The sequence below is a fragment of the Ambystoma mexicanum genome, chromosome 2q, assembly GCF_040938575.1.
Source record: "Ambystoma mexicanum isolate Mex_15411 chromosome 2q, UKY_AmexF1_1, whole genome shotgun sequence".
NCBI lineage: Eukaryota > Metazoa > Chordata > Amphibia > Caudata > Ambystomatidae > Ambystoma > Ambystoma mexicanum.
The window spans coordinates 114729146-114873324 of record NC_090924.1 but is presented as its reverse complement, the minus strand read 5'-3'; the positions used below and the strand labels follow the sequence as shown (position 1 = coordinate 114873324).

General features: G+C 46.0%; 1 protein-coding gene across 1 annotated transcript; it reads left to right on the top strand.

Moving 5' to 3' along the window:
• The first annotated feature begins 31116 nt into the window (after positions 1-31116).
• LOC138569208 (lysosomal dipeptide transporter MFSD1-like) lies at positions 31117-107483 on the top strand. Its single transcript, XM_069646978.1, has 13 exons — positions 31117-31314; positions 56389-56489; positions 57795-57904; positions 62451-62506; positions 69360-69503; positions 88759-88917; positions 89314-89429; positions 95198-95298; positions 96808-96919; positions 97698-97835; positions 97952-98091; positions 105714-105825; positions 106054-107483. The coding sequence occupies exons 1-13, from the start codon at positions 31293-31295 to the stop codon at positions 106177-106179; spliced, it is 1437 nt and encodes a 478-aa protein (XP_069503079.1). The 5' UTR covers positions 31117-31292; the 3' UTR covers positions 106180-107483.
• The last annotated feature ends 36696 nt before the right edge of the window (positions 107484-144179 follow it).

Sequence of the window (144179 nt, the reverse complement as noted above, 5' to 3'; positions counted from 1 at the left end):
ATCCTTGTACACCACGTCATCTTGGGACGTTGAAGGAATCGCCTTGCCTCGGCCACCTCACCATGAAGCTGTTTGCATCACAAATGAAAAAGGGTGGGTGGGTGTCAGGGGTGTTGCGGGGTCTGTAAAAGATCCGGGGCTACACTAATATCGGGATTGTCAGGACTCGGGGCTAGATTCTATCCGGGGCTACAACCAAAAGACCCGGGGCTATAGCCCCCTAAGCCCCCCCCCTGGCAACACCTCTGGTGGGTGGGATAACACTAGCCTCCTAATAGAATCTAAACCCCCTCTCACGTTAGTGAGGGGGATTAACCATTCCATGTCAAGACAGGAGGTTTCATATTATGCAAGTTTAAACCCCTTGCATCACATTAAATGCAACATGATCAATACATTTGTAATAAAAAGTCTTGAATGTGGACTCTCTGGACCATTCAGCTGCCTTTAAAATTTGTTCCAGACTTCCCCAGAGGAAAGCGGCTTTATAGGCCATTGCACCCCAAACAGAATGTGGTCCGAAAGAAGAAGTGTCCTGCTTCCTTCATGACTCACCTAACCGACCTGGCTAAAGTGGCAGGGGACACAGGCTTATGGGGTTTTCTGTAAGAAATGAGCAGCTGAGAGAGCCCCTCTGTCTTTAATTCAAAACATTTTAAGCATTGCACCACACACAGTTTCTGATCCTCTGGGAAAGCTGAATAAGAAGTAGGCCAATCTAAACACGCAAAAGGAACACTTATCTTGTCATCAGGAGGATAGCTCTGGGGCAATGTACTCTTCTTGGAAACAAGATGATGTGGAGCAAAACAGGTTTGATCCCCTGGTCGGCGCTTAGAAACCGCAGGGTATTAAGCGAGTTTTAAATACCTAATTAGAATTATCATGCTTGTTTTATCATAGTTGCCCAGTAAGAAATGGCTAGACTGACTGTACCAATATGCCAGAACATTTCAACTGTATTCTCCACATGGGCACCTACCCAGCACATTCACACACAAACTCATTCAGACCCATTGACCCACCAATCACTTATCCATACCCCTTCTCTCACACTGCATTATCTACACATCCACCCACCCAATAATTCACAGTCACATGCATAGGTGAACAGACCAAATTGAAACCATTGATTTGTATTTGAATCCGTTGCAAATGCCTCTCGACATATGTACGCGGCATGAAGCATTTACACTGCACAAACGGACCATACGCATCAGTGCCAATTCCTCTGGATGGGTGATTTTTCAGCTGGCAGGGTGTTGATGCCCCACTATAGTGTGGTGTGGGCACCTGAACTTGGTGTTGGATCCGATTTTAGAGAGATCTGGATCTGGTCAGGGTTCTCCATCCAAGGCGAGTAAACAGCCACAGGAGATATGCACTACTAATTTGGTGGATGTGTGGAGGAGGCAGCACAAGGACATCTGAGATTACACCTTCCACTCCTGGGTTCATGGGTCTAGCTTCGGGCTTGACTACCTGCTGGTGTCCCCAGACAGTGGACTCGTTTGGGGCAACTGTCAGATTCTCCCCCAGAACCTTTCGTACCATTCGCAGATAGGTGGGGGTGACAGGAGGGCTTATGCCTGGCGTTTTAAGCCTGCCTATCTAAATGAGGCTGTGCTCTGTCAAGAACTGCATGATGAAATTTTGTCTTGTCTCCTTATAATGGCTCTGTCTCCTTTTAGGGGATGCTCTGGGAGTGCTTTAAGTGCTACATCAGGGGGTCTGCATGGCTAAAGAACATGGGATTCTCTGACTGATTAGGGCTGATCTGGAGGCTGTCGAGGGGTGCCTGAAATGCTGGGAGGGCGAGTACGTGTCTACAGTGGACCTCAAGGTTTTGGCAGAGCTGCGGCAGGAGTTGGATGAGTTCAGGGTGAATGGCAATCGGGAGAGCAAGTTCCTCGGCCAGGGTCACCTGGTTCGGCAATACAGCGAGGTGCAGAAACCCAGGGTCCTGTCGGCCTGGTTGCTAGCGGCGGGCAGGAGGCCCCTGCATGTGGAGCCCACAGGAGACCTCTGTGTCCTGAGGAAGCTATTGCTTCTGCATTTCGCACATTCTGTGGGTGCCTCTATGCGTCCAGCTACTTGCAGAACGAGGTGGGCTTGCAGTGCGACCTGGAGGATGTAGAGTTGTATTGGGTGGACCCCCCGCTCTGTGAGGTGCTCAATCGTGAGCTGTCCCTGGTGGTTATTAAGGAGCTTCCTGGGCCCCAGTCGCCTGGCCCTGACATCCTTTCAGTGGAGTTTTATAAGGCTTATGCCCTCCTCCTGGCCCCTATATTGTTGCAGATATACACTGATTCCCTTGCCTTGGGTATTCTTCCCCCTTCGTTACAGGAGGCCAATAGTATCCTGTTGCACAAGAAGGGGAAGCCGGCAGAGGAGTGTGCCTCCTACCAGTGTATTTCCTTAATTAAACGTGGATAATGAAATATCTGTCATATTATTGACCAGCCAGCTTCTCCCCTTTAAGCCAGGATTGGTGCTGGTGGACCAGGCCGGGTTTATACCCGGTAGGAATACAACATATGGCCTGCATCATTTTTTTAGGGTCCTGGCGGCACTAGCCCCAGACTCACAGGCTGCTGTGGTGTTTTTGGACACCGAAAAGGCATTCGCATCGAGTGGCTGTACTTATTTGCGGTTCTCCAGAAACTGGTCCTTGGTATTCGCTCTGTTTCTTTGGTGTCCCTCCTGTATGTTAAACTGGCGGCGAGGATCGTGATGGGGCATTGGCACTCTGAGAGATTCGACATAGGCAGTGGGGGCAGGGCAGGGTTGCCCACTGTCCCTGCTCCTCTTCGCTCGAGAGATGGAGCTATTGGCGGCCACCCTGAGGTTGAGCCATATTCAACGGGCGTTCCAGCTGGGGCCACATAGGATGATTATTTCTCTAAATGCATGTGGCGCTATTCTTCAGCCACCCAGCACATAATTTGTCCCCTGTAATGCGCAAAGTGGTCAAGTTTGGGGAGTTTTGGGGCTTGAGGATTAACCACAACAAATCTGTGTTTTCCCCTTACGAATGGAACATAGGCGTTTGAAGACGATTTTGACATCAAGTGGGCGTCACCTGGTGTTTGGTACCTTGGGGTGGAGATCTTACGCAACTGTGAGGAGCTGTTTCAGGATAATCATGGGAGGACAATTGGGTCCCATAGGACATGTTGGCAAGGTGGCAGGCTCTCGCTCTCACGTTGTTGGGCCGAATCTCGATTGTCAAAATGATTATTCTTCCTAAATTCCTTTACCTCTTCCTAATATCCTGCTGTTTCTCTCTACAGGCTTTTTCCTTAAGTTATGGGGGCTTATCCATGTCTTAATCTGGGCTGGGAAACTGGCCAGGGTAGCTTATGTCACCCTGACGCAGCCCTATGGAAAGTAGGGGTTGGCCCTGCCGGATTTGGAACGCTACTACTGGTCAGCGCAGGCACACTACCTGGCTCATTGGTAGCCTACCCAGTTTGTCCGGCCTCAAGTGCAGGTGCAGAGGGCCCTGGCTGCCAATAACGTGTTACCCTCACTGGTCGATGGTGCCTCTGGGGTGGCATCCGGATCCCTGAACATAGTGAGGGTCACCTGTGCGATCTGAAAAAAGGTGACAGGCAAAGATGGACATTGATACCTTGCACGCACCCCTGCTTCCCGTTAGACATGTAGCCGGTATCGCCATCACGGGGGGAGAAGGCTTACTTAATGTGGGTGGAAAGGTTGGGTGTCTCCACCTTTTGGGATTTCTTTTTCAATATATATTTGTCTCCCTGCAACAGGCTAAAGATCGGGGGAGCACTGCTTTGGATATCTTTTATGCCTCCGGGTGCAAAATGGCTTTAATGGCTTTAAGTCTTGTTTCCGCCACAGACCCCCACGTGGACATCGTTGCATGGACTGATTCAATCACAGGGTGAGGGTTGCCTGGTTGCACGACTATACAATTGCTTTATGGCAGACATCCCATTGGATGGGGGGTGCGCGGAATCTGCGCTGGGAAAGGGTGCTTGGCAGGGGCATCCCGGATGATAATTGGAAGTATGTGCTGCGTCAAACCCGGAAAAAAGTGTCTTTGAACTCCAAATTTAAGTTGATTTGCTTAAGTTTTCTACTCCAGGTGCAACATACTCCGACCAGGCTTTACAGTCATTTCCCCTCCACTCCGGATTCATGTGCCAGCTGTGGTGCTGGTGTGGCATGGCTTCTTCATCTGGTTTGGGAGTGTTTGCAGGTTTCCCGGTACTGGTGGATGTCCTGGCTGAGATTTCACATATTACTGGGGAACGGCTGGATCCCGATCCCGAATTTACTGTGGGAGTTAGACATCTGACTGGTCTGCTCTTGGTGATGGCTCACAGATGGGTTGCTATGTCCTGCGGTAGTGGCCACCCACCCAGCATGCAAATGTGGCTACAGGATGTTGCATACTGCCATGACATGGAGACAGCCTTCATTCGGACTCTGCCATTAATCGCCTAACCGGCAGACGTGTAGGGGCACCATATGTACAGTATTTGCTTCCAGTGGCGGAGTATTCATGTTGTATGGAACTGTGGTTTGATTTTGTTGTACTGCATCTTGCCAATGTATGCTGCATCATGGTCTCAGTGGGTCACTGTTGGGTTTGGACTCCAGGTTTATGTTGGTTTTTTCTTGGAAAATGAAATAATAAAGAATAAAAACCATATATATATATATATATATATATATATACAAAACACATGCAATACCAAACTTGAAACATTCAAATACATTAGGCAACTTTGTACCGCATATTAATATGTTGATCTCTGTGGCATCACGTAGAGGTATGCCTATCACCACAGTCCATTCATTTCTCCACACGAGCTCAAAATCACATTAGAAAGTGCAGAGAAATGCATGGGAAATCTTAACATCTCACACAAAGGACCAGAGAAAACGAAGCCAAGTGATAGCAAAGAGTGTCTGTGGTTTGGTTTAAGAAGGGGCCAATCGGGGGTGGGTGCAGAAGAGTACAGGGAGTGGGGGGGGGAGATGCAAGGGGCCGGGAAAGAATTCAAGTAATTTGAAAAAGAGATGGGCCCGCCAAGTACCATTCTTAAACACTAGCTTTGAGACTGTGGCTACAGAGGGCTGTTCTATTTGCCATAACACATACATATATATGCCATTCACTATACTGTCACTACTATGGGATCACCATATTAATATGCTGTACAAAGTTGCATATATATAATTCAGTTCATCGACGAAAATAAGATTCTCTGTTGTGGCTAGCAGCACTCCCGTGTTCGACACGTTGCAGATCCAGAGAGTCACACCATTCGTTTTTTCCAAAAACCTTATTGTTTCAAAACATTTGTTAAAAGTTGCCGCTCGACCATCAATACATATTTCACCCCCGCAGAGACAATTCTATGGCCAGCAGGGAACGGCAGACTGCCGCGTTTCACCGCGTACGTGTGGTTTGCTCACAATATTTCCCCTTTTATAACCACCTAAATTTTAAAAAGTACAGTGCACACGTGATCACCAAAATAAAAACTAACAAGGTGACTACTGCTGTTGTTTGTCTAGTTGTTAATGCTTATACCACTTGGTTTGGGTTTGACAGGTGTAAACATGAATAGACATGGTTTTTACCATCCATTTAGTCCTAATAATGTTATCAACTGTGCACATAATTATTTGCGGTTTACAAAGTACTGTGATTTTAACTGAATCGGTCGAAATCCAAAGCACATTGTTTTTCTCTAACCACACTCTTTTTTTCTCTAAGGAGGTCCACGCCATCTCTGTAACGTTGTGTCTGTGTTTCGAACTTGGCATTAAAAACCTAGCCAAGTTCTATTACAGGTATTACCTATCATTGATTAATTATATGCAATGAAAAACATTATTAATGCCAGATTAGTATCATTTGGTTTATGCTAGACGAAATGCATTGAATGTCACCCGCATTTGGACACTTGAACACATATAATAAAATGTGTAATGCACAGTTTAACAGCCAATAAGGTGACTAATGCATTGTATAGTATTTAGATGACAGCAAAATTGCTATTTTAAAAAACATCCTAAACTGTAGCTAAGTCATTTGCAAAAAACTTTGCTAGTAAAATGTGTAGTGCATGATAAGGCAATATATCAATCGATAGGGAACCCGATGCAGAATGTAACTTCTTGATACGCAAAATCATGATTTTTGATAAAGTGCTCAGTGCATAATTTTCAACCAGTGAAGTGTCTGGTGCATAATAAAATATCTAGATAACAGCAAAATTGCTGCCTCGCCCAATGTCATAAAATACATGGAAAACTGTCAAAGTTCTTTGCTAACAGGAGTGTCTAATACATGCTTCTGCGATTTGTTAACCTAGTGCACAATGCTACATCTTGATATACATGATCATGATTTTGATAAAGTGCTTAGTGCATAATATTACAACCACTAAAGTGTCTGATACTAGATGCCATATCTAAATATCAGCAAGGTTGCTACCTTGCACAGTATCATAGAACCCATCAAATTGCTTTTCTGATCAAAGTGTCTAGTGCATACTACTACAGTGTATTGACCAATAGGATGCCTAATGCAAAATACAACATCTTCATAGGCGCGAATGTGGTTTCACCAAATATAATAAAGTGTCTTGTGCACCGTAAACCATTTGAAAAGTGCTTTGTGCAATGTGCCAAAATGCAATGACCGATAAAGTGTCTAGTGCATAATGTAACAACCCAATCCATAGGCAGCAATTCTATGACAGACTGTGATTCAATGCCATAAGCACATTATGACCACTTAATGGTGTATATATATTTTTTCTCGTGTCTAACAAAGGCATCCAATGTGTGTCAAGTGCATTCCACCATTCACAGTCTGCAATGTTGCTGTCTACTATGGATTGACCATACATATATAAGTACTGAGCTGAATTAATATAAAATAAACAGCAGAGGTATACTAAAACGTGCTAATTACCATCCTATCCCTATTGCTAGACAAAAAACACTGCATCAAAGGAAGACATAAGATAGTAAGGATCAACTAAAAAGGGATCCAAATTAAGGGAGAGGAGAGAAAGGAGAAAAAAAGAAGAGGAAACGAAAAGATAAAAGAAAACATTTTTAAAAAACTAAAGGAATTTTTGAGACGAATGATCCGATCAGATAGGTACACAAAATCAACGATATAAACACCATAATGACTACATTTTTCAATAAAGAAATAAAAATACCATACAGCGATTCCCAAACTATTTTGAACACCATAATTCAGAACCCCAATGCATTAGAACAAAAAGATGGAAAATATTTCTATAGACCCAGCTAATGTTAGAAAATATTTGTTCAAATCCCTAAAAATTTGTAGAGTTCTTCATTAACATTATGACCTCCAGGTTGCTTGCTTTCATAGTCTATGATGAACCTCATTTCGTCTTGGTGTAATAGACATTCCATATCTCCACCTCTAGGTCCCACTGGCACCTTATATATAATTATACCAAGTAAAACAAGATCTTTAGGATTACCCGCATGTGTTTCTGCAAAGTGTTTGGCCATTAGATATCTTGATTTTTTATTGCTATAACATGTTGTAAAATTCTCATTTTTTATTTACATTTGTACTTCCAGTGTACCACTTCAAACATGGACACTCCAGAATATACACAAAATATTCCGATTCACAAGTAATTTTGCCTTTGATATTAATCAAATTCCCCACAATATGGTGTGAATAGGTACAACAATCACATGCATGTTTGCAGATCTTGCAATGCCTGTGCCTAAAAAAAAAATCACCACTTTTGGTTAACCACTGACTGTTATGTGATGTTAAAGCTGGTACCATAAAACTGTTAACCAAAGTGTCTTTGATGGAACTGCTCTTTGCGAAAGGTCACATCTGGGTGCATTTTGAGAATCTTTCCCAGGTCCTTGTCTGTTTTCAACAACTTCCAATATTTGTTCACAATCAGTTTTATTATAGGTGCATGGCTGCCAAATGTCAATATAAGTCTGACAATGCTTTCATCTGTATCCAAGTTCTCTATTGTTGCAGAGAGAGTGAGCAACGTTTGTCTGTCTAGAGCCTGGCCTTTCAGATAGGCTCTCTCAATGATCTGTTTGGATACTGTTGCTGATGAAATGCCATTGCTGTCATTTTACTGGCTGAATCATAATCAACTAAATTCGTGCATATTCTCCGTATCCTAAGGAATTCCCCGTAGGGGATACTCCAAATAGGATTTTTGGGATTTCCGCTGGTGACATGTAATGGGACATTCGCTCCCGTAGTTTTTCTCTGCAGTTTACATACCACCCTCTGTGCAATTATTTTGACATTCACATCTAGGAAAAAAATGGAATTAGTGCTATGTTGTTCTGTGAATTGAGATTACAATTGTTATTGTTTAAAATCTTCACAAATTCCAGCCAGCTAGTCGTGCTGCCGTTCCAAATAATAAACAAATCGTCTATGCAACTTAGCCACAAAACAATCCTTTCAGTATAGGTCTCATTCTTCTCTGTCCAGACAATGATTTTTTCCCTAATAACCCATTGATAAGTTTGCATATGAAGGTGCAAAGGCACTGCCCATGGCACTGCCTTGTGTTTGCCAAAGAAACTCATTATTGAACAAAAAGACATTGTTCCTCAGACGTAGATCTATCATGCCCATGATCATTTTAGTGTGCTGTAGGAAGTTTAAAGACCTGGTGTTCAAAATTAACTCACATTCCTGCATAAAAAGGTATGTTTTATCGTCCTGTAAATGACACAACGTCCATTTTTACTAGCAAACACGATGGATCCCATGGAATATGATCGATTTTAGTTAAAAAATCTGAAGTGTCTCTGATATATGAAGGTAGAGATGGGACAAAGGTAAACAGTACTTTGTCCACAAATTTGGACATATGCTCTAAAAGTGTCACAATTGGTCTTCCTGGTTTTTTAAAAAGTTTGAATGCACCTTCGGAAGGAAATATATAGTGGGCATTGTTGAATGTTTCACATACAGAAACTTGACCCATATCTTCGTCAAGAATGCCAATTTTTTCCCATTCTGTTAAAAAGCCCATGTTTTGACTTCCAAATCTTTGATGGGATTTTTGTCCAGTAGTTCATAGCAACTGACATCATAAAGTTGCCTGTGGGCCTCTTTTATGTAGTCCTTTTCTGTTTTCTAAGACAATATTGCAGCATATATATATATACACACATATATATATATATATATATATATATGTCTATGGTACACACGTGAAAACAAGCGTTATTCTGTGATGCCAGCAACACCTGACACTACTTCTATCAAATTGCTAGACCATATAAAAAGTGCAAATAATGACTAATCCCCCACACTAACGTGAGATGGGGGTTTAGATTTTATTAAGGACAAGGAGGCGATTATTATGCATTACAATCTTTACTCTGAAACCACAGCAGCAAAGAAAAAAACTTTTACAAACAAAAACGTTGTAACAAACAGAACTAAATAGAGTTCAATGTAAATGTAAGGGAGCTTCCCAATCCATCATGGAGGACAGGTCATGCCCTGCAGGGGACCAATGAGCAGGGACCCTTCCTTATATAAGTCAATTACTCTAATCCCAATTCCTCTTTCTGTAGCTGTCTTGAACCAGACGTCCACTGCACAGATCAGATGATAAACGATGAAGGTAAATCCAGCGAAGCTCTCATACCACGCACTCCATAACTTGTAACTGCGAGCCACACTCCTGATCAGAACCTCAACTCGTAACTGAAAGAACAACAAGCAAGAAGGCTGGGTGGATGGGAAGAACAACAAACCAAAGAATGTTCTCTCTTGAACCACCTGTGTACATACGTGTCATAACTATCATATCCATATAATAATCACCTCCTTGTCTTTAATAGAATCTAAACCCCCATCTCACGTTAGTGTGGGGGATTAGTCATTCTATGACAAGACAGGAGGCATATATTATTAAGTTCAAAGCCCTTGCATCCCATTAGTACAACATGATCAATACAATAGAACAATATAATAGAATAATATAATAAAATAATAGGAAAGAAAATGTTTTAAATGCTTTCATTAAGTCAGTCAGCAGACCGCAAGAGTATTGCCTAAGACTAGACTGCCCAAATAAGTGACTTATAAGGCATAGACAAATCCACTGCAAGAAAAACAGGAAGATGTGCCAATTCCAGCTTTCCCTACAGGTCACCAAAACCAACTGGTTAAAAGAGGGGAAAACATTGAACAAAGTTCTCCTATATCAATAGGTTAGGAAAAAACCCCATCTGAAATAAACGCCTTTGTTGTCTAATCAAACATTAAAACACTTAAATTCATACCCTCTTTGGGAATCTAGATAGCAAACCAAAGAAAAAATAAGCACCTAGCTCTCCTAGAGATAAAGAAAGAACCCCATAGGGGTGAAAGTTTTGTAGGCTCCATCCCATGTGTTAAAGGAAGATATCGCATAACTACACTGGGGAGCAAGTGGGAAAGACAAACCTTCATAAAAGGTAAAACGGGAGTAAAAAGCCATTTTATTAATTTGTGATAGGACAACCTATCATGAGCTAGCAGAAAAGCAATAGACTTAACCCACAATTGTCTTCAGACATATGTATATACTAAGGAAGGATGTCTTCTGGAGGTAGAAGCAAAATGGAAGAGAGGAGCCCCACCTGAGAAGCTAAACCTGTCGAACTGCCAACACGGAGACCTTCAGACCTCCTGAGCTCTTAAAAAACTCTGCTACCATGACAAAGGCAGATATTTACAAACCTGACCCTTAAGAGGCCAAACCTGGCAAGGAGAAAAATGTATCTTACAACCAATCTTTACCATTATAGTGATATGTAAACCCCTTTGTAGATATGCCCGGTGCTTGAACCTTGTTCCCTCCTCCCCGGTTGATAAAACCCCTAGAGGATCAAAAAACTAACCGAAGGAGGACTCCTAAATTCCAAAGTCTTAACAAGCAAAGAACTGACCACCAAACAGTTAAACTGAAGTTGCACACCAGAAGAGGTCTAACCTCTATTTCAGCTAATTTGAAGATCCTTGAAGCTCACAGCACCCTGAGCTGGCACCTTATTGCAAAACAAACTCTTGTGAAAGCCCAAAGGTCCACCTGTCATACAGGAGACTAGGAAAATCAAGTCATTAACTAAATGTATATCCCAGCCCTCTGGGAATCACACTGGCAGACACCTTCTGAAAGTTAATGTAGAGACGCCGGAACGCATCGTGATAGAGGGTCGTAATAACTTGGATGGGAGATTAGTATAACTCCCAGACCCCTCTATCCCCCCAAGGGATATTGGGCCTGCCCAAAAGAGGAGAACCCTCCCTCACTTATCCAGGGGAAAACCCTGCAACCAAGAAGAAGGCTACCCTGAGGACCACATTAAAGCCCTGCTTTACACCCTAAAGGAAATAAATACACTCTTGCACTTCTAACCAATCCCCTGACCGTGGACGGGCTGCGCTTAACTTATTGAAATACCACGAATTAGGCAAAGGAAAGTAACTGACGGGAGGGAAATGCTCAGCGCGAGTCTGCACTGGTCACGAGCTGGAGCTCCTGTAAAAAAGGAACCCGAAACCATCGGGAGACATTCCAAGAGGTGTATATCATGATGCAATCTCCCCCGGGGATGGCGGGAAAGGGAACAAGGGGGAAAAGGACTCTGGGATAACTATCAATGCCCCGCAAATGAAAGGTTGTGAAAGAAACCTGGGACCACTGTCCCCTCAACCCCTGAGGTCCGAGTCTCTGTATTCGTGTGAGGCTGACTGGCCATAAGGGAATCAGGGGAAGGAAATTAAGCACATGGTCCATAGCAAACAGCACTAATATAATACTACGACCCTCAAGTATACGAGTGGTGCTTATCACTACTATGAATGGGGTGTGGAGTGAGGTGTTCACTTATCGATCTCAGCAGGATAATAGACTGATTTAGACCTTTCGAAATTAGGAACCTGTATCAGTAGGGTCAGCCCGGATGTGAAAACCAGCACTCTATTCGCCGCACTGTAGACAAAAAATATATATAAAGAAAGAGGCTAAACAACGCTCTTGAGGGTACAGAAACCTGCTTGAACTCCCCGAGCAGAGGAGAATTTGCAACACACTGTTAGACGGTTAGCTGAACCACAGGCCAAGCTTTGAGTGGAAAACCATGGGCAGGCGTCATAAAGTTATTATTTGGCAACACATCTATCTGATACCATCAAGTGTTTCCAAACACCTCCTCCAAGTAGAACATGGTTGCTCAACTTACCATGCAACAAAACTGAACAGTTACTCTCGAGCTGACCCTGTCTCCACCAATAGTCCAATAGAATAATGAATGTCCAATGGGACAAATAGAAAGGGAAAACACGTCCCCACCAAAGAGCTTCAAGCCCTGCAGACCTCAATAGAGGCATAACGCATCATCTTTTCCTTCCTCATGTTGAGAGAAAATACTTTTTTTTTTTTTTATTTTTTTTTAATTGAATATAGTTGAAATTATATCAACTTTTTCAATTTACAATTTATAAAAATAGAAAAGATTCATAAACATCAAATTCAGGTAATACAAATATTCATTAAAATTTAAGAAAAAAAAAAGCTAAAATATCAACAAGTAAAGAACTCTTAATTTCATTCCATGTTTAGAGCATTTAAGAAATTGATGGTTGCAATTCTTATACTCATACATTCAGTGGTTGCCATGGCGATCCATCTATTTCTTGGGTCAAGTTGTGCAAAGTACGCAAAATGGTTAACAAAATGCAGTTTTCTCAAGGTACATAGTGCAGGACAGTTCATTAATAAATGTTGTAGAGTTTCAACGATGGTTATATTTTTGCAAAACCTACACCAGTTCAGGTCAGAGGGAATTTGCTTTCTTTTTGTTTTGACCTCCCGAGTGGGCCAGATGTTAAGCCGCATCCGCAGAATGGCCTTTCTTATAGCAGCAGATGGTGCCAAACGTAAATACGCAGGTATATCCTTATAACGCTTGGGACCAAAAATTGCAGGGTCAAAGTCTTTGTAAGTTAAACATTGAGTTCTTGTATCAATCCAGTCTATCATATATACCTTTTTCTTGGCTTGTTCTGGGTGAAGTACCAGAAGTTCAAGTGATACGTCAGCGTTCACCATAATAGACAATATCTTAGAAGACCAATGCCTCGGAAATTTTTCAGCAGAGCTAAGCAAATAGCTAGAAATAGAAGATAACGTAGAGTTATCACATGGGGCTAATATACATTTCCGAAATAGGGCACATAGACGCCAGTTATATATGGCAGTTAGAGAGGTTAATCCCATTTCATAGCGTATCAGTGCTCCAGGAATACATTGTGGCAGATGTAAAATTGCACGCCAAAACTTGGCTTCTAATGCATTAAGAAAGCCTGAGGGAACAATTAATGTCTCCAAACCGTAAAGGATAGTTGCCACAACATTCTGATTCCAGTATGTAATGGCAGCTTTGATAGAAAATTTGCCATATTTAGAGACAATTATTCTAGTTTGACAGATTGCCGTGATTAACTTATGTTTAATTTTAGTAAAATGTGAGTCTAACGTCGGACAACCATCAAAAATTAGGCCCAAATACACGTAATTTGGTACTATCTTTATGGGTGTTCCCTCAATTTGCCATTCTAGCAGGTGTCTACGTAACCCCTTCGGGACGTATGTAACAATTTGTGTTTTTCCAGTATTTACTACTAGTTCATTTTCTTTAAAATATGAGCATAGTGCTGCCAAAAGGTTGCGTAAACCACTGGGAGTTTTAGACACTAAAACCAGATCATCTGCGTACCATAAGGCACAAATTTTTACACCATTCAGTTTGGGAGCATCAATTGTTATTTTACTAAAGATCCAACGTACGTCGTTAATGAAGAAATTAAACAGGGCGGACGCTAAAATGCACCCCTGTTTCAATCCTCTAGATGTTGGAATTGGGGCTGAAAGCAAGCCCTCAAAATTCAATCTCACATAAACTTTAGTGTGTGAATGAAGGGCAAAAATTATATCAATAAGAGTTGAAGGACACTCCGCTTTGCATAATTTATCTATGAGTTTTGGTCTTGAGACCGAGTCAAAAGCGGAGTGAAGATCTATAAACGCGAAATATCTGGCTTGTCTCTTATTAACTGCTTGTTGTCTTATAGCATTTAAAGTAATTAAATTAATGCCAGTACCTAATCCTGCAACAAAACCAGTTTGTGCTGGGTCACGTTGAAATGCTTTTTTTGACCAAGCATTAAAATCTCTTAATACCAACCTAGAGAATATTTTACCTGGAACATCCAATAACGTTATTGGACGATAGTTCTTCGGGTCCATGCGATCACCCTTTTTATAGATCGGAATGATCACAGAAGAGCGCCATGAGTCAGGAATATTTTTGGTTTGTATGATGTGATGGAAGGTATTGTTCAGGATTAGTGCCCATTCTGTTATATTTTGTTTGAGCATTGAATTAGTAAGGCCATCCAGACCCGCAGCTCTAGATGAAGAGGATGATTTGATAAAATCTTGAATAATTGATCTTGTGCAGTACAGGGCCCACCCGTTCCCAGATCTACTGTTGTACCTATAAACATTCATTTTAAGATCATTATATAGAGCAGCAAAGTGTGTGACCCACACCGATTCAGATACTCCATTAAGTTGTATATGCCCTTGTGGTGGGGTATTACATTTATTCAACAAATCCCAAACCAGTGCAGAATTTTTGTTCCGACAGGCTGCCAAAAAGTGTTCACTGTCTATTTGATACATAGTTGCTCTCCTTAAACGCACCCAATTTCTATAACTCGATGCAGCAGCAGCTTTAACTGCCTTAATTTGATCAATCAGAGGGAGTTTGCGACTTTTTCTGATCTCTCTTCTGTAAGCCTTTTTTCTTTCGCATAGAGCTGTGTCAAACCTATGCACATGACTTTTAGGAGGTTTACTATGAGTAGGATAGAGATTCGCAAAGGTGCTTAACACGTCTACATACGAGCCAGTCTTATGCAGCCGGTGATTGTCTAGTATGGCACCATTCAGGGCTAGTAATTTATTAACCGACCATTTGAAGCGGTTTTTACCTCTATTAACAATTACAGAATGATTGTAATAAGTTGCAGTTTCTAAGTGATTTTCAATTTTGATCGCCCAAAATAATGCTAAAAGGTGGTGATCACTGGATGGCTGTTTTACTATGATAAATTTGGTGGTATTCATGAAAATGCTATTTGACATACAGATGTAGTCAATTATAGATTTTGAATTGCCTCTCTCCCAGGTGTTCATTGGGGGCATATCACCTATAATTGCCCCATTTGCCATTTTTAAATCGTGATCTTCCATAAAGGAGATCCATCTTGCACCCTCATGGTTCAACTTTCTTGTGTGCGAGTCAAAACAAGATAGGTTCAAATCACCCATGAGTAGGGTTCCAGAGATATTTGTTTGGGCAGAAATGTACTCGAAGAAATGGGAGAGCGTATCATAGAAACAGTCATCATTAATTCCTGCCGGATTCCTGTAAAGGTTAATAAGTGCGTATGTGTGTGATTTAAGAGAGATTTTAACCAATTGCATAAATTTGTTTGGGGCTTTCCAAGGAGATATTTTTAAACCTCTACTCACTTTCACCGCAATCAAAAGTCCAGCTGTAGGTCTACCTTTATCAGCTTGAACTGCTGGTAGCAGAATAATCTCATGGTCATCCCATATAGGGGGATTTACTAGCCACGTTTCTTGTAATGCCACTATATCATAAGTGTTTAAATCGTTGTTTATAGTCCACTGCAAATGAGAATGGCCTCTAGTATTCCAGCTAGCAAGCGAAAGAACAGTAGTGGGCGTGACTGTTCGTGGTTATAAAGGATGATTATAAGATGCTCTGGGGTCTGAAGAAGAGTCTTTAGTGCAAAAATTGCAGAGACAAGATGGTGCAAGACTGGAATCTGCACCAGATTTGTTATCACCAATCTCCTCAGATTGTTTACGTGCGGGATCAAGGGCTAATAAAAAGCCAAGATTGAATAGATCCATTCTAGCATTCCACAAAGTATTACGGACAAGTCCCGACTTTATCCATAATCTAACAATAGAGAGATTGTTGTCACAGAGAAACTCAACTTGATCCACATCGGTGGATGAGATGGCATCTAACCCCTCAATATCTCCAAATATGTTGAGAACACTAGCACGACATAAGTCGTATTTCGGAAAAGAGCCATCACGACACTTCAGAATAAGAGTGTGGAATTGCTTAAGTTTCTTTGAAAATACAATATTCTTTTCATTTATGTAAGGTTTAGTATCAACATTACGTACATCAGAGTCTCTCTTAATATTTTGTTTTGCACAACCTTGAGACCAATTCCTTTTACACTGAGCAGATTTTAAATTCATACAGGTATCTGATCTGTATGGGACTAGTGAAGCTTCATTTTGGGTAGTTGGAGGGGGGTTATATGTTTGAGAGGGTTGATCAATGGTATGTGAAGCTTCGGGCAACACCTCAGAGATTTTTTTTAGGAGATAGGAGTCTACCGCAGCTCTTAAGGAGCTTAAACGGTCTTCAACTTCCACTGTAGAAGGAACAGAGGGAATTGACCTACTATCAGTTATATTAGTGACATCACAATGATTAGGTGCTGATGTTTGTGCAGCAGGAAGGGTATCTTTTATTTGTGTGTTATCAGGCTTAAATGTTAACAGATGTACCAACTCATTCAAGGGATCATATGTAGGGGGTAAACTTGATACTTTCTTTAAAGCAGATTGGGAAGTTGGACAGTTGTCTAACATAGCTTTAGGAACCGAAATGTTTTCGGCTGTAGTGGCTACTTTGCTATTCGTAACTACATTGCGACTATCCATAGGGGCAGTAACACTGTGAATATCAGTTTCCTTCAACGCCAAGATTTTTTTATTTCTTTGTGTGGTTTTGAATGAGACAGAATTTGTCTTCTTGTTGTGCACTAGGGAAGAGCCAGTTTTTTGTAGATTTTGGTTAGCGCCGCCCTTTTGTTTACCGGCGGTAACTAAAACATCACTCTTCACAGGAGAATCCACACTAATCCAAGACTCATTATTTTTTGAGGACACAGTTTCCTCCACACATTCAATTGGACGGATAACTTTAGAAAATGTTGGCAAGGCTGGGGGGATGATCAAAGGATTTTGAATTAGATTTTCAAGATGTACGAGACGTTGTGTAATGGGTACCCCAGCGTGTTCCTTTGAACCTTGATGGGTTAATAAAAGTGATTCTAGATGAATTACTCTTTGTTCTAGGTTGCCTAATGAAAGACTTTTCGCACATTTAAGTGAAGAGTCCTTCATCCAATCACTTATATAGTCTAGTTTAACAGCTTGAACAGCTATCTTCTGATCTAAAGAGTTGAAAAGCTTAAATAACGTGGACATAGTAGTGTTAATGGCCCCCAAAGTAATTTCTAATAAGGCTGGATTGGTCGTTGTGGCATAGGATTGTTGGTTTCGGTCATATGCCTGACAACGGCGGGGGGTCGGATGCAAAAAGGACACCTCCTCATCGAGTCTTATTGAATCCGTAGTGCCTGGTTGTGCACAATCAGTCATTATAGAAGCTCTTGAGCTTTCTAAATCCCTGCAATCAGGAGGATTTTGAGAGGGAGAAGGTGTGGATTTGTTTGGGCTGGCATAACCCACGTCCTCAATAATTACTGAGGGCAGCGAGGCATGCCTGGACAGGATGTCACATGCAACATTATGGCTTTCAATTGTCGAGTCTTCTATATGAGAGGTCGACTCTTCTACTACAGTAGCAATGGAATGAACAGCTCTGATAGATTTAATAGGAAAATGAGGAATAGTTAGTATAGTTTGATCCGAAATAGTAGAACTCAGCGGGCAAATAGAAGCCTCGTTGTTATTGGAAGGATATTGATTTGGAGGTTTATTACCTGAACAACAGTTCAGAGGCTGAGGATTCGTCACACTCTTAGCCAAAGATGCCATGTTAATCGGATCAGACATTGCTATACCACCTGACTTTAAGTCATAAAACTTACGAATGTCAGGTTGAGTGGGAGTTTTGTTAATAGGGGTTAAAACAATATTTTTCTTCGAAATACGAGTTCGACTTTTGGACTTTTCCTGTGATTTTGGGATGTTTTGGTTGACTGGAGTCTTGGAAAGCAAGGCTAGATCCGATGAACTGGGCATAGAGCTTGGGGACGTAATCATAGGGTCTCTGGTAATCTCCGATGGCATGCCTGTTTTTAAGGTATACATGTAATGATTTAATGCGAAAGCGTTATAAGCGATGTGATTTTCTCACTTATATATAAAATAAAATGAGGCACCAACTCAATTAAAAGAAAATGCTGATAAGATGCAACCATACAGCTATTTGTGAAGTAACCTATTAAAGGTAGTAGGAGCAGCTGTAATACACAGTACCTGGGGTAGGATGGTGTTAAGCCACCATCCGCCAAACAGCCGCACAACAGACTTTGGGCTTTACTCCAGCCGGGCTTAACGCCACAAGGGTGCCTCGCTGGTGTTCAAATGGGACTGAAAAGGTCACGTGGTCCTCCACGTGACTGCGGCAGGCCACGCCTCCTCCAGGAAGCGTGGAGCGGCAAGAGCTAAGGCTCGCAGTGCCGTTCGGGTGTTTAAACGAGTTATCGCTCGAAGAGCAGCGTTCTACTCGGGTTGAGGTTCTGCACCAAGGTAAGGATCGCGCCACCCGGGCGCCTCGCTGGTGTTCAAATGGGACTGAAAAGGTCACGTGGTCCTCCACGTGACTGCGGCAGGCCACGCCTCCTCCAGGAAGCGTGGAGCGGCAAGAGCTAAGGCTCGCAGTGCCGTTCGGGTGTTTGAACGAGTTAACGCTCGAAGAGCAGCGTTCTACTCGGGTTGAGGTTCTGCACCAAGGTAAGGATCGCGCCACCCGGGCGCCTCGCTGGTGTTCAAATGGGACTGAAAAGGTCACGTGGTCCTCCACGTGACTGCGGCAGGCCACGCCTCCTCCAGGAAGCGTGGAGCGGCAAGAGCTAAGGCTCGCAGTGCCGTTCGGGTGTTTGAACGAGTTATCGCTCGAAGAGCAGCGTTCTACTCGGGTTGAGGTTCTGCACCAAGGTAAGGATCGCGCCACCCGGGCGCCTCGCTGGTGTTCAAATGGGACTGAAAAGGTCACGTGGTCCTCCACGTGACTGCGGCAGGCCACGCCTCCTCCAGGAAGCGTGGAGCGGCAAGAGCTAAGGCTCGCAGTGCCGTTCGGGTGTTTGAACGAGTTAACGCTCGAAGAGCAGCGTTCTACTCGGGTTGAGGTTCTGCACCAAGGTAAGGATCGCGCCACCCGGGCGCCTCGCTGGTGTTCAAATGGGACTGAAAAGGTCACGTGGTCCTCCACGTGACTGCGGCAGGCCACGCCTCCTCCAGGAAGCGTGGAGCGGCAAGAGCTAAGGCTCGCAGTGCCGTTCGGGTGTTTGAACGAGTTATCGCTCGAAGAGCAGCGTTCTACTCGGGTTGAGGTTCTGCACCAAGGTAAGGAGAGAAAATACTGTGGCTTAAGCAGCACAGGTATTGGGTGGAGAATTGATATCGGGAAAAGCAAAACCAAAGGAAAGGACTGAGTTGTCCTGAAACTAACTAAGGTAAAGGGCGACAGAAGTTTAACTAAAAGACGAAGGTTAACACCAGTGTCTAGAGAGGAAGGTACAACCCCCCACATGGGTCTGTTTTGCAACAACCTCCAAACACTCTTTTCTTTAAAGTACTTAATAAATTATATAAAATAGACATATAAGACATCCAAAGAAGAGGGGTTATGCCCTCACAGGGGTCCGAACCCCCGGCCCTTCTATAAACTGCTACTTACTGAGCTGTCCGGGCTACTGACAATTCTGAAAACGCAAATGTGTTCCATTCATCACTTAAACATATTGTTTAGCAAAAGAGTACACTGAGCAAGTGCACCTCAACTGCTCACCCTAGCAGGGTGTGGCAACCAGCAGTACACGAGGGGGTCCCTCGCAGTAGAATCCAGGCAAAGCCTGAAACCGAGCAGGTTATGGCGTGCTTACAGAAATAATGACATCTGCCATATGCAGCATGTAAACAGATTGCTAACCTTAAGGGAGGAATACCCTGAGCAATTGTGCCTCCAACTGCTCGCCCGAGCAGGGCGTGATAACCAGCAGTACACAAGGGGTAACCTTGCGTTAGAACTCAGGTAGAAACCTGAAACCGAACAGGTTATGGCACACAAACTGTTAAGGTAATCACCAACGCCATATGCAGCACACCAACAAAGTTGCCAACTTTAAGTGAGGAATACACCTAGCAAGTGTACCTCAAACTGCTCACCCTAGCAGGGTGTGGAACCATCAGTATACGAGGGATCACCTCACAGAAAAACACAGGCCAATCCTGCCACCGAGCAGGTGACGGTACCTTTCCAGGGAGGATAATGCCATCGGCCACCAGCAGCACCTAACCAAAAAACTGCCAAGTTTAAGGGAGGAATATACCGAGCCAGTGTACCTGAAACTGCTCACCCCAGCAGGGTGTGGAAACCAGCAGTATACGAGGGGTTAACCTCACCATAGAATTCAGGCAGAACCTGAAGCCGAACAGGTTATGGCACCTACCATGAAGGCAAATCACCTATGTCCTGTGCAGCGCTTCAATAAATAAGAAAATAAATAAAAAATAGCATATTGGCAGCGTATGAGGCTCTTCAGTAGGCAAACTGGTGTTAATATATACTGAAAATATCAATTTAAACACAAAATAAAATATCAATTTTTAAATATATATAAATACGTATATATATATATATATATATTTGTAAATACATGTACATAAACATATATATAAATACACATCCATATGTGTACACTGCCAATGGCGGGCAGCGAACCCAGGTCCCTCTGTATGGTAAACCTGCAACCTTCCCTTAGAGCTATGTCGCTTGTGTGCTGAAACAGAAGCCTTCCTGGAACCATATATACATATATATATATTAATGAATATAACAAAGAAAACATGGAGGCGTTCAACTTGAAAGGGAGAGGGCACAGCTGCACGTTGTAGGAATGCTCAATAAAGAGCTTCACCACGAAATGAGGGTCTATCAAAACTGGCTCCCAGCCGGGTCCCAAGAACAGGCATAGCCTGTGTGCACATGATTTCATACGCGAGCAGCGTATAAATAGAAAAAACACACACGCGGCGCGTGTGAAGAAAAAATGAAACTACTCGGAGAACTGCTTTACAGCCGTGACGCGCGTCGGTAAGAAGCTGAGCTTCTTAAACAGACCACGCGCGTCACCAACGGACATGTGGGCAATGCGCGCTGGCTCCGGGGAGTGGAGGCAGCCGCACAAGAGAAACCAACTTCCCCCGGTGGAAAAAGAATTCAAATAACATGTGGGCAACGCGCGCGCTGACTCCGGGGACTGGAGGCAGCCGCGCGCAAAGATAAACTTCCCTGCGACGCCTCCTGAGTTCAATGAAGGCAGGCGAAGCGATTGAATTACAGTGAACGCGGCGAAAACGCCGCCCAAGGGAGACTAAACAAACAAACACTGTATAAGTGGAACGTCCCCAGCGGAGCACCACCATGTCTCTCCATGACCTGGCAGTCAGCGTTTTAACGCGAACACGGCACTCAGCCAATTATCAATATTACATGAAAATACATGACCTTTTTACTGGCACAGCTTTCCATATATATAAAAACACACTCTAAACTCCATAAATTCAACACTAAGGCAAGAACTAGGAGGAGTGACTTAGCTGTGGATTTCAGCAGCAAAGAAAGAGGAATTGGGATTAGAGTAATGGATTTATATAAGGAAGGGTCCCTGCTCATTGGTCCCCTGTAGGGCATGACCTGTCCTCCATGATGGATTGGGAAGCTCCCTTACATTGACATTGAACCCTATTTAGTTCTGTTTGTTACAACTTTTTTGTTTGTAAAAGTTTTTTTCTTTGCTGCTGTGGTTTCAGAGTAAAGATTGTAATGCATAATATGAGCCTCCTGTCTTGTCATAGAATTACAACCTGGCCGTCTTCCAGTCTCACACTACCTGTCTCTAGAACCTAGCTCCCTTAGACCCTGGTTCTCTATCACCCTCCAACAAGTAAAGAAACTGTGGAGAAAGGGCTGGAATTCATTGCCTGTTAGGCTGTGGCAAGTGGAGAGAGAGCAGAGAGTTTCTACCTGCAACACAGAGTTGCGTGTGCCTTTAAGGGACCCCAGACAGCTGACCTTAAAAGGCCGCCTCTTTCGCCCTTGTGGCATAAGCCCTGTGGAGAAAGGGCTGGACTTCATTGCCTGTTAGGCTGTGGCGAGTGGAGAGAGAGCGGAGAGTTTCTACCTACAACACAGAGGTGTGTGTGCCTTTAAGGGACCCCAGACAGCTGACCTTAAAAGGCCGCCTCTTTCACCCTTGTGGTGTAAGCCCTGTGGAGAAAGGGCTGGACTTCATTGCCTGTTAGGCTGTGGCGAGTGGAGAGAGAGTGGAGAGTTTATACCTACAACACAGAGATGTGTGTGCCTTTAAGGGACCCCAGACAGCTGACCTTAAAAGGCCGCCTCTTTCGACCTTGTGGCATAAGCCCTGTGGAGAAAGGGCTGGACTTCATTGCATGTTAGGCTGTGGCAAGTGGAGAGAGAGCAGAGAGTTTCTACCTACAACACAGAGGTGCGTGTGCCTTTAAGGGACCCCAGACAGCTGACCTTAAAAGGCCGCCTCTTTCGCCCTTGTGGCGCAAGCCCTGTGGAGAAAGGGCTGGACTTCATTGCCTGTTAGGCTGTGGCGAGTAGAGAGAGAGCAGAGAGTTTCTACCTACAACACAGAGGTGTGTGTGCCTTTAAGGGACCCCAGACAGCTGACCTTAAAAGGCCGCCTCTTTCGCCCTTGTGGCATAAGCCCTGTGGAGAAAGGGCTGGACTTCATTGCCTGTTAGGTTGTGGCGAGTGGAGAGAGAGCGGAGAGTTTATACCTACAACACAGAGGTGTGTGTGCCTTTAAGGTACCCCAGACAGCTGACCTTAAAAGGCCGCCTCTTTCTCCCTTGTGGCATAAGCCCTGTGGAGAAAGGGCTGGACTTCATTGCCTGTTAGGCTGTGGCGAGTGGAGAGAGAGCGGAGAGTTTCTACCTACAAAACAGAGGTGTGTGTGCCTTTAAGGTACCCCAGACAGCTGACCTTAAAAGGCCGCATCTTTCGCCCTTGTGGCATAAGCCATGTGGAGAAAGGGCTGGACTTCATTGCCTGTTAGGCTGTGGCGAGTGGAGAGAGAGCGGAGAGTTTCTACCTACAACACAGAGGTGTGTGTGCCTTTAAGGGACCCCAGACAGCTGACCTTAAAACGCCGCCTCTTTCGCCCTTGTGGCGTAAGCCCTGTGGAGAAAGGGCTGGACTTCATTGCCTGTTAGGCTGTGGCGAGTGGAGAGAGAGCGGAGAGTTTCTACCTACAACACAGAGGTGTGTGTGCCTTTAAGGGATCCCAGACAGCTGACCTTAAAAGGCTGCCTCTTTCGCCCTTGTGACATAAGCCCTGTGGAGAAAGGGCTGGACTTCATTGCCTGTTAGGCTGTGGCGAGTGGAGAGAGAGCGGAGAGTTTCTACCTACAACACAGAGGTGTGTGTGCCTTTAAGGGACCCCAGACAGCTGACCTTAAAAGGCCGCCTCTTTCGCCCTTGTGGCGTAAGCCCTGTGGAGAAAGGGCTGGACTTCATTGCCTGTTAGGCTGTTTGGCGAGTACTGCCAGGGATGGCGGATAACAGCATGCAAGCACTCAGAACACGGGCCCAAAGAAGACGCGAGAGACCAGGTGGGTGTGATGCTGATGTTACCAAACAATCGACAACAAGGAAAGCAAGTCGTTTTTTCACATGTGTTTCTACATGTGACGACGGTAATACCAACACAAACACAAACATTTCTGGGGATGATCATGGGTTTGAGAACGAAAGTGGAGGTAATTTGGCGCATTCACGCCAGTTGTTGGGTAATAATAATGGTTACCCCGTAACCCTGAACTATAATACTGAATCAATGACTACATACACCCCAATTTGTATACCAGACCTCAAAGTGGGCAATAGTGGGATCCACAAACAAGTTGGATCGTGGAAGGTTCACTCACCTGGTGCGACTGTGAGGACTCCGGCTCCCGTGGCCGCGAGTGATGCTGCAGGTGGAGCTCTGTGTGCAGTGGCGGGGGCGTGCTCCACAGGTCTGCTGGACGAGCTCGCGGGCGGCTCCACTGCCGACTCTCGGGTGTGTGATGGCAGAGGAGGGACTGCGTCGCAGTCGCGGTCTGATGACGGACCGATGTTGAGGGCGGTGCTGTGCCGCGGGTGGCTGCTGAGGTCGGCGAAGGAACGCAGTTCGCGGAGCAGCTTTCGGGGCCCATGCCGGCCTCTCCTGCAAAGTTGCCGGAGGAAGACGGAGCTGTCGTGTGCCCTTGTTCTCCTTCCTCAGGCGGGCTGACGGACTCCCCCAAGCCAGGTGAGAGTGGGAGTGGGGGAAGGCCGACCAAGTTTGCAGACGGCGAGGGGTTAACCACTGGGCGCATGGCGTGTGATGCCTGAGACGAGGAACCAGTGGTGGCTATGCACGAGAAGATGAATCTCCTCGACACTCCAGAGGCGGAGTCGCGTGGAGTCTCAGTCAACGGGCTGTATTTGCCTGAACGCGAGAGACGCAGCGACTCGCTAGATGTCGTAAATAATATACTACTCAATCTCATCTCAATGAACAAGGCTCAAAGTACTGCAGGAAAAGACTTGCCTTCACAACATGGGCTAACTCAAAAATCTGCTCATAAAAGGCATAATGAGCAGCTTTTTGACTCTACTAAAGATGTATGTTCTAATGTCTCTTATAAACGTAGGAAATCACCTGGCCATAACCCAATACAAAGCGGAAGCCCAATCCTTTTGAATGACTTGTCGTTTAATCAGATGCATTCTCAAAAAAGGATACCTAATCAAAAACATGTGCAACTGAACTGAACACATCAAAGTACACGTTCTGTACTACAACACAGTTCCATCACATCAGGGTCTTGTGACCTGTCCGACTCTTCATTCATCGAGCGCCCCTTTCCCAAAATAAGGAGGAGAAGAGTTCAAAGGACCCAGAAATCAAGAAAACGCTCCTCCAAGGCTAATATGTTGGAAAATAGAAATCTGGGGTTAACCTCTGAATTGCACTCGGCCATAATTTCATCAATAGCGATTTCTTTGGCCCCCATATGAAACTTTATGAAAACTTAAATGATTCCTTGAAAGATCTCACAACATTGACTGCTTTATTGAACTCTAAAGTTTCTCATGTGGAACAAATATGTGGCCAGTCCTCAGGAAAGATGCTCGAAGTTCTGAAAACTCTAGACACCTCACTTCAAATATCAAGTGAGCAAAAAAAAATTATGCAACCGACAAGAAACTACTAGCAGAAGTTGCCCGCGAAGCATTGGCCATATTTCAGAACACCAACAGTTCAGAACGTTTAACAAAACAACGTACGGCTGGGTCGTTGGAACCTAGCCCACAAAAGGTTACAACTCCAGTAGGTGGTGAGCCTTGTGGATCGACAAACATGGTCCTCATTCCTGTAGTGGGGCAATGTATAATACAGGATGATATAAGGGTTTCCCTGGGTGTTAAAAGTGTAGATACTGAACCCTTCCCTAATTCGGCTAGGACGAGCTCTAGACCCAATTCACAAGCTGAAGATGTTAGTGCTGCTCAGGAGTGTGATTCAATAGCTGACATTTCTTTTAACACAGCATTTGAACAAGCGAGAGCTTGTAAAAAACGGCTAGCTATTCAGGAGCAAACTCCTACTACATCGAACTTGGAAGCTCCACAAGTTTCGGATGTAAATGGGGCTATGACCACCCACGGTGAAGGAAAACACAACACATTCTCCATTTTTGGTGGTATTTCGAGTAATCTGAAACCAGCGGAGCCAAAACTTAAAGCTACAAAGCCTGCAAAAAAATCTAAAAATATGCCGGTAAGAAAAAACAACAAGAATACTGGAGCCAGAAAATTCTTGAGGAACATTAAGATTGTACAAATTGTGACGGAAAATTGTAAAAAAAAGTGACTCGAAGTCTATAAAAGTGGTACAGCCTGAAAAAGGCACCTCCCTGCAATCATTGGATGAGAATGAAGAGGCACTAAAGAGCATTCCGGAAGAGCTCCTGAATATGTCCACTTACGATGAGTCAGATGCCCTCGAGGCGGAGCTGCCAGGTGCCCAGAGGCCGTTAAACGAAGGCTCAGTAATTCCAGCTCCTCAACGTTCTGTGCAGGTGCCTTCGTCTACTGAGGGTCGGCAAAACTCTCAAGACCTCAAAATGGGTCCCAAAGCTCCTTCTAGATCGATCCAATTAAACCCGTCCATGGTAGCTCAGGATCCCAAGGTGATGAACTCGCCAACATGGACGCATCAGAGTCCAAGGAAAGTGGTTCAAGAGGCCGTTCCACTAATTACTCATGATAAGAACTTTAGAATTTGTCGGTTTGTCAACGATCAAGAGAATTTGACAATAGATCTAACTGCCCCGACAAGTCCACCATTTGTGACTATGCACGAAAGAAGACGGAAATTATGCTCTAAACAAGAAGGTGTAAATGTTACCTCATCGAATGTAACCAGCATAGATATGCTGGGAAAAGTTTATCTGGACTTTGGCCTTGTCTCAGGTCGTATGGAATCAGCTGGTGAGAGTTCTAACCCCCATAGGGTTGAAAAACCGCCCCTTGTAAAAGTCATCTCACGAGAGGATGCTCGCGAAAGGAACAAAGACCTAACGACAAAAGCTAAAGGAGCAATGCCAGTCTTTAAGTTATTGATTGAGAGGCTCGACCCTGTGGATAAGCTGATTCTAAATCGCGCAAACATCATTCACTTATTTGACCTGGTCCCAAGTTTACGTGCCATCAAGTCAAGTGACGTGAAAATTGTCGAATTTCCGGATGAAAAACGGAACGACAAGGTAATTCTCCATGTGACTTCGTCGTTAATAGCTAAATCCATTATGGAAGCGAATGTTGCGCTGTTCTCATTAGGGTTTGAAGTATATGAGTTGGCTGCACAGAGTGAGAATCACACTGATAGAGCAGAAAGAGGCAACGGCGACATTTCAAAGTGTCTACAACAAACAACCATACTGCAACGCCTTAATCAGACAGCAGAGTGCTGTTTAGACAACAACGAGATGGGAGAGAAAGCCAATAGTCGCAATACCGTATTAACAGGAGACCTATCAAAAACACCTGTAAAAGAAGATCCTAAATTCAAACATGCGGAAAATGTAAGCATTCTGGCGGCTTCAAAATCAGACATAAGTATCACGATATGTGGAGGCCTAAACCCAAGACCAACACCACCCAAAGATGTTAATGGCCTGGGTCCTAAGAACTCAACTTGCGAGTGGGGTTGGGTTGCATCAACGCTCAACACAAAAAGTCAACAATAATGCCAAGAAGAGTGTTTAATGGCCTCATGGAACACCCGAGGTTTCATGCACCTTTTTAATACGAACTGGTTAGAAGGACTATTGATTGTGTGTCTGCAAGAGACATGGCTATGTGAGAAGCCCCTTCTAAGTGAATATGAAGTTGCGTTCAATCCGGCCATGAAGTTAGAAAAGGGAAGGCCTATGGCGGGTCTATTAACTTTAGTTAAGAAGGCCTCGGGCTTTAGGATTGGAGAATCGATCAATCACTCTCCCTTCATACAGGAAATCACGATCACAAAAGAGAATGGATGCCCCGAAGCTTCAGACGAGATAATCCTTCTAAATGTGTACTGGAATCATCTGAGGGCCGGGAAAAAAGAATTTATAGACCAAATTGCCGAGATTCTTGACTCTCTGTTTGTGCTCAAGGAACATGCGAACATCCTGGTTTGTGGTGACCTGAATATTGATCTCTTTAATGCTACTACTGACAACTTAAAGGTGTTGAGGGAGATCTGGTTGGAAGAAATGAAATCCAGAGATATGCAAATGTTAAAAGGGAACACGACTGGAGATCTGAGACCAACATCAACATGGCACTGAGCCGAGTCCTCATCCATAATTGATTACATATTTGCTTCGAGAAATATATACGCTCGAATAAAGTCCTTTAAAGTCAGGATTCAAACTAATAGTGATCATAACATGCTGACAACAAGCTTTATTATGAAATCAAAAGAGGACCCCTCAAGGTGGAATCATAAGATCTTAGTTACATCGAATAGGGTGAGACTTCGATTGGAGATGCCCCAGGTAACTAAGTTGGCAACAGCTTACTGTCAGCATAGCACCAAAACAGAATACGCACAACTTTTGCTCAAATTTAAGAGCAAGAACATTGGACTCAAACATCCAAACATGGTGCGTAAACACTGGTTTGATCAGGAGATACAGATCCACAAAAGGCAGATGAGACAAGCAATTCGCCAGGCCCGCCTGAGGGACCAGTGTTCCCGAATTGAGACCATTAGATTGGCCAAACAGAAGTACAGAAACTGGTTGAAAGGCCATGAACATCTGACCATCCAAAATGATGTGGAATCCATGCTGACAGCACTTAAGAATAAAAACTCAGGAGACTTTTGGAGGCTCATTAACACCATGCAAGCTCCACAAAAGACCCTACAAATGTGTCCGGTGTTGGAGAAGTATTGGATCTCCCACTTTGAGGAACTATACAAGGGCCACACGATGGCCGATAGTAATCTCGTTTTGAGGTTTCCTCCGCGATCAATCGAATACTGTAAGGAAGATATTATATCTGTAATCGTGAAGTCGAACAACTCGAGAGCGCCTGGTCCAGACGGTTTAACTAACTATACAATCAAACAACATCCTGAGATCTGGGCCGAGTTGTGTATAACTCTATTCAAAAGAATAAATAACTCAGGAGTATCCCCTGAATCTTGGAAATCGGCGGTCATAGTACCAATATTTAAAAAGGGAGACAGAACAAACCCGGGAAATTATCGACCAGTGGCTCTATTGGATGTCCTGGGTGAGATCTACGCCACTGTATTGCAACAAAAACTGGTAACATGGGCTACTGAAATGGGGCATGTTGATGCCCGTCAAGCAGGGTTTGTAAAACAGATGGGTTGTTCTCTGAATCTATTGGTACTTAACCTGTTAAAAATGGAAGCCTTGAAATCAAATACTGCTATCTACCTGGCTTTTATTGGCTTTTCCAGTGCATTCGACACTGTTGACCGCGACTTATTATGGGTGAAACTCTGCAGGTGGGAGTGTCCAGAAGAGTTAGTAGCGGCAATTCAAGAACTACACACAGACACCTCTATCAAGATTCGACTTGATCAAACTGGGTCCTTGTCAACGACTATTAGGACACACAAGGGAGTCAAACAAGGGTGCCCGCTTGCCGCAGCAATATTTAATCTGTATATATATCGGACGTGGGGCACTCCTTGGATGCAGTGATTTCTTATCCACCAAAGATAAACAACACGCATGTAAGCTGGCTTTTACATGCCCATGATCTGGTGATCATGGACCTAACACTGATCGGCTTGCAACGTAAACTAAATGCAATCCAAGCCTACATGGGTGAGAATCGCTTGCTGATCAACGCAAAGAAATGCGAAGTCCTAATATTCAAAAATTTAAAAGGGGCCACTTCAATGAAAGCAAAAAAACTCAAATGGTACATGAGTGGGATTCCAATGTCAATATCACAAAAGGTCAAATACCTGGGAATGACGTTAAGTTCCTGTATTAATGATGCCCCGTATGTGGCAGATACCAAAAGGAAATGCACTATGTTAGAAATCAAGCTCTGCTAATGAAAAAGAAATTTGGGAAATTCTCATTGGAGCCGGTCCGGTTGTTTTCCCAGCAAAAAGTCGTCCTGGTACTTATATACGGAGCAGAAAACGCTCTAGGATGTCCCCATGAGTTATGGTCCTCTTTGGAGAACCTCTTTTGGACAAAGACGCTGAGGCTTCCGAGAGGGACGTCGACCTCGTGCATTAGATATGAGTTATCCCTGATCTCATTACATGCAAGGATTATATGGAACTTGCTGAACCTGTATCGAAAAACTCAAGTGCGGGAACACATCCTGCAATTCGAACTTCTGCAGACTGCTTCGTCGCAGGGTCAGAACTTGGTGGCCTTGTGGATGCACAGATGTGAAAGTCTACTGGTGGAATTTGACATTAAGCTCAGTCTGCTTCATGAAAACCCGGTCGCTGCTAAAACGAAAATTTGGCGCATGGACTGGGAGAAAACCTGCACTGAAAGATCGATGGCAAAATTGATGTCGAGTGTTCCATTGGAAGTTCGCTCCTTCAATACGCCTCAGAGATACATCAAGTTGTTTCCAGACCCTAAGGCTCGAAGACGTTTTATGCTATTTCGCTTAAATTTGTTTAAAACGAAAGAGCGTTTGCAAACATGGAACTGTAACAAAAAAATAAATCTTGGATGTAGATTCCGTTTTAAAGCACCAGAGACCTTGAAACATTTAGTGCTATTTTGTAACAGCTTTCGGAACAACAGATAATTGTTATTGGGCCCTTGGGGGGTTAACCACCCTTCATTGTCTACGAAAGAATGGTGGGGACATATGTTTAATGGCATTGATTCAAAATTGCTAATCCCGCTAACTCAATTTTTAGCAATAATTGAACATCAGTTGATCTCGATTACTGACGACTTGGAAATGTATAGGGGGCCATTGACCATCTAGAAAGTTGATGAAATGTGGGAAAGTTAGATGGCAATGGCGATCCTGAATACAGTGTGATGAAGGGGGTGGATGTATGTAAGTGACAGTATCTCAGGTACTAGCTCGTTCCTGCTTAACCATCAAGTCCATCCTTGCCACAGGGCGCCCAAACACTTAGACGCCCGTCGCCCGTTTAATCTGCTTTGCCAGTAGCGTTATTCCTCCTGGCAGTGACTGTGTCAAATGTATGTAATTCAAATCTCGGCCTGCAGGAGTCGCACCGCTTGTATAGAATACTGCCAAACCGCCCCCTCTTCGGTGATTGTTTTAACTGTTGTAGCTTAATCCCTGGTGGTTTTAAGTATCTCAGGCAAATGTAGCAGTGATTTCTACTTTCAAGGAGGAAGTATAGTTGCCTCGCCTCCTCTCGCTTCTAGGATTGGACGAATGCATGCGTCCCGCCCCTCGATGCCACAAGGGATTTTAGTTGAAGCTTTACAAAAAATCGAATGACTGATCAGCGGCAGCAGCAATCATAACTACTCGGAAGAACTGCACCCATGGCCGTGCCGGCGGAGAGAGGTAAACGCACATACACTGCAGGGAGAAGTAGAGAGGAGGACCAAGAAAGATTTCACTGGGAAGGGCAATGCTGTTTACTGCAGTTCAGATATTAAAATGAGTAGTCCTGTGCCCGGTTAAAACTTCTAGCCATCTTGGAATGTTATTTTACCTTTAGCTGAACCTATTTTGTAAGGGAAATCGATGAATGTGTCCATAGTTTGTTCGTGGAGAGCAGAACTGAATTGTGCTGTGAATCGCACTGCGGGTGGAGTCGAGTGTTTCATTTAATTGAATCGTGCTCTTCGCCTCGTTTAATCTTTCCATATTTGATTGAGGTGTGCGACTGTTTACTGGTAGAGTTTTTGTTTCAGAATTCGCTTTTAATTTGTGGATTTCCAGACAAATTTCTACTGTAGTGTCTAAAAGGCGGCTACTCTCTCACCGCTTTAGTGAACTGTTATTTGTAGACCATGCACACCGCAGTCACGGGTTGTGGGTGGCGTCACGTGACCCTTCGTGTTGTGGTTAATGTTTTTGCTGACACAATGGTTTAGTGGTCGTACTGATGTTGAACCGACCTGTGCCCTACAATGCGCTCTGCTTGGGGGTTATGCCATTGCCTCCAATGCCCTCTTCCTCGTCCCAGTACTTACTTGTACAGGACAGAGTTCCAATAAAGAACTAAAGGCTATAACGTTCTGTGCAAAATGACAGCACAAAGTGAGGCAGCCATGGACGCCATGCTGTTGAATAAGGCGATGTAGAATTCCTAGCATATATGATATGATAGTTTATTTATATCGTGCCCATACACAAGTGTTTCAAGGAGCATTTCCTATCGAGTTGGTAGCAGATAGCGTACAAATTGTGCCTTTAAAAAAAAAACTTTTATGTTTTGTTAATCCATAAATATAGGGTGGTGATTTAATTGTTTTTTAAAATGGAGGGGCATAACTATTTCCCACACATTTGGCAGAGGTCCGGAGCGTAGTGATGATCCTGAACTTACTAAGAGGGGTTGGGGGGGCGGTTATGTGCTCCCTCAGCGGCAGTAAGCAGCTGAAGGAGCGCTCCTGGGCCGGCGCGGCTTGTCCATGATGGGCGAGGGTTTTGGTGGGTTGACAACCCCTCCCCCCTTATGGACAAGCCGCCACTGAAAGACTCCCTATAGTAGTGTAACATTCCCATTTCTGCTCACCTGGCTGTGCACTAAGGTTGTAGTTTTCCTGTTTAATTCTTCTTTGTAACTTCCTAAAATTCTCAGATTTGAAAATATGTAGATTTAGCTACTTATGTGCATTGTCAGCAGAGCTCTTGTGCCGGTCAACTCGCTCGCTTTAGGTGGGTGACACCCGTTGGGGAGTCGGTTCACTCATCTGCCAATCCCCTTGCCCATACATGGCTGTTGGGGGTCGCCTGCATGGACATCCGGCAGGTGCCCCAGGGTGCTCTTCCTTTGAGCACATCACAGGCCCACTGTGTGGGGCTTGGGGCCTGCCCTGGACATCCGGCAGGCCCCTAGGCGGTATGGACATCAACGCCATCGGGGTGGGGCACAGCCTGCCAGGCCCCTGACCGTGCGGACCTCGGCCACCATCCTGGCATGCAGGTCCCACGGCATCAGGGCATGCAGGCCTGTGCCTCCACGTGTAGGCCTACATCAATAATGAGACACGGACTCAGTCGTTCCTCTTTGGGAGTCTGCAGCCGTTCTGCCGCACGTGCCTGCAGGATCTCCTTTTATTAGCTTGGGCCATGACATGGCCATGGCCCATCTTAAAAGGGCAATACACGTGGGAGGGACACATCCCCTTAAAGGGGCAATGCACATTGGAGGGTCACTCATAACGCTCCTCCTTTTTCATAACAAACAAACTAACGTGGCTAGCACATACATGAGTCCCACCTATTACAGAACGACACGCTACTTCTCACTTCACGCCTTGCGGGGTGACCAAATACTAAAAACATCACACTCACACATACCTAACTAACTGAAAATAGTTACAAACATAACACATGCTAACCAATTCTAAAACCCACTCCGTGCATAACAGTCGCGGTGGGTGAGCCGCCGATGGAGTGTGGGCAGCTACCCCACAATTTACAAGACCCTTTATTAACCTGGGGTTCAGAGCTGCAACTGCTGACACAGCGCCAAGGTCGTCGGCTGGCTCTACACACACCCCACAACTGCGGGGTCACCGCTTCACCTTATGGTTATTTCCTGAGACCACACTAAGCATGTGATTACTATGCAGGTTTACTGCAGCAAACACACAGGGTTACAGAGTCCTCATTAATCATTTGCAGGACACCAGCTCGTCTTCTCCCAGTGTCTGTTCAGGAGTCACTTCCTGGGTCCAGGTCCAGTGACGGTACAGTTCCTGGCCGGCAAAGCCGCACCTGACCGGTGCCAGGGGCCACATCGGCATAGTTCCCTGATGTTCACGGGGTGGCAGGACATCATTTGCCCCATCTACAGCGATGTTCCCCAGTCCGGAGTGTTTCCTTCCATCACGGCGCCGAAGGGCGCACAAGCACTCATGCCGAGCTGCAACCCATTTCCAGCCTGATGCCCTGACTCCTGGGGTCATGCAGGTATTTCCTTTTCTCCCCCATCATACCCAGCCTAGTCTGTTCCTTCGATGGCGTGGCCTGCAGGGTGTTCCTGGTGAACCGCAGTTGGGGCCACCAGTTTGGCAGGCAGGGTGGCTCACATTCAGCTGGCACTAGGCCGGGAGACAACCACCTATTTGCGGGTTGGCGTTCTGTATTGCTTGCTGTTACAGTGCACAGTTGTCTGGCTGGCAACGCTGGGTTAGATTGGCATCACCGGTGCGGGTGGGAGCCACCCTCGGGGCCCCACACTTTGTTTGGCACTGCGGTATCCGGAACGCCGGCTGTCCCAACACCATCACTGTGCACGAAGGGGCGTGCGGTTGAGAGTCTCACGTTGGCCATGGTGAGTGCTGAGTCGATGCCGTACTTCAACTGCACAGGGCGGTCCTTGGTGCACAGTCATTCGCCGATTCCGTGCAGCACCCCGGGCACTGCACAAGTGATGAGGGACCTGACGTGCAGAGTGCAGCGCGTTCAGATGCACTGTGCTTGGAACCATGTTGGGGTGCTGGTGGATGAATTCTGCCCCTCGGCCAGTGTCGACATGGCGTACGTGATCGCTCTCATCCCTCTGGATTGAGCGGAACAATCCCGACCTGCCCAGTGCGCCACTTCCTCATGGGAGTGACAGGATCACCCGTGCTCGCTGGTCAGACACCATGGTGGTTGGACTCAGGGGGCGGTAGGCATCTCCCCAAACCCACGATGGCCTGGTCCTTTGACCTGATGGCACGCCGGGTGATGTCAGCAGGCAGGGTCACCAGCTCCTTGGTCCTCAGATGGTCTAGTAGGGGACCTTTGTGGCAGTGTGTCGAAGCCACTTGTAGGGGGGGGCACATGTCTTCCATGTTAGGGTGTCCTGTTTCTCCATGGCACTGTTGTTCCGGTGCAGGGCGTTCTAACGTCCTGGATCGGAGCCTCGACGACCATGATGGAGGAAGTCCCCTTGTTGAGGTGTTGTGATCCCTGTAGGTGGTGGTGCTGTAGCTCCGCTTTGTGTCTTGTGCCTTGCCACGGGTTGCCCCTTGGGATCGGCTGCTGGGGTGCCTCTAGGCTGCAGTTGCTATCTGCATTACCACCGGTCATCCTGGGACCTCGCTGGGACTGCGTTGGGCAACGTGTCTCTCTCTGGATGGGGGCACTGTGCTTCCCGTAAACCGGCCGTCGGCCTGGGGTCATGGCAGACCTGTCCTGCTGCCGCTCCAGGCATTGGCATCTCCTGGCCCTCTCCGCCAGGCCCAGGATCATGCTGAGGGCCCTTTTGCTATCTGACCTGGGCTCCTCTGTAGAGGGACATCTTTATCATATTCCATGTGCCCACAGTCACCGCCTCCTGGCCCGAGTACACACCAGGAGTGCCTGCATGGACCGCCATCATAACACTCTGCTCGGTCTTGGAGCCCTTCAACATTCACCGCCTCTACAGGATCACCACTGGGGCTGCCTGCACTGAGTGGTTTCAGACATCTGGGCTGTCTTAACGATGATTTTCGTTTCCCCGACATGGAGCACAGTACTTCTCACAGCCATTGGTCAGGGCCCTATACAGGGACCTCTCCCCCTCACCAGTTCGACCTTGGAGCAATTTTAATGTTCACGATCGCAGGCCCAGGATCTCAAATGGCCGCTTTTATTTCTTTCTCTTGTTGCAGCGGACACCGCAGGGGTGTGCAGGTTGGTTCCCCCCCTGGCCGCACGAGCACCCTCATTGCAGAGGGCCGCGGCCAGGGAGACCACCGACGGGGCTTCTCCGCCCCCTGCCTTTGGCTGCCAGAGGCATCTTCACCCTGCCTTCGGTCGCCGCAGCAGCCAATTCACTTCTTTGCGGGGAAGGGGCGGGGCCCGCACACCTTCCCCCAATGCGCCGAATGCAGCTCGTTACTTCTTTATCTCCCGGCGGGAGGTACCGCCAGGGATAGCAGCATGGTTCACCCGGGCGGGGTGCCACACTGCTGCGGTTGCGGCAGCACCTCCGCCGCCTCCTCTTCTTGTTCGCTCCCGATCGGAGCAGTCTCCACTGTTGCCGGGGCCAGGATGACAACAGGGCCCCGGCACGGCACCTTTCTGGCAGACGCGCCGGGCGCCGGCGTGACATGGCGGCCCCACAAACCAGGAACCCCTGTCCGCCTCTCCCCATCACCGCCAATGCGGCAGGGGCAGGATGGCTAGAACCCCGGCCGCACGAGCACCCTCTTTTCTGAGGGCCGCGGCCAGGGGAAAAATGCCAGGACGGCCCACACCCATCTTCTCTCTCCGGGGCCAGGGCAGCACACCTTGCTGTCCTCCTCCTTCGCGGCAGCGGCTGCTCGCATCTTCATCCCTGCAGCAGACACCGCAGGGGGGCCACCAAGCTCCGATCCCGGCCGCACGAGCACCCCCATCACTGAGGGCCGCGGCTGGGGCGAGGCACATCGGGGCTCCCTCGCACCTCTCCTTCATCGTATTTGCGGCAGAACGCCGTGGGTGTGCGCCTCACCGCAGGGCAGCCCAGGCACACACTGCCCACGCCGCGGCAGTGAGGCGCAGGCCACGCTGGACCCGCGGTGGGGTCAAACGTTCCTCTTTCTCCCCCTCTCCCCCACCACTCACCGTCAGCAGGGGGGGGGGGAACACGTGGACTCGCCCTCGTCACCATTGTTGGGGGTCGCCTGCCATGGACATCCGGCAGGCGCCCCTGGGTGCTCTTCCTTTGAGCACATCACAGGCCCACTATGTCTGGGGGTTGGGGCCTGCCCTGGACATCCGGCAGGCCCCTAGGCGGTATGGACATCAACGCCATCGGGGTGGGGCACAGCCTGCCAGGCCCCTGACCGTGCGGACCTCGGCCACCATCCTGGCATGCGGGTCCCACGGCATAAGGGCATGCAGGCCTGTGCCTCCACGTGTAGGCCTGCGGCCTACATCAATAATGAGACACAGACTCAGTCGTTGGGAGTCTGCAGCCGTTCTGCCGCACGTTCCTGCAGGAGCTCCTTTTATTAGCTTGGGCCATGACATAGTCATGGCCCATCTTAAAAGGGCAATACACGTGGGAGGGGCACATCCCCTTAAAGGGGCAATGCACATTGGAGGGTCACCCATAACAATGGCCATCAATTAATCTCTCACCTGGAAATACCACTCAAAATTATGTATCATTCCATGCATAACAAAGCCATCCAGTCCAGTTTTTCTTTTTTTCCCTTGGATTTTGGGATTTGTAGTCCTAAATTTAAATGAGAAAAAAATAGATTGCAAGTCTGAGAATTTCAAGAAAAAACATGGCTGGATGACTTTCTTACGCATAGATTTAGGAAACTTGAGCGCTCTGTTTTATGTTATCATACTTGACAATATGCTCCATTCCATATGTGTAATGTTTGTCCTCTCCTGATTTTTCAGTACATTCTGGGACTTATGGTCCTAGATTTACTATTAGAAATCGAGGACAAGAAGTCTTAAATGCAAATCAAAAACTGGACTGGACAAACCTCTCCGAATAGAATGGTGGTGTATGTGTATGCATTGTAACACTGCCCCAACAGCTTTCGTTTTTTTTTCCCCTTTTTTCGGCTGCCACTTCCCTTTCATCCTTATGTGGGCATGGAGGCCTGAGTGCCACGTGGTTGTTCATTGTAAGTGTGGTGGACTCCAAAGGACTTTCTGTGGGTGTCGTGGCACTGAGGTATTTTGTCTATGGCACTTTAAGTTCGATTGTTTGGTGATTAGAAATAGCAGAGTGCTCTGCTCGCTCCCACCTCAAACCCTCATACTTTAGCCCACTCCTCACCCTCCTCTCCAACCAACCGGCCTCAACAATCCAGTTACATGTGCCTTTAATTCCTTGTTCTGGCTGCTGTCTGCCCTCCTGACCCTCTGGGAGGCATGTACTGGGCAGTCTTTTTTTTTTTTTTTTTTTTTTTTTTTTTTTTTTTTTTTTTTTTTTTTACAGGCTGTCCAGGAAACATGATCCAAAGATCCTAGACCGATTCAGTATCATCTACGGAGAATGACCAAATGGGAAAATCCCTAGATAAGAAAATGTTGGCTTCATTGTTAATTACGGTGGCAAACTACATGGGCTTTGCTGAACTGGAATCCACTCTGGGAGCAGAAAGAATAACCAGGATGCTTCCTCCACAGTTAGGATACACTCTGTAAGCAGTCTGACCTTGCTCCTAGAAGCTAAGAGGTCTTGTGGGAGTGGTAAGAGCTGGAAAATTAGCAGTCCGTAGGTTTTTGGACAAGTTATACCCTCTCTAAGGGTAGGAAAAGTCCTGACCTCAGCCCTTTGGGTGGACACTATTCTCCCCAGGTTGACGGGCACAACCAATGGTCCCGGAAAAGGCAATTGGACATGATTAGGTGGGTGTCGCTTTGAAAAAGGCTTAGGGAGGAGCACATCTTTCACTGAGTGCCGGCACATATACCTCCTGTGGCCAAAACCACAAAAGGGGGCTCAGGTAGCTGTCAAAAGTATTCCATGACAGCACAAGTACTGGATCTCAGAACAGATAGATTTCATGTCTGACCTGGCTTATTATGGAGTCAAGTCCTCGTAATGGACATGGGCTCAAGGATTTGACGTGGTTGGCAGCTGAATGTCAGAGACTGGCACACTGACTCGAACCATAGGTCCATCTCATTGAGGTTCCCCTTTGAAGATCAGATGTTTGGAGACACAGTGGAAGAACACCTGTTCAAAGGGTGGCTCAGTTTCACGCGCAGTTCATGATGGGTGCCATCACATGTACTTTAGATTTATTGGATCTGTGAGCCAGGAGTTTACTTTAGAAGGAGCAGATGTGCAATTAAGCATGCAAGGCCTACAAATCCCTGTGGTGGCTTTGGTAAAGAAGGGAGTAGCCCAGTAGAGACTGAACGGGTTCTTGAGGAATACGTGTTTCCACCATAGTAAATCGTTCCTGCGTTACTTAGTTACAGTCGGAGAACAGGTCCAGGCTAAGTACACGAAATCAGCATTGCTGCTCTTACACTTGAGTTTAGATCTTACACTTTGGGCATGATTCAGAGGCAGTTGGATCAAAGTAAAAAAACCTACGGGTGGTATAGTATGTTAGAGTCAAATAGTAATGGCCAATGTTGGCTATTTTAGGTGAAGCGCTTAATCTGCACACTTTGCTCCACATATCCTCATAATCAATTATCGACGCTAAATATGTCTCCCAGCTTGGCCCAGATAGTTGTGAGTGACTTTCTCACCATTGCATCACAATGTTATATAGGGAAGATGCAGCTTTACGGTCACCAGCAGCCTGTGAGATCGAGCAGCAATGAGCTTGCTGGAGGTGTTTAGGAAATGTAGGGAATTACGCAGCAACCGCTCCCCTTAGCTGATAATTTAGCAACATATGGCCTCCAGATGACCCACATCCTTAAATAGTATCCTGGAAATAAAATTGTCAGCCACAAAGAGGTAATATAGTGTTGTTCTGTTCAGCGTCTGTAGCTTCTGGGTGAGTGATTGTTCATATGTGCAGGGTAAGTAGGAGTATGGTATCCTATGTAAATAATTGTGGGGTGACGATGTAGCCCATGAAGTCGATTGCGTGCCCATAGAGTGACCTTCACTGGGTATAGAGTGTTCTATGTAAAGTGGGGCTTTGAGAGTAGGGCCGAATCTAGACGCCTAGAGAATACAGATTTCCTTGATAACTCAACATATTGATTTGCCAATGTGCATTTATATACCAGCATATGTCTTGATCAACTTGGGCCACTAGGTAATACATCATAAAGTCTGGAAAACCCTACCCCCCCCCACAGCTTTTTTGGAATGTTAGGGTATCCCAGCTTATCTTAGGTGGCTTATTTGCCCATATTGGATAAAGGAGAAGGGGTCAAAGATCTCTAAACACGAACGCCATAAATTACTCTACCAATGGATGAACATTAATAACCTCACAATCAACCTGGACAAGACAAAAATCATGATTACTCCTGACAACCAAAGAAACAACCGGTATATCCCATAGCCCACACAACTGGGAACGCCACCCACTGTCCAAAGTTGTCAAAAACCTTGGAATCCTAACAGACGAGTTAACTCTCGAACCTCAAGTAAATGCGATAATTAAGAAATGCTTTTTCCACCTTCACACAATCAAAGATTCTACCCTTCCTCTCCTTCATGCACAGAACACTGGCCATCATCTCCCTCATGTCCAGGATCGACTACGCCAACAGCTTATACCTCAGAACGCCAGACTACTTACTGAGGAAACTGCAATGAATACAGAATGCAGCTGCCAGACTTCTCCTCAAACTCTTGCAAAGAGACCACATCACACCAGGACTAAGAATACTACATTGTCTCCCAAAAAAACGAATCGCCTTCAAATCAATGTGCTTAACACACAGAGTAATCCAGGGCCAAGCAGCGGAATACATACAAAAGAAAATCACCATCTACAAGCCAACTAGAACACTTGGATCCAGCAATGACATTCGCTTAGAACCTAAACCATATACGCCGAAAAAATGTGGGGATCAGCATTCTCTGGCATAGCCGTAAAACTTCCCAGAGATATACAAACTGTGATGGGCCATCTAAAATTCAGAAAACTTTTTAAAGCCTGGCTCTTCAGCTTCGAACAGGATGAAAATGACTGAACAACATCCACGCACCATGAAACGAACACGCAACAGAAAAGGAGTGGCGAGTAGGCGACCGGAGTGAAGGGCAAGGGAGAAGAGAGGCGTTTGACTGGGTAGGGTGGTTTGAGACCTGAAGTGTACCCATCCGGAAAGAGGGCCAAAGGTGGAAACGGGAGGGAGATGTGTCTCACTTAATTTGACCACCAAGGGTGTGAAATTCGTCACACATGAAGGAATATGGCTGGATGCAGATACCAGGCAGCCCACGCACTGACCACAGGACACAGGAAACCCATTACTGCTGGAGGAACTTGTGGGAGTGTTAATTGCTACACTCTAGAAGGAACGACCGGGGAAGGGATTTGGATTGCATTTAGTCAGAACAGTGAGGGTAGGAAATGTACTATAATGAATAGTTAAGTGGGCACCACTTCTCTGTTTGTTCACTTAATATCAAATGCTATTTGTAGTTGAAACAAAACGCTTTTCTAGTCTTACATGGGGTGCAGCCCACCAAAATGTGCCACTGTGTCAGTCACCATAATTCTATGTGAGAAAAAAGACCAAGGCTCATTAGCCATGTACTGCAACTAACTAACCGTACTAAAAACTCATCCTTCTGCATACACCTCTCAAACCCGGAACTAAACACAACCATACCTCTACAGCACCACAAATTGCATGTACTTCACAACAATGAAACAAACCACACATAATCTCGCCCAAAATACCACATGGCAACTATCCACCGAAAACCTACGCTCAGCAACCGGTGTATCCGTACTGCTACCAACAGCACATCACAGCTCTTGCTCTTTTTCCAGCTCAGTCCTACTACCATATCCGCCACCCTCCCTGCATTACAGAACCAATAGAGCACCAAGAGACCACGTTGGTGGCAACAGTGCATGTTATAAGAACCTTTCACATAACCTAGCAAGTTTCATGAGAATTGTATTGAAGATTAACACAAATTTAGGCAAGATAACCATTTTCATAAATGAGATCGTCAGTCGGGTCCACCTCTCTATGCCGAGTCTGCTGCAACAAAGGCACTGTGGTGTCGTAGACATCCAGTGCTCATCTTGCCACCTCCACACCCAACTATTGTGGCTGAATTCAAGGAAGCCATTAAAACCTGCCTCTTCAATTCAGCATACTAAGTGCCACCCTCCTTCTCTTGACCCCTCCACTGCTGACCTGTCATTTATTTATGTTTTGTGTGCACTCTGAGGCCCAAAACTGGGAGGGATCCTTGAGTCCAGACATCATGATGTAAGACAAGACGTTATGGTGCTAGCAAATAAATTAACTTCACAGAATTCCTTTGTAAGGCCAGCCTGGCATCCTGCCAGACACCAACTCCTTGATCACCCATTTAATTTCAAGGATGTGAATGGGAGACTGTAGCGTCTTCCTATGGGAGTCCTCCAGCCACACCAGTGTTGCCTGGTCCAAGTAGGCAGTTGTGCTGTCTACAATCGTGCATATTGTGACATGTAAAGGGAAGTGTACTAAGTGCTGAATATGATTTTGGTGCCAAGTTCTCTTGGCGGATCGCGAAGACAAGTTTAACTTCTGATCGCTCTCTTCATATCTCCTTGCCGTAACTTTGCTAGGAAGATATTTGGCATTGCGATCAGCTGCTTCACAGAATCGTGCAAGCTTCCCATTTTACTAGGGGCCAAATGGTGGTAGCTTTCTCCCATCTAACTCTCCCAGTTCTGTCTCTTGCACATTCAAGGTTGTCTAAGGTGAGTGCAGAACGCCTGCCTCATTGGTGATGCGATCCCCCATATATATACCTTAAATGCTTCTCGTACCATTGTTAAGTACTGACTCTGTGTTTTTATGAAAGACAAATTGGATTTAGTCAGCAATTGTAATTCTAAACACCAAGTCAGTCAGTGAATCAGATTTAAACTACCAGGATCTCTTGCATGGGGTCAGTGACAGTAGGTGGAGGGTCAATTGCAAAGATGGAGGAGGAATCTCACAATCCATGCAAGCTGTTCGTACACCTGGTGAACAACCACATATACATTAGAGTAAAAGAATTGTGGAGTGTGTATTGCGCTGGATGCGTATACAATATTCTCCAGATATCTACCAAGGCGAAGGCAGCCATTTTGTGCATGGGAAAGCAGGAAAGTATTCTGGAGGTCCTAGCTGCTTATACTTCTAAGAAAGTGTTATCTCCCCCTATTAAAGACCAAGAACCGACAAACGTAATACCTTTAGTGCACACCTGGAGGAAAAATTCAGGGTCCTCAAGAAGGACGAATAAATATTGACAATAGTTGTACACCCTGAAGATGCAGTGTTGTAGATTTGCTTACATTAAATAGAACCAAAGATATTTGCGTATCAGTATCAAGTACCCCCTGGAGTGGAACCTGAAGCTAGAATACCAGAGCTCCCCCTATTTTAGCATGTTTTCAATGACCCAGATGCATGACTTTTCTCCAAGAAAGAACCCTGCTGCCCCATGTATGCCAGCATCTTTTGTGCTTGGGAGGACCTCGTTTAGCCCCTGCACATTCCAAGAGATGGCAGCAAAAGTACTATGGACAGAATGTATTACTAATTTGGAAAAGCAGCAACTCATTCTCAGCCTAACCATCCCTCGCACAAGGCATGATCTAAACATAAAGGAGCTCCTGCCAAATTACTTTTGTACATCGTCTGTAAATTAAAATCCCAATGCATCCCGCTTCATCCCACACTGGCACAACTCCAACCTCTAGTGGGTGCTCCCCAATACTAAATGAAAAGGAGACCATACTGTATTAAAAAAAGAAAAGACAAAAGTGGCAGTCTTTCAGACCAAATCGATAACTTCAACAAAAAAAGAACAAAAGTTAATAAAGGGTGAAGCTCAAATTAGCGTAATCCGCTGCGGGTGGGGGACGGGCAGCCAAACCTCTGGTTCACAGACATTCAGAGTGATGTAGATCGTCGTATGTATAATGTGAAGCAGGCATCTGTCTGTGGTGGTATACTAAAGAATTTAGTGGGAGTAAGTTCCTTCCTATCGCTGCCAACGCAAATATGATGCATGGTTATATCTGGTAACTGTGAAGATGCTACGCAAAATCCTTCCTAGTTCGAGAATGGTATGAAGAAATCCATGTATCTGTGCCAATGGTAGCTTTAAGTGCCAAACCTATCTCAATCCAGTGACGGACTGTCTGGGCAGCGTAATCTCATAAAAGAATCTGCAGTAAGCGGTTTGGACTCCGTTTCTGATTATTTGACTGAATGTAGCATCTGCATTTGCAGACGCAGTAAAGAAATGGGACTTGTAATCTTCAATTTAGCTCATAATTGAATGTTGTACCCACTTCTCCCGAATTTTGTTGCAAACTTGGTCAAAGGTCTTACAGGAGGAATGCATCTGAAGACTAGGCTGGGAAGATCGTACATTTTGATGTTTTATACTGAAGGTCTCCCAGTTCTCTGGCAACCCTCCGTATCAACTTACTGTCTCTAGTGGAGTATTCTAGCCATGGTCTCGGCGACCAGTCTGGTGCCAGTCTGGGGCTCGATGCGGATGTTGCACTTGAAAGTGTTGGGGGGGAACACCAGATTGCAGAGCCATTCAAGGAGAATCTGCAAGAAAGGTATCCATTGGGCCTGTTTGAGGTCTCTCGAGAAGGTCCAGGATGCAAATGTTGTTTCACTGAGATCGGTTCTCAAGATCGTCACTCTTCACCTAGACTGCGGCTACTTGAGTACTATGCCTATGACTATTCAGGCACTGCTCTACTTCTTTTCCCTTGCCACACAGCTGCTCTAATTTACAATCGGATGTCCCTGCTTTTACATCTAGGGTATCAATTTTCTGATTGCTGGTAGTCCTCAGAGTCTGCAGCCGCTGGACGATCGCTGCGACAGCTGGATCATATTTTGCAGCTGGTGTCTATTCCTGAGTACTTCACAATATGTATAGACCCAGGGGTAAATACCAACTCTCATGGCATTTAACAATTGTTATTATAGTAACAATCTCCTTACATAGAACCAAACATTGAATTTGTTATAAAAAAATATTCTTTATTTTATATCGTGCATGGACAAAAGGTGAAAAAACAGTGTATACAAAATTACCATCATTCGTTAAAAATACATGAACTCAATCTCTACTGACAGTTAATTACACTATTAAGCAGAACCACACATCACAACCAACTATGACACAAACTCTAACTCGTACAACCCACATCATTCATTCACATTCATGGTCCATTCATACAGTGTAAAAAGCGCAAAGTAAACAATTATTTGAAAAAACAAAAGGTCTTACAACTCGACCCAAACAGTACAAAGTGCTATTTTGACATTATATACACCAATTCATTACAATGTTGGCATATATCAATGATCTAGTTTTGATATGAACATTCCCCATAGCAGTCGTGGCGACTGACCAACTTTTGTAGTCCGGTGGAACTTGAGCAAAAAAGTGTCGACTCAGATTTCAGCTTGGTACAGTTCATGGTTTCCGTACCCAAGCCATCTCCAGAACATACAAGAACCCCATTTAGGGTCACATTGGTGTGTGTTCCCAGTTGCCAATTTGGATGTCTCTGTGTTGTAATTGCCAAGGGCAGAAACTTCGTTCAGGCTGTCCCTCAAGGTGCCGTGCCTGACACCTGAAATTATGTGGACTTAATGTTTCAGTTCTTCAAACAAGGTGTCCAAGGAACTCGTCCGTCATGGCAATATGAGCTGTTTGCTCTCCTGGCTCAGTTGCGTCATTACTGGACCAAACACTGCATCTCCACTAATGGATCATGTAGGGGCATCTAACCGCCCGGTTTAGACCGTTAGCATTCGATGTCTTGAGACAGGCACAAAGACATTGCAGAGCTCAAAAGGCCATTTCCGATGCGTGGACAATTCTGGATATAACCACGCAACCACAAACGGCACTGGGATTTAGCGATGCAGGTGAAGATGGGTTTAGTGTGGCCTTCTTGGCAAATCTTTCCAATTTTAGGAACGTGGTTGCTAGAGTGAAACACAAGAGTGGGTTTCTCTTATTTCAGTACTACAGCAATATTACCAGATGTTTGGGGGAAGCACCACCCCAGTTACAGAGGGCCAGGCTGTAGGAAAGGGGAAAGCGGGCTCCTAGGAAGTTGTGCAATGAGCATATACCAATTCATGGCACTAGAGTCCTAGCGTAAGGAAACTGAAGAAAAACTAGATGGGAGCACTGCTGTATAATCTGTTCTCTTTTCCTTGTGGTTTTTGAAACACATCAGGATCCGGAGCCAGGGATAGGGGTGCAGGTCTCAGAGGGCTGCAGCACCCATGCCCTGGCTCAGTTAATTCACTCGGCACTGGGGTTGTGGATGCCGGGACCAGCCTCATACACTCATCATGACCAGGAAAGCCACATGCTTTGGATCTGGGGACTGGCTCATCACTTCCCCATTCAAGCATCTCATGTCGGTGCCCATCTCCAGCACAACATCTTGTCTCTAGCGCCTGTCCTGTACATTCACTTGGGTCATGATCCCGATCAATCGGTGGGCAATCGCAAACCCTTGTTTTCTCTGGTCACCCAGAAAGCGGTCACTGCCCACAAACGGTTAGGATGCCCCACGTGACATTACTAGTCCACATGTTTCAGATAGTTTGGGTCTATTTGACCTAAAACATTTGATCGAATTTATTTGACCTTTTTTGGTCTAAAAGGTGGGGGGAGACCCCCAGCAAACACCCCCAGTTCCCCTCAACCTAATCTATACCCTTACCCACCACCATATATATATTTTTAATTAAATTTGACCAAAAAAAGGGTAACAAAATTCGATCAAATGTTTTAGGTCAATTATGCTAATACCGCGTCAGGACACTCGTTTGTCTTCCATTCGCTGTGGTGTCCAGGCAGTGAACATCGGCTGCTGCACAATCCAAAGGGATCACTGATGCTTCACACCATCCAGGTAAGGCGCACTCCTGCTGCAAATAAGAGTTTGCCAAATGCAAATGCAGGTTGATTGTGGAAGGGAGGGACTGTTAAAGTAAGTGGAGACCTTTTTTAGTTATTCTAATCAAGTACAATTACATTGCTTTTGTCTCTGCTGAGTCAGCTGACTTGGGATTTTGGGAGTAGTGGTGACCCCAGGCAGTGATGCAGTACTATATCCCCAGTGGAACAACCCCGATGGCTGTTATGCTTCTTGCATTTTCAGGAGTTTAATGGCCAAAGTCATCACTGGATGGCACACAAATCACCTTACACATGGGCCTGGTGAAACGACTTCCATCAATCATGATCGACATAAGTGTTTTTACTTTGTCTGTTGGTAATGTGGAGAGTTGCAAACACTCCTACCACAGTTTTGTGTACTAAATGTCCAGTTTCATGGAGTCCTAATTTGAAAAGCCTACCGAAATCAATGACCCCGCCTGGACAAGCGTTTCCTGAATGTAATGGCGCCTGCTCACATATACATAGTACAGCAACCTTTTCTGCAGGTGATGGTAGGGTTTAATGCAGAGTTTAAATGCTGTCTGCAAGAGGAGCCAGTTGCTGAAGTGCCTCGGTTGACCAACGCGTGCTGAGGCAAATGGCACCGAAACCGTTATGCAGCAGGGAAGTAGAGCGTCATACCATAGAAAGTGAAGCAGAGAGGCGGATTTCCCGCTGAATTTAGTGATCGGGACGCCGCTCTGGAATCCTAATGGAAGGCCGAGTGATGCCTGCTAACTGCCAGTGCCCTCCGAGGTCTGCTCTGAGTGCAGGAAGAATGCCCCTGAGAATAACAACAGAGTCTTAAGTGCTTGCCGAGGGGTTGGCGGGGGGGGGGGGGACTATGCTCCGGTAAAATCTTCACGCTGCTAGCCAGGCATACAACTTCACTCGCACCCATTTTTCCATCTGCTGTGGCGATGCCCACTGGCCGTGGCTGTCCCTGGGGATCACTAGATGAGGAGAGAAGCCAGTAGGCCGCAGAGCCTGTTGGGGAATACACTGGTACTGGTACTGCTGCTACATTGGCTTGCTGCCCACCGGCCATGGTAGTCTCCTCTGACTGCTTTTCTGCACAGCTCAAAACCCCCTCTGTGTGGACAATGGGTACGTCAACAAGGCTGGAGAGGAGGGACCCTGGGATGACCCCCGCGCCAAGTGTGAGCGGCAAAAACGTACAACACAAATCTGGGCTAGATTCGAGGGACAAGGGACACCATCCTCCCTGTAGAAGTACCCCTCTCACTGATTACTTGTCATGTAAACAGCAACATGCCGGAGAGGAGACAAAGGCACAGTGCAGCTGAGCCCGTGGAGGACCCAGTTGACTGAACCAGTAGACATTGACCGAGTTATTAACAGTTCGGAACTACAGAGCAGATCGAATAACTGCACATCTAGGTGTTTGCAATTCACACAATGTATTGCTTTATTTGACAGCATGTCCTCTTCCATTGTCCAAACACCAGCCCCGAAAACGTGTGTTTCAGGGTTGGCGCGCTCCTTTCTCCAGTCCTCCTCCTGTGAAGTTCTCCTTTTTTCCTTAGTGCCACTCTTGTGAATTGGGTTTCTTTTTGCAGCTGGCCCACTTACTTCCTTGGGACATTCACTGCACATATCTCTAAGTGGCGTGTGCGATCCTGGACTCCAAACTCGCTTGTTATGGGGTTGCTGATCAGGGCTTCTGGCTGGCCAGTGCTGAAGGTTGCCTGCACCCCATATGTAGCCTTTGTGGTTCAGCAGCCCTACCTCTGTACTGCCAGGAACCTTGTTTCACCTTTATTTTTGTGTATTCAGTTACACCTTTCAGTACAACAACATTGGTATGTTGTGGTGGCTCTTTTCAACATGTTTGGGTGCAATATCAGGCCCTCGTTTATCTTTGAGGGGTTTTCCAGGAGGTAGCCCATTTGCCACTGTGGTGATCAAAGATGTCTGATCCCCATACTTAAGTTCCACTTTTTGTTGTTCTGTACTTTGGCTGTCTTCCTGGCTTGCTGGAAATTGCCATTTATATCCATGCATTAATGCAGGCTTTTTTTTTTAAGAAACCTAGAAAGATGGCCTCTGTTCGTGTGTGTCTTGCTTGAAATGGGAAGAGTGGCTGTTTGGCCGCAGTAAACCTTCCAGCCAATGTGATGTCATGGTTGCTGGGGCTGCTGCAGGATTGGACAACCAGCTGGGTGTGCATTTTGTGGCTGCTCCTCATTATTGGGCCTTGATTTTGGAATGTTAGGAGGCCATTCTTTAGTCGACCACTGCAGCCACTGCAGCCAAGTGACTGTAGAGAGATGCCAGATGACTGCGGCTGCAACCTGCTGTCACACCGATGCGGCCATGGAAGCTATGGGCAAGATGGAGGCGCTATTAGGACTCTACGGCTTGTCTGTTAGCAGTCTAGCCTTTTTTTGCTACGGGCATATATGGAAGCCACGCCCCCTGCGAGTCGCGTTGCAACTCGCTTTCGCTGACTTTTGTTTTGTTCCTTACCAGTGCCTTCCTAGATTTCCTCCCGTCTCAGCATTTCCCCTTTTGCTGATATATATTTCCTCTGCTGCCCTATCCTGCTCGCCGGATCTTGGTTCTCTTCCTTTGCCTTCCTTGCATATCATTCTGTTTACGTTTTCCGGCTTTGTCTAGTTCTGTTTCTGCTATCTGCTTTGCGCTGCCGCAGACCTGCCTTCCCCGGCGGCCGGGTTCCGACTTGTCGGCTCCCACCCGCTCGGGGTTACTTTCACTACATCTCCGTTCTCTCGCTCTCTCACTCTCTCGCACTCAAGCTCACTTGTTCTCTCTCACTCTCTCTCACTCAGACTCACTCGCGCTCTCTCACTCTCACTCACTCATTCTCTCTTGTGCTCTTTCTCGTTCTGACTTCTGGCTCTCTCTGATCTTACCTGTTTCTCGGGTAGTACTATTCCCGTGCTTACCCTTCTTTGTCCGCTTCCGTGTGTATTGCGGAAGTCATCTTCAGCGACTCTTCCTTACCTCTCCTTCCCGGGCTCCTTCATCCAGAAAAGCCCCGCTTCAGTGCCGCTATCCTTTGGAGTTACAACCAAGATCATTGTAGAATGTCCTCACCTGCCTCTGGACCTTCTAATCTACCCGGCCATCGTCATCTGCAGCTACACAGGGTTTTTTCTGCCTTTCAGGCTTTTTCCCTGTTTGAAGGAGCGGGCCCCCAGGGTTCACTTGACTGTTTGTTTTATTAACGGTCAAAGTGGCCTCGGGAGGAGACCGCCCCTATCTCTTTGAACGTAAGAAGGGGAAAGGATCTCTAAAGAAGGAAGGGGAAGAAGAGACACCTCCAAAGGACCGGAGAAGGAGGCATAAGGTACTCAGCCACGGTGAAGATCCAGGTGAGGCGATCCCTGGGAAAGGAGCCTTGGGCAGTGACACCTGCATTGGCCAAATTGATCTACTGCCTGGCGAAGCTCTGCCTCTTCAACTGGGGGAAACCTGTACCTGATGCTTGCCTCTCATGAGCTAGTGGGAGTACCGATCTGTTGTCCTCGCCACCAAAGGTTTGGTTTGTATTTGCCTGCAACAATTGGAGAGGGGGGATTCTCACTGCACAGATCTCATCCTCTCCGAGGGCTGGAAACTTAGTGAGCATGCTTATTGTGGGGCTGGAACCTCAAAACTACTGTAAACTACTGTTTGCATCGAGCCCCATTCTTCTCAATTGGAGACTTGTAAGTACTTATTCCTAAGTATCCAAGAATTGGCGTACTTACTTTAGATCCTTGGATTTTGGAGACATTGACTCTAGGGTAGGTTAGGGACTGGACTGATGAAGTTGACCATAAAATGCTTGCTTGATAAGTTTGCAAAATTGTACTGGGGCTCTGGGTTTGGAACCGACCTTGCTGAGCTCCGTTTTTTGCCTCTGCCGTTTCCGTTATTTACTTGCAAGGTCACAGGGTAGGTTGTTGAAGTGAAGCCCACACCTCGTTTGTTGGTTGCAAAATGGGGTTTTCCCTGGATACCTCGCGATTCAGTTTTGGGTGAAGATAATTTTTAATTTTCCACACGGTTTTTGCATCTTGTGCAGGTGCAAGATTTTTAATTTGTCCTGTATTTGTAGTGTGGACTCATAGTCTCAAAAAAGGTCAGCTAACATGTGTTTCGACCCGTGGGTCTCTTTCAAGGCTGATACATATTAAAAGTTACACACATATAATCACAGTTGTTTGTTTTGGTGACATTTGTGACGTGTGGTGGTGCAAAAGTGCATGGTCTAGTGACAGTTTTGCAGTGGATTCAGTAGCGGTTAGGTAATGTGCATTGGTTATGGTATAACAGTTGTATGAAGCATATGAAGGGTGCATTTCACATTTTATGTTGATACATAGGTGGGAGAGAAGTAGAAGAATGGCATTGGTTCATGTCGGGATCATTGGGTCAGACATGTTTATGCGAGGGATTGGTAGTCCTCTTACCTATGATGATGGATTTCTTGCCCTCTGTGATGTCCTGTTAGGCTTAGTGCGGCTAGTCCTGTAATTTTACAGCTGGGCTCTGGGCCCTGAAAGGTAATGGTTCATGGTTTCAGTCATAAAGAAGTCCCTTTGGTGGTGGTAGGCGGGTGTGGGGGTTGTGCTACTCACTTTTTGCTGCAGGTTGTGATCCCTCTTGGGGCGGGTCCTGGAGGTGTATGCTGGATCGTGTGCAGAGGGAGGCTGTGGCATAAGGCGTTAGCCTCAATGAGCTTGGTCTAATCCTGTGCGTCCAGGTTGCAAGGGGCCTATAATGCAGGTTCTCGTGCCTGTCCCAGCGTCCGGCGACATTAACATGGAGTACTGGGTTGCTGGGTCATATTGCTTCTGGCATTTGTGCATAATTGTTAATTTGTTGTGGTCCCAATGGATAAATAGTGCCGTTTATGGTGAATAGAGAGCCGTTTCCCTGTCGACGTGGCGTGTCTCTGAATGGTGTGACAAGGTGCGTTGAGGCATGTGCCCCGTGATGGCAGTGGAAAATTACTAACCCGTTGGTGAGTGCTAACCGCGTTGTGGTTGGGGCATAGGTTTCGAATTGTTATGAGCAAGTGGTGTTTCTAGATGGTGTTCCCATCAAGGCGGCGTGCCGCATGAGCCCAGGGGTGGGTTGGCTTACCTTGTTTAATGTGGATTGCGGCATGGATACGTCCTGCTCCCGTGGCATGGTGTGTCTTGGTGCCATCGGTGTTTAAACTATTAGCGGCATGCATGGTGGGGGGTGTCCAAATGTTGCGGGGGTGTCCCCCGCAGGTTGCATGCCTTAATATTGCCGCAAAAATATGGCAATATTTTTGTATGGCGTAATTTTTTTGCCGGAATATTTACACATGGAACCCACACAGCTCCATGGATGTTTGGACCAGTAGTGTACGTAGTTCCAGAGAAAGGAACTACTATTATTACTGCCTAATACACAGACGTAAACGTGTACCTTTTTAAATATGCATGAATAACGAGGTACAAAAAAAGTATTATTACAAAAAATTTCGTTTTTCCAATTAAAACAATTTTTTTACACGCTTATAAAGTAGTCCCATCGGGAAATGGACTTACTTTCCCAACTTTAAAAAATGGGGAGTCAAATACTCCCACATGAAAATCTTATCTGGAGCACTGCTTAGAAGAGCCTGGTTATCTTGAAACCAACAGCTTCCAGGATCCACTTTGGCACCCCGGCCAACTGGGGCAACATAAATCTATGTAAGCTCTAGAAGACATGTGAAGCAAGGATGATGATATGTACTGTACACAGGTATTGCTGGAAGATTAGTTGCACTCTAGGTATTCGTGCCTCAAGCTGCAGCAGCAGCAGCGAGAGACTGAGCAAGGTCATATTACAGGAAAAGGTAGCAGCAGAGGTATTCATGTGCAAGTAACAGGATATTAACAGAGATTAATGCCATCACAGATGTGGCAGAGTTATGATGATGAGGCAAATATAAGACTAAGTGAGGTAGCAGCAACATTGAAGAACTAACAGTAAAGCAAGTGAAGGGGAAAGTAATTTTAAAGAGAATGTAAAAAGTGAAGACCTGTAAGGAACATGCAGAAGGCAAGGGATGCAACAGACACCCTCGGCAATGGAGCACAAGACAGGGCAACATAGCAATGAAAGGATTCAAGGCATGTGCATCCAAAAAACCAAAAGGGCCGACCTGCCGCAGACTTCGCTTTTGCCCATTGTGGACCAATATATTGAATTTGGGCAGCGCTCCAGAGAGCTACACAACGTCCTTGTATCAATTCACAAGTAACTAGAGCAGACCGTCTCCGGCCCTCGATATAATTCACCATCCAGTTGTTATCAGGACTGTTGGACCGTACAGGCCCACCCATGTTGCCTTGATAAAGACCCTTCCTTTGGTCGAAACATGTGCTGTCTGTTTCTCTAGAATGTTTTCATTTTTGTTTATTTTTTTGCAAACTATGCTACTTCACATATGTACGCTACCCTAGCCTTGATTTTCTTAAAGAATTGAATAATTGGAATCTTCCAGTTTCATGGTTCAATAAATCACAGTATCTGTCTACCATGCCTCTTCCGTGCGCATAGTTGCCCCTGGTTTCTGCTTGCTAGATGGTAATAAACCATACTTTGGTTCCTCCACACAAAATCCAAGTGAGATTTCTCGCGTCACGCATGGTGCAGTTTGGGGTGGTACCGCAACTAGAAAGTGCAAAAAATCATAAAGGGGGGGCGCCCCTGAGAATTCATTTGCCCGGGGCATCACCACACCTTGTGACGGCCCTAGTCCTGCTGTCTATAGGACCCAAACCTTCGGAGACTGCAACTTTCTTATCAACTCATTAAACCTTTAGCATATACAAATGGTTTTCCTTGGCTAAAATCGTCTTCCACGCTAAGTTTGTACCCTGTATGCTTCTGGCAAGATATATATTTTTCATACGCATCTCTAATACATTTTCTTTTAAAAAAGAAAAAATTAGGCTACTGCTTCATGCAATGTGACCCCCTCCCCCCCCCGCCGCATGTATGTATGGGATTTATAAAGCGACGATCTAGAAGGGAAGCAACTAAGCACTGTACAAAGAGGATGCATTTGTGGGGGTTACAGGCAGGATGCTGGGGTAGCCCAGGAGCTGCGCCCGGTGGTGGATGCATCCTGTTCCTATGCAACAGCCTATATTTGTGTCTGTCACCCCAGCAACTAGTTGCCTCCTTGGATCCCTTTTGGATTCCTGAAAGAAAGCTTAATTTGTGGGAGACATAGCCACACCAGTTGGATTGGCGTGTATAGTGCAAGGATAGAAGTATGTGGATTATTATTTTTTTTAAGCAGGAGCTCACAGCTGTTCCTGGGTGTTGCTTCCCCTGAGGAATTGGGAGCTAGTGCCTAGCATGCCATCTATTTGAGATGCAAACCATAACGTTCTGTCAATTAACTTTAATATTTTTACTTCCATGGATAGCCCTAGGTTGGGTGAAACGCGTTAGTGCGTTTCATGTTTTTCATGGACTGGAGAGTATGAGTATTACTATTTTGAGTGCCGCCAATTGATGCGCAGGGTTCGCCATGCTGTTTCTTCCTAATTTTTAGTTTTCTTGGACTGTGTTAGCCAAGGGTAATATAAAAAATGTTGCTCCAAAAAAGACAACAAGACGGTACCTTAGACTAACAAATATATTTATTAGCAAGCTTTCGTAATTTTCAAATTACTTCATCAGGCATGGGAAGACTATGAGGCTTTTGGACTAAGAAGGCAACTCAAGGACTGGCCTCTGGATTGTCTTATCTGTTTGTGTCTATTTCTGATTGGTGTCCTTCACGAGAGCTATATATAATCTTCCAATTATGATCTGAATGTCTTGCAATGTGCCCCAGTTCCCCATTATACACATTCCCAAACATAGATGAATGTCACATAGCTAGGTATATGGCCCTTTTTTTTTGTCAACAAACGTGGCTCCTGTTGGCGATTAGCCATCCAGCTTCTTTGCTACAACCAGGAGCTTAAAAGAACTCGCTCCCAGGATTTCTCCAACCCTAGTAGAACATCATTGGTTGCAGTACTGGAATAAAGCCAAGTTGATGTATCCCAGTGCAAAGGAGAAGATGCGAAAATCTGCCAGCTGCCTTCTATCTTTTGGTTTTGATATGGGAGGGACTAAGCGGCTCAGGCAGATTCCATAAATAGCTGCATAGGCCCGTGGGAGGTGGTGGGGTTTATGCAGATTGCCTTCTCTTCTGCAATTCAGGAGGGGCATGCAGCCACCCAATATGGACCTCAGGGTTTTCTGGGAATTGTAGCTCAGACGCCTGAAAGTTTTGCACATGTCAGCATGGGCAGTTGGGTCATTTCCTCCTTGGAGGCTATATATTTTTAATGTTGCTCTACTCACAACAAACAGTTCTGCTTTTTCTGTTTCTTGTGGTACCATGGAGGGAGTAACAAGGCTATCCAAGTCAAAGCGTCTGAAGACCGAATGTCCTAGGAGACCTGGGTCTTATAGTTCTGTCGGATTTCAGAGCCTTTGGCACGCCGTGAAGTAAATTAAGGTTCCCCTTAAAATGCAACATAATGTTACTCAGTCTTGTAAAGTGCAGCCTCTAGCTAACTTGCGCGGCCTCTTGGTTCTGCATTAGGGGGAAAAATGTTGCATAGTGGAGACCTCTGTATTCTGATGAGGAACATCTGAAGGAGAATCTAGATATGGCTCAGCAAAAAGTTCCCAACACCCAGATTCCAGAACTGTGAGAGAGAGAGAGAGAGAGAGTGAGCGATATTGTAGACCAGAAACACATTTCCGAGATATTGTAGACCAGAAACACATTTCCGACATGGCAAGATACGAGGGTACGCTGCTGCCGCTTAGGGAATGAAATAGATGTGTTGAGTTGTATTTTTAGCCTGACACAGGCTTGTAAAAAACAGGTCCCCAAACCCCCCCTCCTCCCCCCACCAGAGCAGGAGTACATTTTCTGCTATGACACTGAGTTTAGAAAATGAGGTCTGTGTAACCCAGGGGTGTTGCTAGGTCTGGAAAAGATCCGGGGCTACACTAATGTTGGGTTTGTCGGGACTCTGGGCCAGCTAGCCTTTTGGTTGCAGACCCTGAGATTCTATCCGGGGCTACAAACAAAAGACTCTGGGCTATAGCCCCCTAAGCCACCCCCTAGCAACGCCTCTGGTGTAACCAAAAATGACCCAACATGCTCCCCTTAAGCAGGTTCTCTACAGCGGATACTGTTTTCACCTCGGTTCTGTGCTTATGGAAAGGGGATCTGGGTTCCCACCTGGAGTTAGTTTGCCATTAGCACATTGATCATTTGTTCCCTTAGAATGTCTCGCGCTTCCAGGGTCATTGGAGGACTTGCTACTCCCCCAAATGGTCTTGCGAGTCAGCCGTGAAGATTTGCATCTGATCGGCAGTGGCAAGCTTCTGCATGGCCTACGGAGCCCAGCACTCCTCCTTTCACCTTAGACAGTTCATCGGGCATGTTTCCTGCACCATCTCGCTACCATAGGACCAGCGGGTGGTTGGTAATCTGCAGAATTGGGCCTATATCTTTCTTGAAGCAACTATCTGGAAAGCAGTGTATTATTACATATAGGAAGGACGCAGACCCGTTTGTTATGATTGTATATTGGTGCAAATTGACAAGGGAATATGTGAATTTGTGACCGAACTTCCAATATGTTCACTTTGTGGTTGGTCAAAACTCTGAGGAACAACCGTCTGAAGAAGACGAACACGACCAAAGTCTTTCCTGCTGCAAAGCTCTGTTATCTTAGAACCGCCCCCCCCCACTCTTTTGTGCGGGATGGGTCCTTCAGGTAGTGTGGCATCGACATTTGTGAGAAATTAACTATTCTCGTTGTAACCGAGTCGTGTTGTTTGCCTCACTCATGCTGCCTCTCCAGCCTATTACAGGTTCCTGGTGCTCTTCTTCAACTGCCTCCTGACGTTCGGCTCCTACTTCTGCTTTGATATCCCAAGTGTCCTACAGGATCAGTTCCAGGGGGTGAGTACCGAAGCTCTCAGGTCCCCATGTGCCTGCCAGAGTAATGTATTTCATGGCTGATCGGAGGACAAGAGGGTATGATATGATAAGATATAATATGGCATTTATAACGCACCTATACACAAGGGTCATGCATGATCATGGAATTTGTAATAATACCAATGAAAAGAGGAATATACTTCTCATCAGTTAGTGCCAGTGCACATAGCCTAGGTCAATGGTTTGGCACTTGCATAGCAAGGCACTCCACTCCACCCCCATTCTCCCAGGAGCTCTGGCTGGCCAACCATTGACCCACAGCATGTTTTGTTATTGGGTCCACAACATTCCTAGCAGTCCACCTCTATGATGACCTGCCTCATTCATTATTGTTGGACGTATGAAGACATACACACACCCCCTTTGACAAACAGGCTCCATGCTAACAGGCCTAGTTAAACCATTGCTGTGATCCCTTTCACAGGCAAGACTGGACATGTTTGCCATGGCCTGCACTGCCCCCTGCTTTTCCGTTTCTTGGATTGTACACATCTGTCCTTGTTTTGCAATCCCTGCATCAGTCCAGCAACTCAAGTGTCCATGGCCGCACATTGTTTCTGGCCTGAAACACCCGCTATAAAACCTCTCTGCGATTTAATGGGATACCCCTGCCCACACATGTCAGTTCACCCCTATCCAGACCTGGAATTCCCATCCCTCGTGTTCTTAAACTGTTGTCTGTTCACACCTTCACCTCCTTCTGCTTCCCCAGCACTGGTACACCAGTTCCACCAGCAAAGGCCCTTGTGGTACTGGAACTCTTTGAACTAGTTTTCATCTTTGGGGGAGAGAGGAGCGGTGGGGGGTAGGGGGATCGTATAACTAACTATACATCACCCTACTGGCAGTTTGGGGGTGATTGTCATGGATCCAATTATAAACCAAATTAAATTATAAAGAAGGAAAAGTTACACTGTTGTGAAGCGCCATCATTTACAAACGCACACAATGGAACACATATTGGAAGTGCAGGAAAAATAGAAATTGTGAAGCCACATGCACCTCAGACCCATGATCAATTACCCTGCTTTGCACCCATGTGAGCCTTGCCACAGTTGCAATTTGTGGCTATTGGTGTTCATTCTTGTGTAGTACGATTTGCTCCTGTTGCCCGGATTGGACCTCTTTCTCCTTGTGTGTGCCAGCTTAAGATCACTCAGCAGCATGGCATATGCTGCCTACGTGCAGTCTGATGTGTTCTTCATGTGGGCTCTCTCTCCTATGCTTAGTTGTGCCTGAAGGCATTTGTTTTGATTTTCCACACAGAACCTGACCTGCTCCAATGGTACTCGCCCCAATGGCACGTCTGACTGTGTGGAAGGGCTGGGAATGACACCCGAGCAATACAACTTGCTGTACGCTATCTACGCCTGGACGTGAGTACCACCTTTCCAGTTCCATGGTGGCAGGAAGGTTTTTCAGTGTTCTGCTGCGTGGAGCCAATGCAGTGTTAACAGTAGCGGAAAAATAGAACGAGTGGTACTCTGGCTGCATCCAAAAAGGAGCGAATGGGATAGCGGGAGGGGTGGGGCTTGACCTTTGTTTTTTAATCTTTGTTGTCTCTTGTCGTGTTGGGGCTTGACTGGAAAATACAAGAAATCATTTTAAAAATCGCAGAGGACTCCTTGCTGTCAAAAATACAAACAATATATAAAAAAAATTGAAATCTTTGCTCCAACAGGGCATGCAAATCAAACCAGATACTATTTGACACACACCTCTTTAGAACATGGTACTTCTTCCAGTCCTCATTTATACTAAACGCACAATTCCAAAGTGTTAGACAAGATTTCTCTTTGTAGTACCTTTCCCTTCATTTCTATGGACCCCGCCCCCGCCACAGACATTTTGCTTTTTATTTTTGAATCTGACCTGAACTTTTTACAGTTCCATGAAGCTTCATTACAATGGTTTTTGCTCATTTGTCGTGGGGAAACTGACATGTCCTTCAGGCTGTCCGTACTGGGAAACATTGTTTTCCTTAGTCTTGTTACTTATGTTGCAGTGCAGTACAATGGGGTACACTTTTTGCCCTACACTAATACAGAGGATTTTTGGTTACTTAAGTTGTGCCTAAGGGACGAGCTGAAAGCAGCAGTTACTTCTTGCTCTTTTTGAGTGTTCTTTGATTTAGCCTTGCTGCGTTTACCGCTCTACTGTGGCTAGTGTCCAAACATGGCCGTGCGACAAGGTTTTAGTTTGCCTCTTGACCATCTTGTCACTAACCCTTCATCCCGACCTTTGAGAACACAAGCAGTCTTATATGGACTTCCAGTACCTGGGAAAGTTGGGGCTGTTTCGCTTGCTACTGCAGGGACATGTGTGTTTGCTGCCAGGATGTGGTTTGGGACTGTCTCGTCCCTATCTACAAACTGGTTTCAGTGTGTCTGGATGGTATGCATGAGTTGTACCACCAGTGGTCCAGATTGGGCCACTGCTTGAGTGTGTGTGTTGGCCAGATCTTAGATTGGCTAGTGGAAGTTTCGGTTCTTACCTGGCTTTTGGATAAGAAGAGGACCCCTGCACCCTTTCCAGAGATATCCTGAAAGAAACCTGAATGAGCCAAGTATCCTGTCCAGCTTCCAGACAAGTGAGTAGACCGGAGATTTGTTGGAAGAAGGCCTGGCGACCAACTTCTGCTGCTGTCCTGGAGAGCCCTGTCTGGCTAGTGATCTCCAAAAGTCTGCGAAGGGGCTTCAACCCTAGGGGTGGTGGGAACAGTCAACCTCAATGTCAGCTCGGAGTCCTGCAAAGAAGAGCCCTCGGGGTGCCCCTGGATCACCCAGTGGCTGACCAGCTCAGAGTTTGTGCTACCGTGCTGCAGATTACACCATTACGCATTGAGGCTCATAACTTTGGAGATCCACAGCTTATGCTACCGAGTCGTCTCCCAGCCAAATCTCTTAGTTCCAGTACCAAGGGCACCCGAGACAGTAGGTAAAGTCTGAGCACAACAGTTGTCGCGTGCATCAGTGGGCGTTGTCCAAAACAGCTTTCCTGCATCCAGTTCTGTGTTGAGAGGGGCCCTGCATAGAGTTTTTCTGCATTCTCCATCCTGTAGACGCATTTGTTGCCGACCAGAGAAGTGGTCGAACCTGAAACCCACAAAGGACTGGATCCGACGGTCAGAAAAACGACCTTGGACCCTCTTCTGAAGACCTGCCAAGTCCTAAGAAGAATCTGAGTACGGGGGATGAATTGTAACACTACTTACCTGAACCCCATTTCTCCCCTTTGAAAGTTTGGTAGCTTCTAGTATCATTTACAACAGTTTGGCTTTGCCATTGCTTGCTCGCGCAAGCATTTTGGAAAGTTGGGGACACATTTATTCACTAGAACAACTTGTCCTCTACCTCTTGGAACTCTTCATTGGACCCCGGAAGCCCTCCACTAACTTTTTCCCATCTCACAAAACTGTGTGGAACTTTGGTGATCTTTTGGGCACAAGTTCCCATGTATCTTAGGGATGGACTTTTGAAGTTAGTGTTGTATCTCTGTGGACCTGTAGTACTGCATACTAATACTTACCTTCCTTTATTATGTATGTTTCCTTAATTCAGTGATTGTATATATGTATCATTCATTTAGTTTGTGTGATAACATTACGTGCTAGTTGTCATTTTTCATAGTTTTATATGGCCATAAATAAGTATTTTTATAACTGTTTGCTTGAGTGTGTTCCTTGACCTTTCACTGTGTATACTCCATTGAGGGTCCCTTACTAGGCTCACCCTTCCTGAGACTTATCCTTGACCACTCACCTAGCAACCTTGAACAAGTTTGGCTATAGCTCCCAGAGTTGTCCCCGTCACTAAACTAGGTTGGCCACCTATACATCTGTCCACCAGGCCAGAGTATAGAAATCCAGTCCAACATAAGCATATCTTGAACATATTGTGATTGGCATAGGGATCAGAACAGTGTCGGTAGGTAAAAATGACATTGTCCTATATGCATAGTATAAAGGTCAACCCAACGTTGACTGGTGCAACTTAAATGTTAATTTTATATTATTAATGCATCCCGCTTTTTTCTTTAATTACTATTAGGTTTTGTAAATTAATTGCACTACCACTGTATTGGATCACCGTATTTATTTACTTATTAATCTTATCCTCTCTTATGCTCTGTACTTTCCAATTTCTCCCCGTCCCATGCACATTCCCCCTTTTCCCTTCCCCATCCACTTGTGCGTTCTCAATGTCACTGGGCCTAGTAAGATCGTTGTGTTTGTTCTCTCCCCTGTTCCCCTCCCTTTGCCTGATCGCGCTCTGAAACACCTGTGTATGAGCGCAATATAAATAAAATACCATAACAATTACTGTATCCTTTTTCAATAATTTATTTTTAAATGACTATAATTGAGCAAACCATAAATGCAATACTTTGGGCAAGCCAATACATATACCTTAAACTCAACACACTTAGTGGTTGCTAGTTATCATCTGGCTGCAGTCACTTCGTTTGGATAAAATGGGAAATGTTGGCTCCGCCGCAGTTAGTCTTTCCACTGACTGACTTTCTGGCCGGTCAAGCTGTATGTCTGCCTCTCAAATGGGCCACTAACGGAGGACACTGTTTTGTCCCTAAAATCATTAATGGTTTGCATGTAATCCCTTCTAAGGGCTTCAAATTTGGCCGTTGGCCACAGTGAGAGTATATTATCTTCGCAAATTCACACACTTTAAACAGTGGAGTGTTTTTTTTTTAACCCACTATGAATTTTATGCGCTTCAACACATACCTTCTAAGCTTTACTTGGTACAAATATTTGCGTTTTGGATTTCAAAGCCTCAATAATACTGTCTTATAACTTGCCAAATAAACATAGCAAGGCAACCTGACAACAGTAACTCCTTCTAGAAACATGTTCAACCAAAACAATGTCATTGCAGCTTTATTTTTCGCACCCTGAATGGCAAACCGTCCCAGAATGAAAATGAATGCAAGCCGTAAACGGCTCAGCATTTTGAAGACACACTAAAGTGAGTTTTGTAATAAGGTCCATTTGGTGTAGACCCTTTTTACTCTACTCTAAACAATCTAGCAAGCTATTAAGTATTTTGGAAGTGAACACAGAATTGCTAAGTAACTGGAGCTGTGTGGGGTTCCTTTAGTTGAACATGTCCAGGTTTGGCCACATACATGGGCAGCCAAGCACCTTCTGAGCAGATGCTACCCAGGATGTTTTTTACAAGCCATTAAACTCAAGCTGCGCGCTTAAAAAAACAAACCAACAAAAAGAACTAGTGGTATGTTGTACCAATGATTTATTTTACAAATCCCTCTGGCTGTAATCTTTTCTTTAGGGCGCTGGCATCTGTACACCTCTACAATGTCTGCCTCAAGGTAGAGTTGCTTCCAGAGGCCTGTGCTGGTTTGATCTGTGTTAACAGCGGGTTTGGGTTGCCATCTCTTGACCTGAACACGTACATTATATGCAGCATGGGTGCTTGTTTAACCATCTAAAGCGTGAGTCTGTATGCCATGTGCAAATTGAACAAACTCAAAACCGAGCTTAATTAGTTTGTGAGTTTGGAGAGCTTTTCAGTACCTTCAAAGGTTGAGGGATGAAAGGTCACTGTTCTCTTTTGGTCCACATTGGTTCTTGCTCTCTTTATGGTTCATCTAAAACTTTCTGGGATGAAGGACTGTTGCTTTAGGTCTGTTCCCTCCGTCACTTCTAATAATGCCAATCTCTAAGGGGACATGTGTAACTCTTCTCACTGGGCCATTCTCCAAACACCGAATGCCAAGTTATGAGGAACCTGATCTCCGATTCCATGCCCATCACCCTGCATGACCTGTGGGGCTAGAGGATAACTTTTCTTTCTCTGTCCTTGTCTTTCACGCTAGCTTTTGCTACCATGGTCTGATGGCTCAATGGTTCACTTGCTCAGTGCTCTTTTGTCTTTCTCCTAGGAATGCTTTAGTGGTGATTGTGGCTGGATTCCTCATTGACAAGCTGGGAAATCGCTGTAAGTATTCTGTTTTGCGTGCATTGGGCTTTTCAGAACCACCACTGTTATAGGGTTCTGGAAAGCAAGCCTTGATGGATCTGCAACGTTTTGGTAACGTGGACTGAGGAGATTAGTAGCTTGGTGTAAAGTATAGATAACCGAAAGAATGGCTTACCACGCTATATATTGTCAACACAGGTAAAACTATTCTATTTAACAACGTGGATGCATTAACCTAGACTATTGCAAGTAAGAAACAACCATATACACGAATATAAGGTCAAAGGTAGACATTCAATTGGGACACCACCACACTTTAGAATTAATACAGTTATAGATAACTGTCTTAACATCTTTTCCCCTGCTGTATGTCATTGTAGCAGCATTTATCACAAGTCTTATACAATTATAAGGAGAACCCAGTACCCAGGTACTAAATTGAATAAGTCTAACCCTAAACTAAAAACACGTGTTCAACAGAGTTGATGGTAAGTAACCTTTGTCTACTTTAGGGGGCAGGGTTTAAAAGGTTAGTCAAAGTTTCCCCAGAGAATGAATGGACTTAATGAGGTAGTCCGTGTCAGTGACACTTTTTGTAACGCAACAAAAGTAGGTACAGTCCCGCAAAGGAAGGGGGTATCTACCAATCCAGGCCAGGTCTGGGACCCCGGGCAGGATCCCCATACCCATGTTTCCCCACCAAAGGTAAAGCAAAAGTTACTGCAAGTTAGGACCTTAAACCCAATGTCAATGAATGAGTTGGGAGGACCGCGAAAGAGCTGTGCAACCAGCTCCTCAGTCTGAACAGAACAGTCTGTGACCCTAATTAAGTATAGGGCATTGGAGGTTGCAGGTGCAAAGTGTTCTTCGTTTGACCATTATAAAAGCCGGTCTGATGATTCAGTGGTTTCGGTCTGTCAATGACCTGGCCGTTCCGAAGATCATCAGACTTAAGGAGAACAAGACCATTTACTTCCAATACCATGGCGTTGGCGATGCCACAGGATGCTACAGATGAGATGGTCAGTTGAGGTTACCCGGCATGGGCACAAAGACGAAGGACCTGGGCTTCAGCAAGGCTCCTCTTCTTTGTAACCATGTCCCCTCCCTGACCATTGGGGGTGGAGGGCCTATGGGGGTCTCGGGAGAATGGCTCAGGGGCAACGTGCACGCCTTGGTAGCAAAATGAGGCAGAGCAACACAGGTTCGATCCCTGGTTCGCTTAGCAACGTCTGGGCATTAAGTGCGTTATAAATAACTAATTGCAATTACAATAAATACTGCCACCAGCTACATGATGCTCGACCCATTGGAGTTATGGAGAGTATATCTTGTTCTCTACTGCCCCCAACACCAGTGTTATGGGGCAGGGATAGTCCTATGGGTGCTACTTGAATGTATGGCCCTTTAAGAAATTTGTGATGAACTATAATGTAAGCAAGGGTCCTGTAGGCTTCAGTTATTATTCTCCAAAAGTAGAACCTATTTCTAACTGTATGCTGTTAAGATGGATTTCTGAACGCTGACCTGGTGGGCAGAGGTTCAGTAGGCCAGCCTAGGTTCTTGGAACAGGGTAACCTTCTGGGCAAGCCAGACCAATCAAGGTAGCATTGCCAGCGGTCAAGACTAGGTCTCAAGGGGGGTGAGGGTGACTGAAAGACCTCAATAAGTACACCGAGTAAAGGACACCACCAATCACTCCCAGTCAGCTGTGTGTATATATATTAAAAATACATGTACATTTATTCAAGGCCTTTGAAGTTCAACGCAAAGCAATGATCAATACTTATACATTAAACCAATACGACACTACTATAACACATGTATACAATACGAAGTGGCCTAAAGGATTAGTGCACAGACTGGGTCCACAACCTAAAAAGAGAGGGAGCAAGCAGTGCAAATAAACTTCAGGCAGTCCCACATCAATCAATCCCTAACTGAGAGGCAGTCCAGTCCCTATGAAGCGTGGAGCCTAACGCTCAAAAGTACTTTCAAGTGCTGGTGCACACAATAGTGCAGAAGGGCGAAAAACGGTGTCTCTTGCAAGGGTTGTACCAGCTCAGGAAGGTGGATGAGGTGATGCAAAACAGGTTCCCACTATTCGTTGAGGGTCTCCCCAAAAGGGCCGAACAGGTTCTAGATGTTGGGAATGGGACGGTAGCTCAGGCTACCTGTGGAAATGTGAGTGGCCCTCAGGGGACACTTGTGCATAAAAATGGATGGATTCGCTAGGGGCCACCGTTAAGGGTTGCAAGTACTCGCCGGCGCATTCAGGACCAAATTTCGGCAGTCGAGTCCACTTCGGTTGCAGGTTCAAATGCGGCAGTGGTGTGGCTCTGCAGCTTTCAGCGGCAAAGTTGCAGCAATGATTCCCTGATGGGACAGTGGTGATTTCTCTGCTCCTGGTGGATGGATCAAGCCAGTTTCACTGCAGCAGGCTTTAGGGGACAGCGGCACCTGTGAAATTCGTCACTACGGCGGGGCGTCACAGTAACCGCGTTTACTCCGGTTCGGGCGCTCTCTCTTTATTCCAGACCTGGGAATGCCAAGTGTACGAAATTCGGTGTGATGTGCCATGAACACAGAGCTTATGATGTACCAAGTTTCAAGGGTCTTCTCGAAACCGCAGCGGTGTCAGAGCAAAGGTCCTGTGCAAGCTGGTCAGCCCACTGGTTGGCCCAGGGACACTTCTGAAGAGGCTTACGTGTAGGTTTAGATGAAGGTGCCGTGAATAGTTAGTCCCACTATTCAAATTGGTCGAAGCGCCTTTGCAGACCTAGTCGATCAGATGCAGAGGGGTCCAGCGGGACAACAGTGGGCTCAGGGTGCCAAACCTACCAGTGGGTCACCAGCGGTTCCTCAACTCGGCTTCTTGGTTTCAGGATGCTTGGATCCTATCCTAGGTTCAGTGAGAACTCAAGAGATGGACCTGGTATGGGTGTTTGGAGCCTTCTCTTATCCAGAATCTGTTTGCGCTAAAAGAAGACCCAATGGGAAATCTGCTCACATACAGGAACACCAGACATGGACCAATCACGGACCACTGTGGTCCCAGTTATTCCCAGCACACCAGACTCTTTGGCACCCAGGATGTGTATTAGAACTAGAGAGTCCAGCCCTCATCCTGGGGGGGTGGGGACACACACACACACACGCACACACCTTCCCCACCTGGCGTTTCGCAGGAGACTGCATGCCCAAATAAGGACTGACCCGGGTTGGCTCGACCTGGAGAAGGTGAAGGGGCAAGATGGCCAAAGAACCTCGTTTCATAGCCATTTTGGAGCCAGGCCACCTTTCTGTGCCAACCGCTGTAAGTGTGGTTTGCATGGCAAGAAAGGGTTAAAAATAAGCGAAAAGATAAGCTGCCACCAGCCCTTTCCAAGGCAAATCTAAACTTCTCCAACAAAAATCCTTTGAGGCTAGGGCCTTTGGAAACAAAAGGAAGACCCAAATACACTGCACTATAAGGTACATTGTGCACTTGTAACCTGTTGCAGCATAACGGAAACAAAGTCTCCCAGTACCGACTGTCTTTAAGGGCATGTCAGTTTCCCCACAACAAAGTGAGCGAAAGACACTGGAGTGCAGCTGAAAGCCTTGCTTCACTGGCAAAGTTAGACTATGGTGTTTAAACCGCAGCACAAAGTTGGGGGAGGGGGGGTTAACAACTGGAGGGAAAATTACACATAAACGGGAAACGTTCCTAACATATACCAAAAGAGCACTCTGAGAAAGCGAAGAAGGGAGCCTCACCGGGGCAGCACCAGGCTGAAACCAGCAAGAGAGGGTCACAGAGAACACTGTTGATACCCAGCTAGAGCAGCACAGTGGTACACACCTGGGTGCTTGCAGAAATCACTCTAAAATCCAAATGGTATACTGACCTGTGCGGAACATCTGTGCAAATAAAGTGAGAACACTGGTAATGGTGGGATAATAATTATCTGGACAGTCACAGGCCGTCAAAGTGAATTGTGCACACCCTTGGGAACGGGCGGCGGCGCTCATCCCCAGAGGAGAGGACACTGGGCTGTATGATGCAGGCCAGCAGAGACCCAGGGAGTTTGAAGGTGAAAGAGAGGATGAGGAAGAGAGAAGTTTAAGGAGCATGACATCTAGGTGTACACAGAGGCCTTGGTAGAGAAGGCGGGTGGGATTGGGGAACATCAAGAGGTGAATATAAGGAGTAAAGAGAATGATGTGTAATGAGAACAGTTGGATAATGGGAGCGGAAGAAAGCAAATGAAACTCAAGAGGGAAGTAACAAGGTGTTGGAAGAAACATGATGAGGGGAGGAGAGATTCGGAGAGAGAGACCAAGAGCTGTTGGAAAATATAACAGAATGGAGGAGGAGAAACTGTAATGGGAAGCGTGAACTAATAGCAATCAGTATTAGGACGTTGGGAGAAAGTACAAGTATTTGTTGAGGCACAGAGGACTGACGTGTTGGCGAGAACAGTCATCCGAGTACCAGATTTAGGCCCCTTGTAACATCAGGGCGACACAGAGGAAAGTGAGAGGGCAGGTGGCAGCAAGGCCCAGACCCATAGGCATGGAGCTAGTTGGGTGCCTAGTAAAAAGCCTGTAGAGCTACTATCACATCACCTCTGACAGAAGCTGTTGACATTGCTGTGAAAAACCACTCCGATGGACTGGCTAAAATGCTGTCCATCCTGCATGCCTAAGAGAAATTACTCGCCCACCCAAAAATCAGCGAAAACTGGTAGAACCAAAGACTGAAGGTATTTAATTTGTTTAACAGAGACTGTGGGCTATACTGGGCAAGCATCGAAAAAGCATATTGGAAATTTGTAACCAGAAACTTTAAGCTGTTCATTCCCTTGGTCGAAATGGGGAAGGGCTACACGCTTTAAGTACATTGACCATTGTATAGACAGTCTCCTGATTTGCCCATCACGGGATGGACCGGAACCATAACCAGAATTGACCACTATCCTGACAAGTTTTAAATTGATCCCAGACGAGATTTATCTCTAGTGGTCTGTTAATTAGCATCCAAAGACTGGGTCAGGAAGAAAAACCCAGAACGTGGAGGGAAAAGGAATCCTTGCGTCTTTCTGGGAGATATTTATTTTAAATCACCTTTTCCCCCAGCATTATTGTTTAAACCTACCTTTCGGGAACTGGTATCCTTGTGTCCGGTCATGGTTTTCCCATTAACACTTTGTGACCAGTTAAACTGCTGGGAACACTAATATACATACAATACAACATGCAAGTAGCCAATCCAGGTCCGCAGAGCTCGGACATTGAAGTAGCCCCAGTAAAGTGCTCAAGAAATGCAGCTTATTCAGGCATAGGTCTGGGAGTTTAGAGATGGAGTATGAGGTTTATTGCGGAAGCTGTGGGTGAGGGTGAGAGAGGAACAAGCAGAGGTGGGGAGGAGCTGGTGGAGAGTGAGAGTGGAGGCAAGGAGGAGATGGCGAGAATCTGAGATATTGGGGAGGCAAGGAGGACATGAGGGGAGAGAGAGTGTAAGGAAGAGAACACCTAGATATGAGAAGGGATGAAGAATGGGGAAAGCAGAGAGTGGCAGTAGGGAGAGAACAGAGTGCATGAGGATGTAGGTGAGAGGGGGCGACTGGACTGAATGTGAATCCCTAGAAAAAAGTGAGTCTGCAAGAGAAGGGGAAGAAAGGCGTGGGGGAACCGGAGAGAATGCTAAAGAGAGGTAAGGAGAGAAAATAAGCAGAGGTTAATTTCTTCATATAAATAAAGCGCTGGGGGAAACTGAGCTACTTAGACTGGTACACAGGGGTGGTGCAGTCAGTGGCAACCTTTGTGGCAGGCCAAAACCAATATCATAGCCAAAAGGGAATAACACCTCAAAAACTCTAGTTCTGAACAGAAAGCCTTTATTGGAGGGGAACCAAATGATACTCTTGGGTCTATCCGTCCAGACCCCCATGCCTGTTGTTACCAAAAAAGCAATAAATGTTTGCCTAGAGATCTCTTGAGTAGCCTATCTGGGAGGATAGCTCATTTACAACACGCTCACTTGGATATAGGGCAAAGCTGTATGTCCTGGGTTAAATATCCTCTTTGGGTCACCTTAGCCCTTTAACCCCACCCAACCAGTTTGGCTAAATTGAGTACCACATTGTGGATAATAATTACTGTAACAAGTAACATCTGTTACTGAGCGCTCTGCAAGTGGATTCTCATGATAGGCGGTTCTATGCAAAACACCAAAAGTATTATTTCCATCAATGTGCTGTTGCATGTCAATGTGTGAATATTTATCCCCCATGTATCAACATGTATCCATGTTCTCTCGTGATTATCTAGCCCCTCTTGTTCCTGTTGATGCAATATTTGAACATAAATATCTGCCCTCATACATGTGAATTTTCTATTAACACTGAAATAGTTGTCTGCAATCTCTAACTCTTCAAGCAGTTTGTTGTGCAAGACTGACACTGAATGAAAATAATCTGAGTGTTGAGACTTTGTTAGTAGCTGTTGGAGCATTTGTGGTCTTGCCACTAGGGGAAGCTGAAGTTCCAACTTTCCAGTGTTACCTGTCCGTATCTGGGTAAATACATAGACCCTCTGCGGGTCCAAAGTTCCATCCAGGACCATTCATGACATAGTCAATTATAGGTATTTGTCTGGGACATCTTGCTACATTACAAAACCTATTTTTCATGACAGTAGGGCCTAGATGGGCAGTTTGAAACTCGCGTTCCAGCTTTGGCACCACTTGTTTTGGCACACAAGAATTTCAGCTTGTTAGCATTTCTTGGCTAGTGCCATTTGGAGAGTGGTCTGAGATTGTATGTTGTATACTGTAAAAGTGTGTCATTTTAGTGTTGTTGCTGATACCCATTCTTTTCTCTTCCAGTTGGCGTCTTCCTCTTCTCTTTCCTGACAGTACTGGGCTCCTCCGTCTTTGCATTGGGTGCCCATTTCAAAGGCACCCCATACCTTCTGCCTCTGATGCTGACTGGTCGGCTGCTTTTTGGTTCCGGAAATGGGTCTCTGACAAGTAAGTAACTGACTTGATGCCAAGTAACGTGATTTTGTACTGGTTTGAATGTTCTACTTTCCCCTACTCCGCCTTTTATTTTTTAATTCTCTTTATTGATTTTACATGTAAAACTTTCCCTCAACCCCCCCCCCCCCCATATCTCTTCCCAACTCCCCTTTCTCCCTCCCTCCACCCCCACAGGGTTTCAGTGTCTTCTTCCACTTTCATGGGTCTCATCAGGGTTCATTCATTGTAATTCCAGAGGTTTTAGACCAAGGAGGCACCATTGATCCCTAAAATAGTCTTTCAAGAAAGTGAAGGTCTCGCCCCAGTCGCTGGCAAATTAGGTTATTGTTAATTTCATATGTGGCCCATTCCAGCGCAACCAATTCCCACCCTTTGCGGAGCCACTCTTGGGGATAACGGTTCCTTTCCATCTTTCAGCAATAAGAGTAATTGCTGCCAATGTCAGTACCACCCATGCCTTCTCTCGGCCCTTACTTTCTCCTTCCTCCCCCGCCTCTCTCAATCCCAGCAGAACTCTTTCCAGGGTTCTTCTGGCCCCTGCCCCAAATGCCTGAATTTGCGCCTGTAGCACCTCCCTCCAGAATGGCTCAATTTTGGGGGCATTTCCACCATATGTGTGACACGGTGCCCTCCTCTCCGCACCCCCTCCAAAATTCCCTGGGTACGTCTGGGTATATGCTATGAAGACGGGCAGGCATGTAGTGCCACCCATACAGGCTCTTGTACCATGCCTCATGGAGTTGGGACGCTCTCGCCACTTTGAGTATCGTTCTCCACAATCTTACCCACTCGTCCCTACCTATTTCCTGCCCTGTCATCTGCTCCCGTCGTGCCATGTACAGCCATGTGGCTCGGGGGTTGCGTCGTCCAAGATCCTGTATAGGTTTGATAGGAGGCCTTTTTTCCAATCTTGTGTTAGCAAGAACCTTTCAAATGGGGTAACCTGTCGAGTGGCAACTGCCTTAATATCTGTATTCATTAGCCAATGTCATAGTTGGAAATATCGTAGTCCCTCCCCCTCCTCAACCACAAATTCCTGTTTGAACTCTGTAAAAGAGCAAATGTTCTGGCCCTGCAACCTATCCCAGATCACCCCACAACCCCCCCTCCCCCTCTGGCCATTGTTCAAAGGCTCCCTGTTCCCTTCCCGGTGTAAAATTCCTGTTGTTAAATATGGGGGTTAAGGGGATGGGAAGGTGTTTCCTCACTAGGTTATCCCACGTATCCGCCACCAGTTTGGTGATGGTGCTCAGGTCCATCGAGACCCACTGTTTCTCCGCTGTCCCGTGTGAACCATTCTCTTATCACCCTCAATTGTGGTGCCTCATAATATTGTTGGAAGTTGGGGAGTGCCATCCCCCCTTCTTTCTTTGGGGCCATTAGGAGGTGTCGGCTAATTCTTCGCCTCCCCGGAGAAACTGAATGGTATTGCCAGCGGGACAGCCTGGAATAGGTAGAGCAAGCGGGGAAGTGTAACCATTTTGACCGCAGCCATCCTTCCCACCCAAGATACCCTGAGATTCCCCCAATTTTGGAAGTCCTTCCTAATTGCCTTTAATATGGGCGGGTAGCTGGCTGCATACCAACCTGGCACTGTCTGTGTCCCCCAGATGTTTGATTGCCCCCCCCCTTACTGGACTCCATACAAAGGGTGACAATGCCTTTTAGTTCCTCTGTTTCTTCCCTCCTCACTGTTCGATTTAGTAGTTCAGACTCATTAAGGTTAACCCGCAGGCCCGATACCTCCCCAAATCTCTCTAGCAGTTCCCTACATGCTCGTATGGATTTTCTAGGTCTGGTCAATGACAGGAGGAGATTGTTGGCGAATGCCTCAACTTTGTGTTGTTTAACCCCCCCCCCCCCCACCACCACCACCACCAGGGGCATCCCCTCAATCTCCCCGACTCCCGTATTGCTTGTAATAGCGGCTCGAAGTAGATTGCGTTCAGCAATTGGAAGAGTGGGCACCTCTGTTTAGTCACCCTTCACAGGCGGATTGGGCGTGATATGGATCCGTTCACTGTTAGGCGTGTTACTAGTGAGTTGTAGTTGGCTTGGACCATTGTCCCCTCCCAGCCCCATTCTCCCCATCACTCTAAATAGGAAAGACCACTCCACTCGGTCGAATGCCTTTTCTGCATCTAATGATAACAGGACCGAGGGGGTGGCCGTTTACTGAGCTTTCTCTACTAAGCGTGCCACCCTCCTGATGTCGGCTGTCTGTCTCCGCAGGACAAAACCTGATTGATCCTGATGAATCAGTGACAGGAGATGCCCCTCCAGCCTGGTTGACACTATTTTAGTGTAGATTTTAGCATCGATGTTTATAAGCGCTATGGGCCTATATGAGGAGCAATCTGTGGGGTCTTTATTGGGTTTGGGTATGAGGGTGATCTTGGCTTCTTCCATGGAAGGTGTAGTGCGTCCTGATGTCTTAAAGGTGTTGAAAAGGTGGGCCATTTGGGAGACTAGCAGTGATGCATATGTTTTATACAAATCGGCCGTCTAGCCCCTGAGCCTTATTCGTGGACAATTTTGCAATGGTTCTCCTCAGCTCCTCTTCCGTGATCTCCTGTCCTAATATCTCTTGTATGCTTGGTCCTGTTCTGGGCAGCTGTATTTTATCCAGGAACTGTTGTTGACTCATAGGGTTTTGGGATGTTTATAGGGACTCCTAATACCTAGCCAGGTATTCCTGTATTTCCCCTCTGCGGTAGTGGCGGTCCCCATTTTCATCCTTTACGGCTATAATTGTATTCTCACCTCCTGCTCCCCTCGGTAGTTGTGCTAACAGTGCGTCCACCTTATTGGCTTTCCCATAATATATTTGCCTGACAAGTGGCAGCGCCCCCTCTGCTTTCTTTGTTCTGAGGACTCTTAGTTGCCCTACCGCTCACCTGTAGGCTCTGAGTGAGTTTCTCGTGGGGGTGATCCCTGCTCTTTTTCTGGCCTCCTCCAACTCTTCCTGCAGTTGGGTCTCTAGAACCTTCATCTGTTTCCCCCTACGGGCCCTTCCCGCTATGAATTCCCGCCTCAAGGTTGCTTTAAATGCATCCAACTGGATGCTTTCTCCCGTATCAGACCGTTTATTGAGCTCAAAGAAAGCCTTGATCTTGTCCCGTAGGTCCTCTCGTATCACTGGATCCCTCAGCAGCTCCCCCGAGATCTTCTATTTCCATACCCCCAATGTACGTCCCTGCAGGGTAATTTTCATTCACACTATCTTATGATCTGCTATCCCCAACGGGCCCACCTCCACATCCTCCACCCTCTCCATTAGGTTAGCCGATATCCATATGTAGTCTATTCTAGATTGTGTACCATGAACCCTGATAGTAATGTATATCCCTCTTTCTCCTCCCTCAGTTCCCTCCACACGTCCCTCAGACCCATGTTCTCAAACCTTTCTTGCAATATAGCCGACGCTCCCACTCATCCTCCTGGTCCTCTCCGCCCTATCCTGGTCCCTATGCCACGCCATGTTGAGGTCTCCCATCAGAATTATCTGGCCTTTCGCGAATTCCTCCAGTTCCCCTAAGAATCCCCTCATGAATAGCTCCTGTCCCGTGTTGGGGGGGTATACTGACGCTATAGTGTAAACCGATCCCTTATATTCTCCTCTTATTATTATATATTTTCCTTTTAGTCTCTCAGATCCTGAAATCCAAGCTGGACCTAATAACCACTGCTACTCCTCCAGTTTTCGTCAGGCCTGATGCAAAATAGATCTGGGAGAATCCCCTTAGTTCCTGTAAGGCCAGCACATCCGGCCCTGCCGCCCTAGTAAATCTCTCCAACTTCTTTTTGAGAGGGATGTTGAGTCCCCTCATGTTTGAGTTAGCCATTTGAACTTGCAGTTAGGTGGGTCCCGCTCATGGTTGCCTTTCTCTTATCCCTCTCCCATGGTCTGCATCGCCTGCTTCTCCTCTCCTCTTTGTTGTCCCTATCACCTTGAGTCCTTTGAGTTATACCCTTTTGTTGCCTGCCTGTTCCGTCCCCTTGATCCTGCCTCTGACTACCCCCCAACTCCTCTACTACCCCCTCCTCCCCTTTCTTTCCCTCTCAATCCCAGACCCCAACTTTGGGATGTACCCCTATCCTCCATTCCCCCGCACCCCACTGGGCTAGTCTGCCCTTTCTGACTCCAACATGATTGTGCTCCTTATGCCCCTACGCCCTTAATCATACCAATGTGTCCACCCCCCCATTATTGCTGCTGCTTGTGGGCTTCTCGTTGCCTCCTCTTTCCCCGCTCCGCCTTTAGCTTCCTCTCCCCCTTTCGTTCATGGACCTCTCAGTGTTGCTCTCCTTCTGCGCCTATCCCTCGCCATGGTCCGCTCCCATGGTCTGGGCCTCGATCTGTTCTCTGGTAAAGGGACCCCCTCTCCATGCTGGTCATGACTCGGTTCCAATTGCAATATGTCCGCTCCCTCCGGTGGGGAGACAACTCGATTTTGTACCCCTTCCCACTCGAACACCAGACCAAAGGGGAAGGTCCACTTGTACCTAATTCCTCTTTCGTTTAAGCCCTTGACTATTGAGCCCATTTGGCGGCACTTGATTAGCGTGCCTCTTGGTATAGTGCAGTCTGTGGTCCCTTGTATAGCACTAGCTCTTGTTGTCTTGCTGCTCGCAAGACCGATCCTTTTGGCCATACCTTGCAAATGCTCCCAGGACATCCCGTGGTCTTGCGTTGGGACCCTTATATTGTCTGACCACCCTATGGATCTGGTCCAGCTCTATTGTCTCTGTTTCTGCTTCTCCCAGTAAATCTGCAAAGGTCCTCTGGGTCACCTCCTTTAATTCTCTGTTGTGCACCGACTCTGGCAATTGTTTCATTCTTCTGTTAATTCTCCAGAACCTATTTTCCATGTCCTCCATTTGAAGCTCCAAGTTCTGAGTTGCAACGTTTAAGGATTCTATCGCCTCACTGTTTGCCCTGGTCTCTATGTCTGCCTCCTGCAGGCCCCTTTCAATTAAGTCCATTCTCTCCCCTAACTGGCCCACTTCCTGCCTCATTTCCACCAGGGCTGAGTTAAGGTTGGTGCGCATTAGGTGAAATTGGTCCTGAAAAGTCGTGGCCAGAGTCGCCTGTAGGGCCAGCATTTCCCCCATCAAAGTCTTGCCTCGATATAGGTGCTGAAAGGTCCGCTTCTGCTGGGTCATTGCGCTCTGTTGCGGTCCATATTATTCGAGTGGTCCATATTGCTCTTATTCATGTCCTTTCTTCCAGTGGTGGCCACATGGTAGGGAGAGTGCCCGGTATGTCACCTGTTGCGGGCGCCGCTTTCGTGGCTCTCCCTTTTACTTTAGAAGTCATTAGCCTCTTTGGGCCCTGCCCCGATCTTATTGCGGTTTGTGCCGGGGGCCTTGTTCTTTAATTATGTTGATTTCCCCTTCTTGGTAAGCCTTGAGGCCTCAGCGCCCTTGCTCATTGGCCTTCCTGCTTTTTTGCCGTACTGGGTTGGGTGTTTTCCATCCAGTTTTACTACTGGGAGTTTCCTGAGCAGGGGGAGGCTCTCCCCTTTTCACTTCTCTCCCCCGGGCCCCAGCCCTGTCCATGGGGTCTTACAAGCCCATATAATCCCGCCATGCGTGTGAGGCCTGTTTTCTTTAGTCTGACTCTTAGCGTCTCCCCCGGCGAGCCCCAGGCCGGGATCAGTCCGAGATCCCTTCACTCTCCTCTCCTCTTTCCTGCAATGCACGTCACTGTCTGGGGTCCAGGCCGGGGGATTTGCTGTATTTTTCATGCTTTTTCAGAGTGCTGTGCTGTGCGGTGTTCTCCCTGATTCCCCGGGGTCCAGGAGACCGGGTGAACCAACTCGACTCACTGTGTTCTTCTAGGGTGCCTTCATCCTTGTCCCTTGCCGCTGTGCCTCCGGCCCGGGTACTCTGCTCCTCTGTGGCTGTCTCTGCCAGTGGGGTTGATAGGTTGGGCAGTCACGTACTTCCTCCTCCACTTCACTTCTCTTTGGTCCCGTTCCGCTGTCTTCCGAAGCGTGTTGTGACTAGGGCACGCCTCACTTCTACCGTGGCGGACTTCCTCCTGCGGTTGGGGACGTGTTCTCCTTTTCCTCGCTTCGCTGCGACTTGTGGCCACGGGCTTGTTGCCTCTCATGTCGTTGCTTTGCCTGGCACCCAGACTGCCTGCTGACATCTCCTGCCTCCTCGTTCCTCTCCTATGGTTCTTCTCTTCCCCCCCCTGTTTTGCCTGCTTCTGGGGGTGGTGGAACCTCCTTGTGTTTGCTTCAGGCTCGAGAGCCGCCGTTGTTGACACGTCTATCTAGTGTCGGCAGCCATCTTGGAATGCGTCCCCTCCACCTTTTACTCATTTATGTTCCTGCATCTGATTTCAGCTACCAAATTTGAGATTTCTTTGTCGGACAAACAATATGGGATTGTGTATCGAATTTTCAACACTGAAAGACCTACTTTGTGCCCCCACTTTATTCCTTTTTCCTAATGCGATCGCTTATCTAATCATGTGAAGTTCCTTTTTGGACCTTATGTAGGCTTTGTTGCTAACCCAATGCTTCTTTTGGCATATATATAGTTAATGTCAACCCTGCCACTTCAGTGAATAAAGTTCCATGTTCCTTTGCCCCATATTTGTTTCAAATAGTACAAGCTACTCTGTAGCAACTTTGGTAATTTTCTCCCTCATTTGCCTAATTACCTACTTATGGAAACCTCAGGAAAAAATGGAAAGCCAATCAGAAACTTTTTGTTAGTTGGGAGCAAGATTATTCTGGTGTACACCCCCTCCATGTAATGATGATAATGGTTTGTTATTTATAGATATATAAAACATTTTACATACGATTACCACCCAAATGATGTTGGTACTCATTTTTCGACTTCAAAAGGATAAAAGGCAGAGTTAACCGATAAGAGAGAGTTAAGGTGATCCTTTTTTTTTTTTTTAAATGCAACAAAACCCTTGAAATTCAGCACTAGCATTTGAAGCAAGTCCACCTCAACTTTGCGCACCCTGTTGTGTAGCATATGACCACACTGATGGTATCACTGATGAAGGCCATGGCTAGAGGGCCCCAAAGAAACCTATTGGTGAAACATGTACGGCCATAGCCACTAGTGGTCCCCAAAGAAACCTATTGGTGAAACATGTACGGCCATAGCCACTAGTGGTCCCCAAAGAAACCTATTGGTGACACATGTACATTGGCCGAGGCCGAAGCTCATAGCTAGTGGACCTCAAGGAAAATATAGTATAACAAAACCCTTGAAATTCTGTGGTGCCATCATTGTGGATATACCCTGTGCAACAGGGGGGCGAAAGTTAAGGCAGACTTGATCACCTTAACTCGCTCTTAAATGTTTTTCACTGAATTTCAAAAGTTTTGTTGCTATGTTTATTTTACTTTAAATCTTATAGTTTCTTTGGGGCCCACAAGCCATGGCCTTTTGGCCGTTGCCACTGTAAATGTTGCACCATTAGGTTTCTTGGGGCCCGCTAGCCATGGCCAGTGTACAGGCTAGTGTCATCCAGCTGTCCAGTTCCCGGAACTGTCTCACCAGAGTGTGGAACTGCTGACTAGCTGGACCTAAATCCTGAAGACAAAAGTGACCTCTTCACCAGTGACCCCAGGGCTTCGTACGACGAAACCAAGACATGACGTAAGTTGACACAGTGGATTCAGGAGCCACAGAAGTGGTTCCTGAGAGAATAGGGTACAAGGGGGTGAGATAACATACTTATTTATATTCCCCCCCCCACCTCCCTTGCCACCATAGGATTTAACTGGTGCAAAGCCCTAATCCTACTTATCGCTTGCCTGGTCGTGATTTTTGGAGTTCTGGTCAAGGATCCTCCCCTTGGGCGGGACAGGTGGTGGGATTGGGTGACGACCTCCTAAGAACTTTTCTTCAAACTACTTCTGCCTGTTGGCTTTGTCAACACTTGTTCAGCCGCCCTAAACCACTCCTAGCTCTCTGCAAAGTGTTGCATTGGACTTGTGGCTTTGAGGACACAAGGCCCCAACTGTTCTTGCAAGGCGAGGACTTTAGTGTAGGCCTTCTTTTGATGAGGTTGTGTCTTGCTTTATCTTTTTTTACTTACCTCTTCGCAAATTGGTTTATTACTTACCTTCTTATCTTCACTTCCTTTTCTATATTCCAGTGTTCTAATATTCTGATCCTACTGTGATTTAAGTCAACTATTGGTGCTCTGTAGACAGGGCACCCAAAGGTGAATGTACATATATTAGTAGTGTGTTTAGTGAGTTGCTTACCTGTGATTTCTTTTTTTTAATGTTTTTATTCATCGGAATGTGTCCAAGGGCTAAATGGATATAACTGTGCTTATACATTCTACCCAACTTGTATTATTAAAAGTACTGTGTGTTAGCGTAACTGAGCACTACAACACACTCACACGTTAAAGCTTAAAGCTCAGTCACACTATCGTCATAGAGTTGGACCAGTCATTAGTCCTTTTCCTGTTCATCAGAATACGGTGATCTATCCACAGGGATTATTCTGAATATCCATCTAAAAACAAGGAATATAAAAAATAAATGTACAGGTATGGCAGTGTGTCCTTTTCCTTGCTGAGACCTTGGCTTTGCACCCCAACCCCTCTTCTTGTAATATCATTTACCTTCTCTGATAGTGGCCATACAATCGATTGGAATGTCATTGGACCAAATTATGTGGCCGCCAGGTGGTAATGCCAAGGCAGAGTGGGATTAGAAAAATAAATCCGACTCCAGCAGAGTATGTGGTCAAAAGATTACCCTTTTCTAGCTGCTGATCCTCTAGATTACCACATGAAGGTTTCTGTGAGGCATATGGGGTTGATGTCTTGCCTGCATCTCTGCCGAAATGGCTTCTGTGGCCCTTAATCCACAGGCCAGTGTAAGATCTCTGCTAGCAAGCAACCACTGGGCATTGTGTAATGGATGGTCCTTACCATGGGAAATAATACCACCTTGTTGTGAGTACCTGCCACTATTCACACAATTGGGTCCACACTGGAGTGGGGCTGCTAAGTTCAAGGAGGTTGAGATTTGAAATTCCCTGCTGTCCTAGGACAGTTGCTCTATTTTGCAAGATCGATACCTAGTCACCAGGGGTCCTATCGGAATAATGGAGGCCATGGAAAGCTGAAATTTGCGAAACACCTATTTCATGAGTGGTTAAGTTGATAAAGTGGTTAAGAATTTGTTTTTTAACCAGCTGATTCAAATCTTCCCACATTAGTAACTTTGTTGGGTAGTTTGATGTGGTTTGTTAATTAAAGCATTGAGTGATAGTTACATGGTCCTCTTACTTTGATGTTTGTCCCTGTGAAAATGTTTTGTAGGGAAGAGTGTTTAAAGTGATAGTTTATTGTGTTCTTACTGTTATACTGTGCTGTCCCCAATACTTAATCCTTCCGAGAGCATAATTCCTAGACAGTACCTCTGGCGAGTAGCCCTGTACCTTTTTTTTTCTGACTGATATGCTGATCTTTGTGCAAGCTAAAAAAATCAAAGGTAAATTTATGAACTTATTTTTACTTTTCTTTTTTTGGTAATTTCTACTTCTTGACTCAGAAGGGCAAGGACATTAGAACCTAATACTAGATGTCTGTGAATACTCTCAACTCTATTCTCTTTCCCCATTTACTCCCCAACTTGTATCACTCACTTCTTGCAGTCTACATGTATTTCCTTCCCAAACTGGAACATCGTTGGCAAAAATCTCACTGTGACAGATCTTACTGCATCTTCTCCTCTGTACTCGCAGTACCTACAATGACAATCTCTTTCTCTCGTCTCGCAAAGGTCTTCTTTCCCTTGCTTTACTCTCCTCTGAGGATTTCCTTAGCCTCCTGCTTCAACATGCTGACCCTACTGATTCTCCCCTTGACCCTTTGCCATCTTCTACTGTCCCTTTGGTGTATCCTAATTTTCTTCTTTCGCCTTTTCTTCTTTCTTTTAAGAATGTTTCTCACTCCTTTTTCTGTGCACGTTTTTGGATATTTGACTCCTCAATCATACACTTGTCACATCTCGTGCTCGTTCTTGTTGATGCATCTTTACTATATCTGCACTGTCTGTTTCTCACTTTTTCTGCCACTAATACTGATTCTAGGGTTGACTGTTGTTCTGCGATAGTTTCCAGCCAGCTCTCTCTCTCGCCTTCACTATTTATATCTCTATTTGCCTGACGTGGGAATGAGGAGGAAGCAAGAATCTCTCCTCCCCTAGCTTTGCTCCATTGGCGTTCCCTCAAAGCCCATTTCCAGTTTTGCTATCTATGTGTTGACTTTAATGTGTTCATAGACTTACCCCTACTTATCTAGCTTCTCCTATTTATATGTATTTTCCCCGCTTCTGTCATCGTCTTTTTCTGTTGACTGTCCTCCATTCACCTTCTACTGAAGCTCGTTTTTGTTCAGTCCCCCTTCTCTCCACCCAAACAATGTTGCACACTTCCTCTGCCTCCTAGTCTTGCCTCTTTCCAAGCCTCTCTCAAAACTCATATTCACGCTTCTCCCCATCCCTAAGAATGTGTAACGTCATGCAGTTTTTACTGTTTTATGCTCATGTATTTTATTTTTGTTACTGGTCTTTTTTTGTGTGCAAATTATATACAGTTATTTGGTATACGCCTTTCATAAATAGTGTCTGGGATTCCTAAACACAATCCATATCTTAAGTGTTTTCCAGGGAAGTAGCCTGGAAAGTTTGAATGTGGCATCCCCCAGGAGTTTGGTGCCTGGCAATTATTGGAATGAATGCATTCTCCTGATTTGAAACTCGGCTTGTACTCTGTAATAAAGTGACCTCTAGGCTTATTGTAGGTTACTTTTGGTTTAATAACATCTTCTTAAATTACAGTTACATAGAACATAAAACACTGGCACCCATCACCCAGGCAGGGACTCTCCAATGGCCTGGGTTAGGAACCCTCGACCAAACATTCTCTCATTCACAACATTCCATGTGAAATCAGAGTCCTCCAACGTTCAGACAACCACTTCACAACGCATCTGCTTCCCTTATAACAGCACCACATACACACACCCGACGACACATCACAACACATCTCCCTTCCTACATACACACAAGACCACACGGGAAAACAAAGAAACATTCTAGTTGAGCATCTTTTTAGGGAGAGATGCAACTTTCAAAAAACATGATGCGGCACTCCCCCCCCCAGCATACTCCATATCCGTGCTCGGAGGGTGTCCCCCCATCACTTTGAATGCTACCTAACATTCTCACTCTGCAAGCTTCTCAAAGGAACTCATCCCGAACCGGTACCTCTACATTCTTGCATAATCACCTCTACAACCAGAGGCACGACCATCCAGAGCCTGTGGCACACACAGCCACACTCGCACACACTACTATAACCGGAGGCACACGCAGCCACACTCGCACTCACTGACATGGCGTGATTCCTACACACCATTCAGACTTTCCAAACTTTTGACTACTCTTAACATTTGTAAAATATACATTACAATATGTGGCAACTAAAAAGAACATTACTTTTCATAGTTTCAAGCAAACTAAAAGTCCATGCTGTTCATCAGCAATAACCCTGCAAATCATCAAAAGGTTATTTAACCCTACTCTTAGCTCCTCACCAACTCTAGCACTTCATTTGCCTTTATGAATCCAATAACTTGTCTCCTATAATCCCATATTGCATTAGAACAACCTAAAACTGCAAAGCCTGAAAATGTGGTTACACCTAAAGTCTTCTCTGACACCAAACACGTACACCTTCACCCAACATTACATTGGCATCTCATACACACATCCCTCCATGCAGATTTAGGTGCAATAAGTTAAATTCCTAAAAGTCCATGTTGCGTTCTCACAACCTCTTGCTGCAAAGCCTCAAAAGATTAAAATCTACATTGCAGCTAACAATAGCCACCACTTTTCCTTTACCATTCTGCACAACCACTAGCCTTCCTCTCCATTACCTCACTTTACTTGTATGCTAATTCCACTAACACTCCTGAATTAGCAAATACAGTGGCATTTAACTTAAATTGTGTCTTACACTACTCAAAACGTATATACATACAAAAAAACATTTACAGAAAGAATACAATTTGTACACGACGATGCTTCTTCTTATTGTGCCCTTTTTCAACCTTTAAATGCTGCACAATAAAAACACGTCTTCAGCCATACTTCAGATCTTCTCTGTCACTAATGGACAGTCCTCTCCACTCGGCTTCAATTGTCGGACCGGGACGTATTCCGGGATCATTATGACCATAGACATACTCCTGTAAATTCTGGTCATCGCTTACCTGTGCACCCTTCTTGTTGCTTCTTTGTTCTTTACCACGTAGGCTGCTGCCCAAACGAAATCTTGCTTACAAAACTATTAATCACATTCTCTTTCAGTTGACAGTGCGTTACATTTTCAGGCTATCATGCACACATAGGTCCTTTACTCATACGCTGTACATTTCTCATCGAAGACCTACGCTGTGCATTTCTCACCAGAGACCTGGTTACCGTTGCGCTCTGAGAAGGAACGCTCCATGACTCACCAGCTTCCCTACTTCCGTGTTCGAGATGGCGTTCCACATCTCGCCATCTCCCTCTGCTCCCTATGTTATGTCACCAGTCACAGCTCCAGCCACCCAACGGTCACAGAATGGCCTGGACATTTCGGACGCACTGCTCCACGGCCCTCACTGACCAAGCACTTTCTTCAGCACACCTGTTGCTTCTGCATAAGAGGCGGAGACACTTTTGCCGCTCTGCCCTCAGACCGGCTACACTTATGTGCTCCTCTACCAATGGACCTGTATGGATTCGCCCTTTTTCTTCTTTCCCGCTACCCTTTTTTCTCTCTTGGTATCCAGGGGCTAATGTCCTCCCTCTTATGCCCTAGGTGATGGGTCTTACTTGTTTCGGGGCAGTGTTTTCTTCCTTTTACTTTCTGCATCCCCCCCCCCCGCAGCAGATTCGACAGCTTTGCTTCTGTTTCTTACACGCAGGTTCTTCTTTAGACCAGCTTGTTGCCAATGTAATAAATTGACCTTTTGGCTTCTTGTGGGTTACTTTTGGTTCAATAACAGCTTCTTAAATTACAGTTACATCGTAAGCTACATAGAACATAAAACACTGGCACCCATCACCCAGGTAGGGACTCTCTAACTGCCTGGGCTAGGGACCCTCAACCAAACATTCTCTCGTTCACAGCACAACATTCCACGTGACTTCAGTCTTCCATGCGAAAGACAAGCACTTCACAACACATCTCCTTCCCTCATAACAACACCACACATACACACACCCAAATGAAGACACATCACAACATACTCTTCACAATATTCCTATTTTACATAGATATGTCCTCCGTTATTTTGTCAAACGAGTGAGACTCACCCACTAGTCCCCGAGGATCTGTCATCCAGGTGGCCAGGAGACAGCCATTGCTATAGGATCCAGTTCCTGGGGGTGGACCATTGCAGGAGGATCACCTGGATGGGGGCCTTCGGGGAGTGGAAGTGGGACACTGAAAGGTGAGACGCAGTATCCCCTTCCTTCCTGACACCTTTTCCCCATCCTACCCCGTAGGATACTTAGAAACTATCCCCCACACCCCTTTTCCAACACTAACACGTTCTCACGCTGTGAAAGACAATGGACTAATATCAAAGTTATTTACCTGATATGTCCCAACACGAGGGTAAGGCAGAGTCAAGCAATTGCTGATAAGTACACACACCTGACTGCCCTTTCCCTTCCCCATTGGGATAAAAGGAGGAGCACGAGAGCACACTTTGAGCAAGGAAGCAGCCATTCCGGGACGGCAGTTCACGGAGGAGTAAGGCAGAGAGATCTGAAAGGATGACCAGGAGGCAATTGCCATTGCCCTTTTCAACCCAGACCTGCAAAGCCTCCGTGAAAGCAAATGTAAGACCGGGACTCGCAGCTGGCGAGTGGTGTCGGAGGTCAGCGGTAGGTGGAACCCTTCCGCACTGATTGCCAGGGCGGGGAGAAGCGGTTGCCACCGTGATACCGCCCTTGACTCCAGCGGCAAAGGTAATACCAACAGAGATGGCGAGTCGGAAGAAACTGATAGTGGACCGGACTGTGTTAAGCTCTATGTTGCAGTGGCAACATTGTATGTGAAGAAATAAGATAATAGACTTAGGTCTTTTGTGAGTGAAATTGGAACCAGACAGAGTGGTCCAGTGCCAAGTGGGTGCTCATTCGTAGGACTCCATCTGGTATCCCTCTGCTGAAAGAAAGCAAAGGTATTGAATTAAGAACTTTTTGGTTAGCAAAACTACAAAGACCAAGAGGCCTTTGGGGAGGCCGCGGGAAGTGTCAAAGTGGTCAGACGAGGGTCAAGCCGAACCCTCGGTACAGTCTAAAGTCTTTCACACATTGTGAAAACAAAGTGAACTGTGATAATTGGCAAACGTGAACCCGACTGAGGGATGCCTGCGAATTGGGGTAAATAGTGAGATACCCGTGAACATAGTGATGACAAGCATGAACTCGACCGAGGAATGTCCACTGTGAGTTGATGATCGGAGCCCGGCTGAGGGGGATCAAAAGGTGAAGAGTAATCACCCAACGTGAAGAGCACTAGAAAGAACGTTTGTTTGTGGTTTTGATATATCAGGCCCTCTGAGGCAAGAGACTTTGCATGAGAAGAGACTTTGGTCCAGAAGGCCCTGATATAAGGGAAAGGGAACTGTAAGCTTGTGCTGAAGAAGCACAGGAGTGTGCTGTGCTCAGGAGTCCCGCCTTGTCCTGTGCTTAAAACGCAGGGAAAGGAGACACCGACCATAACATCCTGACTTATCGTTTTGTGAACACTTTCTTTTCTTGTGAACATTATCCCACACTATTTTGTAGCATAGCAGTAAGGATTGGCAATAGGTTATTTTAGTATAGACCCTTTTTATTTGACTAGACTCCACTAGGACTGTATTATTATTATTATTATCATTATTGCTTGATTGTTGTAGCTTGCTCCCATCTTAGATTTAGGTTTAGATTAGGCGTTCATCTCACCCATTCTTACAGTTCAATAAACACCTTTGAACTGTGATTACTTTTCTCTCTTACTTTGATGCCATGCCTTCCTCACAAATGCTAGGAAGAGCTCTGCAGAACGAGTAGAACACAAACAAAAGATCATGAGAAAACCCCTTTGTGCTGCAATTTTCAAAGACTTGACTGTCATAGAAGTTTTGCGGGTGGGTGTGGATAGCAAAGACACAACGGTGAGTGACCAGGTAATAGAGCGCTCAGAAGTGTGTTTAAAAAAACAAACCAAAGTTTAGATTAGCCTGGGACTGCTGCAATACTATGAGATAATAGGTCTCCCCAGACCTATGCATGAACAAACAAACAACATTTGAATCTCTGGATGTGCGCTGTCCAACAAATGCAATTTAACAGTTTTTCATGAACTCTGGACTGTTTATTTATTCGCAGTAGAGGCCCAATTTTGTGCCATTCACGGTAGAGGCCCAATTTTGTGCCACCACGTGTTTCGACCGTCTTCAGTCTTTTGAGGGGCCTATATTAACATTGCATCCAATTAATACTATGTCATTGAACCATAACAGGTTGTGGGTGATTCATGGGCCCAAAACAATCCGTAGATTAAAATCCAAAAATAACATCATACATTCTAGAAAACAAAAGTTATTCGTGGCATACAATCCAAAGGCATTGACCAACCATGTATTGATGCATCAAACGTGGAACAATTGAAAAGGAAGGAGAAAAAACAAACGCATGTAATTATAAAGGACTTTTGTTGAAATACACAATTGTATGTCTAAATAAATCAATGGACTAGCATCACGTATGTGAAAGAGAAAATGATAGTCTGGTTATGAATACCAACATAAATCATGTGTTCAGGTCAGAAAAGGTCCGAAACTGGCCCCAATGCAGACCCATAGAAGTGAAGGCTCAAATTATATAATGCCACTGTGAAATATATGAATAGTTATTGCATGTTTTGAGATAATCCAATACGCATGCCCCTGAAGACCCAGTAGGCATGCATGTTTAAGACCTCTATAGTGTGACAAACAAGTGAGACCAATAGTCACCTAGTCATTCAAATGCTTGTGAGCAACCTAAAGAAAGACAAGCATAATGCTATGCGTTACTACTAGCATTAGTTGGTTGGTTAATAACTAGTCTCGGGGCACAGGAACTTCCCCCCAGGGATCCCATAGGAACTGTGCCTCCTCACATCAGCGTGCTAAGCACTGGATTCCCTTAGAAGTCAGCAGGCATGGCAAGAACGCAGTTAGAGGAGCAAGGGAGCGGATTTGGACTTAGAGACGCATACCACTATCTTGCTTTCTTTTAGAGCTATCTTCCCTTTACCCTGCATTTCCTTTACTTTGGGTGTGATGGAAAATGGCACCTTTTACAGCCACCTGAATTGGACTACACACAGCTTGCTTTAGAATAATTGCCTGTGACATTTTGCCATTTAAAAGGAGAGGGGCACCCCTTTATTTAATTTATCTTTGGACCATCAAGAGAAGAGGATTGCAGAGGAGAACTGTGTCCCCTAACCATCCCCAAGGGAAATTAGTGCTAACTGGAAAGGTCTCTCGATCGGCTGCACTGGACCCAGGCTGCTGATCGCAGATGGTGAAGGATTCCCTGTACCGTCTAGCAAAGTTCCCAACATATGGATTGCAGAACAGAATGACTTGCCTTGTCCTGAAGTCCATTCCCAGCAATTTCGAGACCCATAAGAGGTTGGAATTCTGTCAACGTCTTCGAACCCCCACTGGACCTGCGGTGCTGCTTTTTGCACTCTAAGCAAACTTTGAACCACATGATGAAACTTGCGCCATCCAGATGCTGGCTCACCCCAATGTTGTGGATCGTATTGAGCAACCCGACTACCAGCTCGACCTTCGTGGGAGCAGTCTGCTTGACCTGGTGTAAGTCATCAAACTCACTGTCCCTATTGCCGACTTGACCACTGCCCGAACCATTGGGCGACATTGTCTCAACCTTTTGAACAGCGATTCGACCCTTCATGAGCCTACACTATAGAACAAAATCAAAGCTGACTGCCAGTGGGTATCGTATCGACTCGAAATGTCTTGACCTTGGCCTAGAATTTAGCTAAAGTGGCAAGAAGCCTGGATTAAGGCTGTCGAGCCCTGCAAGACCAGAATAAGGTACTGTGAAGAGGCGCTCTGACCCTGGTCCTCTATTGGGACAATAGTGACTTCTAAGGCACCGTTCGCTACATTTTTCTTCCAAGAACATTGCCATTGTTGCCCAATCGAATTGCCTGTCCGCACGTGCTCCTCTATCCATCGTGCCCCATCTCAAAAGTCTGTGTTATGTGGGTTTTCTTTTACTGATGTTTTAAAAAAGTTTTGTTCTAGTTAGATGATTGCATTTTTATTGTTTAATTAAAAGTCTACTTCTATAGAAACTTGATCAGACATTCTTTTATTTTGGAACCATTGTACTTCAGTTGTTTGGGTAGCTTCTGTTATCCACTCACACCCTTCCTGAAGATCTAACCTTCCCATAGCCCCCATTACCAAAAGAGGCAAAGAAGTTATACCTTCCCTGCTGCACTTGTCGCACCTTTCTGATTGGGATCACTGCTGGATTAGTAGTAGTGTGGGCTGAGTAGGTGATTTAACCACAACTTATTCCTGTTCTCCTGCAAAGTAGTCATTTTGGCACAGCTGCTCTGGCTCCACCTATATTTGAGCCAAAATTAATACAATCGGTTTGTAGAGGTGAGGGTTGACTTGTTACAAGAAAATATAGTTCTTGTGGTTGTTTTCTCTGCACCGCCTTGTGTCTCTGTTAGTAGAACTTTAAAAAAAAATGTATTTTGTGTTTATTCATATTGGCACACGTTTTTTTAGGCTCTGGCAGTGGGCCCTAGGTCAGCGCCATAGGACAACGATCAGCCATTGCTGACCATTGCCAACAATAGTCTGCCATTTCCGAACATTGGCAAACCTTACCAACTATTGTGAAATTAGTTTTCGCTCACGGTGGGGGTACGCAGGTTTTGATTGTAGATGCTGCAGTGCAACCATTATTACTTGGCTCTTAAGTAAGTTCTGAACCTTAGTGGTTTAGCCGCACAATTCGTTTTGGCTCATAGATGACACTTTAGAACAGGAGTAGGCAGTCTTCGGCTCGCCAGATATTTTGTCCGGTGGCTCCCTTGGTCCCTCATCATTGACTATACTGGCTAGGGCTGTTGAGAGTTGTAGCACAAAGCATCTGGATAGCCACAGGGTGCCAACCTTTTTTGTTTTTTACTGCAATAATTTGTTTTGGCTCATGGGTTGCACTTTCATGCCACCTACTGAAGGTAAATGGGTCTGTCTCATAGTTCTATCGTGCTGCGATTGGCTTTGGCTCTTAAGTTGCTTATTATGCATCACCTATTGGCAGCTACAGAGTTTGGCACTTGGAGGCACATTAACATCACCATTAGTAGTTTTCTCTCCATGGTGGTGCCTTTGCACTAGAGTGTGCCTAGTAACTTGTTAAAGATATGGGGTATGTGTCATACAACAGATGGCACAGACTGGAAGTGCAGAGATGCCAGACTTCCCTCCAAGGGCGTTGCTCCTTCACCCGTTCAGGCCACCATCCTAGTCTTTATGCTCTGCACATGTAACGCAGCCTGCCTGGCCAAAGGATGTCCCTTGTTGGCTTTGCCAGTGCTTGTTGGAACTGCAGAATAATTTCCTATCCTCTGTGTAGAGGACAGCGAAAAAGGGACCTAAATTGAGGAAGCGCTAAACCTATGATGTCCAAAGCAGATAAGGTGCAGAGCCACACTGGTCTGGATCCTAGCATTTTAAACCAGTAGTCCATGTGTGGCCTGGTCTGGCACAAGCATCCAATTAAACCTGGGAATAGAAAAGGCTGGACTAAGGCCTTTTCTCTAAATTCATTGTATGAACTCTTCCATATCCTGATGTGTCAGTGCTGTAGTGTGACTGTACTTTCCCCCCCTAAGCTGCTTGGTGGAAATATTTTGTGGCAGTTCTGTGCCATGACTGCCTCTAGAATCTCTGTTGTATGCTTGCTTGGCTCGGTGATTTTTGCATCCACCTCTTCTCTACTTTGAACTCGCCTTGTTCAGTTAATTGTTTGTGCCTTAAATGGGTGCGGTCTCTCTCTCGGGCTCCCCACCTGTCCACACACCCCATAGTTGTGTCTCTGCACTGACTGAATCTCTACTTTGCTTCCTGCTCCTCACTTAGTTGTGCAGAACAGGATTACCGCCTTCTGGTTCAGAGGAAAGGAGCTGGCTCTAGCCTTTGGACTGACACTCTCCTTCTCCCGCCTTGGCAGTGTTCTCAACTTTTTCTTCACTCAGCAATTTGAATCTCATTTTGGGATGCAGTGGACACTCTGGGGAGGTAAGTTGGGTAAAGTCGCTTTTCAAAAGTGTGTGTCTGTGTGTTTTAATCCAGACGTCTTAGAAAACGGTCACAAATCTACCTTCAGCCTGATCGGAAGCATGTTTCATGGCCAGCAGTACCCTAAGGCTGGAGAACCTTCAAAGTTCAATACTGTCTCCTGGAGGAGGTCCGACAGAAGTGACTCTAGCAAATGCTGCTCGACTTGGAGGGGGGGGCAGGGAGGGGGAGACTATGAATAATCAAATGCATGCAATTCTAGTTGTGTGGCTTAATGGGTGTTTGTGTGGATTTTAGCATGGATTATAATTGGGCCCACCTTATGTTTGCACCCCCCCTTGCCTATCAGAAGGACCATAAAGTAACACTTGAATTGATTTTTTTTTTTGTTTTTAGGCACCATCCTCTGTGTGTTGGGTTTCTGTTCGGCAATTACAGTCAGTATCTTGGACAAAGTTGGTATGAAACAGCTGGGGCTGAGTGGAGTCATCCAGGAGGAGTCCAAGAAACTGGTACGAAGGTCGTAAACAATGTAAATTAGGGACATTTCACCTGCCGTTCCCGTTGATGGTACAAGAACATGGTAGTCTGAAGTGCTCAGTCGTATATCGAGAGCTGAACTGCCTTTTCCTCCGCTATTTATGGAGAATTTTAAGTGCTGTGCGCAGTTTTGTGTGCTTCACTTTGTAAAAGGTTCAAGGGGCTTATTAAGTGACCTCTGTGGATGGCTATTGTTTACTCTGGGTGGGGAAAACTCCTGGTGAAGTGGGATTACGAAAGACCCATTGCTCCAAATTCTGGCACCCTTCGGTCATTATTACATAACCCTACACTTAGTGTTTTTAGGTACGCTGAAAAAATGTGCGCAGGTGCACCAGTGTTGGCCCGCTCATATACCCAGAGTGAGTGCTGGCCCACTTGTGCTCCAGACAGGCGCTGGTTTGCACTCCACTTAACCCTTCCCCCTTCTTGCCTTGACAGTGGTAGAGAAGGCCCTTTCTTTAGTGAACTAGTGCCTTGCACTCGGACACGATTTCCTTAATTGTGAATGTGACGATGTGCGAGTGCGAGGAGCTGGTGTACCAGGGGCAGATGTGTGCGAGGTGCTGGGGTCCCATAGTACAGCCATGGCATCTTTTTTTTTTACTGGGCATAGATGCTCAGTAAAAAACAAATGTACCATGCCTGTCTCCTGGGCCCCCAGCTCCTCACGCACACAATCAATGAATCTGATTATGTTTGTATGCCTGGCTCTGGGGGCTGGCATGGTATTTTTTACCCGACATCTATTGTAGATGTCCAGTAAAACAATACCATTGGTTTCCCCTGGGCCCCACAGCGGCTCGGAAGGAGAGCTTATTTTGTCCAGTGAGGGCGGGGGATGCCTTTGCTGTACAACCATATATATATATATATATATATATATATATATATATATAGCAGTAATCTTGTAGATTTTGACATAGCATGCCAAGCCACAGCTCAAAATTTTCTACATCAAAGGTACCCCAAAATAGTTATTGAAAGATCGTATCTTAAAGTCCGGGAAATGAAAAGACAGGACTTGTTGATGATATCCAAATCTGCACTTAAAGAGAGTACAGAAGAAAGTACTATCGGACTAATTCTAGCCTTTGGAAGTTACTCACTAAAGATACGCAATATCATCAACAAATATTGGAAAGGTTTGACGGCAGATAATGATTTGGGTAAAATTTTATGCAAACATCCAGATAAAACTTTCCGTAAGAGTACATCCATCAAAGATCTGGAAGTACAAAGTTACATGGCTTCTGACCACACCAAAAAAGGCAATAATTGGCTCTCAGGGGGGCGAGTGATGGCTTTTTTAAGTGCAGAAAATGCAAAGTTTGTAAATATGCTTTTAATTGTAACAGCTACACTCGCCCCATTCTCAAAACACCCATGCAAATTAAGGGTAAAATCAATTGTGAGTCTGAGCTAGTGGTGTATGTTTTAACATGTCCCTGCAACAAGTGGTATGTGGGCAGTACAGAGTGTAAACTAAAGGTGCGGATTTTGCAGCATATTAGAGCTATCACCAATAAGGACCATGCATACCCCAAGGCTAAACACTTTTCTGAGTTCCATGATGGTGATCCTAAGACTCTAAACATTTTTGGTATCTTTAAGATCGACATCAGCCCAAGAGGTGGCAACAGTGAAAAACAATTGAGACAAGAAGAGACAAAATATATTATTGACTTTGAAAGCAAATATCCGAAAGGACATAATATAGATGAGGAATTATACACATTTCTGGGTGTTTAGATAGTATACTTAATCTCTATTCTACATGACCGTGTCCCCCCTACTTCTTTTTTAATTTGCGTTTTGTCATTTTTTGACATCTCATGCTTGCTTTTCTGAAATAATAACAGGTATATTGGTCTGTTGATTGTTATATTTTCTCTTTTTTTCTATTGATCTTATTCTTTGATTCTTCTATAGTCCTGAATCTATTCTTCTCTTTTACAATCTCTTTTCTGGTAAGGGTCTCATGTTTTATCTCTCTTTTTCACTCTCTTTTTTTTCTATTTATTGTTTATCACATGTGACTCACATTGACACTAACATGTAAGATCTTGGGCTCTATTTCTTGCTTTATTTTTACAAGCTGCATACCTGTTAGGTAATATGACCAATAGTTATCTCCTTCATGTGTGCATCAGGACATAGCTAGATGGGGTCCTGTTAAAATCCTGTTATAAGCACTTTATTTCGTGGTGGATAAATTGGTATTCACTAATACAGGTTGGGGAAAAGATTGACTACACAAATTAATGATTATCTGTATCCCCATTTTGGTAATTAAGTTGCAAAGTACGAGTGCACAGACATATTGTTTTAATATTCATGATACCCTGATTAATCGACAATGTTATGGAGTATCAGTCCTATTGTTTACAAAGATCACGAATATGATCACTATTCTTAAGGTAGGCACTAGCACTTTATTGTATAGGAATGTATTTTTGATGAAACCTTATGTCTGTTTATATCATGCACTGTGCATAGATTTCTTTTACGTTGACAAGTCTGGATGCGGAGATATTAATAATATTTGGTCTAGGTGTATGCATGGTTGAGATTCCATTATGGACATAATCAGCATATTCTGATTAAATGTATACTCACCCATGCATGCAGCTCCTACTTTTACATCTATATTTATGGTATGCATTGTAAGCAAACTGAACCTGTTCCAAAATGGCCATCTGCGTTTACAAATGGCCAGTAAGTCACCTTTTCACTATTTTGTATTTACTTTGAGTGTTTAAATTTCGGCTCCAACAACTGGGAGGAGCAACTGTGAACAAGCCACAGGAGTGTGGTGAAACGCGTCAGTCAGGCTCTTACTTCTTGGGAAGCTTTTGTTTTTAACCGTCATGATTTGACTAAGCAAAACTTTTTTCTACTTTTGCATATTTTTGCAAGTGCGGTTATTTTACAGTTTCTGAAGCTTCATTTTCGGCATATTGCAGCCGTGGATTGGTGCCATTCTGGAGTGTTGGGAGTGCAGCTCCAAACAGTGAAGGCTTTTTTTGCCCCATCTTGTAAAATATATATATATATATATATATATATATATATATATATATACCCTCCATTTGCGCAGGAGCCAGAGTGTTGGTTAGGAAGCGACCCTCACACATACAGACATGCAGTTCCCCAGCCAGCACTTCCAATGAGCTATGCAGGGCTGGGGACGAAAAAAATGCCCCCAGTTTTGCATGGATCATTGACATGCGCAGCTGTCGAAATGAACTGTCAAAGGGAAACTAAACCGTGTTTCCCTTTGACCGTTCAGCCAGAGCCAGCCCAGGAGCTCTCCCTCAGCTGAAAAAAAATAGATGAGGGAGCACACAGTGTTTAACTTGGCTGACTCCACAGCTCCTCAACAATGCACAAGGGGCCTGGTGGGTCAATTGCCCCACAGGCACTATGGACAAGCCACCCAAAGTTCTATTTAATCCCACTGGCCAAACGTTGCCCTAATTTGTTGACCCTGGATGGCTGGTGCATTTTCTCTTGTTTCCTATATACAGTTTGTAGTTAAACGACACTGTAGATAACAGACGTTACCCGTACTTTGTTTTCCTAACGCCACATGAATAGGGGAATCAAAGCTGAAATATAGAGCTTCAAATTGGGTCACAGCAGCAAGAGCTTTAAGTTGCTCCCCTGAAAGTAGAGCAAAAAGCCGATTTGAATGCCCCTTCGCCCCAAACTATAAAGATTGTAAGAGAAGGGACTTAACGCATCTCCTGGGTATCTGGCGTCACTGTGTAAGCAGGATCTACCCTTTGGGATCAAAGGGGCTACTAAATAGCATGCTGCAAATTGAACTTCAACCTGAATTTTACTTTTTTCTTTTTCTCTGAGTTTTGGAACAAGTATTTTTATAAGTGTCTTCTAGCTATGTTGATCTGTATTCCTAAACCCCTCAATATTAATGTTACATAGGCATGTTTGTATAGCACTCCTTGACCTGGGGACTCCAAAGTAGCTGTAGGTATCCTACTAACAAAGCTATTCTAGGGCAAAAGTGGAAGCTAAATAGTGCCAATTCATTTCGATCCCTGCCTCCAAAAGTTACTACCAACTCATAGAATGTGATGCCAAAATAGCTTGTTGCACGAACTGCAGAGAATGAACTTTTGGCTTTTAATGGCTCATCTCACAGCTGGAAGACCATCAGCACATCCAACACGGCCTGATGTTTGCATCAGCTGCATGTTGCCTCCTTCTTTTGACCGCTCCTGGGTAAACGGGCAGGTGGTGTAAGCCGTGTCCCATGAATGTGCAGAATAGACGGACCAGTGGTTTTCCCCTCATCAAATTCTGTCTTTCTCTGTTTAGCACCCCTGTTCCCTAATGTAGCCGTGCTGCAGTTCTTTTAATTGCTTGAATATGCTAATGGTGCAAAACTGTGTGTAACCAATTTCTGTACAAAGGTCCACAAGCTAGACATTACTGAGAGAAGCCCTGGCAGTCCCATCCAGGGCAGTTTGAAGCTTGCGTCCGAGCTACACTCGTACCTTTCCTACACGACAGATTCCCACACACTGAGCACCTGAAGAGGATCACAGAGCAAGAATCTCCCTGGCATGTATTGGTTCCTATGGGAAAAGGAGATCTAGGCTTATGGCGCCTAGGTGATCTAGGAGGTCTTTGTGTGCTCTCCTACACTTGATAGCACATGCTTCAATGGGATATGATCTTTGAACTGATTGCCCTGGTGCCCATCCTCCATCGAGCCACAGGCATCCATGAACACTTCATTGATCCAAACAGAAGGCAAATAGAAAATCAGAGGCCTGGGAGTTTTCAGCAGTCTTTGACACACTCAAAGATATTTTCTTCTTAACCTTCTTTATATTCTTTTGGATGATACATTTTCTCTGACGCGTAAAACTGATAAGCTTATTTTAGACTTGGTTGCACACAACTATGACAGTGCTCAACTCCTGCCAAGAACACCTTCATCGCGTCAATGTCTACTCCTTATCTGATTGTCGAAGCCCTGCGAAGTTAGTTAGTGCCTTACACTGTTGGAGAAATAGATGTACTCTATTATATGGTGGCAAATAATACAGCTGGTCTCTCAGAATAGTCTGCATGCCGCACGTTGTGCCCTCTTTAAATAAGAACATAGACAAATGTATCTAAGCTTCCTTACTTATCTGGATTTATCACAATCCTGTCTGGCTTTCCTGCAAAATTTAATTTTTAACCTAACAAACCTAATTACCTCACTGCGAGATGCTACCAATGACTGTTGCCAATGTATCAGCATCTGTTGCTTGTCTGAAAACTCTTGGCATCATTCATAGTCCCTCTCACCTGGCCGAGACCTGGATACCATTTTGCACTTATCCTTTTTGAAATATATTTTTGTCTGACACTGTATTTGTTCTTCAGTTTATTTAATTAAGCATCTCTCACCTTGTATCCTTGTGCACTTCTGGAGTGTGTGTAGCATTAAAAGTGCCCTTCATTTCCTGGGCCATCCCGACCCAAATATATTTGCAGTGCCATGTGCACTTTTTACCTTTTTAAAGCCGCTCTAATCCTGATTACTGTAATAATGGATGGGAGAGTGAACTTATTTGATCTGCCTACCATGTTATCTATATTCAGTTCAGGGAGGTAGGGGTTGGCACCTCCTATACAGCTTCAATCTCTTGTTGAGCAAGACTTTAGTAGTCCCGGTCTTGCTGTGAAATTGACCTGCTGTTTTCTTTTTCATTGTCAGCGTATCAAAGATGTGCGACTGCTTCCACTGCGCTACTGGCTACTGGTTATCACCATCATGTTTTTCTACAATGGGGTCTTCCCCTTTGTGGCCGATGCCAGGTAAGAAAACACAACAGTACACACTTCTCACTCAAGACTAGAGATTTTGGCCGCTTTTTGCTTTTTGTGGAGCAACCAAAATGCAGAAGTGGGTACTTGCCGAACAGGCATCCACAAACGCTAGATGACTAGGTCTCCCATTATCCCACACCATTGATTAACATGCTTAAGGCTGGTGGGAATTTGAATGCAATGGATCTGAGAACCAAAGGTTGCAGACCACATCCCTAGAGGGAGGGGAGGCAGAGAGGAAAGGGAAGAGTTGGTTTATGAAGTGATTAAATGTCTTTGCCAGTTAAAGGCTATGGGGGAAGGGAAGCATGGATGATATAGGCGTTGTGGCCACTTCCGTTAAGAACACAGCAAAGGGAAAAAAAACAGGCAAATAATTTACTGAATTCACTCGTTCTTATTGAAGACTTTTTCACATGGATCAGAATAAATGCCATCATGGTTATCAGATAAAATGACCTAGGTAGGACCATAGAGTGAGCTGGTACCCAGTCATGGCTAGGTTCGTGTCGCAGAGCTGGCATCTTCTTGCTTCCTGCACAATGTAACTGGGTGGACATTGAAACTTTACCCTCCTATCTGACCTTTGGAGGAGACCATTGTAAAGAGGAGTCAACACATGGCATGCACCCCACAAGGGCTGTCAGGAAGGAGAAGGGCATTGCTTTGGGCCTTAACAGAGCTCAAGTAGAATACCATTGGTCACTTTTACTAAGCCTCCCTGTGTAAATGCACCATTTTTGAAGCAGTGGGCACTAAACAATCACAAAAAGTATGGTTCCCAAATGGCAGTCCATGTTGGGGAAGGTGCAACGTTGATCTAACAGGGACTGCAGAGGGCAAAAAACAATCTGGGCAAATTTGGCATGGAGTCCAAGTACACAGTGACTGTTCATATCCTAGTTCTGATGCATCTCTGTACAGAACTGCTTTTGTGCCTGAAGCGCACTGCTCGAGAGCAAGGCAACAGACTGTAATGGTATGTAGATGGTGCTCCCCTCTTGCCGTTAGGGTTTATCATTGCAAAGTGGGAGGGTACAAGAGCTGACTTATCCTAATCTCCAGCGGACGTTGAGTAAATGGTAATTCTTTTCACTCTCTCTCGCAGGAGGTATGCCAAGCCTGTAAGCTGGCACAATGGCAGAGCAATGTAGCACAGTCTTCCACTTGCCAAGCTCTACCTCAGGCATTTCAGCTTTCTTTAAAAAGAATAGTATGACCGTCCTATCGCTTCACATAAAACGCAATTCATTGCATAGTCCTGCAGAGTGTCTGCAATCATGGGTAGGTGAAACCTTTTCTATATCATTCAACAGGATGTTCATGTGGAATGCATATGCGTTTTAATCTGTGCATATGCAAGAGAGACATTTTCTTTCTATTTTATTTTTTGCATAGGGAATGGATGACTGTGGCACCACAGTGAACCCAAATGTCCATAGTGAATTGAAATACTGGGAAGGCCCTAATGTCTAACCTATCTTCTTTGTCTTCTAGTAAGTTTATCCAGGACAAGTACACTGGCTACAGCCAGCGGGAAGCTGCATACATCGCTGGCGCTGTGTACGACAGCTCCCTGGTCCTCTCCGCGGCAGTGGGAATATTAATTGTGAGTATACACATGCGTTTAATTTTGGTGGGAAACCGATTACCGCATAGGCCAGTGTACTGCAGGAAGTGTTTTATGCAAAGGCCCCGTAGACAGTGTTTGGGGTTCAATGATGGGCAACAGCACATACTACAATAATTTAGGGGACGCATACCTGTGTCCAATGTCCACTCCCTGTTAGGAAGACATTCCACTGTCTGGTTTCTGCTGTACACAAAAGTAAATAGGAGCGGCTAAAGGTAAGGCATCTTGACTCTTGATCTCAGGGGGCAAGAAATAAGGGCATAGGTCTCTGTGGATCTATTTGAGGGGGAGAAGTTTGTTCTTTGCCTCTGCATGCTTGAAGCATAATGAAAGAACAAAATATAACCACCATTCCAAGGTTGCTCAACCGACTCCTCTGCAAGGCTGCTGGTCCCTGCATCACAGGTAGCCTATTCCCTTGGAAGCAGGATGTGTCTCCTCTAAATAGTCTCCCGTCACAAAGGTACTTCCTGCAAGAAGAGCTTACCTAGCTGGACCTTTGGATTTGCAATCCAGGACGTAGGCAAAGCCATGTGGGAATCATGAGAAGTCGCCATCTGCTTGGACGATAGCCGGAAAGTTTACAAGTTTCACTAAAATAATACAAGGTCTTCTTGGTTTAGATTACTCCTTTGCTAGTTTAGTTTTCCTGTGATGTGCTCTGTAGGCTTTTTAAAAAAATCACTGATCAAGTTATGCCAGACTCTACGTCTTGATTGCTCTTCATGAAGACTGCCTCCTTTCCTCTTGCCAGGATTATGTGGGACTTCGTGGTGTGTTTGCTGTCCTATGTGCTGTGATGACACTACCAGTATTTGCACTACTGGCCTTTACTTTTGTGCCTCCACTGGTCTCCACCCTCTGGCTTGGGATTACCTACTCCTTCGCTGCAGTAAGTGTTTCTAGCATGAAGAAAAGAAAACATTAATTGCCAGGTATACCCTCTCTATGTGGACGCTGGGCTCTCTGCTGAAAACTGCTCTTTTTGTTCACTTTCTTTATGAACAGGCAAGTATGTGGCCCTCAATACCTCTTGTTGTTCCACAAGCAACGTTGGGGACAGCGATGGGACTTGCAACATCTGTGCAGATGATTGGAATTGGGCTCTCAAACCTAATAGTTGGACACATCCTGGGAACCACATCCAGGTGAGTTTTGCTTTCTTTTCAAATGCACAAGGAAATCTGCCAACTTCTGTGCAAAGTCCCTCACTCGTCCATTGAGTGAAATGGAAAGCCACCATGCTCCAGTTAGGAACATTTACAGCCCTCTAGTGAGGGGTCTAAAAAGACTTAGCCTTAGAGAACGAAGTGTCTCTAATATATCTATCCAAAACTCTCTCAATGGTGACCTAGCAAAGCAGTCTGGCTTCACAGCAGTCAACTGGTATCAAAGTACAATTAAGCCCAACACATAAACAAATAAATACAGTACACGTAATATATGATAAATATTTTTCTGAGGCTTGTGAATCTCCTTAGATGGACATGCCTTGCATAGACCCCCATATAGTGGTTGGTGTGGAGTTTTATGTATTGTCTTTGTTTTCGAATTTGATAAGTGGACGTCGACAGAGATATTGCTGTTACACTAACTCTACACTACATGATCCCTCATGCATCGACGTCCTTGTTTTTTTCTTCCCTCGGATTAGACATTAAACTCTTAGTTTGTTAAAACATTATTAGTCATAGAAGGTAGCTAAAGATAAAACGACATTTGTTTCGCTTTGACTCTGAACACGACACATTGAAGGCGACAGTCGAAGTATCAGGTCAAGAACTTGGCGACTTAGATAATTATTATTCCGAAAGGTGAATAGCAGAGAGAGAGTGGAGGGAAATAATATTTTACACTTCGACAGGCAATCTTGGAATGCTTCCTTTTTCTTCACTTTCTTTTTAAATGTATGTATAGGCTCCTGTATAGGCTCCTGGTTTCCATTCCACTCCCTTGGGCAATACTCCATTTATTTTTTGCCCCTCCTGTAATGCTAAGTTTTCCTGGATGGACATGCACCTTGTGTGTAATAACTGTCTACAATGGGATTATGAGGAGGAGGGGTGGTGAATATATTGGCTGCATATGCTATGCAAAGACGCCGCTGCTACAATGGAGGAGTTCGAGAGTGAAAATGAGGAGCATATAACTGAGGAAAGATCGGTTTCCTTGCAGCCGGTCCCCAGCGCGATAGGGCAGGTGTCATGCGATGGTGTGTAGAGTACACCTTGTACCCAAAAGGCTGCACAATAAAACCCAAACAAAAAACAGGCAAGGCACATTTCGAAGTCTGGTCATGAAGCCTTGATGCAGGATACTAAATAGAAAATGGACGACAGTCGTACAAAAACGCACTTGACGTCAAGAATATAAAAGGACGCAAGTCGTGTGAAATAGAGTTCTGAACACCCCTGTCTCATTACATGTCCTGAAGAGGTGAAACATAGTATTTCATCCTTCGAAACACAAAGAGCAGACAAAACAAACGTCTGCATACTTCACATACAGACTGCTGCTACAGCTGAGGGCTCCCTCTTTCACACAATGAAAAAAAGGGTATTTGAAGGAGAAGTAGACCAGAAAGGCCAGCAAACCATCTGCTATTAATGGAGGAAAATGGACAAAAGAACCACTCCGGTTAACTATCAATTCAACTTTGAATAAAATTAGCTCTTTTATGGATTTCATAGAAATATTTCCTCTTAAAAGAAGACCGGATTTTATTGAATACAAGACCTATTAAAACGTCAAAGGTCCCCACAGACCATTCTGTACAAAAGGAGGACCTCTAAGAGAAGGATTATTATTTCTCGGAAGAGGATATCCTAATTGATCCACAAGACATAGAGCCTGAGAACTACCCAATGCCTTCCCCAATCACAGATCACCAAACGCTCTACAATGATCTCTTAAAGAGAGTTGCAAATAGATTTGGAATAGACACCAACTCATTTGACGAGGATACAGATTTCATAGAGGACATTTTGAAAGAATAAAAGCATGTGTACCAGTACATCCCTTTGTTGCAATCCATTAATGATAGTCTTACTTTTACTGGTCAATCCAGTCCTTACAAAATGCTGTCAAACCTAGAATATAAAAAGTATAAACTTTCACCCACTGACCCAATCTACATCAAAGGCCATTTAACTCCAGATTCTCTTGTAGTCACTACATCACGGAACAACTCTGTCAACAAATGAATATCCCTCTGAGAAGAATATATGCTCTTTGTCGTAAGGTTTCCACATCAGCTGCCTAGCAAGTGAATATTTGAAATGCCAAAGCCTTCATGGCAAGATTCATCGTTGCTCAATGGGATCCAATAGATGATCTCATAAAGGAAGCCCCAGAAGGTGTTAGTTGAAGGAGAGCAGTCCGTAAATGCAGTAACAAGAACACATTAGATTTTGCTAAGATTGCAGCCTAGCTAATAACAGAGCACTGTTCATGCTTGGCTCGGGGACTGTCTTCAAACCTGAGACACAGGCAACTTTACTGGACCTGGCTGTAGAGGGCTTGGAAAGGCAGTGGATGAGGCTCTTGAGAAAGCAAAGGAGCATGAAACAACCAAGGGTCTACTGCACATTTCAAATAAACCCTTTATGCCTAGGAAATCCTCTGCCAAGAAGTGTATTTTTTGAATTCCCAACACTTCTCACAGACATGACACAATACTGATACCCATCTCGATCCAGTACATGGTATGCAGGCCAAAATGTGCAACTTCCTCTGACCATAATTTCAATACAGGCATGGCAGAGGGAGTGGGAGAGAATAGACCACAAGAGGGACGTCCTCTACCATCAAACAATGACATGCTGGTACAAGTCTCAATTGTTGCCCCCAGTAGAGGGGTCAATCCCATCGTACACCCGCGCACCAGAGTGGTTAACATCAAACGAGTGGATGCTTTCCATAGGCAGGGAAGGCTACTGCATGGATTTTTTACACAAACTGTGTGATCCGCATCCATGAAACTACACCCGGTTCATAGAATACTGCTCCAGAAAGAAATACAAGCCCTCTTAATGAAGGGAGCTGTTGTCTCTACTTCAGGTAAACCGGGAAATGTTTTCACTTTACATTCTAATTCCACCAAAAAAAGACAGGTGTTAGGCCAAAGGCACACAAATGTGTCAAACCCCAAAAATGAATTATAAATGTATAGATTATAGGCAACACTAGATAAGAAAGATGTATACTTTCATATTTCAATGTTCTCAGGTCACCGCAAATATCTCAGATCAAAATAGACAAAATACCTAATCAATTCAAAGTACTGACTTTTGGGATTGCGTGTGTTCATGTGCTCACTGAGGTGCTTGCAGTAGTAGCAGCGGACCTGCGTGCCTGGGGTGCAAAGGAATCCCATTGTACCCTAAGAGTGCAAAACGATGCCTACTATGCACACAGGAGACAGAAAATCCTAATTTGTGCATGAAAAATCCTAATTTTGTGCATGAGGTTTACGATCTACGAAAAGAAATCCAGTTGAACTCTAAGGCGAAAAAAGCAATTCTAGGGGCAATTCTAAATACAAATATGGGCATGATTAATAGGGTTGTAGCTGTACTTGCACAGATTTCAAGCTGTGTCCGGCCGTCCGAACATTATGTAACGTGTGATGGCATCATGCATCTTTATAGCTCACATCCAAGTCTCTACATATGCAACATACAACAATGGCTAGCACAACAATGGAAATGAAGAGTGGGAACATCTAGTGGTAGTCTTGCACTCGCAGAAAATAGTCAAAGCACTAAAATGGTGGACCAAAAAATGATGGGGAAACCTTTTGTCACTCCACCAATACAAATCCCTGTAACAGACGCATCTAAGACCGGATGGGGAGTGCATTGTCAACACCTCACCACATACGGGAGGTGGTCCGCCCAACAAATAAAACATCACATAAACGTGCTGCAGCACTTAGTCAAAATGGTACTCCGCTCTTTTCAAAGGATGTTAATGTCACCACAGATGGCCATGTTTTACATCAACGAACGGGGAAGAACTCACTTGATGTCTTTACCCCAGATCATTGTGGACATATGGCAGTGGTCACACAGAAAAAACACCCACATTCAGGCACATGTCCCAGGAGAGCATAACATTTTAGTGGATAGTCTAAGCGGAGTCAACATACTGGAAGACGAGTGGGAAATAAAAAAAAAAGTGTTTAGTGGCGTCAACCAACAGACCTCATGGCAACACCAGAAAACGCAAAATGTCCAAACTTATAATCTAGGTACCCACATCAGAGGCCTCTAGGCAATTCATTAAGGATAACCTGGTCTGGAATATTTGCTTATGATTTCCTGCAGAGTGATGCACAAACTACACCTCGAACAATGATTCTTATTACACCTATGAGGGCAAGACGGCCATGGTGCTCCCACCTACTTAACATGTCAATTGTTCCACCATAAGAATTGCATCTAACGCAGAACCTGCTAACACAACAACTGCAGCAGATCATACATTCAACACCTCGCACAACCAACTTAGCCGCCTGTCTCCTGAGGTCATAGAATTTGAACATTTGCAATTGCCTACACGATGCATGGCGATACATGAAGCAATGCAAACTTCATACCAGGCACTGTTACTTCAGTAAGTGGAAAAGATTTGTCATTTTGGGCACTAACGAGCAAATCAATCCCATTGAATGCTCACTAATTAATTACTCACCGCCTTCATCTGCTAGACTCCGGTCTAGCATACAATTTACTTAAAGTGCATTTATCAGTGTTGTCGGCATACACAACATCCCAACACAAGGTATCTTGGCGGATAATCCCTATAGTTAAAGATTTTATGAAAGGAGTAAGAGCATGTACCCAACAGTGGTTCACCCATCACCAGGCTGGGATCTAAGCATTGTGCACTGTGGGCTCAGGGTCCACCTTTTGAACCAATGCACAAGGCTTCACTAAAGGACCTTACATATAAAGTTACATTCCTCATTGTCATCACTACAATCCGAAGAATATGTGGGATTCAGGCATTATCTGTGTCAGACCCCTTGGTCTCATTACACAAGAACAATATGGTTTTAAGAATACAGCCATGGTTTTCACTAAAATATTCAAAATTCCAAATATATCAAATGTTCATAAAACTCAAAGGCCCTGAAAGGGGGAGCAGAGCAAAAATGCCAGGAGGGCCCTGGAACTATCTGTTTTAGTAACTTTAGCAGAGTTTTCTAAGTTTCAGAATGTTTTCTTCTAGGGAACAACGGGACAAACCCAACAGACCTATTGTGATTATGGTGTGGAATGAGGTAAGTATACCTACAGCCCTCAAAAGTGGCAGGACAGACAACCAGAAGGTTACAGGGTGTGAGAGACACGCACAGAAGTCTAGGGAGAGTTGTTTGCAGTGTAAGCCGAGGTTCACAGTCTCGTAGTATGGTGGTGGTAACTGGGCAGAGAAACGCCACTCCATCCAGAGCCAGAATACCCGGAAGGGGGTGGAGCGCAAGCAGTTTCAGGGTCTAGGGGAGTACGCTCTGTGCTGACTGTGGTGGAAACTGTCCAGGAAGAGCATGTACAAAGGTCTGTTGTGCGTCACTGGATAGGGTTTGACTAGGCAGCAGTTGGGAAGTATAGTCTGTTTGACTTGAATGCCATTTGCCGGCTGGACTCTAAGGCAATCCCAGTGAAGAAGATACCTGTGAGGCAGAGGGCACTGCAACAGAAGCAGGAGGTGTGCTTGGGATGACCCAGCAAGCATGTCAGATGAGCAACCAAGCATCAAGCTAGCCAACAGGAAGATAATTGCTGTAGTTGACCCAAGTCATAACTTGAAGAGCTGTGGTGACGTTGCAAGCCAGCACAGTGGGGGGATGCTCCCACTTTAGGCACCGGCGCCAACATGATGTAAAAGGATGTGTCAAGGTCAATATCTTGGCCTTGTCCTGGGGGGCTGGAGGGGCGTGGGGGTAACCCACCTACATCCTATTATACAGTTCTACCCAACGCTTTTCCTCAAATGCTTATTTGTAAAATGTCCAAGTACGCTTAATGTACACTGATTTCAAGGGACAATGCACTGATCAGCAATACTTCAATTTATTAATGGTTTTTGTTTTTTTCACGACCATTAAATGATACACTTTTACAATTGTGGTTTTTAAGTTATTGTATACATTTTCCCCTTTTTCAAATAAACTTTGTTTGTGAAAACATAAAAGAAATATGCATTCAATTGCAAAATTCTTTAAAACATATGTACATGCTAACCAAACGTGAAAAGAAAAACACCTTTTGCTGTTCTAACCACTGTTTATCCCCACTACTGAGTTCAACTTAAAACATGGTCTACGTCTCCACTTTTATGGACATGGATTTCTGTTTTCCCAATTCTACATGGGAGATTTTTTTTTTTTTATCCCTGCTCACAATCTGATGTTTCAGCAGTTCTCTTAATTTTCTGCCTTCTTCAGGACCTTACACTGTGTTTGGGCACTTGCCCTGCAGCGCTTTCTTGCCCATTCGTCCCAAGGATCACCATGATGGGTGTGTGGGGAGCATCGCTTCCACCATGAGTTAGTGTGATTTGTTTTCTGAATGGGCTGTTTTCCTTGCAAGCCCTGTGTCCATGCAAGACAATCTGAGTTGAATCTCCTACTGTGCTTCCAAATTTCAAAATGACTGTAGCAGTGATTTTCTGTGTTTATACACTTTTTTCATCTACAGTTTGGTTGAGCTGTCTCCCTTCTTTTCTGAATCAGTGCTGTTACAATTTCTGTCAGCGTGCTCACTCTCTCACAGACCTTATTAAACTGGCGTGTATCTGCAAAGCAAAAGCGCCAGGAGTAGGTCTTCTTAGTACCCAAATGGCTATCATGTAGGGCATTTACTAATGCAGTTTACAATTACTACAACCATGGTATAGCCTAAACAAAAGTGCAGCTGCCACCATCCTTCTCCCCAACGTACCTTCAGGGTGATAAAATGATACTGGGACCAAAATGGGGTGCTTAAAAAGCAGTTTCCCTGGTAGCCGTATGGGCGATCGGAGGACAGAACCTCCAAAAAGGGTTACAGTGACCGTGTAACAGCAATGTTCACAACTGAAATTAAACCCTCCCTGAAACTCACTTTGCGTCTACGCCGCCTTTTGCACTTTACATTTGCACCCTGCAGTGCAAATGACGAAAAGCAGGGAGCAGTTTGCTTTGCTGTGCAAACGTAACAGTTCTCCGCCACGGAATTACTCACTTTTAGAGAATCAGCTCCACTGTGTTTGAGGAATAGAAACACACATCCAACGATAAAAGACCTGTTTGTGCAAGGAATGGTAGCCACATTCAACTGATGTCTGCTGGGAACAGTGAGTGTGAGCAGTAGAAGCTACACTCTAACAGTAAGTGCAGGAAAAGGTATACAAGGGAAGGGAGCTGCAGTCCACTAGTTGATGTAAAAGAGTGTGAGCAAACTGTCAATGACCATGAGTGCGTGTCCCATTTTGCAAGCAAACCCAAAAAAAGTGTCCAGATTCCACTGGCGAGTGGAGGGAACAGCATATGCAAGAAAGAGCAGCTCTGATGTGAGTGCACAGGGAACGAAAACTGCTGCACCTTTTATTGAAGCAGGCTCTGTAAAGGAGGGGAACTGGAGGGCACTGTAAAGTATGAGAATGTGGGTGTGAGTTTGCCTCTTTTTCCATGCGCCCTAATGACCACGACCTCCGTAGGCGAGGGTCTGGACACCACAGATCACTTCATCCAAAGAAAATGTCTTGTCTTCCCTTCACCCAACAGTGATACAAAGATCCCTCTCTGGCGATGGCAACAGATGATGATCTTTATGCTGGCGAATACCATTGGCTGTATCTGCACCGCGGTCGTACTGAACGTATTCGACTTTCGTCAGGTAAGGACATGATTTTAGAGCAAAGTAGGATCTGGCCATCTGTGTACAAAGCAGCATTCCTTCTGTGGTGCCTATATAGTGGCATGGACAAGCAATGGTTGTCATTATTGTTTACACTACAGGAGATCCTAGAAAGTGTGGTTGGATCTCTGACTAGGAGGGAATTGACTTGCCTGATGTAGGACTGTATCCAGTAGGTTTTGAGATGTTTTTTCTTTACTTTGGCAGGGCGGTGCCTTGAACAAGACAACCAAAAGGTCACAGGCTGCGGGGCAGGAGGTGAGGGATGCAGTGGACACAGCTGCACTGATTCCAGAGGACGACGATGCAGATGAACGGCGGTCAATAAATTGAGAGCACTGCCACGCATTCCTTGCAATGCACACATGGGAGGGCTCTCGTTCAGTGGACAGACGGGCGGGAAAAGGCGTTGAGCAGCAAGGGGGTCACTGGGTCCTCCGATCAGGGTATGGATGTCCACCCCCTACTTTCACAAGTGGAATTCCTTCAGAGCACTGTTTAGTCCTATAAGAGTAATTGCCACCTGTCAAAGAGAGATCCTTTGCTAATCCGAGCACTTGTGGACAAAAATGGAAGACAGACTGTTTATTTTGCAATTGATCGATGCCATTGAATCAGGATTTCTATATTGGTGCTTAGTGTAGTGTTGTGGCTGAAATGAACAGACAGCAGTGCTACATGGTATACAACATGTACCTGATTTTTTTTTTCTTTTTACCTTTTTGGGATTCTGTCCATGGAAACACTATTTTTTCAAATGCTTTCTTCATCGCCAACAGTGATGGTCATTGCTTTCGTATAAACCTAGTATCATGTTTTTTAATGGATCGCTAATCACGCCACTTTCAGTATTCAGCAATACAGGTCTGCTGTGGCATGGGGTTTAGCATCTTCGAATTAAAGTGCACATTAACAACAGATACCCCTTAGCCAACCAGAGAAGGGAACGTGCAGCACTCCTACGAGTTGTGAGATTGCTTAAGCAGGGGTTGGACAGTTAGCACTGGAGTTGAAGGACTTTACATCTGGTTGGCAGAGAAACCACATGTGGACATTTGGAGGTGTACAGGAAAGATATTAACCATGTAAATGAGCGTGTGCAGCAACCTTCTTCAAGCCGATGCACAGGACCTTCAGGGCTCTGTAACCATGTGCCCGGTGGTAGCTTGGGAAGTTGGAATTGCGGGTGCATGGCTCCAGTCATGCCCATCTAACTACCAGGATTACCAATCGGCTTGGTGTGTACACTTACATCTCTGCATAGGGAAAATCACCTGTGTCCCTGCATCCACTTCTCTGACGCCCTGATTCTGCACACAAGGTATTCTAATTACCCGAACTTAAGCACATGGGATACGCCTTTTAATATCTGTGGGGTGTGTTCATGTTCCATGCACGGCATTCCGGTTAGTTGATCACCCATAGACAGTGACCCAAAGCCCCACCGCCCCACCCAAAGCATTCTGCATTCGAAATACTCAATATGAACATCCTAATAAGAATGTACTAGTACTTTAATGTGATAGATATTTTCTTCCTTCTGTCCTTTTCTGAAGGGTGTCTGTTTTCTGTAAATTACTCTATGGTAGACTAATCTTAATGCACAGAGTAAATCCATTTCTTTGGGTGCATTGTAATTCTGATGGTGTATGCCTTATCACATATGCAATGCCAAATGGCCAGTAGAAGGATCAGAGGTTATAATCTGCTTATGTTAATCAGGGGGTCTGCAACCTTTGGCTCTCCAGATGTTTTGGACTCCAACTCCTGCATACCAAATGAAAATCAACTCCTTCCCCTTCTACGTGACCTATCCAAATGTGGAACGACATAGCTTATCCACTCGTAACTCCATACGTTCTACTCATGAACTTGGTGCTTAAAACCCCCAGAGAAAAACCTGCTGACGATTTCTCGCAAGAAGGAGGCCCAGCAACGTCATACATTTCTTAAAGGCATATGCAACACCTATTTTCGTGAAGTAACCAATTTGACCTCGGCACCCAACGGAGCGCAAGGGGAATATTGACACTATCCATTTGGCATACAGGTGGAGGACATACAGCATTACTAGCGGGTAAGCCTTCTTTGAAATGAAAGATCTGGTGCACTGATGTGGCGGGGCGGTGGAATAGTGATTTCAACACTACCATTTCTAGAGTGTGCCTCTAACCGCAAAGTATACATCTTAGGGCCCTGGAAACTACCCAAATAAAGTCAACTAACTCAATAGAAAAACACCACCACCACCTTTACGATTACAAATAGTTGAATTTATTTCAAAAGGGGCAGACTCTGGATCAAGTAGCTAATGCATGTGGAAAATGAAATATAGTTATTTCCCGTTTATGAAAAAACCATCCATAAATGATGGACGAATGGAAATTCTTAGAACAATCCCAGCTGTCTTTTCCTCCTAAAGTACCAGTCCCTGAGTAGAGGATTCAAGTAAAGCCTCTTATGGAGGTACTCTAATATGGGCCAAAAGATAAACTTGCATGCTACACCACACTTTTTTGAGTCCTACTCTAGTATAGACGCCGATATAATACCTATGTGGCAAAAACAATGTTTTCTTAGAAGCACCTGTGTGGTTCTCCAACAATGACGTTAGAGAAGTGCCTGCCTAACGAGCACCATTTTTCCACAGGGGGACTGTGGCGGAGGAGGAGGAAGCACTCAAGCAGTGCAAGTACATAAAAGTTCTTAAATGTCAAGGAATAAATGTATAGCAGCTAGACATGCACCCTGACTACACTAAACATTGCCAATAAGGTAATGCTTTGGCTTGGTGGCAAACCGACTGCCCAGGTAGTGTGTGTGAAAAATTGTTCCTGAGACCGATTGTTCATAGTGAATTTCTGGATGATGAAATTTTATTAATCCTTTTTTTAACCGTTTTTTCCTTTAACAGTGAACTCATGTGATTGCACTTTATACCCTGAGTATTTGGCTTGTTTAGGTTTCTAGTCTGCTATTTGGCATGTCCGGGTCAAGAACTTTGAGCATGTGATGCAAGGAACCAGCACAAACCAGAATACACAACAGCACTGTGTGAGGGAAATACAAGGATGTGTCATGAAAGGCGGGGTCGTTAAGCCCTTCTACGGGAGCATACAGATGGAACAGAGGGATTGGTTATGTGATTTGTTCCACTGTCACCTGTGCCAATGATGGACTACTGTAAGAAAGATCAGAGATAATGGTTTGAATGAGAGGCAATCCCTGCGCCGAAGGCCAAAGACTACACATTTCAATGGATTGCATTCTCCCTTGGATTCCTCATCCGATAGATGTTCATTCCAGCGATAGCTGCTCTGAAACATTTTAGACACGGGGTGTAATATGACCCAATCCGACCGTCAATCCCTCTTAACTCGGCCGTGCCACTCTTTGGCTCCGGAAATGACATCAACTTTCATATATACCACATCACTGTGTCTACATAACTTGGTTCCTTTTTTCCAAGTGCCCCGGACTCTGCTTTTTGGCACGACTCTTGAGAGAAATTTTAAATTTGAACACAATTCTCAGATTCAGACACATTTTTCAATATCTCTGCTCCTAAGGTGTCTGGGTTCATTCGTTGCCAAGATTGCAACTCGGAGATGTTGATCACTGACCCGCATGGCATATGCGTGTGGTGTCTCGATGAAGATCATGACGTTGATGGTTGTGGTTCTTGTCAACCAATGAATTCCAAGTCGTTGAGGGAGCGATCAGCAAATGTAGCACTTGGGTGGCACCAGGTTGTTGGGTCAGGATACCAAGGGCCCCACACCCGAAAAAGAGGACAGCCGTCCCAAGAAGCAGTCCCATTCCCTAAGCCATTCGTCATCCTCGTTTTACCATAAGAAGAAACCATGCCATTGGCACAGGCATGACTCTGATTTGTTAGAGGAACGCGGTAAGAGCTGCCCTAACCAGGGCGGTTCGAAAGCAGAGTGGGAGGCTTTCAAGGAGCAAATACTTCTAATGTTGACGGCTGCAGCTGGTACGACTCTGCTCTCTGTACTGCAGGATTTCACTGCAACAGTTGCACCCAGAGATTCCAGCTCTAAGGTTGCCAAATCGGATCCGACGCCTCATGCTCCACAATGTCTACCGGGAAACAAGCCGTAGTGCCAAAGGACCCTGAGTTACCAATGCCTTTAAGCCAGGTCGGAACAACCCCATCGACAATCTGCGGTTCATTTCCAATGACCAGGGGAACTAGGTGCCTTTCAGCTTTGAGCCTTTGGGCCAAGGAGCTAGTGGGGATGACTATTTTTTTGACCAGTCGGATTTGGTTGCCCTTGCTGAAGGGCTCCACAACACAAGTGGTTTGGACACATCTCCTGATCTTGATATGCATCCAGCTGCTCCATATGGTCACCCTAATGCTCAATACCGTAGGCCATTTAGGAAGGTGGTTGAGGCCTTGGGTCTGCCCCTGCAAAGCCCCTGTTGACCTATAATCACACAGACATCCTTGACAAAGGCCCACAGACCGAGAGGTCCTTACCCTTTAATGCTGCCATTGCAGACCCCATTGCTACTCTATGGCTGAGACCTTGCTCCACTCCAGATGTGGATTCGGATCTTACAGAAAAATATAAGCCGGCAAGGGGTGACTGGGGGGGCAGGTCTGCCTTTTCTTTCTTCCCACCCAATGCCAGAGTGCTTAGTGGTGTAAGCCGCCACAGTGAGTTTCAGACCAGCCACATCTACATCAAACTTGCCAATGGATAGGGAATGTAAAAAAACGGATGTCCTGGCCAAGAAAAGTTTCACCTCGGGCAATATTCGCAAAGTATTCCCATGGGTTGTGGAGACTCATTGCGGAGGTAGCAGAGCACATCCCAGCTGGAGAGATGAGGTATGGGTTTTTACGAATAGTTGATGGCAAAGAGGTGGCTTGCCAAGCACTGCAGTTGACCCTGGACACTGCAGATTGTGTGGACAGGGAAATGGGGCCATCCACTGTGCTGAGGAGGTCAGCCTACCTGCAAAATTCAGGTTTCTCACCAAATGTCAGGTTAAGTTGGTGGACATAGCTTTAGACAGCAAGCACCTGTTCGGACCAAAGGCAGATGAGTCCTGGAAAAAGTTAAAGTATTCTAAATGAGCTGCCAATTCGCCAGGCTTGGCTATGCAGCAACCTGCCAAACAATCCTTCAGCTTCTCCTCTAGCGGAAGAGGCTACAGATGGTACATTTCGTTTTGGAAGAGGGCACAGCCCCCACAAGGGCAGAGGCATTTCTTGCATCCTTGACTGGGCAGAGGAGCCAGTAGATGGCGGCACCCACTAAGCCGCTTTGAGCTCTTCCCCTCATGTTGGAGGGAGGATTTCCGACCACTTGCTTCAGTGGAAGGAGATAATCTCTGACGCCTGGGCATTGCAGCTCGTCGAATGGGGTACTGTCTCCCTTTTTTGCACAAAACGCCAGAGCAGTCCTAAACACACTGGTGGGGACGGTTTCTTCCCCTGAAGAAAGAGTCGCCAGTGTCCAGCAAATAGTCAAACTCTTCCAGGGCCATAACAGCCTACCAGTGGCTTCCTTCCTCTGCCTCTTAGATTTCATGGTTTCCTGCATTTTCCTGGTGCCAGAGGCCAGACTGCGAATGCGATCGTTGCAGTGGCTATGGAGGGAATTGTTGCCATGAAGGACAGTATTGGAGTGTGAAAGGCAGCGGCAACTGAGAAAACATGTGTAAGGGGGAGCCCTTTTGACCCCTGTGGCCCAGGCCCAGGTGGTCACGGATGCATCTCTGAAGGGTTGGGGCGCTCACTGCTGGGACCTGCAGGTGAGCAGCCTCAGATCTCCAATGGAATGCTGTTAGCATATCAACAGGCTGAAGTTATGGTCTATCAGATTAGCCATGATGGGTTTTGCATCCTCCCTCAAGAGGAAGCCCGTCCTAGTTCTAACGGATAACACAGTGACCATGCACTACCTCAACAAAAAAGGGGGTGTTCAGTCTTTGCCCCTGTGCACGGAGGTACCGCAACTATGGTTCTGGTTGCTGGAGAACTAGATCCCTGCTCCAGCTGTCCATCTAGCAGGAATGGAGAATGAGCTGGTGGATGCTCTGACCAGACAAAGCACGGTCTCACACGAGGGGGAAGTGTGCCAGGAAGTTCTCAAGGAGATCTTCGCTCAGTGGGGTACCCTGACAGTGGATCTGTTTGTCACAAGATCCAACAAGAAGTGCAGACAGTTTTGCTTGAGGGAATTCCCAGCCACAGGGGCACTAGGGGACGCTTTCCTGGTAGAGTGTGTTTTCGACCACCTCTATCTCTACCCGATACCTGTCATCCTGTGGGTTCTCAGGATGTTGTGAACCACCATGATCTTGATCGCCCCAGATTGGGTGAGGAGAACATAGTACTCTGAACTCCTGGAGTTGAACTTCTGGCCACCTCTCTGGTTGCCTTGATCGTGGCCGTCCTATCCCAGTAAGACCGGCGGGTACTTCACCCTCATCCCTCAACCTACATGCTTGGTTCTTAAGAGGATGAGATATGATGACCGGGACCTCTCAGAAGAAGTACTTGAGGTACTACTGGCTGCATGTAGACCCTCTACCCGATCTCTATATGCATGCAGATGAAGAAGTTTCAAGGTGTGGGTCAGGCAGTACAAGATGGATCCTATTGCTTGTCCCACAACTGCAGTGATTGAGTTCCATTTGTCACTAGCCTCTTCAGGTCTTCAGACTGGTACAGTCAAAGGATACTTGGCATTTTGTCTGTTTTTAAAAGGTCGCCGGATCAAGGTTCCTTCTTCACGATTCCGGTTATGACCTAATTCCTGAAGGGCCTTAAAATCCCTGCCTACCCCATTTTTGATACCAGACTGGGACCTAAATTTGGTGCTCACAGTCTTGATGGCTGCTTCATTTGAGAATATGCATGCATGCCCTGTTAGGCTGCTTACCCTGAAAACCTCTTTCCTGGTGGCAATCATGGTGGCACGGTATGTAAGTGAGCTGCAGGCTTTTACTGCAAGCCCCCTTTCATAGGGTTGTAGAAAGCTTCACTCCAGGTGCAACCTGGATTCTTGCCCAATGTGGTCTGAGTTCCACGTATTCCAGAGCATTGATCTAACTGCCTTTTACTCCCCTCCTCATACTTCTAAAGATGAGGAGAGGCTGCACAGGTTGGATCTTAAGAGGGCTCTCAGCTTTTATGTGGCCAGGGCATCAGAATTCAGGTGCCATGATCAACTCTTTGTGGCGTTCTCTTTCTCCAGGAAGGTTCCAGACAATCTCTCAGTGGATAACTCTCTGCATGTTAGAATTCAGTCCGAGAGCAGGAAAAGACCTGCCACCATTCATCTGGGCACATCCTACTTGGGGTATTGCAGCGGGATGTAGAAGCAAGGGAAATATGTTGAACAAGGACATGGTTGTCACTCCACCACACATTCAGCAAGCATTATTGCCTGCATGTAGCACATGTTACAGTCACTGAATTCAGCAGAATGGTTTTGTAGAGCTTCTTTGTCTAGGGGCTTTCATCCTGCCACTGCACTCTGTACTGATTTGGGAGTCTATCTAATGAGATCTGTGGGAGAGTTCAGTCCCTTGAAGGAGAAATTACATACTGGTAATATTCTTTCTATGGATTCTTCTCCCGCAGATTCCTAAACACCATCCCATCCGGCCCTTCTATGAAAGTGGTCTGTAGTCGATTTTGGTTGCGCTCTTCTACTGGGATGAGATTATAGTAGTTAAGTAGTAGGGCCATTTCATGCCTTACTGTTACAGTGCTGTCAGTCAATGACTTTCAGTTGTCTTGTTCCTAAAGAAAAGAAAAAAAACCTCATCGGCTGCTGATCTTGAGGGTTGGGGGGGGGGGGAGGTGGGGAACTGAGGTATGTGGGCGTAATGGCATTGTATATATGTTAGCCAACGTCCTGTCCGGAGCCGACGAGTGGCACAACCGAGTCAAGAGGGATCGACGGTCGGGTCGAGTTGTACTACGCCCCTGTCAAAATGTTTTCTGAGCAGCTGATGGTGGAGTGGATATCTTTCTGATGAGGAATCTGTGGGAGATGGATCCAGCGAATGAACATTACCAGTGAGAAATGTCTCCTTTGGAAGGTTCATGGTAAGTGTCATATCGGTCACCTGACATTGACCTATAAGGGAGGAGGCCTGGAGGGCGGTCAGATTGATGCAGTCTGTTCCAGAGCTGCGAAGTTGTCTGTCCTTTGTCTTTGCAAGACAGATGAAGCAGTATCTGTCTTTGTCTTTGCAAACCCAAATTGAAGTGTGAGCCTAGCTTCTCTGACAATTCTGGTGCCACTACTCGGACCTGTCATGCTCTGTGGGAGCAACACTAGTTTGCACACCGCTTTCCCTTGAACACCTCTGGCCCGCCTGAGAGGTAAGTTTCCTGTTTTAAAAAAACTGTAGGGTATTTAGAGGAGGCTGACTGTAAGCAGTGCTTTTGTGTAGCTGCTCAAGGCAGCCGAGGGATTTTGCTCAGTAGCAAGACATGATGCAGGCTTGTACGTTTCCTCTGGTAATGTTTGGTAGATACTCAGTGAAACAAGAAAATTGCAAAGGGCAGCGCCTGGCTAATGAAAAAGGATACAAACCCCCCGACCCCCCTCCCCCCAAAAATAATGTAATTTGGAATACGCGTCCTCTGGGAAATGTCAGTCTGGTAAACCACTGTAAAAATGGTGATGAACTGGTTTTAATTAAAATGGGAAAGATGTTACACATGGAGGGTGGATGTTTTATCCTGCCAGGACAGTTAAGAAAAGTCTCAGGTACTGAATGCCCTCCTTCTCAGGGCCGTCCAAATAGTAGGGTCATTGTGTACCTGCAGCTCGAGCAATTGTGGCCTTTCGGGGTGGAACTAGTATCAGGGATTGGAATGGGACAATCCGAGCAATTGCCCATACCACCTAAGGGTATGCTGAAAATAAATGGAGGCGTGGTATGATCGGACGCGTTAGAATTTGCATAACCAGTTCCTGCTGTAGATGCCCTTCTTCTAGATTGGCTAGCCACTTTTAAGCATGTATTAGAATCAAGGGAGGCAAAGGTTGACCCACAGCATCAGAAACGCGGGAAGGGCTATGCCACCTGGTAGGAGGAGGCATCTGAAAGACAGAAACATCTAAAATTAGGAAGTAAAGAAAGTTGAATGAAAGGCTGACTAGCCACTCTAAGGAATAAAGGGGCAGAAAGGAGAAGCAATTGGACCACCACCCACTACTTTATCTTCAAATTGTAAAGGATAAGAAGGATGAGGAGTCAGCAGAGGTATTAGAGATTGTTTTATTATTATACATTTTGTTTTACAACTTTGTGTTTTGAGGTAAAGCATAACATAGCCCAAGCCTTCCAGGCTTTGCTTAACACAGTGTCCATTTTTACAGTGACAATTACTTATCCATACCTTTACTTCTCCTAGCATTCACTTCGTCATTACAGAGGGAGACTCCCTGTATCTCTCCCTACCCCATTTTCCTCCACCCTGCCACCTTAAACCTCCATTCCTAACCTAACCATATCCATTGTCGCCTTCACAATGTGAAGCTGCAGACAAAGTAAAGGCATGAAGTAGTAAATGCATGAAAAAGTGAAGTATGGGGGAGTGATACCACTTTGTATGAATGAGCATTTAACAGCCCCACCCACCTGTAACCCCACTCACCATCTGAAATACAAAATGTGCAGTAAAACCGGGCCGCGTGGATAGGTGTAATGCAATTAGATTCCCTTGGAAGTAAGACAACACTGATTCCAATCCCAGCACATGCTTAATACTGGAGACCAGTCTCTAAGTGTGTTATAAAAGATTGATGAATTTATTAAAACTAGGAACACAGCCGTCTCCGTTTTTGCCTCTTGAAACAGTATTCAGGAGACCACCAGGGGGCGCAGAAGGCAATGGCCCGCGTGAAGCTCGGCTCTCCGCCTCGAGGTGACAGTTGTGATGATTTAGAGCAAATCCAGGAACGAAAAGAGACGAGAAATACTTTAATTGAGAAAGGGATACCAGAGCACGAAAGACATGGGCACAAAAATAGGCAGAAAGCATCTTAAAGGCAAGTCCTCAGAAGGTTGCCCATCCCCACTGGCGATGATCCGAAAAATGGCAGGCGCATGAGACGGGCTGCCGAACTTAATACGAGTCAGAGAACATCCAGCTCCAGCAATGAAAAGCAAGGAACGGCCCTGGGATCTCAACAGGGGCAGTTTACATGTCCTATTAAGCGGCCGGAGGCAGTCCACCCGGGGCTACGGATCTGCGGCGCAGGAGAAGCTGGGCACACAGTAAAGGGAAAAACGTCGGCGGTCGGCTGACCGGGGACACGGCATCCCCTGGAGCACACTGTGGGATTGGATCTCTGAGGGGGATCCAGCGAGGTGCGGGCGGGGGGTGGGTGACCCCCACCGCAACCAATAAGTGAAGAACCAGCGACCCGGCGTTGAGGCCCGCTGTTGGCGGGTGGCTGGCGAGAGTGACAGAGCAGTAGCCCAGCAGAAGGACTCGGGAGTAACGGCCGGCGTTGAGCCTCCAAGTGGGCGGTGAGTGCATGCTGCGGCCCCATGTCGACCGAGCGCCAGACGAGCCGTAGAGGGGCTAGCTTGTCACTACTGTAGCTGTCCCTTGATGATCTTGACAGTGCAAGGCCCCCTGATAACGCTGCCAAACATCAGCATAAGCAATACGTCGGGGGGGGGGGGACGTGGTATGCAGAAACAATAGCGCCTGCAGGGTGAACACATTGAAGGGCTTCACAGAGACAAGCTGCCCAGAAGCAGTGCAGGGGCTAGAGAACTCAGGGAGAACACTGCTCCATATGCCAACAATGGGGGGGAGGAGGCACAAACCACTGCATGAGATCTAAAGCGGCAGTGAACAGCATGACATAAGAGCCCAGGCCCAAGCGGCGCCCTGCAACAAAGTGACTTGATTCAGCAGGGGGGCCGCACGAGATCTGCAGAGCTCAAGGGAGAACTCCTGGTGTCGACAACATGCCCTCTTAGGAAAAGAAGCCGGGGTGACCCAACAGCAGGTGAAAGCCAGAGGTAGGGGCCCAGTGAGGAGGTGGCAAAAGAGAGACTACGCCACATATCACCTCGGAGGAGAAGGGGGGAAAGGTGCCACAGGAACCCAGCGAAGGCGGCGCCACCCTGAACAAATGTTAGAGATCTCTCAGGAGAGAGACTTAGAAGGCGGGGCCAGCAAGAGGCAGCCCCCAGGCGACAAGCTCAGACAGCCAGAAGCAGCGCTGGACCTCAGCTCAAAGTCTGTGGGAGGACCAGCACAGCTCCCCAAGGGGACATCTCCATCGAAGGTAAAGTGCAAGAAGCACACACAGGGGGGCATCGAAAGGCTGCAGCAATATAGAAGATCACCTAAAAGTGACCTGCAGACCACAGTGAAAACGACAGATACAATTGCCACAGCAGCCACCAAAGACAACATTGCAGGAATCCTGGCAGAAATCGCAGCAATGCGATCAGACATCCAAACCTCTATTTCCGAAATATGAGGAAAAGTGGAACTTGTAGAAGGTAAAGTCGAAAATCTTGAGCACAATCGTACCAATGTGGATTTAATCGAAATTAATCTAAATGCCAGGATGACGGACATTGAACTAAAGGAGGAGAAACTGACACTCAAGATCGACGACATGGAAAACAGAGAAAGGAGACTAAACTTGCGGGTGCTCAGATTAGAGGAGAAGAATGGAGAAACCCCCCAGCAAGTGGAAAAAACAGCCCAGGACATAATAAACCAATTGTTTGAAGAAGGGGGGGTGTTCATTGAAAGAGCTCACAGAGGGGGCAGAGCATTTGGTAAAGGCCCCCGCTCAGTAGTAGTTACATTTCTGAGATACAAAGAAAGAATAGAAATCCTTGCCAGGGCGAAGCAGAAGCAGGACATCGCTTTCCAAGGCTCTAAAATAAAAATCTTTCAAAACTTATCAACCTTCACGCTGGCGAGAAGGAGAGCATGCAGGCCCCTGACTACGTGGCTCAAGACCAATCAATCCGATATAGATGGGGATACCCATTCGACCTGACTTTCGAATATAAAGGAGAAGACTACAAGATCACGACACCCGAGGAGGCAAAACAGGTCTTGAATAGCCTGAAGAACCAGAGGGGTGCCTGGGATCCCACGGGCCCTTCGGGTTCCCAGTCATCGCAAATGAGCGAAAGAGCAGAAATGCCACAGAGACAGAGGAGGGGCAAGGGGGGAAGAAACTACTTCAAACCGAGTCCAATCTCGCTAGCGAATCCCCCTTGAAAAGGTATGCAAGGAGGATCTCCAGTGTGCCACAACACACAGATTTGGGTGATTTTAAACGGCTCCACACTTGGTAACACATGAGAATAAGGTCAAAGGAAAGTAGAAGGTTCAGATTTTACCCTCCCTGAAGACAGAGTTAAAACCCTGGTGGCTCTCAATTCTAGGAGGGCATCTCAAACTCAAGGACCTGGGCCATCCTTGATGGCAACGGTTCAGTTGACAAGTTTAACTAGTTTTACGGTTAAGGGGCGAGGCGGAGCCATACGGCTAGGGAATCAAACTATGGAACCTGAGGCCATTAGTAGGCCAGTGTTTCCCAGCCGGGGGCCAGTTATGGTTAGGGTTACGGGAGTGGGGCTTGGGGGAAGCAAACGGCTTAGCAAAAACAATAGGGAAGCATGGAAACCAGGGAGGGACCAGCAGCAATCAGACAGGACCGAGCTTTATAGCCTAGCAGAATGGGATCCAACCTAGTGGGAACGGAAAGCACCAAGGCCCGTCCGAGGAGAGTTACCTTAAGGGTGGGTACTCTGAACGTGAAGGGGCTCAACTCGCCAATTAAGAGATCCCTACTGGTGAGAGAGTTCGAGAGCAAAGCTCGATGTCCTATTTATACAGGAGACTAGACTCAAGGTGGGAGAGGAACGAGCTTTAAGGGGGAGAACGGTGGGACAAACTTTCTGGGCATTGGGGGAACGCAAAAAAAGGGCGGAGTGGGAATCATCCTCAGCAAGAGACTCAGGTTAGAGAACCCAACAGTGGAGCCTTCAGTTGAAGGCAGACACCTTATAATCCGGGGCAAATGGGAAGCCTCTCAAATTGCGCTAGTAGGGGTGTATGCACCCAATTAAGGGCAGGGTCCATTCAATGAAGGTGCTCTTGCATCCCTTAAGGGGAACGGAGAAGATCTGGTCATGGTGGGAGGGTACTTTAATACGTGGGGGGATCCCCTAATGGACAGGCAGCAGACAAGGGTAAAGAGCAAGAGCTCCCTGAGGGAGGAGCCCAGTAGGTTTGGGACCACACTTCAGGTGGAGGGGCTGGTTGATGTCTGGAGGTCTTGTAACCCGGGAAAAAGGAGTTACACATTCAAGTTGGAGGTGCATGACAGCTTCACTTGGATCGACTATCTATTGATCGACAAAGAAAACATGTCCAGGGTTCATGACAGTACTATACGACCGGTTGCCTGGTGTGATAATGACATGGTAATAATATTCCTAGAGCTGGAGAGGGTGGGTCGCAGAGACACAAGATGGAGATGCAATGACTCCCTGTGGCGGGATAAAGTCTACGCACAAGAGCTTAGTAAGGCGATAGATGAATATTTCCAAATGAATAATAATGGGGAGGTGAACGCAAACACGGTATAGGAGGCGGGCAAGGCGCTGTGGAGGGGGCACCTCATGAGAGAAGGGGCGAGGCGGAAGAGGGAATGTTAAATCCTGGAAGATAAACTGAGGGGTGAAATTTTGGAGCTAGAGGGGAGATTGCATGCACAGGGCTCGTACCATACGGAACATCTGTCAACCCTCAAAAGGAAACAGGAAGACCTGAAGGCCCAGGGAAAGGGAGATGTAATAAGAAAGCTAAGGTTCCTGAAACAGACCTTCTATGAAAAGGGTGACAAGGCTGACAAAATGTTTTCCGCCAGACTTCGGACCCAAAGAGCAGAAAGGTGGGTTGAAGTAGTTCAAACAGAAGAGGGGGCCCAGGTACGAACACCAAAGGAAATAGCTGACCAATTTGCTAAATTTTATGAAAATCTTTAAACCTCAGGGGGGGTCAGGGCAGGGAGGGAGATGAAAGAATACATCGAGGTGGCAGGTCTGACTCATCTCAAAGACTCTGAGCAAGCCTTCCTTGAGTCAAAGATTTCCAGATGAAGTTGAGGCACTTATTAAGAGACTACCGGCAGGAGGGGCCCCTCTGGGAAGATGCCATGCCCCTCCATCGTTCTCAACAGCACACGTAATAATCCCCCAAGGCGTGGCGGGACCCCACATGCTGCAAGTCATATCGACCGATATCGCTCCTTAATGCGGATGCCAAAGTATACACCAGAGTGCTTGCGACACGCATGGAGGACATCATGCCCCACCTGGTTCACCCAGACCAAGTGGGCTTCATAAAGGACAGGCAGGGGGCAGATGCTATGCGGAAAACTCTCGACATAATGGAGCACACAGGGAGAATCGAAGGAAATCAAGCCCTCTTAAGCATGGACTCCAAGAAAGCCTTTGACAGGGTAGAATGGGAGTTCCTGTGGGCCATGCTGAGCAATATGGGTTTTGGGGAAAAGCTGATAAGAGGGATCCAAAGGGAAGGGTTGTCGTCAACAACACAATATCAGGAGAAATTGCCCTCTCGAGAGGGACCAGGTAGGGAGGTCCCCTTTCAGCACTTTTATATGCCCTGTCTATGGAACCGCTGGGTAATAACATCAGAAGAGAAAAAGCAATTAAAGGAGTGACCATAGGGGGGAGTGAATACAAACTAGCGATGTTTGCGGAACAACATCCTCCTCTACTTGGCAAACCCACAAAGTGATGTTCCAAAAGTCCTGCAAACGATCCTAGACTTCGGCAGATGGGCCGGGCTGAAAGTCAATCCAGACAAATCACGCTCTTCCTCTACAAGGCCCCAGAACACCAGGGCAGAGAAGCTGCAATCATGGGTGGCATACCAACCACACTTCACAGCCTAAGATATCTGGGAATCAACATCGCAAGAACTACGGAAAAGCTCTACGACTTCAACCTGCCCCCCATTGATAAAATAGCTAAAGACCTAGAGAGATGGGCTAAATTGACAATATCCTGGCTGGGGCGGCTAAACGCCGTAGAAATGGTAGTGCTCCCCCAAACTACTCTACCAGTATCAAATGCTCCCCATTGCCATACCTGGATCCTATATCATAGAAATAAAGACAATGATCCTCAGATTCCTGTGGCAAGGGAAAAAGCAGAGAATATCATACGCCACACTGACCTAGCCTAAGGAAAGGGGGGGGATGGTGCTCCCCGACATGTACACCTACTACCGAGCAGCCCAGTTCAGAGCCATAGTCGCACATCTTGAGGGGACAAGCAAAAACAATGGGTAGCCATTGAAAATTACAGATTGAGACTGGTTTTGCTAGGAGAATGGCTATGGGCCCCAAGGAACTCCTTCCCAAAAAGCGTCATCGAACACTTTGCAATGGGATCTCTCTTGCAGCTATGATGGAACAAGGGAGAAATGAAGGGACTCACAACGTGGCCATCACCCATGAGCTGTATCTGGGCCCCACCAATTTGAAATGGTATCACTGATCCACAATGGTTCCAGGAATGGTACGAAGCTGGGCTCGAAAGGGTGGGCCAGCTAATAAAACCCAAGGGGTGCATATCACTTCAGGATCTTGAAGCAGGCCTGCAGCTGGGACAACTGGATGTGTTCAAATTTCTCCAATTAAAGGGTAATCTGACGACGACGAAATGGAAGGATAAGCTTATGAGAGATCTCACCCCCTTGGAAAAAATCCTGAATGAGTCATCCCACACCAGAGGGCTCATCTCAAAATTATACATGGCACTCAATGAAGCGAAGCGGATCAAAACAGAGAGCCTCATAAAAAGATGGGAGACGGAAATGGGCCCAATGACAGACAACCTATGGTCTGAGTTGTTCAGCTCAGCGTACAAAAGGTCAATCCCGGCCCAATACAAACCCCACGGTATTAAAAGTATTACACAGGTGGCAATTTGATCCACAGAGACTCTCGAAAATGTTCGCCCAAATGAGTCCTATGTGTTGGAGGGGATGTGGTTCCCAGACTGATTACTGGCACATGTGGTGGGCCTGCCCAAAATCGCAAGCATATCGGAAGGAGGTCTTAGCCTGGATCAGAAAGATCGAAGGATTCCCAAGAGACTTAGACCCCAGGCTAGTTCTATTTAGCCTGGAACAAGACAAACGGTGGAGGAAGTTGCCTCATATGACTCACTTTTTGTTGCTTGCAGCGAGGGTGTGCATCACGATAAGCTGGACATCGCCTGCTCTCCCGACTGAGGCTACCTGGGCAAGAAAAGCCAAAGATCTTTACGAAATGGAAAATATAACATGCCTCCTACACAACCACTTACCGCACAGAGTAATGGAACGGGCTTCCTTCCTTGAAACCTACAAAGGAGCGATTTAAAGCCTCCTGGCTTCTACTTCCAAAGAAAATCTGCTACAAGAGACGGAAGACTGCCGAATGCTTACCGCCGGGAAAGTTGGGGGGGGTAGCAGGGGGGGTGTTTTGATATTTTATTTATGGTTCATGACCTAATGTCTTTTATTTGAAAAATGCCTAATAAAAATATATTTTTTTAAAAACACTGTTCGCATCAGCAATTGTATATAAAACCATCTCAAGACCAGTAGCCTCAGGGAGCATGTAAAAACCCCCACAATCATTAGATGCGTACTCCAAAAAACATGACTAAAGATCAAAGAATCGTGCAGTTTTTATGTTATGTGCCACACATGTAATGTTTGCCAGAAAATAGTTTCTCACATCTTGGCTACATCAATTTAGTTGGAGGGGGGGGGGGCAAAGAGGTTACGCTTTCTTCCGTAATCTTTGTATGCACCATCTGACAGCCAGTAGCAATTTAGATATATCTATGATTTACGAGAGTACACTCTTGCCTGTCCCCCTGATGATAGTCTTAACAGCCAAAAGGCAGAATCAACAGGAACAGAGTGCCCCACAATTTCAGCAATGCTTGATCTAAACTCCAACCAAAATAATTCCCCCCCTTTTAATCCCCACCAATATGGTAAACCCACCTCCACAATTTCTTCAACGACAGATCTGGATAATATCTGCTCAGAAGGGTAGGTGTTCTATAAATAAGTTTGTATTAGGTGTCGATCATCTGCATCAAGGGGGACCTTCTACGTGTGATTCTCCATGTTTCCAGCCAGGCCAGTTGGTCCAGCTCTCTAGCAAGTTCTTTGTGCCAAGCACTCCTACGTTGATCAATATCCGGACACTTGGAAGTCATATAAATCTTGCATATCTGACAGATCAGACCCTTCATGGATGTTGTCTGTTGAAGGAGATTCTCAAAAGGCGATAACGCGTTACACGCTCCTTTCCTAACTGTTTTCAGCAGCCAGTGAATGATTGGAAAGTATTGCAATCTATCGGATTCAGTGACCCTCGAGATTACTTCTACAATTCTAAATGAAAACCCTCTAATAGACCCATCTTGATACAGATCTCTCACTCTAACATCCTCCAGCCTTTCATCATTTTAACTTGTGCTCCTCCAGACCTGGTGTAAATGAAGGATGGCCTATTCAAACATTCTGATTCGATTAGCTGAGAGGGGGTCAACAACTATTTACCACATTGGTAACTCCATTGAGGTTATCAATTTCCAAAAAGGATATTTAGAAAAAACACTAACCTAATCGGATGCCAATGTGTTCAGAGCAGCAACAGCAGAAGAGAAGAATCACCCCGGAATCCCTGTTCCCCCTAGTACCGAACATAAAGGAATCAGTGAGGGGAAACACGGACCCCAGGGAAACCCTCTGGGGAAGAAAACCCTGAAGATCTTGAATCAGCCTTCTTGTAAGGACGTCAGGACTGGTGGTCTCTCAGGATGGCCCTTCTCTAAGTGGCGAGTGGAAAGAGACCTACAGGACGAGAATAACAGGTAAGTATACGGAAAGCAGAATGAAGGGTAAATAGATGAGGAAAGTACGAAACTAACTTTGGAGATGACTGGAGTTATATCCTTCGAATGGGTATTCCCGGGCAGTCGTAGGAGTGGTATTCCAAAGAAGAGGGTAACAACTGAAAAAAGGAAGGTGGTAAGTGTGGTTCTAAACAAAGAAAAGAAAGACCAAATGTAGGGATTGGACTTACTTCCGAAAGGCGGAGCTTCTGACTAGAGCGGAATATCAAATGGAGAGCCCTGCTTGAAGAGAGGAGGGGATTCCCTGGACTGAACGAAGGAGAGGAAGTGATCAGGCCAAGACGGGATACAATTCTATAACAAAAAGGAGTGTTAGAGAGAAAAAGATAGTTGACTAGCTGTCGATTGAATAGGGTTTGAGGTTCTGAATCGTAGCAAACTTACGGAGCATCACATTCAGCAGAAGCGACGCGTTGAAGCGGAGTTCCAGGTTCCTTAAGAGGGATCAGATGACTGATCACGTGTTCCTGACGGCAACGTGAAACAACTAGACTGCTGGCATAGGATTCTATTGCTATATCAGAGTTTCCTCGAATCATAGCTCCACACAAGGACCAATGCCGCCTAAGCTGCCATCGGCGAAAAGGTGTAACAGTATGCCCCCTCCTCAGGGGAGGCGAACCCGGTTTACCCGGGTGAAGGCGAAAGAAACGGCGCACCAATCGAGGTGCATGTAATCCTGATGCTGGTTCCCATGTTCTGTCTGCAGGGGAGTAACCCTTCCAATCTATAAGGAATTGGAGACAGCCTCGACGATATCTGGAATCACAGATACCGGCAACCTCATATTCATCCCCAGAAGAAGTCAGAACAGGAGGAGGTAAAGGTTTGGTGGATCGAGGGAAACGGTCTAGTACATCCAGCCTGATCTGGGACAAGTGGAAAACAGGGTGAATGCGAGACCAAGAGGGAGGTAAAGACAGTCGCACTGCCACTGAGCCCACCCGTTCTAGTACCTCAAAGGGTCCAAAGAATCTTGGGGATAGTTTGGAAGGGATCAGATGTTTGGGCAGAAAGTAAGAGGCTAACCAAACTTTGTCTCCTGGATTCAAGTTTGGCTCGGCTTGACGGCGTTCATCAGCATATTATTGGGCATGATCTTGTGCACTTTGTAGTGCCACTCGTGCCGTTCGATGTCCCTCTTGTATATCAGCTATCAAACTGTCTACTCCAGGAATTTGTAAAGAGGTTGTGGAGATGGATTGCACAAATGAAGGATGATATCCATAAGAACAGTAGAAGGGACTTGTCTTTAATGCTGCATGCTTGGCATTGTTATAGGCGAACTCTGCAAAACGTAAAAGCTCTACCCAGTTGTCTTGAGCAGCCGACACAAAGCAGCGGAAGTAGCCTTATAATGTCTGATTCAAGCGCTCAGTTTGCCGGTTGGTCTGGGGATGATATCCTGAACTTAGAGCTCTCTTGATGCTTAAGGCTTGGTAAACTCCCTTCCAGAAACAGGATGTATATTGAGGGCCTCTATCTGAAATGATAGTATCAGGAAGACCATGTCTTGAAAATATTTCTGAGATGAATATTTTAGCCATCTGGGCTGTTCCTGGAAGCTTGGGTAATGGAGTTAAATGAGCCATCTTGGTAAAGTAATCGACAGTGACCATAATAGTAGTGTTCAGAGAAGAAGAGGTGGAAGATCGACAATGAAGTCAGTAGAGATGACTTGCCATGGTCTTTCTGGTATAGGCATGCGGGCCAACAATCCGAAGGGAGGAGACCGTAGTGTCTTCGATTGAATGCAAACACTGCATGCCTTTACATAATCAGTGACGTCTGACTGAAGGGTAGGCCACCAAAAGTGACGTTTAATCAAATCAAGAGTAGTTTGAATACCTCTATGTCCATCTGCACGGGTGTCGTGACACATTCGAAGAACCTCCAATTGTAATGGGTATGTAGGAATCAATACTTGGCCTTCATGAAAATACAATCCCTGATCTCTGGTTAGATGGTAGGAAGTAGCTAATCCTTCACACAGTTGACTGTGATTTGAGGTTTCAGATTTAAGGGCTTGGAGAAAATCAAAAATGATGGAGATAAATCGAGCTTGGGGAAACATTTTTTCAGAACAGAATCTAGCAGCATGAGAATTCTTATGGGATAAAGCATCCGCTCGTAGGTTCTGATTCCCTGGTAAAAAGGTGAACTCAATCCGATATGGGAGAAAAAAATGTGCCCATCTTGCTTGCCTGCTATTGGTGGTTTGAGCCTGCTGAAGTACTTTACGGTTTTGATGATCAGTAAGTACCACTACTGGAAAGTGGGAACCTAATAAGAGATGTCTCCATTCTTCAAAGGCTTTCTTTATAGCCAAAAGGTCCTTTTCAAGTACGGAATAATTTTCTTCAGAATGAGTGAATGTCTTCGAAAGATAGGCTACAGGTCTTTCGTCACCAGTACTTGATTGTTGCAATAGGACCGCCCCTAGCGCATGATGAGAAGCGTCAGTTTCTACAATAAATGGACGAGTCTGATCAGGTGTAACCAAGATAGATGCAGAGGTAAAGAGACCTTTCAAAGTATCAAATGCCTGTTGAGCTTGTTCATCCCACTTGAAACGTACGCCCTTCTTGAGTAACCTTGTTATGGGTAAGACAGTTTCAGAATAACAAGGAATAAACCTTCGATAAAAGTTTGCAAATCCTAGAAATCGTTGAATCTCTTTAACCGATGTGGGAGATGGCCAATCTAGAACGCCTGAAACCTTCCTCTGATCCATGGAGATACCGTGAGCTGATAGAACGAATCCCAGGTAGGAGATCTGTGTTTGATGAAACTCACATTTTTCAGCCTTATAATACAATTGATTAGCCTGAAGGCGCACTAAGATGATGTTCACATGATGAATAGGATCCTCCTCATTTGCAGAGAACACTAGGATATCATCCAAATAGATGATTACAAAATGAAGAAGAATGTCGGAAAATAAATGGTCCATAAACCTTTGGAAGACAGCGGGTGCATTTATCAGTCCAAAAGGCATCACCTGATACTGAAAGTGTCCAAAAGGTGTGCGAAAAGCTGTTTTCCATTCTTCTCCGGGGGCGATTAGGATCAGATGGTACGCCCTGCGAAGATCTAGTTTGGTATAAAATGCGGCTCCTTGGACTGCTTCTAGGATGTCTTTAATCAGTGGCATTGGGTACTTATCTGGGATGGTGATCTTATTGAGTCCCCGATAGTCTATGCAAGGACGTAACTCCTCTGACTCTTTCTTTGGGATAAAAAAGAGAGAGGCCCCAGCTGGAGATTTGGACTCAGTAATTAACCCATTCTGTAGATTTGAGTGAAGATACTCCTTGAGAGCCGCTTTTTCTTTTTGAGACAGGACATAGATCCGTCCGAACGGAAGGGGCTGATTTGGAAGCAGGGCGATGTGGCAATCATCCCGACGATGAGGTGGTAAAGAGGGAAAAAGGGGTTTTGAAAAAACCTTGTGGTACTGTTGATGACATTCAGGTACTGTCTGTATCTGATTAATAGAAGAAGTTGTGGGAGTACTGGAAATTTCCGATGGAACTTGAATTCCAACTGCCTTTTGTGATATACAATGGGCTAAACAAAACTCCGAACCCAAAAAAAGAGTCCCTGCTGTCCAGTTTATAAACGGGTTATGAGTGCGCAGCCAAGGGAGTCCCAAAATGACAGGAAAGTGGGTAGCCTTTATCAGATCGAAAGTCAAACTCTCCTTATGTGAGGCAATCATACAAGTCACAGGACTGGTCTGTTCTCTAATAGGTCTGGATATTAAGGGACTGCCATCTACTCCCTGGATTGGAGTGGAGCAAGATTTAAGAGTCCTTGCTATGCAATTTGTAGCTGCCCACTGGTCATCCAAAAAGTTTCCAGCCACCCCACAGTCAAGTAAAGCTGGGATATTGTGGATTAAACGATCTGGAAGGCTAAAGGTCAATGCTAACACAATCATGGATTGGTGGAAGACGGGCTGTTCAGCAGACACTCCTAGAGTATGTGGGGAACCCTGAATAGATTTCCCTACCCTGGTTGCCTCTACGGCAGGGCTTTGGCGTTTCCCGCCATCTGAGGTTTGGTTCTGCGCGGAGGAACAATAGGGCAATCACGTAATATGTGAGACGAGGAGCCACAATACATACAAAGCCCCAGTGTCTTAAATCGTTCTCTTTCGATGTTTTGTTAAAGGACCCTTGACAGATCCTATCTGCATAGGTTCCTCACCCGTAGGGGCTTTAAGAATACTGGGCAGAGGATCAGAATGAGTACGGATTCCCTTAGGCTTCTTCTTTTCATGCGCCCTTTCTTGAAGTCGGTAGTCTATTTGCATGGTGAGGGTTATCCTTTCAGCCAAGTTGGCCGGTCGAGGAACTTTGAAAACCTCGTCCTTCAACTCCTCAGAGAGTCCTCGGCGAAACAAAGTTAAAAGACCATCATCTGGCCATCCAACCTTTGAGGACAATTGTTTAAACTGGGTGATATAAACAAGAAGGTCCTTGTTTCCTTGGCAGAGATCAAGAAGCTTCTCTTGTGTAGTAACTGAAATCTCCTGGCGACTAAACATAGATCTCAAACTGTTTACAAATGCTGGATAGGAATCTAATACTGCGTTACCTGATGTAACTAAAGGGGTAGCCCAAGCTAGGGCAGGACCAGATAGATGCGAGGTCAAAAATCCCACCTTATCTTTATCGGTTGGGAAGAATCTGGGTTTAAATGTGAATTGTACGGTGCAGCTATCCAAGAATTCCTTGAGTTTATGAGGATCCCCATCAAATCTGCCCATACTCAATGAAATTGGGGGAGTCTCAGAAAAGGCTCGGGTCACCTGTTGCCTTAATTGAGCATTATCCTGCTTGATAGCTTGCATTTCTAGTGACATAGACTGCATAGCGGCCATTAATTGCTGCATTTGCTGCTCCATGTTATTGCCACCCGATCTTGTCAGCTATGGGCGTTGCTTACTGTAACAGTGGTAACTCCGTTGAGGTTATCAATTTCCAAAAAGGATATTTAGAAAAAACACTAACCTGATTGGATGCCAATGTGTTCAGAGCAGCAACAGCAGAAGAGAAGAATCACCCCGGAATCCCTGTTCCCCCTAGTACCGAACATAAAGGAATCAGTGAGGGGAAACACGGACCCCAGGGAAACCCTCTGGGGAAGAAAACCCTGAAGATCTTTTTTTTTTTTTTAAACTTTTATTTTTGTTGACAGAGGCAAAAGGCATACACACACATTCGAGCAATAACCACAGATTCGTTGCATATACAGGTAAATACAGAGCATATATGCAAAATTATGGTAACAGCGGTTGAATAATGACATATCACAGAGCACCAAGAAGCCGAACAGCGATAGGGACGTTAGGGGGATTCATCCACAGAGGAAGTGTCATTTAAGCTAATCAAGTAGCTGTTGAATGCAGTCCATATGTTTCGAGGACGAGAACATACTGGGAGCACACCCAGAAACTCCTCACAGTTTCGGGACCAGGTGAGTAAATTTAACCATTTCTGGAATGCGGGGGGGCTGGGGCTCTTCCAGCTTAGTAGGACACACTTTTTGGCTATGATACTGCTTACATTTAAGAATTTAATAATGTCTCCCGCTCCCCCAGCCTGCCACACTCCAAACAAAACCCCCAATGGATCAGGGTCTACCACAGTGTCAGTGATCTCAGACAGTGTCTCTATGATTTTACTCCAAAATGTGGCCAGTTCCGGGCAGCTCCAAAACATGTGCAAGTGGTCAGCGCCCTCCGCGCCGCAGCGAGGGCACAGCCGAGGATTGGAGCAAGCAAACCTAGACACTCTACCTGGAGTGTAATACAGCCTATTAAGCAGTTTATATTGTATGGTGCGATAGCGGAAGTTTAGGGACACCTTGCTAGTATGGGAACACATCTTCTTCCACTGTTGGTCAGTAAGTACCAGTTCCAACTCGGAGGCCCAGTCATCACGGGCCCTGGACGGAAGTGGAGAGGGCGAGGACAAGAGGAGCTTATATAATGAGGAAACCACCCCGCGGGCGCCACCCGAGTTGGCGAAGTAAGCGATCGCAGGAGAGTCCAGGGATTCGATGGGGAAGACAGGCCATAGATTTCGGAAGGCAGCGCGGAGTCTGTAGAACTGCAGGAGCTCCAGAACAGAACCCGAGTGCCCCGGCCTCCACGTCTGCGGTGTTATAAACTGTCCCTCTGGATAGAAATTGGTGAGGGCGCGGTATCCCAGGGCCTCCCAATGGCGCACCAGGGCGGTGTCGTGCGTGGGTTCCAGCCCGGGAAACCTCCAGGCGGGGAGCCATTTGTAGTACGGACATTGCTCGTCGCAAGTTTTGAATATCTGGCCCCAAGCCTGTACCGTGGTCCGGACCGGATCATACTGCCGGTCGAGAATCAAGGACATGACATCAGTGCCTGCCGCTGCCAGAACCTCAAGTTTGACGTGGGGACGAGGTGGGGGGCCCAGGGTACCAGTAAGATGCGAACTGCGCCTGTGAAGCAGTCCAATATCGCAGCAAGTCTGGGGCTGTGAAACCCCCCCTGTCGTAGGGTAGTGACATATCCGACCACTTTTTACGCACCGCGCCAGAGTGCCACAGGAATTGGGCAAACAATTTATGCAGATTCGTAAAATATTTCCTACCCGGCCAGACAGGAACATTACCAAATATGTACAACAACTTGGGTAGCAGGATCATTTTCACCAGCGAGAGTCTGCCGGCTAGTGATAGTGGAAGGATATGCCAGCGCATGACTTTGTCCTCGGCTTGCTCGGCTACTGCCTGGTAGTTGTCTGCTAGGAGCGAATCTCTGGTGAGGGACACCTGGACTCCCAAGTACTTAATCCCATTCGGGCACCAACGGAGCGGGTACTCGGTGGTGGGCTGTATCGTGGAGCTAGTGAGGGGGAGGATCTCAGATTTCGTATAATTTATTGTGAACCCCGAGTATGTGCCTATGCGGGTGACGTCACGTAAGATCAGGTCCAGATGAACAGCTGGGTCTCTAATAAAGAGTAGCACATCGTCCGCATACAGCGAGATGATCTCAGGGGAGTCCTTCAACCGCACTCCCCTCCGCGCGTGCCGCTCCCTGACGTAGTCGGCCATCGGCTCGATCCCCATGGCGAAGAGGATCGGGGAGAACGGGCAGCCTTGTCGGGTACCTCTAAAGAGAGGGAAGGGACCGGACGTCTGAGAGTTAACTCGCACCCTGGCCACCGGAGAAGTGTACAGTGACCTAATGTATGCTATCATATTGGGCCCTACCCCCATATTTTCCAAGACCAACCAGATGTATTTCCAAGACACCATGTGAAATGCCTTCTGGGCATCCAGTGTGACCACAACCGCACTCGCCCCTTGGTCAATACGTGCCATGATGTTAAGCAGCCTCCCAATGTTGTGGGATGTTGATCTTCCGGGTACAAAGCCTGATTGATCCTCGTGGACCATGTACGACATGACCGGGGGGAAGCGGTTGGCAATCACTCTGGTGAAAATTTTGGTGTCCAAATTCATCAGTGGGAGGGGCCTATATGATCCACACTCGTTAGTGGGTTTACCGGGTTTGAGCAGGACCGTGATGGTGGCCTCGCGCAGCGAAGGGGGAAGAGTGCCCAACCGAAGTGACTCGTTCCAAACCTCAAGCAGCCTGGAAGCCAAGATGGCCACATGCTCCTGGTAAAACTCAGCTGTCAGCCCGTTGGGACCAGGTGCTTTTCCTTTAGGGAATTTAGATATAGCCTCAACTATTTCATCCAGCAGGATGGGGGAATCCAATTGGTCCCTGGTAGCGGGGGAGACGATAGTCATGGGGATCTGCTCAAGGAGGTCGCGCATTTGGGACTCACTGTGCTCGGGGGGTTGTGTGTACAGCTCTGAGTAGAAGTCCGTGAAGACCTCCAGAATATGTTGGTCAGACCACCGTTCCGACCCCAGTCTGTCCTTGATACAAGTTATCTGGGTTTGGCCCCACTCACCCCTGGCCAACGTAGCCAGTGTCCTGCCAGGTCTGTCCCCCTCTCCATATCTACGAGCCGCCTGTGGGCGACTGAAGTATTGGACTTCCCTGGTGGCTTGTTCATTGAAAAATTGGAGTTCCTTGCTGATCTGGGATAGAGTCGGGGGGTTGACAGACGTAGGATGAGCACTCTCAAGTTCGCGTAATTTGGCTTCAAATCGGGCGAGGGCAGCCCTAATGGCCTTGAGGGTTCCCGCCTCCCTAGATATGGACATTCCCCTGATGAAGACATAAAAAGCTTCCCACCGGACCCCTGTAGAGGTAGATTGAGGTGTATTAAGTTCAAAGTAGGACTGGATGTCGGACAATATATCAGCCTTAAATACTATGTCCTGTAAGGCCAAAGACTTGAAACGCCAAGAGTTAATTGTAGGGGCGGGCACGCCCAAATCTATAGAGAGCCGGGTCGGTGAGTGGTCCGACAGGGTGCGCGCCAATATTTGAGTTTCCAACACACTCCCCAGCAAGGAACTGGACAGGAAGAACATATCAATTCTGGAGGAGCTGTCATGTACCGAGGAATAATGAGTATATTCCCGCGTCTGCGGGTGCATTACCCGCCAGGGGTCTCGAATGTCAAGGGCAATGGTATGTGCAAGGAGCTTGCGCGCCGCATTGGAAAGCAGTCTGGGGGCCGAGCCAGTTCTGTCAAGTGTGGTATCTAAGATAAAGTTCATGTCCCCCCCCCAAATGATCTGCACCCCTACATATCCCAACAATATGGAAGCAATCCGGTCAATAAAGTCCGGAGAGTCCACGTTGGGGCCATACCTATTAACCAGTAAATAGTCCCTGTTCGCTATTGCGCAGTGTAGGATAATGTACCTTCCCTCTGGATCGATGTAGCTCTTGTGGAGTACAAACTTAAGTGACCTGTGGATCATTGTCAATACCCCTCTGGCGCGGGTCGAATAAGCCGTGAAGTACCTGTGTGGGCCCCATGCAGGCGCGATGCACCTAGCTAGCGAGCCCCCACAGTGTGTTTCTTGCAATAGTAATATCTTGCAACCATGTCTGTTGGCGTGGGCTATGATTTTGCGCGCCTTGGTGAAGTTACTTAAACCCCGGATATTCCAGGACATCACTGTTGTTGACATTACGGGAGACTAAGGTACATCCCACAACCGCCGTAGAAACTTACACAGTGAATGAGGAGAGCTCCCATGAGGGCGCCCTGATGTCGTGCGCTTTGCCAAACCGCCCCTGTCATTTGCAATATTGTTACCCCAAACCCCAACCATACCCCCCCTCCCTCACTGCCCACCCACAACTTGCAGTGGAAATCACCCCCCCCGCATGCACGCGCCAACAACTAACCCGACCATCACCAGGAAGTAAGGGTCGGTGGGCGAAATCCAACAGCGATATGCCCTCTCCAGGGCCCAACTGGGGCCAACTAGCAGTAGCATCCAATAAAACATAAACATTGCAATTGCAGTGAGGTGCGCTGTTGCCGTGTGGACGGCCATTTAGACATTGCGTAAGACAGCATAAGCTGTCAAATAACAGGTTCCTGCGGAATACGGAGTTTTTGTTGGGTCCCAACGCTAGTCTCCAACACCCAAGCCGGGCCGCGGCCCGTAGGTATATTAAGGGTACCCAGGCCGCATGGTTGATAGAAAATTGCCATTGACCCATGCACATTGACGGATTACCAGACAGGTGAAGCAGTGACAGACTAAGCTACATCTGGTCAGTCAGCGCCGGCAGGGTCAGGCGCCGGATTGTGGAGTGGTATGTGAGCCTCGATGAATTTTGCCGCTTCATCCGGGACAGTGAAAAAGTATAGTTTATTATTGTGAGTAATTTTGAGACGTGCCGGGAACAATATGGCATACGGGATATTGCTTTCTCTCAGCAGTTTCTTAACCCCAAGGAATTGGCGCCGCTCCTGCTGCACCGCATTTGAAAAGTCCGGGAAGATCCTGATGGTGTGGGACTCATGGCGCAAGTCTCCCTTCTCGCGGGCCAGCCGGAGGATAAGGTCTCTATCCCGATAGTTGATAATCCTGGCGATGATGGGCCTTGGGATATCCCCCGGCTTGGGGCGCGGAGACAGGGCCCTGTGTGCACGCTCGACAGTAAAGTACGGTGAGAGACTCGGGTTGCCCAGTAGATCCTTGAGTAGAGCTTCGACGGCGTCTTCCATGCGGCCCTTAAGTGCGTTCTCAGGGACCCCGATTATACGCAGGTTGTTTCTACGGGAGCGCGATTCTAGGTCGTCACACTTGGCTCTCACACTCTTCATATCGCGCGACAGGGAGGCAACGGTGTTCTGCAGCACATGAATCTCGTCCTCGTTCGTGGATATCCTACTTTCGGCCTCGGTGATTCTGGTGCCTGCCTGGTCCACTCGGGTTTTAAGAGAAGCAACATTGGCGTTAATGTCGTCCAATTTTTCGTGGAACGAGGCGAAGTTCTTGGCCATGGATTCCATAAGTGTGGCCAGATCGGGGGTTCTCGCCCCAGAGGGGGTGTCACTTTCCAGGTCCTCCTGCAAGGATGATGCGTGTCCCATCTCCTCCCTCGGGACGGATTTGGCAAATTTGTCCATGGTTCCTCTCCCAGAGACCCCCTTGGTTTTAGTAGGCATTATAGATAGAGACACAGAGATGGCAGATGGCCGCTGGAGTGGAGGGACCAGTCGCACCAGTGGCCCCCAGGAGAACCGGCTCCGCGTGGCAGAGCGTGCAGACGCAGCAGGTAGAAAAGGCAGCCCAGGCCGATTATAGAAGCAGTAGGGCCGGGTAGGCTGCAGAAGAGTAGGAAGCCAAGGCTGTGTAGGCGCCGCTCGCCAGGTGGCCCCGGTGGAATGGGAATGTGTAGGCTCGATACCCGGCCGGGCCCGAGACACGGCGGCCCCCAGTAGCCCGCGTAAGGTGCAGTCCGGGTCCCCAGTATGGAAAGCAGTGCAGCAGCCTGCGGTCAGAGATCCAGGCCCTCCGGGAATGCAGGCCGCTCAGATAACACGCAGGGCAGAGTGAGAGGGCCAGGATTCACAGGAGCAGGCAGACAAGTAGCACCCCCCCCCCGCTCCTCACCTCCTTAGTCCAGTAATGTGAGCCACACAAGCTCAGGGTGACCAGGCTCCCGCCAGCCGCCTAGACGAGATGAGCGCTCCGGCGCTGTATGCAAAGGGAGAAGTGGCAGGCGGGGTCCCAGTCGGTCGCCACGCCAGGACGAACGCTCCGGCGCCGACTGTGGAGGAGGAGGCGAGGGCACGCGGGTCCCGGCAGCGGATGGTGTCCTTAGGAGGGCCGCCGCACCCGCGGCTGATGAAGGAGGGCAGGTAGCGGGAGCCAGGCGCCCGCCAAGGCCCGGCGCGCCAACCGCCAGCAGGCCCAGAAGTCCCGTTCACAGGCTTCCCGGGGTCGATTCGGGTCGGGATTGCAGCAAGATTGCCAGAAGAGAAGGGGCAACAGCTCCACCAAAGATAAGGCAGTGCAGGCAAAAGGAACCGCAGTTGATGACGGATTTCAGCCGGAGCCACACGGAGCTCAAGAGCTAGGCAGCCATCTTGGGCTGCTCCACATCGCCACCCTCAACCCTGAAGATCTTTAATAAGTCTTCCTGTAAGGACGTCAGGATTGGTGGTCTCTCAGGATGGCCCTTCTCTAAGTGGCAAGTGGAAAGAGACCTACAGGACGAGAATAACAGGTAAGTATACGGAAAGCAGAATGAAGGGTAAATAGATGAGGAAAGTACGAAACTAACTTTGGAGATGACTGGAGTTAAATCCTTCGAATGGGTATTGCCGGGCAGTCGTAGGAGTGGTATTCCAAAGAAGAGGGTAACAACTGAAAAAAGGAAGATGGTAAGTGTGGTTCCAAACAAAGAAAAGAAAGACCAAATGTAGGGATTGGACTTACTTCTGAAAGGCGGAGCTTCTGACTAGAGCGGAATATCAAATGGAGAGCCCTGCTTGAAGAGAGGAGGGGATTCCCTGGACTGAACGAAGGAGAGGAAGTGATCAGGCCAAGACGGGATACAATTCTATAACAAAAAGGAGTGTTAGAGAGAAAAAGATAGTTGACTAGCTGTCGATAGACTAGGGTTTGAGGTTCTGAATCGTAGCGAACTTACGGAGCATCACATTCAGCAGAAGCGACGTGTTGAAGCGGAGTTCCAGGTTCCTTAAGAGGGATCAGATGACTGATCACGTGTTCCTGACGGCAACGTGAAACAACTAGACTGCTGGCATAGGATTCTATTGCTATATCGGAGTTTCCTCGAATCATAGCTCCACACAAGGACCAATGCCGCCTAAGCTGCCATCGGCGAAAAGGTGTAACAGTATTTCCATGTGAGCTCTGACATTGAGAGAATTCTTACTAAAAGCAGATGGGGAAATAATGCAACTTTCAAGCAAGTTGTCTTTCAACAAGACACTTCCTCTCGAGAGGACCTGTTTTTTTGCTGCAACATCCTGTTTAACATACCAAAGAGAAAGCCAAAACATGGGAAAATGCTTTCTCTTTTATCATTGAGAACCTATTTAGTTTGACACAGTCCCTAATGCATGTTCATGTTAAATCCTTGCCAGTTTAACCAAGTTTGCAATTGAAATGCTTAACTTGCAAAACCAACCTCGTTATTTAGATACTACAAAATAAAACCACATTAAATTGACTGAGTTTACAAATTCACATTTGCATTATTAAACTGATGTTTAATATTGAGACAGACCATAATATGAAAAAGAACTATCTTTAAACTACCTTCTTTTTCTTCTTTTGAATTTAATTTTCTTTCTTCTGGTCTGTCTCACTCCTTCCATATCTTTCTAAACTTCTTGAGAGGTTGGTCCACTCTCAACTTTTGCTATATATCAAAACTCCCCAACTTCTTCCTCCTCAACAATCTGGCTTCTGTTCAGACTTCTCAACTGATACTGCGCTTTGTTCTGTTTCCGATTGTCTTCTTCCTGCCATTTTGAGCTATCCGCCATTCTGATTTTATTAGGTCCAAGTTCAGCCTTTGACACAGTCGACCACCCTACATTGATTTATACTTTATTTTTTTTATTGTGGTATAAACCAAATATGGTTTTTTCACAAGTACAAAGAAAAACTTTCAAAACTTACATTTCATATGAAATGAAATGATAGAAATGAAAAACAGAAAACATTATACTTCCCAATATTTCTTATCTCCAACTTTCACTGTTTGAGAAAAGTGAGTGGAGATTTTCCATTTAAAATAAAACCTGTCTGTTGCAACACTCTAACCACATTTATCGTCAACGCAGTTTCATACCCTGATGTTAATCTCACCCAAAAGTCCTCAGATGACAACCAATCACTTGAGCTAACAAAGAGCCCCAAATATTTCTTTCGCACATCCCATGTGCCATGACAAAATCTTAATAGATGCTCCAATGTCTGGTCTTTTGGGTCTTGACATCTTGGGCATAAAGTACTGCTTCTTTCTCCCCGTCCCCAATGAGCAAGGACAAATCATGTGCGAGTCAGCCCTAGACGAGCTCTAAGGAAATTTTGCCTCCCATTTGCATCTGGGAATTTCGTAAGATAATTTGGAAGGTATCCAAGTTTCTTGTCCGTTGGGGAAAGTGAAGGCGCCACTGTAGAAGATCGTGTTTAGTCAATTATCTTTATCCAATCTGATATTAGTAGCGCCCTTTTTGTCTTCATGGGGTTTGTGGTTAGTGTGTCCATGTCACTATTGCATCTACACAGAATTTCTTACGTTGCTCTTTTTAAATCACACAATACCCCCGCAGAAACATAATTCAGGTGATCTTGTACGTCTTCGTATAGAGTATTACGCCTAGGGTTTATCAGACTAAAGAGTGACAGGAGTTTCCAGTCAGCCTGCGACCCGAGTGAGGAGAGACCCAACTCAAATCTTAGGCTGGCCATCGGCAGACTATTGGGCAGGCATAATGTTTTTTTTCCAGATCCTGCCCTCTATTATCTGCCAGTCGATGGTCCAAACCAGTGGTTTTGCCTCTAGGTCATATAGAAGTACTGGAATAATCTTAGCTGTATAAAACGGAATTGCAGGGAGGAGGGAGAACTTACAGTATTGTTTGATCGTTTTCTGCATTTGTGACGTCAGTTGAGTACATTTTTGTAATATCTCTGCCCATACAAAGCTGGCTCTTGGTGTGGCATATAAAGTGTAACCCAGATAAATGACCTCCTCAACCACTGGAATACGTTTGCCCCCCACTGTCCAGCAAAACTTTCCTCCCCTACCACCTTTCTTCCCAAAGATCACCACTTTCGATTTTTCGGGATTTACCTTGAGATCATTGTCTTTCATGTCTTGTCCAGGAGGAAGATCTCATCCGCGTACATGAGCCACTTGATTGCATTTGTACCAATCTTGGCACTGCGCAATGCCGCAAACTCGACCTCCTGTCCAAAATCAGACAGATAGAAGTTGAACAAGAAGGGAGCTACCATGCACCCCTGCCTCACTCCCCTATTCACTGATATGTGTTTTGATAAGAACCCATCTAAGTTTAATTTTACTTGCACCGTAGTTCCTTCGTGGAGGGAAGCCAAAATATCAATGAGTGAGGCCGGAGCACCCCTGCCCTTAAGTTTCGACCATAGTCTATCTCGGTTCACCAAGTCAAAGGCACTTGATAAATCGATTAAAGGCGCCATATAATCATGATGTTTTCCCACCCTCCTTGATGTTACAGAGGGTGGAAAGTACTATGCCATTGAGGGATGTAGAATGACCTTTTCGAAACCCGGTCTGTTGTTTCGGAAGAATGTTATTTGACTCAGCCCAACGTTCCAAATCTCTCAACAATAGACTGGTAAACAACTTGCTTTCCACGTCGAGGAGAGTAATAGGTCTATAGTTTAGAGGGTCCATTCGGTCCCCCTTTTTAAATATTGGAACGATGATACCCGACTTCCAAGATGTCGGGATCTTTTTGTACCTTATTATCCCCTGAAACAGTATATTCAAAAGACTGGCCCACCTCTTAGGGTTTCCCTTTAGGACTTGATATGTAAGGCCACTAGGGCCTGCTGCCCTTGAAGCCGAAGATTTCATTATTAGGTCGTAAATATCCTCTTCTGTAGTGTCCAAGATCCACTGGCCCCCAGAGGTGCAAAAGATTGGCTCCCCTTTCGACTTGGCATATTTCTTCAAGAGAAAATGTACCCACTCTAATTCGGAAACCATGTTTAACAAAGCACCAACTTGAGCAAGTACTTGCTTATTGATCAATTCTTGTTTAGAACAGCCTGAAGCATAGGCTCCCCATCCTCCTGTGAGCGAAACATTTGTTGTTGTTTCGACCTTTGTTTATACTTACTTTTAATGGACTTAAGTTTTGCTTCTCTGATAGACTTAACAGTTTCCTCCCTTTTAGTAGCTCTTATCAACCACTGCATCTCCCGTTTTTTTCTCCCAGAACATGGGCGTCGGGATAGTCCAATTTTATTTTAGTCAGCACGCTTGATAAGGCATCCAGAAAATCGGCAAGCTTTGAACATGCAGGGTTCCGGTATAAATGTACTACTGCTATGTGCTTCATCCCTTGGGATGTTGATACCACACATTTTATTGCCAAAATCCCCTCTTGTTTGCCTGGAATTAATGCCACCTCTCTAAAGAGAGTTGCATTACAGGCCAACAATAGACCTCCTTTTGGCCTTCCTTTCCCAATTGTCGTCGCTGGTTGTGTGGTCATTATGAAGCCCTCTATCTCAGGTGAATTGACTAACCATGTCTCCTGTAGGAGAATCGGATCATTTTTGCCAAATACCTCCGATCTCATTTTGAGGTTCCTAAAAGAACTGGACCCCGCGTGTTCCAACTTACCACTCTCATACTCTCCCAACTAAAGGCAGGTCTCGCCCACACCCAGTTTCTAACAGACCTGTGTTATGATCTCCGGTAATAGCGACCACATCGCTGCCTTATCCCCGGTGCCTTGGTCTTGCACAGTAGCGACATTCCCTTCACTTGGTCATTTATTATTTTCCCCCCTCCATTCACTACCTCCACCCTTCTTTCCCCAGCACTGGCGAGAGAAGGCATAGATTCATAGGTGGTCAGACCTTGTTTCTGCAAAAGGCCTGCCACTTCCAGCACTGCCCTCGCCCCATCTTAGATGTAAACCCAACTTCCACTAAGTGGGTGAACTGCCACTTGGGGAATTTAACATACTCAATATCTTTTGATGCAAAAAGATATGTCTGGTATCTTTTTAAAGAGTATCAAGAGTGACCCTCTATTCAAATATTTACAGGTCATTTTGTCTTTATGGCCCAAAAGCCAAAGTCGTGGGGCTGCAAAAGGATTGATCTTCTCAAATGAAAATTCCCTTTTGTCAATTTCATTTTGCTCCCCTTCTTTTTGGCCTCCGGTTTCTTTATACTTTGGTTGCTCAATCGGAGTATTGTTTGGTACATCTTCTTCAGACGGCGACAGTTTTCGCAGCTCCCTTTGGGCTGAGATTTGTGATAGGCTTCCACTTATTTTCTCTTCTCTGTTTTCAGGGACTTCTGATACTTTTATGGTCTTTTTTTTGTCCTTGGAGAAATATCAGAGCTATTTATTTTAGAGAAGCTCCTGGCTGAGGCAACATTGTTGAAGCCAATTTAACTCTTGGGAGAAAAATTGGTGCCCACTTTATCGCTTTTCCGGCAATCAATGGCGGTAGTATGCGCACAGTAGGTACGGCATAATTCTCCACATTTTTACTGGCTACTTGGTCTGTTTATATGCGTACTGTTTTTTTTTAGGCATGTTTTTAATTTCAGACCTCGATTTATCCCTCGTCTCTTTTTTGTTCTTTCCCATCACCGGGGTGTAAGGGGACTCTATCTGAATATCTATAGGAAGATTGTCATCTTTACCTGTCTTCTCTTTATATTTTTTTGATAGATTAGCAAGACTGTTGATAAATTTGTTTGTCAGTATTACTTGTTTTTTTGGTCTTCATATTTTTGAATTTCTTTTCTTGGCTGGTAGGTTGTTGAGATTTTTGTCTTGCATTTTTCTGTTTTTTTTCCCTCATCCTCCTCTTTCTTCGGGATGTTTGTTCTGCACTTTCCTTCCATGGGCTCCCTGCTTCCTCGCCGTCAATTGGCTTTAGGGGGAGCTCTTCTTCTATACAGATCACCTCGTCTTGAGAGACTGTATCAGCCAATTGTGCTAAGCGACAGAACTCTTCCATCACCGATTGGGACAACGGATTGTCGTCCAGATCAATGCTTATACTACGGAGCATGGTATTGATATCAGCTATCTCCGTTTTCTGTAAAGCTAAGGCCTCAGTCAATGTTGTTAATGATGGTAAAATTGCACTGTTTATGGCGTTGGTGAGGCCCACTATTGAAGACTCAAACAAATCAATGTCTTTGGACATTTCTAATAAAATTCCAGTATGTTCTTGAATATCTCCCTTTGTTGCCTCGAAGACCCTAACCAAAGAATTTAGAACAAAATTCAGGGCTGTTGGGGTAATCTCACTAGCCATATGTTCTTCTGTTGGAGGTCTAACCGAGGAGGGTTGTTTATGTATATTTATTTGGGGTCTTGAAGCTAATTGATCCCCTGATTCTCTTCTGATGTTTTCTGTTGAGTTCAAAAGGGGATCAAGTTCTGGTCAATGTGTGATGAAGTTTCAGACAAATTACTACCTTCTGAAAGATCTAGGCTTGCAATTTGAAGGGTGGCGTTTCCCGTCTCTCTCGCAGTTTATGATTTACTAAACATGGGCGTTTGTGTGACCTCTCCACACTCACCCAGGCTTCTGTGACCTATCCTCTTAAAATATTGATGTATAGTCCCCTTAATATTAAAGGTTGTGAGAGTAAAGTCTTTACCTCTTTTGAGCGTTGAGACCAAAGAGAAAGCTGTATTACCCAAATCCTCCCTTCCGTTCTGATGCGAGGGTGCAGGGTCATGTATTTGTAGTCACTGTCTGACCTGCAGGAACACTCAGTTGCAGTTTTTGGTTGGAAGGAACTGTCTTGTTGTGTTATGACATTATGATGTGGGGAACCATCCCCTTCCAAGTCCATTTGGTCTTCTACCAATGGACCACTCCTCAAATTGTATCTCATTGACATAGTAATTTGTCAATGTATCAAGATGGATCATTAGGGTTAAACCAAACTAGATACAATAACAAAAGAGATTTGCCTGGCGGGATCAATGGGGACCAAGCCCCAACAGTCTCCCGTCCTGTCTCAAAGTTTGTCTGGTTTAGCCGCAAGCATGCGCAGTTGTTATTTATTTGTATCCCTGTCAAGGGACGTTTCAGTGTCTTTGGCCAAAAGCAATGGGGATTAGAATCACGCTATTGTCCTCTGAGCCCCTCTGTACGGCCCTAGCTTCTCGCTTCACTACTAAAACTCAAGAAATTCTATCTTCACTCTCCCCTACCTCTCTCTGGACTCTCCCCCTCGACCACTCCATCTCCTCTTTCTCTCTGATAACACCTGACGATGTTTTGAGCCAAGTCTGATCTATGAAAGTGTCATCCAAACAGGTGCTCCCCTGCTCCTCTAGAACCACCAAGGACCACATGGACACCCTCGCTCCAGTCTTGGTCGATTTCTACTATCACTGTTTCGCCACTGGAACTTTCCCCTCTCTCCTCAAGCACTCCCTTGTGCACCTGCTTCTAAAAAAAGCCTTCTGCTGGTCCAACGTATACGCCTTACTATCGCCTTATCTTTATCACTCCTTTCCTGGGCAAACCTCTGGAAAAAACTGGCCATCTCCCAGCTTACTCTTCACACTGAAACTGTTGGTTGCTTCCATGATCATCAGCCTGGCTTCAGAGCAGCCAGAGGCATGGAATCAGCTTTCCTGAACACCTGTGAAGAATGATCATCAGTCTGGCTTCAGAGCAGCCAGAGGCACGGAAACTGCTCGCCTGAACACCTGTGAAGATTTGCTCTCCAATCTCAAATCCAGCATCCCTTCTGTCCTCATCCTCCTTGACCGTTCCTCTGCTTTCGACACAGTCAATCACACCATCCTGATCAATCGACTCCGTGAGAACCTGGGCATCACAGATCAGGCCCTGGAGTGGCTGACCTCTTCCTCCTGGACCGACCCTCCCAGGTCCATCTTGGGTCCTTTCTCTCCACCACCTCTCTCTCTCTACATGTAGTGTTCCCCGGGGCTCCAACGTCTCACCCCGACTCTTCAATCTCTATGTGGCCCCTTTGGCCAACCTAATCTCCACCTTCTGCTCCAACTTTCAGTGGTTATGCGGATGACACGCAGTTCTCTTTCAGGCTACCTGCAGCCTCCTCCCCTCTCTCTTGTATTCCTAACTGTCTTTCTGCAATTTGGGAGCGGTGCACCTCCAATGATCTCTGCCTTAATGCCATTAAGACAGAGATCCTTCACATCTGGACCACTGCTCCCGACTTCCCTCTCACTCTAATGGGCCCTCTTCCTTTGCCTTCCTGTGAGGCAAAGAAACCTTGAGGTCAGCTTCGACTCCACTCTCTCCTCACATCACAGACCTTTCCAAGAAGGCCCGCTACCAGCTGCACCTCCTCAAAGGTACACTGCCTTTTCTCACTTTTCCCCAGAAGCTCATTGTTTCCAGAGCCCTAATTCTCTCTAGGTTGGACTACTGTAACAGCCTCTATCTCAATCTGCCTTCCTCTACTCTCCACCCTCTGCAACTAATCCAGAACAGGACTGCGAGACTTATCCTTGGCCTCAAGCCCAGGAACCTTATCTCTCCAGCACTGAAATCTCTCCACTGGCTCCCGGTGGCTGGCAGGATCAAGTTCAAGACCCTGCATCGTCCACAAGGCTTTGTGGAGCTGGGGCCTGCACTCCATCCAACACTCTCTTCCTAAATTCCTTCCTTCTTGAGCCCTTCGCTTTGCTGCATCTAACTCTCTGAGGGTCAGACACTTCTCCAGGCAGAGAGTAGGGGGCAGATCACTTTCCTCTGCAGGTGCCTCCGTCTGTAACGGCCTACCTGCCCATCTCAAATTTGAGCTGGACCACCTGATTTTCCAGAAGCAGCTCAATACTTTCCATTTCTCTGATGCTTTCTCTCTATCAATCCCCTGCTGACCTCTCTCCCTATCTGTCTGCTGCACTGACTGGTTGCTTTGATACCCTTAGAGTCTCACTGGGTACTAGACACCGCTATGGCAGTCTCCCCCTGCACTGCCTCCGGGCCTGTCATGCACTAGGGGCTGTAACCTCTACAGTCCCCCGCCTCTTTGCACTTACCCAGATATGCGCTCTGGCTGCACTTATTCAGAGCAATACTGCCCTGATCGCACTTTCTCTTGCACTTCTCCCTTCCCCTGCTCCTTGCGCTACTGCACTT

Bases quoted from the DNA above. Each gene is read 5' to 3' on its own strand.
- LOC138569208 (XM_069646978.1), top strand. From the start codon at position 31,293: ATGGCCGTGCCGGCGGAGAGAG. The intron at 56,490-57,794 runs GTGAGTACCGAA...TTTTCCACACAG, and splicing joins TACAGGATCAGTTCCAGGGG to AACCTGACCTGCTCCAATGG. The intron at 97,836-97,951 runs GTAAGTGTTTCT...CTTTATGAACAG, and splicing joins TTACCTACTCCTTCGCTGCA to GCAAGTATGTGGCCCTCAAT.